The sequence below is a fragment of the Hirundo rustica genome, chromosome 6, assembly GCF_015227805.2.
Source record: "Hirundo rustica isolate bHirRus1 chromosome 6, bHirRus1.pri.v3, whole genome shotgun sequence".
Taxonomy (NCBI): Eukaryota; Metazoa; Chordata; class Aves; order Passeriformes; family Hirundinidae; genus Hirundo; species Hirundo rustica.
The window spans coordinates 44,135,303-44,279,481 of record NC_053455.1 but is presented as its reverse complement, the minus strand read 5'-3'; the positions used below and the strand labels follow the sequence as shown (position 1 = coordinate 44,279,481).

Here is a 144,179-nt window from a genome sequence, read left to right as displayed (position 1 = left end):
AGGTCGCAGAAATCATCGGCTGCAGCAGTCGATCCCCGCTTTGTGTCTCTGGTGCCTCCAGCGCAGCCCGGCACAGGCTCCCCGCACTCACATCTGCTGTTCGTGAGGCAGGCAGAGGGCTGAGCACAGAGGGAGAGCAATGCCAGGCAGAGGAGTCACGCTTGCCTCCACTTCTATTACAGCCAAGAAGGATGAGAAACATGCTTCTTCCCCTCGGGCGGCCGGAGAAAAAAGAAACCACAGCGGAGCGCAGAGCGGTCCCAGCGCAGCATCTGTGAATGCTGCGCGCCGCCTCTAGTGGGCCGGCGCACCAGCACATGGAGACAGCCCTGTGAGGCGACTTTGCATCAGTTGTTCTGTGGTTTGCTTTCACATGAGAGGAATTAAATGCAAGCTGACACAAGATTAGAGCCAACAAAATTATGTTTTCAAAGGCAGAAAAAACCCCTCAAAGAAACAGAACATCTCAAAGATGCGTCCCTTCTCACACAGCTCCCATCTCCTTTAATTGCTGGTTCACAAGTACCTTAATTAGTCCTCAAACCACAGGAGGGCTTCTGTTCTTCGGCCTGAATCTGTAGCCAAGGGAAGGGGATTCAGCTCTTCACCTTTCCTTTCGGTGTCCAGTCACCTAATGCATAAGCACTTCTGTCCTACAGGTGTTTAGTTTTGAATGTACCTGTAGCACTGTGCCTGTGTAAGAGCTACTTCTTGTTGCAGTCAAATGGGTGCAGCTCTCAAATTCTTTATTAAATGTAACTTCACCTGCTGCTAGAGGGGTTAAATTGTAATATGCTTTAGTACAATCGATGGTGGAGAGAAGAAAGGGAGCCTGACTGGGCTCCTGCTTTTGTTTGGGATCTGCTCTCCAAAGCACATTCACACTGCACCCAAACAATGCCAGGCACCTCTGGAAGTTCTCCAAAGGCAGCCTCTGTCAGAGCTGCAATTCAACAAAAGCCACGATACACAGCATGCATGTCTCCTTGGCAAATAAATTCACAGTGTTTCAGCTTTTCCACAGACTAAACAAAAGTTTAATAATTGCTCCTACAAAGCAAAGAAAGAGGTGGGCCTGAGAGAGGGGTGGGTTGAGGTAATATTAAATAGTTACTCTTGGAAAGTTGAAATGGTGTTTGGACAGGCAAACAAAGCGACACGGTGATGCCAAGTGTCTGAAAGAAAACCTTTGGTCTTTAACATCAGTGCTCAGCGTCTGCCACGCTCCTGGGCTGCCTAACACAGGCTTTACATTTCAGCTGGGAGGCTTTTTAAACAGCAAAGTATTTGCAGATGGCTATATCCCAACCAGCGGAGTCCTGAGCTGCTCAGTGAACGGAGCTGTCGTGCGAGCCCTGTGCTGCGTGGGTAGGTGTGCAGCACCCGCCGTGCACAGGAACATGTGCTGCTGCTGCCACTTCTCTTTTCTACCTAATTAGAATTTTCTATCTATTAGACTGTTAGTCTCTTTCTTGGGACAATGAGCATCCTCTACTGCTTCAGAGGGGCTGACCTGCTCACCTGTAAGACAAATGCTGCAAGCAGCGAACTGCGGCGCATTTCAGTGCAGTTGCTGAGGCTGTGTCCTCTCTTTTGGATCAGACCATGCATTTCTGGAGGAATAAAGATGTTATGTTCAGAGCTGCTACCCTTATCCTTTGTGGTTGTAGTCCAAAAACTGGTTTGAAGGATGGTTTTCTTTCTCTGTTTTCTCTTTAAGATGCTGCCTACCTATGAATAGTTCTCTTCCATTGTCTCACTGAGAAAGAAACCTGGTTTCAGGGAGGCAGTCCAGGTAGATGAGGTGATGTGTTTTGGCTCCAAGACAGGAATTCAGGGTCTTAGCAGCTAGCTGAGTGCCTAAACCAGGCTGAAACACCCAGCTGAAGCTGGAGAGAACAGGATTGGGATTCTGCCTGGGAACACATGTATGCCCATCTCCTGCTGTTGCCAGAGTTGCCAAGTATTTAATCCTCTGTGGGCTGGGACTTGAAAAGGTTGTATTTGACCTCCTCTGAATGGGAAATGCTCCTGACAGGGCACAACGGAAACAAAATCAAGTTCAAAGAAACACAGGAATGTGGCTTGCTAGAGTTGGGATTAGACTGCATGGATTTATAAGGATGTAGCCCACTCTGCTATTTGATCATTACCATGTTGCAATGTGTGGTGAAAAACACCTGGCTGTGGTCACCTTTTCCTTCTGCAGCACTGGGGCACCTCCCAGCAGTACATAGGAAAAGAGATCTCAGACTTTTCAGCGTGGATCTATCAGGGTTTAAATGCAAATATTGATGTTTAAAACTTGACATTCCCTTGTATTTTGGAAAAGTCCACGTTTGTGTATTGTGCTTCAAGCCCCTTATGGTGCTGCAGTGCTCTGAGTGAGGTTAAACAAACAAACAAACAAACAAAACCCAGCCCAGCTTTAAAAGAGCCACAGCACTGAGCAGACCTTGTGTGCAGTGGGTGGCTCTGTCTTTTCTGTACAGCCAAATGTCACAGCTGCAGGTAAAAATATTTCTCTCTGTACCATACACAAAGAGACCGTGAGGAGTCATGACATCTCCTTGCTACTCTCTGTTCAGCAGCACTGGGAAGGGTAAACACCCTCAGTGTGCAGATGCCCCAACTCAGGCCATTGGGAGAGAGCTTCCCCTCAGAATATCATCTCCCGCCACAAAATCTCATTGTTAACTAATACCAGCTGGGATGTTTCCATTGGGAGGTAAATAAATAAGAGCCTTCCTCCCTTCCCCAGCTTGATGCAGGGAAACCACCCACGATGTGTTTGAGGGGAGAGAAAAGAAACAAGCTCCCTGATGTGCAAATCCAAAGAAATTGAAAAGGATTGATTCCTCCCTGTTGAGGTGTATCGCAAGTAAAGGCTTTGTCTCCCAGCTTTAGAAAAGGCAGTGTCTTTAGAGCAGGTCCACTTCCTTGTGCCAGAGGGGTTTCAGCAAAGAACGAGGGGGTGAAGGCAAAGCAGCCTAGTTGGGGCGTAGGAAGGAGCAGCCCATACTCCTTGTGGCAGAGGGTGAGGCAGGGGATGCTGATGTGGTTCAGGCAGGGCTGGGGAGCTGCCAGAGCCGCCTGCTCACACACCCAGGGAGTGCCATGGCCAGGAGGGCGAGGGTGAACACCCAGGGCTGCCGCAGCTCTATCTGCTGTGTGCAGTCTTGCCTTGGTGCTAACATGAGTTTATAGTCTGAACTGGCTCCAAAGCCCTGTTTAATATTAGCAGCCAGGTCCTGTGGGGCAGCACTGTGTGTGGCCCTGGAGAGACATGCCGACAGATGGTTCCTATCCCTGAGAGCCATGCAACAAAGAGGCAAAACATCCCACAGGAGGCACAAAAATCCTGTGTATCTCTAATCCTGTGTATTTCTAAGTAGGGAAACTGAGGCATGAAGCATCAGCCACTGTAAAAATAAAATAAATATGAAATAAATCCTCTGCCTCCACTGGCAAGGAGATAGGTGGTGCAGCCTTATGCAGGGGCAGGCTGTGGGGAAGCAGCAGAATTACCCCATGCCTGGGTCTTAGAGTCATAGGGTAGTTAAGGTTGGGGAAGACCGCTAAGATCATCTGCTCCAGCTGTTAACTCAGAACTGCCACATTCACCAGTAAACTGTGTCCCCAAGTGCCACGTCCATACATTTTTTGAACACTTCTGGGTATGGTGAGTCAACCACTTCCCTGGACAGCCTGTCCAATGCCTGATCACCCTTACAGTGAAGAGACTTTTCCTAATATCCAATCTAAACCTGTCCTGGAGCAATTCGAGGCCACTTGCTCTTGTGCCGTCTCTTGTTGCCTAGGAGAAGAGGCCAGCCCCCACCTGAGTAGTACAGCCTCCTTTCAGATCATTGAAGAGAGTGATAAGGTCTCCCCTGAACTTCCTTTTCCCCAGGCTGAACACCCCCAGCTCCCCTCAGCTCCTCACAAGGCTTGTGCTCCAGACCCTTCAGCAGTTCCATCACCCTTCTCTGGACACATTCCAGCACCTCAATGTCTTTCCTGTAGTGAGGGGCTGAGAACTGGACACAGGACCTGAGCTGTGTCCTCATCAGTACAGGGAAGTACAGGGGGACAATCACTGCTGTTAGTTTGTTCTTTTAATCTCGTTGTTCTTTCCAGTAAATTGTTCTTATCTCAGCCTGTGATCTCTGTCTGGTGTTGCCCACAAGAGGGGAGTAGGGAGGAGCAGCTCATGGTTTCCTTTTTAATGGGAGCACTAAATTGGGTGCACCACTCCTAAACTGTGACACAGGGGATTTATTCTACTCCCCATGTCAGTTTTCCAGCTCCGGGGGATGGATCAGTACTCCAGGGTTCCAAGCTCGCTGCAGGTGACTGGGCCCACTCTTGCTGCTCACTGCTGGGTCTGGCCAGCTTAGCTGCATCAGCTTGGGCATGCAGCATCTGGGAAGTGTTAAGTGTTTAATCCTCACACCTCGGTCCTAGACACGGCCTCGGTGGTTTCCCCGAGTCCACTGTGACCTCTTTGCTGGTGACGCTGGAGAGGCTGGGTCCCCACTGCACACAGGCTTGTGGCAGGGGAGACAAGGAACCCTTGAGAGCCTGCCCTGTGTAAGCCACAGAGGACAGTGTTCCCCACATTGCCCCCCACATTGTTGCTTCCTCATCAGTTTCGCTGGTAAGACTCTGAGAAAGGGTCAAGGCAGAAAGTGTAGCTGAGGACTTACCCTCTCCAATCAAAACCTCACAGTACTATGGACTCCTCCAGGGCTGAAGAAGCAACTGACATATGAGGTCTGCTGATGCACTCTGATGGATCCTTATTGGGAGGCAGGAAAAGTAGCAAAGCCCCTCCCAGAAAGAAGAACCAGCTGTCTGCTTGACTGAAAACAGGGAAGAAAAGTGATGGATGCTGCTGTTCCTCCTGAGGGAGGTACAGCCATGAAGAGATGCTAAAAGCGCTGGGAGAGCTGGGAGGTGAAGGTAGCAAGGCCAGGAGAGGGTGGCTGTACTGACACTCTCAGGGTGCTGCTCTGATGGACACCAGCTCCCTCTGCTACAGTGGGACTTCTTCCATTTCTGAAGTTGCCGTCATTAGTCACCAGTCTTGATGGCATCTCATCTCTTATACTGATTTCCTGCCCTAGTTGCTGATCCAGGCTATAATCACTTTGTTTTTTCCCAGGGCCAGGCAGCTGAGAGCTGAGGTGAAAGGAGGAAGAAGTATGATCCCCCAAGGAAAAGCATTTCTCAGTTAATGGAGTGTGAACCCAAATAGCAGGGAAGGGATGAGGAGCAGCAAGCCACCATATTCATTAAACCTCTGTGTACTCTGGAATATAATGAGGGCCACAGCCAACTTGGTCAGGAGCCACAATGTGGGGCAAAGAGGCAAGCCTGGCGCAGTGAGACAGTCAGAGGCATCAGGCTCACATGTCTGCCCTTTCTTGTGTACCTGTGCTCCTATTAATTTCTTTTCCACTTTAAGAAGAGGTGAGATAGGAGAAAATATGTCATAGAGACTTTTTTCAGGTGGGAATTGCAATGACATTCTACTTAGTTCTAAGTAGTGTTGCTGGGCTGAGGGATGAAATTCCGAAGCCACAAATCCACCGGCAGGCAGCTGAGTGTGTGGGAAGAGGTAGGCTGGCAAGCACCTCCTGCCCAGTGTCTGTCGAGTTCAGGGTGTCTTTTGTGGCTTTTCTGTCAGGGGTTTGACAGCCACACTTATCACATGCTGGGGCCCAAAAGAAAAATGTGCCACTCATTTTATGGTCATGAGTAGCCTCTTGATCCAGCACTACACTCAGATATTGTGCATATACACAATACGTACGCATACAAATATTGTGCCCCTCTCCTAACAGCAGTAACTGGTGTCTTAGTCTTTTTGGAGATAAAGTAAATCATGAGATTAATTTCCTCTCCTTTTTTTTTTTTTTTTTTTTTTTTTTTTTTTTTTTTGGATACTCTTGCCAGCAGTAAAGTATATTAAATACATTGTAAGCAAAAGCCCTCATGCTACCCGAGAAAATATATTCTTTCGGGGAGACACCATGCCAGCAGGTTTCCAGCATGTGTCTTTATTGCTGGCTGGTTTTCGTAGGCATAAAGATAGGTCATGGCCACTGGCAAATCACTTGAGCTCCATGGAAAACCTTTTTTCATATAAACAGCATTTTCAGACAGGCAGGATGAACTTACCATCCTTCTTGAAAGGTGGAAGGCTCTGGGTGTTGAACCTGGGGCATTGCTGGGGCAGCAGCAGGATCCCAGAGCACCCCGTTCAACCTGGGACTCCCCACCCCGAGCTCCTGTCCAGGCCAGGGCACCCTGGGGCCAGCCTGGAAACCTGCTGACCCCTTTGGTGTAAAGACACGTTCTGGGGTTTTCCCAGCCTGTGTTAGTGTAAAACCCTGTCAAGCACCACCACCAGTGTCAGAGGGAACTGCCTTGGGGCGGGCAGGGTCTGGGGAGCAGGGTGTATCCAGCACCCTTGGAAGATCTGTTCTGTCAAGCTCCGACCCATAAAAACCAAAGCTCCTCAAATGAATAAGCTTTGGCAATGCAGTGGCTCTACTCAGAGCTGGAATAGAGTGATGTCACTGATGGGATTTCAAGTGCACACCCCGAGGTTTCATCCACTGAGGAACCTCCCTGCTCCCACCTCCTACCTGGCCTTTGTAGTTCTCCCATGGCTTTCACAGCCTTTCTGGGATGTGGGGACTGCCTGTGGACTTCTGCCACGCCCGGGGTGGGAGAGCCGTGGTGCTGCTCACAACTTAAAGATATCAGGTCATTCTGAAAGACCAAGGTGGGCAACAGGGAATTATGAGGACCCCAGAGGCAAAACTAACATCTCTGCTGGGTGGGATTGAAGCAGGGGTGAAAGGAGGGTGCTGCCAAGATAAACCCTGCTTCCTGGAAGCCCAAGAGCTGTGTGGTACATACATGCTGTCACATGGACAGCTGTCAGATTTCAAGAGGCATTGGCAACCCTAAAGAACACAGAGTAAACCCTTCCCATGCCTCTGTTCTGGATCTTGTGGGAATATCACCAGAGGGAGAAATAATACATCAGTCAACTGACAGCTCCCACCAAAAAAAAAAAAAAAAAAAAAAAAAAAAAAAAAAAAAAAAAAAAAAATTTGATTTTCCAGTAAAAAGTGTATTTCTGTGGCTTCTTCCCCATCTGCAAAGCAGACAAGACAAATATGGCCTAGTTTTCACAGGTGCTGGGCACCCATGAATCCCACTAGCTTTAGCAGGTGGTGCAGATGCTTGGTTCCTCTGGAAGACAGAAACCAGGTCATAAATCTCCCTGCCTCTACCAGTGTCATCTTCAAGCTTTTTATTTAAAAACTCTGCCTTCTATTGTTTCTGGGATCTGGAAATTAATTGTTGTTGATACCGTTTAAGGTTCTGTTGCTCAGATGCTTTTGTCCTTCAGGTGAGTGTTATGATCAGAAATCTGGAACAGACTGTATCCCTGCTGCCTTAAGGGAAAAAATTAATCTGTTTTTGAAATTCATTTTGCAAGAGTTGTGAGCCTCGTTGAGCTCTGCGCTGCTGCAGCTCCCCTTTGGTGGTGAGCGGTATTTCAGCTGAGTTGGCTGTGTGACTGTATCAGATCCACATCGCTACTGCTGCTCAAACAGGTCCTGTGAATAAATGTGGAGAGGGGAGAGGGCAAGTGAGACGAGATATATTTTCACTTTTGAACCTGGATGGAAATTTTCCCAACGTTTTGCATCCGTAGTAATATCTTTCTTTTTCTCTCTTATTCCTCTTTTTTATTCCCTGTATGTGTGTGTGTGTGTATTCTACAGCAATTTCTGCATTGCTTTGCTCCTTCATCTTTGCCTGTCAACACCTCCCAGACAGAAGACTTTCCCCTGACTTCTTTCTTCCCACAGCTGAGCAACCATGAGTAACCACGGCCATGCCTTGTGCACCGTTCCCTGAGCCGTGTGTGGTCTGTTTGGTATGTAGCCCTTACAGCCTCCTGCATTTGCTCAAAAGCAGCTGGTGAGCAAAGAGCACAACAGCACACACTGGGCTGCCGGGGCTGTACCTCTGTTTCTTGCCTGCTCTTCTGTGTATCGTGACAGGATTTCTTATTTGCATGTTCTCTACTTCCAGGTGTGCCACGTGTGCACAGACACACACGCTCAAATGAAAGATAGTCATGTTTAATGCCTTTTCTGCATCTTGATCTGAAATTCAGAAAACAAAAATCTCAAGAGTAAATGCTCTCCCAGTGTATATTGCGACTTGTCCAGATACAGTTTTCTTCACCAGCTTTTCCCTGTAATTCCCAGTAATTTTGTTCTGCCATCTTATATCACTACTGCACTGCTCTGTGCCCTTGTAAAAGGGCATCACATTAAGGATGGAGATGTTATTCATTAATAACTAATATTTTTTGACATTGGTAACATCTGCAACATGGCAGTTGGCTTTGATACTGAGAAGAAAGAAGAGAATTTCCCTATAACCTTTGTAGCCTGCTTCCCTTTCTGGAAAACAGAAAAAAAATTATCAAGGTTTCTTCTTCATAGTCAAAGTTTGAACACACAAATGTTGGATGGCCCAGATTAACAGAGGATGCATTATCACTTTCAGCACCTTCCGCATATCACACTAAACCATATGGACTTGTGTGGCAATCTGATAAACACAATCACACTCTTCTACTCCCTCTGTTAAAGTGCAGCCCTACCTGTGCTCACATGGTGGACATTGCTTAGACCATGGATGTCTCTGTCCATCAGGCACGGGCTGTCACAAAGAGCAAGGGCAAAAGTGGAACTGATGCTACACAGCTCCATTAGTATTTGTCTGACATTAAGGCTGTTGAAGAAAAATGCCTAGATTTGAGCAACAGCTTTAGGTGTCATCTATTCATGTAAATTTTCTAAAACACTTACAGAAAAGCAATTATCTTACTCCATGGTTTATAGGTAAGAGTACATAACTCCCAAGAGAGAATACTGGCAATTTTGAAAGCTACGTATTAGTAAGTTTACATGGGAAGTGTATGAGGGCGGATTACAAGATATGTTTATCTGTCGTTGCAGAAAGCTGGCCTTTGTGGTACACCAAGCCCCTTCCTTACACTCCTAGTAATCTTCAAGAGAATTACCTTGTAGCCAGTAAATGTCCCCGCAGCTTGTGAATCATGGAGCAGCAGAATGTGATAGCTGCCCATCTGTGTAGCCAGTGGGTGGGTTGCTCGTCTGGGACCTTGGCTGTAAGGCTCTAGGTTGTGTTTTCTTGTTAGTCTTTACTGCAAATGAAGTAACCATACACACAAAAATCATTAAAAAATACTTCTAAAGCAGACTACTTTTTTTCCCCTTCATAACTAAAGGGACTGAAAATGAGCAAAATGCAATCCTTGGTTAGGGATACAGCTCAAATCAAATCAACCAAGTTGTGAATTGGCAGCAGTATGAAATGAAGTCAACAGCCGCTCAAATCCTCAAATAAGCACATACAAGAATTGAGTAATGAAGCCACACAACATATGGTGACTTTTATCAAACAATAAGCACTGCTCCTCCTTGCTTCAGTTACACTTGTCACTTGCCCACACATACTTTCTTTCTCTTTGTCTTCCTTAAAAATTTTTGGGGGTCTTTTCCTTGGAAGTAGCTGAAGAAGGTAACTTTGTTCATTTTAAGTCAGCTAGCATCACCTGATGATGGTGGATATATTTGGTGTGAAACAAGCTGAGGAAATACTAAAAGTTTGAAAACTAAGAGTGGTTTGAGTTGCTTCTTGTTATTATATGCAATATGATAGTTCTATTAGATAAGCCTATTTCACAAGATGGAGTATCAGAGTTGTTTGGAGAAGCAGGAGAAGAAACTAAGGGAAAAATCTCTGTCTCCTCTTCTTGAGAGCTTGGAGAAGGTCATGACCACAACTGGCTGACACAACTTCTGCCTTGGCCTAGCTGCAACCCCTGAGCTGTTCTGGTGCACCCAGGGCTGTGTGGGCTGGCTTAAGCAGTGAAGGAGAAACAGCACAAGTCAAGTTGATACCCACAAAAAAAAAATCCCTCCAGGAAAAGAGGGCTGAAGCCCTGAAAACCTAATTGGCATATGTGCTGTAGTTTGACTTGAGATGTTTGGTGTGGGGATATAATAAGACATTTCATATTTATTAAGATACAGAAAGTAGATATGTTTCTAGAAGCAAAGATGTGCTGGGTGAATACAACATTCATACAATATGTCCTCAGTTAAACTCAAATTCTTATTGGCCTAACAGCAGCTTGCTACGATAATACCTGCTTCCCTGCTCAAAATTATGTTAGCCATCTATACATGTTTCTTTTCTCATTCAGATGATCAGAACTGCCCTCTGACAGAGAGCTTGAGTTCAAGGATTTAAGATTTCTCGGGAAATTCAGAAACATGGAATTTTAGTCGCTATATATCCACTGTTGTACTACTTGTGTAGTTTGTAGGCTCTGGCTGTCACAATGAAGAACAGTCTTGCAGAGGCCCTCAGCAGTCCTGGTGCCACAGAGGTTTCTTACTCCTTCCAATTTGCATGTCCTATTTGCTCAACGTGACATATTTATTACTAGCTTCAGTCTTGCATGGTCGACCTACCTTTACAGACTGTGCAGTGCAAAGCAGGAGAGAAAACTTAATGAAGGCAAGTCAGATGGCACAAGATATTCCTCCAGGCTTTTTCTGGGCTGAGGGAGAGACATTGAGCGCAATTTCCTTTCCTGTGCAGATAGGCTAAGACCCCACCTGCCACTACTGCTTGCTGAGCAGACGGGCTGACATCACTTTACCAAGAGGCTGCTGCTATTTACACTAGGAGAGGCTTACTTACATTCTGAGACTTTGCTGGCTACAAGTGCTTCATTCCGTGGCAGGATAAGGGAATGAAATTCAGATGAGAAGACAACTCACGGAAACTTTGTGGGAAAGTAGCATTGCTACATTGAGTTAAGCCAGGATTGGCACCAATCCTGGCTCTTGCTGTTACTTCACAACGCTGTCAGTGAGCTCAGGGCTCTGGATTGCTTGCGATGACCATGTGTTAACATGCAGAGAGCGTTTCACCACTGTGTTTGCTGTTAATTAGCTGTAGTGAAGCTTCAGTGCTGCAGAGAAGCCAGGACTAAGTGGCAGCAGACTCTTCAGCCTGTAGGCACATCCCAAGGCAGTTGCCACCCACTTCGAGGCTGCTCCCTCCCAGGCTGCTAATTCTGTTTAGTGAGGTGACCCTGGCAGTTCTCTCCACTGTCCAAAGAGTTCAAGAGAACTGACACAGAGCTGCAGTTTGCTCCCTAGTTGCACTAATTAGAATTTTCCTTTCAAGGAAATTCTTCTTCCTGTTGTATGATTCCAAGGGTTTGATTCCCTTCCAACAGGTACAAGATTCCTCAACAGGTATATTGGCAGTTATTTGGTATACCAGGGAGGTGGAGCTTCGGGGTAGAAAGGGAAGCATCTTCCCAAGAAAGTCTGCAGCAGCAATATAACGGAGAAAATGTTCCTTTTTTATACCTCACTTGGGAAACAATTGCTCTCGTGGCAAATAGTCACTGTAGAACTCAGCTCTGACTGTGAGGAAGACCCACTGTGGTGGCTTCCCTCTGCAGGTGCTGCTGCTGTGCCTGTGGTGGGCAAGAAAAGAGCTGGAGCATTGGTCTGCCAGCGGTTTCCTTGAGCAAAATCACCTTTTTGATTTTCCTGCAGCCTTCCTGTGTGACCCTGGCAGCTTGCTTGGCCCCTGAGTGCTACCCAGCTACCAACAGGTAAGGCCCTGATGTGATGTGAGCAGCACTGCCACCAGATGAATGCCCATGAGGCCAAGGAATTCTTTCACCAAAAAGAGGGTTTTTCTTTCTGTTCTGCAGAAAATCAATGAGAAGATATCTCAGAAGAAAATTCAGTTTCCATGAAATTCTTGGGACAAAATATTGCCATTTTGGAGCCCGCTAGGATCTGCTCAGGGTCTGGGTTCTTACACTGATGAAAAGTGGCTCAGGAAAAAGCAGAACACTTTTCATCTCTGTCAGCCCAGCACAAACTGTTCTTTGTTTCTCTCCCTCTGCTCTTTCCCTGCTGCACACGTGTCCTGTTCTTGAGCTGCAAAGGAAAAACTAGTTTTGTTTTCTTGCTTTAATTGTGCTTTCCGAGTGTCTGTGTATAGCCGAAGGGCAACGTGCACCTGCTTGTACAAACTTCAAATAGACCCATTTGCTCTCATTGTTTAAGCAAGAGATTCAAGGGATGTCAAATGTGGGCATCTGTTTCTCAAAGGAAATAGTGGTGTCAGCTTGTCATAATTCACTCCTGCTCCTGCATCCTGTGTAGCGAAGCGGCAACCCACGCACAGCTGGAATCCTTGCCAACAAAAGAGCATCAGCAGGTAGGTGAAATCCACACAGTGCCTCGTTTAGGTCTTTGAGCTTGGACTCTTAACACGATTCCGGTGTTGTGTGACCTTTTGCTAGGTTGCCAGACAGAGGTGAATTTTTCTTTTGTATGAAAACAAACAAAAGAATCACCTGACTTCAATGGATTCACTGTCAAAAGGCTTTCCATGTGTGCAGTATGCTGTTTGTTATTTGTTTTTGTCTTCTGTTCCCAAGGGGTTAATTAAGACAAGTATCCTTCCTGGGCTGTATTTTTACTGCAGAGAGACTGAAAACACAGATTTGTTTTTATCTATGACAGTGTAGTTATATGTCCTGAATTGCCGCTGGCAGAGCCAGAAGCAGCTCAGGAGAGCAGCCAATATATCTCCCTCCTGATGCAAAGTTCCTCCTCGAAGGGCAGCCCTTGTGTTTTAATCAATATGATATATAGGAACTTCGATTACTTCCCTTGCTACTGCCTGTTATTCACAAATCCTAGAGTTATTTGGAAACCGTGAAGATTTTGACTTTGTAATTTGGCAATCCAATGAAGTCTGATTCTAGTTGCAGTTAATGCATATGAAGACTCACACATTCATATTTGTTTCACTGTTTGGCCTTTAAATGCTGGAAAGGCTGTGCTGCTCTGCCACAACAGGTCTGCTGGTAAATGAAGGATTATATCCTTTGAGTTTTATCTCATACCATGAAGTTCAATATTTCCTGATTCCATAGAAACCTATATGTTGTCTTGCAGCTTTTAGAGATGCTGGTGAGCATCTAAATACCCCTGCCTCAAGGCCCTGGTTAGCACAAGGGCTTGTGCAATCTGTTGTATTCACTTAGAGCTTTTTTCTTTAAAGAAACAAAGCTAACAACAGCAAAAACAAGAAGCAGACATAGAAAGGAGAAATAAAAAAAAAAAAAAAAAAAAAAAAAAAAAAAAAATCCAGAAGGGTTGGTGGGTCTCAAAGAGGTGGGAGAAGATGAACCTATTGCTGTAGTCCAGAATACCAGAATTCTTAGTGGGCTTTGGCTCGAGTGCTATATGTAGGGCAAACTGTTTGGCCTCTGCTCCAGTGAGGAAAGAAGGATTTGTCTCAAGGCTAATTTGGCTGCCCTGATTTGCAACCCAAGTACAGATTCTGTGGCAGCAAACCCAGACTACGAGGACCCTTCAGGTGATGCCAAATGGAAGATCATGGAAGAAACCAGAGTCATACCCGCTGCCACTCAGCTCCAGCTCTGGAGATCATCCCGTGGGATGCCATGAAGTGTTAGGCTTTTACAGTCCTACTTGCCAATGGCCTCTTCCTTGCTGGGTCAAGAGAGATTTTTTTATGTCAGGTGAAGGGGCTGTATCAGGACTAGGCATAGGAATGTTTCTTTAAAAAGAGCAAAGTCAGGCTGCCATCAAAGGGAGCCCAGTCCATACTGAAATCTTAAAAAGACCCAGCAGAAAGACAATGTCAGTGTAAGGATTTCTGCAGTTCTATATCCAACCTATGAAGACCATCGGCCCTACTTTCTGGCTCAGTCAGCAACATGGAAGATAAGGGTGTTATATCTCCATTGAAAAGATTAATGTCAAGCATGGGGATTAGTTCTCTACAGCACAAGAGATTAAGTTTGGATTTTGCAAGCTTTCCCATTATCAGCTTTCTCCCCACACAGTCCCTACAGGCCTGTACCACCCTCCCTGGACAACACTGAAGTTTGGGGAGTGTCTCTCATTCAGCTGTATTTCCTTTTGCTCCAACTCCACATTAAAGAAACCATTGCAGTGATACTGTCCTTCACTGTGCAGATTTACTGGGCCTCTCCCACACCCCTTCAAGGATAAAACCTATGTCCTGAATTAGAAAGGGGAAAGGAGAAAGTTTTCTCCTTCCAGGTGGAGGGTTAAGGCCATGAGTCCTGTCGACAATCCAGCTGTGCCAGTCGGAGGTGGTACCTCCTCCTCTGGCTACAGCCACCACTGTTCATCAGCTCACCTGGCAAACTGGTTTGTGTGAGAGCTCCTGGTCCTGTTCCAGGAAAAACCAACCAGATTAACTCATGGCAACCTCTTATATTTTTATATTAATCCAGGTCATTTTGCTTGAAATGGATTAAGGGGTGCTCTGACTGGGATGTCAGGGCAGAAATCAATTTTTCACCCTTCTGAACGATCTGAAGAAAAGGCTTCTCCTGTATTCAGACATCTGCACTACCAAGAGCCAGGAGCAAGTCACAGGTGTATGCCAGATGGAGAGCCAAGGGGATGTGACAGGAAGGATGTGCTGACAGCTTCAAAATGTAAAGTGCCTATGGCCTGACTTCACCCAGGAGTGTATGCTCCAGCAGCTGCAGCTGTTCCAGATAAGCCGGGGTTCAGGAGGTTCCTCCATTCTTCTGCTGTTATGAAGATTTCCAGCAGTGCTTTTTGTCTCACTGGTTAAATAGCCCCCACTTAAGGCAAGGCTGGGGCCAAACCTGCCCCTTGCTGGCCAGGGTGCAGGGTGCAAAGCCCATGGTGCTGTTATCTCCTATCATCTCAGTATCATTCTTAGCTTGGCTCTGTTCTTTGTTCTGGGTCTGTGTTCCACTGGCTGAGGAAAGTGCACAGAGGAATATTTCTTCCTGTTTTTGTTAAATACTTGAACTTCTTGAGGCAGAGACCCTGAATAGGAGGAGCTCTACCTGTTGGCAAAGCTGTACTTGAAGGAAAATCAGGGCTTTGTTCATGAATCTTTGAGTTGCTTTGATTGTGTAGTAAGGCTTCATATCATAATGGGATCAAATACGCTTTACAGACAGTAAAACCAGAGTCACAGAAGAGAAACAGATGTCTTACTTTTCACAGGAACACATGCCAAGGCAGAGAATATGAATCTCAGTGTAGAAAAGGTCAGACTCCCAAAATAATAAACCAATTTAATTATCTTTTCATTAATTATGTATTTCTGTGCAAACATGGGAACAGTTTTACTCTCCCTTAAATTAACATCTTGGCAAAGGGACGCGTTTCATGGTGCAAGGTGGGTGGCTAGCTCTGATTTGGTGCCTCTGTTTCATCTGCCTAAGAAGCAGCAAGGGAAGAGCACAGCAGCTGTTCGGCTGCCATCAGGAGGCACCACCATTCCAGGACCCTCCTGCCCACCCTTACCCTCTTAGGCAAAATCCTCTGACTTATCCTCTGAAAACTGAAGGAAGGGGAAGGAGGAGACTTTGTATCTTTATTTATCATGCTGGCTTTAAAACACAGTGTTTTTTTAGTCTTTGAATTTATTATATTGTTATTTCCCATAGCAACCCTACATCAAAGCCCAGCACTTAGGCTGATGCCAGGCAGGGACATTAGCATGACTGACCTGTGTCTCCTTTCAAATTACATCATTCTCTTTGCATACTTAGTCTGCAGGACCCCACAGATTTGTAACATGACCTGGAGCTGCACTGACACCATACAGTTTATGCTCTGTCCCCATTGAGTTGATGATGTAGCAATAAAATCTGACAGCAAAGAAAAATGCATCCCAAATTGAATAATCAAGGAAGTGTCAAAGGAAAGGCTCTATTTTATTATGACCTATAAAATAGTAGAAAAAGGCCCCATGCATTTTTCCCAGTTTTTATTATATTCCTTAATGGTTGTGTTGAGGTAAATGTTTGTGTGTATAATGATAGATTAAAAGTTATTGTGTCCATACAAATGGTCCCTCACAATATATTTTAAAAAAAAAGAGTAATAGATTATGTATGAAAATGCAAATATTTCTCTATTTTTCTTGTCAGTTTTTATTTTGCACCTTGTGGAAGCTTCATTTAATCTGTAGGAATACCTAATTTCCCCTGGGTTCTTAGCCTTGTCCTTCATGCCTCTAACACCAGATTGGCAACCCAGTCACAAATAGTTAAAGGCAGTATCATGGGGCGAATATAATCATGGCCAGTAACTGGGCAACTGCCCGCTTAATCTGATTACTGGCCTGTGACGCACTGTAGCCCGTTAACCTTGTTTTGACCAGCTTCCTGACACTTGTGGCACAAATGAAGTGTGACGTGATTAAATGAGACTGATCAGTTTTGCTCGCCATGACAATGCCCGGCAGCTGCTGTGCTGAGGATTTACAAAGCAGTGAAAGCTTTGAAGTCCCATGATTTAGCTGTTATGATTGCTCTCCTCTGGCTGGGGGGATGTCCTCTCCAAACACATGCAGTTCAGTGAGGACACGGAGACTTTTCCATGATGGTTCCCTGTAGATCTCTGCAGGGCCCAGCACATCTGCAGAGCAGGAGTGGGTTTGGTACGTACCTGACACAACAGGCAGGTGATGAATTCAGCAGAGGAGAGAAAAGTGGGACAGTGCAATGGAAGAGAGACAAAAAGCAAACACAGCTCTAGGAATATATTTGGTATTCAAACTATATTTTAACATGTTTTTGGGGTAGTTTTTGGCCAGATAGTTTAAAACTGAAAATATTAGTCACGTATTAATCCAAGTACTTTGTGTTAGGTTGTTTTCTAATGGCTTGAGCTACATTTAGGGGCTAGGCTTTCTGCTCTGAAAGGATTGTTTCCCTTACTTGAAGCCTTGCATATTTTAAGGCCAAAACGACTTACAGTCCTGATCCTCTGCATAATGTTTTGGACTGTCTCCCCTGGGCACTGGAGGGCAGTGCCTTTGCTGAAGAGCACACTGGGTTGCCTGCTGTTGGTGCTGTTGATGCAGCGTTCTGAGCAGCTACAGATGCTACATGTCCAGTAAGTTAATGTGCTGATGTGCCCTTCATATAGTAAAAAATAAAAATCTCAGCTAACCTTGCAAGCTCTCTTCTTTACTGGAAAAGGCTGATAGGGAAAAAGGAAGGAAATACAAAGAGAAGCATTAAGTTGAAAAGAAAATAATTACCATGGATGAGATATGAAATCAAGGAAAGTATTTCACTCCTTGCCATGACTATTTTTGCTAATCCATGTGCATGCAGGCACCGGACATCATGGGAGATGACTAAACACACATGGGAGAGCTTGATGCTGGCAGGCCTGGGGAAGTGCTATCTAGGAAGACAGAAACTCACTCTTCAACTTTGGTAATTTTGTGAAAGATTTCGGGGCTAAACACTCACATGTTCAGGATTACCTAGCAGAAAATTATATGACTGTCAGCAAACTGAATGGTTTTGAGTGAAGATAAACAAGGCATGTAAGCTGAGTAAGAGACTACTGTTAACTTATCACTTGTCTGACCTTAACTGCTCTCTAATTACAGTGTCTAGGTCCTGGGTGCCTTAGATAAATGCCTGTAATAATATAATGCCTGTTAGAGGAGGACTGGCAGTGCTTTGTATGTAGACACATCAGGTGGAAAAGGAGACTAAGGGCATTAAGTCCTCTGAGACAAAGTGCAGGCAGGTCTGGTGCCTGCTGCCAGCTTTTCCTTCCTGCCCACTGCCCGGGATGACACTGCCCTGGGTCACAGCAGGACCTTGGCAGGGGGGGAACCCCAACCCTTGCTTCCCCTCCTTGCACCCTTCCCCTCTCCCAGGGAATGCTGCCTCAGAAGATAAAGCCTCAGATGGCCAGGCATGGACAGGGGCACCTCATTGCTCCCATGACACATTGCTAGTGGGCTCTGGAAGTGCAGGGAGCAGGCAGCAGGCCACCAGGGTGTTTTGCTTGGCAGCAGGCACCCCATATTATGGCACTCTTAATGTATGAGCACAGTACCGCCTGCAGCTGACGTGTGCCAGGGAGCAGTGCACTGCCAGCCGCAGCATGGATGGGGTGGCCTGGGAGACCAGGATGGAGCCTCTAATCTGTGAAATCCAGTCCAATCTGAAGGTCCCCTGGTGGGGCACGAAGCCCTGGCAAGCTAACACCAGGCGCCACTCTAAGCTTCTCTTCTGGACAGGCTGCAGGGGAAGAAACCCTGACAGGTACTTAGCCCAGGCTAGAAAAACTAGAGCCTGAGGGCTTCCCAGAGCCTGCGTCCTGCGGTCCCTTTCATTCCCTCGGGAAGGACTGGTCTCTGCCACGCTGGTAGGCTTTGGCCACCTGACACCTCACGCTGAACACTGCCTGAGTGCAGCAGGAAGGCGGATGTCTGCCTCCCCAAAAACAGGGAGGTTGTCTCATCACCTAAGGCAAGAAGCCAGATGCTGTACCACACTTGCAAGAACATTTTGATGACAGCCTTGGACAGGTCACAGTCACTGGTGGTGTCTTCCTTGTGCTGAGTACAGGGGCAGCGCCTTGGGAAACTCATCCAAACAAGTAAAGAGTAGCAGAGAAACAACTGCAATGAAATGCTGTTGGCTCCCAAATGGGAACATGGAAGGAAAAGGATATCCTCTTGGTCAGCTCATACAACTCATACTGGAAATGGATGCCAGCATACCAGTACTCTGCCAAGGCAAAAACTTTCTGGGCTAGGTTAACAGTGTGAAATTAATTTTTCCATTTCTGGTGTAAGTCCCCATTCTGTCTTCTGAATGCAGGTTAAATTCAAAAATTTATTGTCTGTTTTTAATATCCTTCCCCATTTTTTTTCCCAGGTGCCTGCTCTTGCATTTCTCAGATGTTTCCTGTAGGAATAGTCCCCAGTGGTTCCCTACAATGACACTCATGAAGATACACTGTTAAACAGGAATCACAGAGGCCATGAAGAATTCCCCGATATCACTGCCAAAAAGGAGCTGGAGGAGGCAAGAGTTAAGGGCAAAACATTTGTTTCCATCCTACATGCTGCAAGAAAGAAATTTTTAAATGTCATTTTGCAATCTTTTGAGAGTATCTCTTTCCTGAAAGGATTTCTTGGAAGCTCTTAAGTGCCTTTGCTAAGTCTTTGGTTTGCATTTAGGCCATACATCTCTGACATGGATGATCTGTGAACTCTATCTCCTGCTTCAGAGCAATAGAGCAGACTCTAAACACTGGTTTAACTCTTTATCTTTTATTTGGGACAGGATTGATGCAAGATCTGCAATATATGCCAGACAGAAGTTGTCTTGACCTAAAGATGTTAGATTGCCTGATGTTAATAGCTGTTTCTTAGCATTCCCTTTGCTTGGCTTCCTGTTTACTTAGCATTTGCTTTAAAGCATCTTAATAGACCTGATTGGTATCAATTCTTTAACTCCTTCTTCCTCTGTACAGAACAGAAAAAAATTGCGTCCTCCAGCCTTAGTGATGAAGACAGGAAATTTGCCATGAGAGGCTCATGCCATCGCTATGATCCGTCTCAGTCTTGAAGAAATATTTATGCTACTTGTGTTACTCTTTTAGAGACTCCAACTCTACTTGCCATAGGATTCTCCTGATCATTTTTTCTTTATTTATCCATTTTCTATGCTTTACAATCTTCACCTACTGGATAGAACAAAAACATATACTTACGTGTTTCCAAGCTGCAGCTTCCTTTTTTTCCCCATGGAGAAATTAGAGTATGGACAGCTAGCTTTTAAATGGCATCTCTCAGCTTGTTTCAGTCCACCTTAATCTCTCTTGCTAAATCTCAGTGTGAGTCACAATCTAGGCATTAAGAAGGTCAAACCTGGAAGTAATTGATTGGCTAAAAATAAAGTTTTGAAAAGAGGGTTAATAAAGACAAATCCCACTTTCATGCCATCCCGGTTAATTCAGACACCAGCACTTAAAACAGCTCTGCTCTGGCCTGACTTCTGCTAAGGTTTGCAAGCTCAGGTAAGCACCCCCTGTATATAATCACTAAATTTTTACAAGCTAACCCAAAGGAATGCCTATACATTGTTCTAGTCAACCTTAAAGGGTTTCTAACAATACATTGAATAAATCAACACTCAGCTGCTACCAAATAAATGAATCACCCCACTGGCCATCTAAGTGCAGGACAAGGCCATGCTACAAATTTGTGCAACATCTCATTCAAAACTGTAAGTGTAACACAAAGATTGATACAGATATTTCATGAGCATTAGCACCAGCTTCTGAGAAAGGAACTTATTTGACTTTGGCTCATTTTGTTTTCAGATCCAGATTTGTACTAGTTTCATCCAAAATTTCAAGCCAGTGAAAAATTTATTTTGTTTTCAGTTTAAATCTGATGCACACCTATGAGACACTTGGGTCAGCAGAGATGATTCAGATTCACCTGGGGTCCAGGCAAGGATGTTCTCAGATATCTGAGTATGTGCTGCTGTGTGGGGGAACCCAAAGCTTCTCCCCTAAAATTTCTTCCCTTTCTGCACACCCTCTCTTGTTATGCAGCCGCATGAGGAGAAACAGGGATCACTCCTGTATTCTGCTCTACCCTCTCCTACAGTTCCTGTTAGACTGGTACCTTTCTTCCAGACTTTTGTGCTGAGGTTTGATGGTAAGCCTACATGATAGAAACAGCTTCCCTGACAGTGATTCTGTGGTATTTCCCTGTATCCATGAAGTCTGTCCTTGTCTCTTGACAGTCCTTTACCAGATATCTTGCCATTCCCCTGTGTAACGTGAGCTTCATGTTACCATGTGTGGATGCATGGCTTTGCACAGTGCTCTCTTAATTCTGGCTGGAGTATCAGAAAAGATGGCTTCTCTCCTCATCTGTGAGGCTGGAAAGCATATTTCATAAATGTAACTATCCTTTACTGTATCTCAAACCTGCTCTTTTTGTTGGGCAGAGAAAGAGAGGAGAGGGATTTTTGCTGGGGGAGTCCTGTTGGCCAATGCTGTGCCGCTGGAAATTTCTGGCTGGAGAGATTCAGATGAGACCGGAGTTGCTGGGGCTCAAATTCCTGTTCTGATTTGTGGCAAAGTCATTCATTTTGGTCTTGGCTCTACTGATGTTGCAAGCAGCTTTTTGGACCTGAAAAGTCTTTTGTGTTTCTGGCAGGTGAAACAAATACCAGTGGATGCATAAGAGAGGTCACTTTGGATTTCCATACAGACAGGTTTTCTTTTTTTTTTTTTTGTTTTTCTTTCTTTAATGAGATTTTAGGAGAGGGTGAGGGAAGGTGAGCGATAGAGCATTATGATAGAGCTTGTAATTGCTTTTACAGCTTTCTACCCCACCTGTACTAACAAGAGTGTGATGGAAGAGAGGCAAGGGGCTGACCGCTCTCCACAGAGTTGTGAGGAAGGGCAGGGATGCATGCAGGGGTAGAGATGGGCCCTTCTGACATTGCATGCATAATCTAATCTAGGCCATAATAATTTCCTACTGGCTCAGCATCAGTCACATCGTTAGCCTAATGCTGAAATTAGATCTTGTCTGTCGCTGACATTTGTTTTCCTATCTGGACCATCTCTGTACTGCAGTACTTCCTGGCTCAATTCATGTGGGACCAACAATCCCAGTTATGCCGATCCAGACGTAGCAGAAAGCTTTTACTGAGCACTCCCTGCAGACAAGGGAAACCATCAAAGTGAGTGTTTCAATATGCCATTGCTCTCTTGTGTAAAATAAGAGCAACTCCCCATTACAACTTGGGGTCTTATTCCCATCCAACACCCTGCACTGATTGCAAACAAACATTCAATACTAAAAATATAATAGAATCATTCCCCTTATTGTCCTGGGTCTGGCTGGGATAGAGTTAATTTTCTTCAGAGTAGCTGGCATGGGGCTATGTTTGGATTTGTGGTGGAAACAGTGTTGACAACAGGGGGATGTTTTCCTTGCTGCTGAGCAGTGTTTCCAGGGAGCCCAGGCCTTTTCTGCTCCTCACGCACCCCACCAGTGAGGAGTCTGGGGGTGCACGAGAAGCCTTGAGGGGACACATCCGCAACAGCCGACCCCAGCTGACCACAGGGATAGTCCAGACCACAGGACCTCACGCTCAGCACACAAAACTGGGAAGTAGAAGGAAGGGTTCCTTGTTTCGCTTTGCTTGTGCGCTTGGCTTTTGCCTTACGTACAGAGCTTTATCTCAACCCACAAATTTTCTCACTTTTACCGCGGGAGATTGAGTGAGTGAGTGGCTGCATGAGGTTGAGTTGCTGGCTGAGGTTAAACTACAGCACATCTGAATCCATACCATACCTGTGTCTATACTCTGTCCAGTCAAGATGGAGATGGCTGAGCTGGTGGGACACGTTTGCACAGCTGTTGGTCCTCTTCTTCTAAAGGTACCTCTCTGGAAAGAGTGGAAAGAGAGATGCAGTATTTCTGGCCTCTGCATCAGACCTTGTGCTGTGATCTTAAAAACGATTTTGCCATTACATTTCTCAGTTAGGAAGCATCCAAGTGTTCAGAAGCTGCGGCAAGGAAATGGAAGAAGCGCCTTCCTCAAATCAGGACTGCTAGAACCACCCCACTGAGAATGCTGCAGGTACTGACGTTTTTCTTTTTCCCAAAAAGAGAATGCACCCCAAATTATATTTCATTAAGAGGTTCTTGCAATAACCAGTGAGATTTTTATCCTTCAGAAAATTAGAGAAACCCAGACAATTTGCTGTGTGGATCATAAATTTCTCCTGAGCCTCCTGTGCTTCCCATGGTGCAAACTTCTTGCTGTACTCACTACTGATGGTAGTACCTCAGGGGTGGGAGAAGGGATCTGAGACACAGTTTAAGCCCCCCTTCTCTCCCCAGGAGGCCTGCAGTTCACAGGGTGTTGGCTCTGCATTGTATAAGCTCCAGACATTTCCAGTGCACTTGTTTCCACTGGAGCCAGACACTGTGGGCTTCTTCCACATTTAATTGAGAGAACTAGGCATTTCTGGGGATTTAGCTCATCCTGAAGCAGACATTTAAAAAGCCAGAAGAACCCTAGAAGCGCTTAAGATGACTTTATCCATGAACAGCTTGAGGAACGTTAGCCATTGAAAAGACTGGATTTTGGACAAACTCCAAATTCCAGATTATCATTTAAAAATAAAATGTTTTAAACACACATTTTAACGTAAAAACCCATTAAATTTGCCCTTGTTAGCAAACACAAAATTACTTAATTCACCAGCCAGGTTCTCAGTTAGGATCTGCAAACACCATGTAGGTTATCTTCTTTTGACATCTTGTTGCCTTGTATTTCAGGAGAGCTTCCAAGAGATAAGATGCGCTCCTTCCTTCACCTCTTACCTAATCACAAAGTAATTTTGTGGTCAAGACTGTTTTAAAGGAGTCTGATTTAGAACCTCAGGGTTCAATTTGAAAAGAATTACTTTAAGATCTGGCACTCAGAAATTTCAGTTTTAGCTTAGGGCTTATTTTCCTATGAAGTATTTAGGATCCTCGCTACTCCACTGCCTCCCACCTTGTGTTTTTAATTACTTGCCTGCTTCTGGTTACATTTCCTCTACCCTGTATACAAAGGCATCAGTGTGAGATAGCACCAAATATTTTGTGAAAATATTTAGAAGAAGATTCCCCCATATGCACTTAAAAGGCGGCTTTCATGATGTGATTTTTTTATGACCTGGAGCAAAAGAGAGGCACTCTGCTTCTAAATTAGGCATTAAACCAGAGGCAGGAGTTAAACTTTCAGACCTTCAGGTGACATAGACACCATGGGAGGTGTAACATTTTATGTTAGCAGGGGATTTACATGCATAATGTAGTTTTAGGTCATTTTGCTGCAAATTACAGCAAATTTTCGTTATGTAGACAAATCGATTTGACTTTCAATATTTATTTGTTAAATTCTCTTTAAGGCACAGCTGGAGCTAAAATGCTGTGGTCCTGCTAGGGGATACATATTGATCCAGGCATTCATTTAGTGATTAGCTACTTTACTGCCAAATAATCCCCTCTGTTTCCTTGTCTTCATCTACTTTAGATTCTGAAAGGAGCCTGGAAATTTCTCACACTGCCCATTACCTCAGTGGAAAGTATTGATATGCTGATTGTCCAAGAGGTGATTGGAAGACTTGGGAACAGCATTGCTGTTCTACATGCTGTCTATGATCACTTCTTTCAAAATCATTGGCTGAAAGTATTGACGTTAGGTAATGAATAAAACTCACATTTTGAATTAAACCCACCCATTTCCCCCTCAAATGCGATGGATTTTTAATGAGTCCCTCCAGAAAACACAAGTACTCAGAAGATCAAGTATAATAAAACTGTGACCTGAGTGGGTGAGAGGTGAGGGGTGAGGAGCTTGTAAACAAGAATGCTGTCTGGCTTTGTAGGTAAAGAACTGTAACCATAGAACTTCCTAATTGATCTCCACATTTATAGAATAGGTGTCTTGGTTTGACCACAGACAACAGCCAAGCTCCACACAGCCACTCACTCCCTTCCCTCCAGGGGGAAGGGAGAAAGAAGAGTAAAAGTGGGAAAACTCATGGGTTGAGACAAAGACGGTTCAAAAGGGAAAGCAAAAGCTGCAGGCACAAGCAAAGCAAAACAAGGATTTTATCCATCACTTCCCAAGAACAGGCAGGAGTTCAGCCATCCCCATGAGAGCAGGGCCCCCTCACATCTAACGGTGACTTGAGAAGACAAATGCCATCACCCTGAATGTCCCCTTTCCATCGTCCCCAGCTTTTTATGCTCAGCATGATGTCATATGGGCTGGGCTACCCTGTGTCAGCTGTTCCAGCTGAGCCACCTCAGCCTACTTGCTGGTGGGGCGATACACTAAGCAGAAAAGGGCTTGACACTGTGCAAACACTGCTCAGCAATAACAAAAACATCTATTATCAATGTTTCCATAGCCCCATGCTAGCACTGTGAAGAAAATCACCTCCACCTCATCCAAAACCAGCACAACAGGTAAAATAGAAAGGATGCAATATTTTGGAAAGTGTTCTTATTTTGCAATTGATTCTGCTAGTGTAGCCCCCTGTGACTCTACAGGATAGAAATAAAAGATAAAACAGGTATCAGAACCTTCCACCAGCATTTCTGATTTTAAATGCCGTCCTTTATATCAGAGTAGTTGGAACTAGGAATTCACTTGGCTTGAGCAAGCAATGTGGAATAGCATAGACAGACTGGTGCTGGCAAGTATGGGGGGGGGCGGGGGGGGTGTGTGTGTGCATGTGTGTGGGTGGCTGAAAGAGGGAAAAGTGCTCTGAAAATGACACAGTTGAAATTAACATAGCTCTGAGTAAAACAAGGATGAGGAAAAACAGCTGTGTGCCACCTGAGTGATAAACATTAGGGGTGGGATCCTGCACCTTCTGTGATATCAGGGAACACAGAGACATCACCCAGTAACACTCCCAAGCTGCCACCACAGTAGGCAGAGCCATGAGCTAAGCCCCTTGCCCTGCTGTCAGGAAATGCTGCTACTGCCAAGGCATTCCAGCCTCCTACCATGGCTTGGGCAGTATGGAACAGCTCAAGACCAAAAGCATTGCACTATCAGTCCTACATTGCCCAGGCTATGGACAAATTGACCTCACTAGATTTTTGTCTCTGGTTTCTGTTCTCCAAACAGGGAGAGTTGTTAGAGCTGCAGCTCAGGCCAAAAGGCAGCTGTGCATCAGAGGGCCCTTTGCAGACTGGGTAGAGAAAGAAATGAAAATGGATGGGCCAAAGCTTTGGGACCTCCCCTTTTCATAGCATGAGAGCAGAAAAGCCAGTGCTGTTAAAAGCTATGAATCTCTAACTTGCTGAGCCCAGAGCCTGGCAGGAGAGAGGATGAAGGGTTCCACACTTAAGATAACCTCATTCATACTAGCAGAACATCCCAGATTTGGTCCATCATAACACACTCCTTCCAGAGGCTCATTAAACCCCTTTGTGCACACAAAGTATAGAGACCAGTCTCTAGGGACCAGTCCTAGAACTGACTGCCTGAGGAGGCTGTGAGGAGTGTGCTTCTGGGAGCACAGAGGCAGGCCAGGGTGGCTGAATCCAAGCCTGGCACTGCTGGAGCTCAAGGGAAGATGCATGAGTTTGCCCAGGCGCTTCCTGTCACTGCAGGCTCTGGAGCCCATGGTGCACAGGGGGCAGGAGAGGCTTGTTTCACTCACTCTTTGAGCTCCATCCCAGTTCAATTTGCTTTCAGAAGGCTGTCAATATAATTGCACATGCCTGAGAACTGTCCCTAGCTTTTGGTTTGATCCTAATGTTTTCAACTGGCATACTGAGGAGGACCACGTCAACGCACAGAGTTAACAGCCCTTTGCATGTGAAGATGAGAGAAGAAAATGAGTAATTTCAGGGAATCTGAATGCCTCATATGACTCCTTTAAAAACTGATCTCCAACTCCATTTTGCAGAGAGAATATTGCTTCAGCAGCCAGGAGAACTAGAGATCAGGACATTACAAAGCCCTAATGAAGATGAATTCTAATGGATAGATGGATATAGGCTGATATGGTAATATACCTGTTTAACTTGATAGATGTTAATGCTGATGACAAGTTCATAAATATATTTGGATCTACATTTATTATTTTGCTACAGTGTGTTAAAATTTTGATTATTATTATATTGAATCCTTCAAAAAGCTGTTACTAACCAACAGTTCCAAACTCCCAGACTTCCTAAGTGGCAGTTCTGTCACATACAAAATATCGCAACACTTTATTACAAATTTTCATCCTTAATTACAACAGTCCTGACTTTTCATCATTATCAATCCTGCCACTAGGCATGACACATATAAATTGCTAGTATTAATTTTGTTCAGAGTATTATTTACAGATTGAAGTCAGCAAATTTAAATTGTACCTAGAGACATTATTGTATTTTGATCTTTTGCCTCAAACTAACGTCAGGTCCCCAAAAAATCAACTTCTGCCTTACAAGAATGATTGTGAAATTAAATATGAGTTGTATACTGAGCTGATTAGAAACAACAAATGAAAAATTTAAGCTTCAGCTTACAACATGCCGAGCATTGGTACTTCCTAGGGAGGTCAGGTTCTATTGGGGATGCAGATCCTCTGCCATGTACTTAGGAACAATCATTTGTCCCCTTAGATAAGAGCTGGCAGGTCTGCCGATATGAGTTGGAGATAGTCCATTGTCACCGAGACACAGTCCATGGCTTGCAAAACCTAAAAAAGAATGATTTTATACGGCTTGCTGCCACCACACCTGGAGCACTGGGTCCAGTCTGGGCCATGGAGGGCTACAAGGATGATCTAGGGACTGGAACATCTCTCTAACAAGGATTGGAGGAGGGAACAGGGCCTGTTCAGCCCAGAGAAGACTGAGAGGATATTTCATCAATGTACCTGTACTTACATATCTGAAGGGAGTTGCCAAGAGAATGGAGTCAGGCTCTCCTTGCTGGCTCTGAGCATTGGGATGAGAAGCAGCAGACAGAATCTGATGCACTACAAGATCCACCTGAATATATGGAAGAATTTTACTGTGTGGGTGTCTGAGTACTGGAAGAGATTTCCCAGAGTTCTGGAGTCTCTCTCATGGCAGATACTCAAAAGCAGTCTGGACACAACCCCAAGTGATGTGTTCCAGGGAAATCCTACATGAACAGAGAATTTGGACCGTATGGTCCCACCGGTGGTCCTATCGAACATTACCCATGTTGTGATTCTGCAATTCTGTGATCTTGCAGGAATGCCAATGAGTCTTCTGTGATAAGCTTGTCTGAAGAAAGTTTCCCTTTCTAGCCTTTAACCACAGTGCACAAAGCTAAAAGAGGCGGCTTTCTTGTAATGGATCTTATGACAACTTGTCATTACTTCAGCATAATTTACTGTGAAGCTAATCTCTTTTTCAGAGCATATTCCTTGTTTGTCCTGATTATAGGCTGGTACCCTGCATCACTGGTAGCCAATCAGAAGTTAGCCACATTCTGAGCAACCTGAAATTATTTATTTATCGCTTATCTTTGTGATGTAGATGGCTGGTAGTTTCATTGAGAGTCAAAGCATGGGTTGACAAGAGTGACTTGCTTGAGGCCACACAAAGTCTGCAGCAGAGCTGGGATCGCATCTTGCTTTGAGGGACAAACCCAGAAATCCCCCCTGGTGAGAGGGGAGGAGGCAGTTTGTGTGAAGATAAAGAGAATCAGAGTGTGTAGTGTTTACCTTAGGCCTGTGGTCCTATTCACTTACACATACTTAGACTGTTTCTTTGTTGGCTGTTTAGATTAGTTTAGATTACATCCCCTCATATCTCCTCAGAAGTGATAGTACTCCTACATGTAAGATAGCTAGAAACGGGATTTTATTAGAATATAGGATAGGTTGTGGTGGTCAAACACAAGGCTCAGCTAGAGCTGTCCAGCCCCTCTCATTCCCTTTTCCCTTTATTTTCCCACATCTTTTCCTTCTCAATCCCCCTCATAGATTTCCTTCTCTCTTCCTGTGTTCTTCACCCTAAACATTACATGGTAAATCTTGCAGGTTCCCAAAATGCTGTTCCCATTGCATCCCTTCATGTGTCCTATACCATAGGCAATAATCACCTTTAGTTTGTGAGGCATCTGGGAGACAGTTTCTTGGCAGACTTCACACAAGCTACCAAGATCTAATCAGTTTTCTCTGATGTGCTTGGGAGCAGCCAGTGTTGTGCGGTCCATTTTCCCTGATGAAGTTACTGAGGTTTCTCTGCCTGTCTTTGTTTCTCCCTACATCTTTGTGTTAACAGGGATTATGCTTTTATTCATGTAGCCAAACATCTGAGAGGTAGCGAGGAACCACACTGGACCTTTTATTCTGTGCTGGCTAAGAAACCGAGGTGTACAAAATGCTTTTACAGATGGAGAGCTTCTCACTTAACCTCTCAGCGAACTAGAAGATCCTGCTTTTTGGTAACTGCTAAGGAGGCTCCCATCCACCTTGCTTTGCCTCTGAGCCTCACTTGCTGCATGTAGTCAGGGTGAGTTGGCTGGAGCCCACCTGGTGGTGGGATGGTGACGCTGGGGTGTCACACTCGGACCCCCGGAAGGCAGGGCGGCAGCCGGAGATCGGTGTCCTGGCAGGCAGAGGGAATTCCCACAGCCACACCCCTCAGGAGTCAGAAACCACTCCTCTTTCTCAGACCCTCCCCCCCCCCCCACCCCGAAACTAGCTCCCAGGCTGACCTCTATGTGGGAATTGGTTATCGGTGGTTGAAGCACCTCTGAAAAACTAACAGATGCTACATCTAAGTATTCAAATAAAAAACTTTTTTTAAATAAAAAAATAAATTCATCTTTCCAAATGCTGTGAAATCACTATCACTAAATCTCCACAAGCTCCTCTAAGTATGTTAAACATGAATTGCAAGAATTCTGCTTGAAACATTATTATTGTGCAGATTAGCTGAGCACAGTTTTAGAAGTAATTTAGCAGCTTTTTATTGCTATAAACTAGCTTTACTTCTTAGCTAAAATACCTTCTGCAATAAGCCTTCATCTTCAGCTCTTAAATATATGCTGGAAGCTTTTTAGAGAGTTAAACTTTATTCTGTACATGTGCAGATCTGCTTACGTACTTGACACACACACAGGGGAACACTTTATGACCAAAAGGTACCGCTTAAGGAACCGCCCATGATTTTTGTATGAAAGCAGACTGGCACACAGTAATGAGGGTTTCTTCCTGGTTGTCATATACTGAAAAATGTTGTTCCTTAAAACAAGGTCCCCTCCTGCTCCCACTGAAGCCAAGTAGGGTTAGGATTGGGCCCCTAGATTAAAAATGCAATATAAATTTCTCAAATGCTGTGTTTCAGAGCTTTACTAGGACAATAAACCCCATAGGCAATCTCTGCTTTCCCTTTGTACTTGGCACTTCCCTCTGTACTGGGCAGTGGTGAGGTCAAACTGTGTCCAGTTCTGGGCCTCTCAATTCAGGAAGGACATTGAGGTGCTGGAGTGTGTCCAGAGAAGGACAACAGAGCTGGGGAAGGGTTTGGAGCACAAGTTCTTTGAGGAGAGTCTGGGAGAGCTGGGGTTGTTTAGCCTGGAGAAAAGGAGGATCAAGAGAGAACTTACTGCTCTCTACATCTGCCTGAAAGGAGGTTGTAGCCAGCCAGTAACAGGATGAGAGGACATAGTTTTAAACAGAGTCAGGGGAGGTTTAGGTTGGATATCAAGAGGAATTTCTTCACAGAAAGTGTGATTGGATATTGCAATGGACTGCCCAGGGACGTGATGGAGTCACTGTCCCTGGAAATGCTTAAGAAAAGACTGAATGTGGCACTCAGTGCCAAGATCTAGTTGACAAGGTGGTGTTTGGTCATGTTGGACTCGATGATCTCAGAGGTCTTTCCCAAAGTAATTGATTCTGGCTGACTGGCTATGGAAATACCTCGTCTTCTAGGTACGGAATGAAGTTTAGAGGAGCATGATTCAGAAGATGTAAGGGGAGGCTATACCCCTTTGTCACTGCAGAAGGTGTTGAGTGAGGATTTCTGTCCCTGCGTGTCCGCAGGGGTGCAGCTCTGACCCAAACTCTTCCAGGCGTTCCCAAAGCGCTCCCGTCCGCCGCTGCACGGCAAGCGGAGAGCTTGTTGTAAAGGCACGCTAATGCCGCCGCCACCCCACCCTCAAAACTGGCCGGAGGTGTTTGCCGGGTAGCAGAGGTGAGGAAGAAGGGGCGGCCCGTGGGCCGCGCGGGCCGGGGCGGCGGCGGCCGCGGGTGGGCACGACCGCCCAGCGGGGCGGGGCGGCGGCGGCGCCACCCCCGGGCCCTCCCCCGGGCCGGCCCCCGCGCCGCCGCTCCCCGCCGCAGGCTCCGTCGGGCCGGACTGGCGGAGCAGCCCCGAAGTTTGCGGGGCGGCCGGCGCGGGGCCATGTGGCTGCTGTGGCTGCTGCTGGGCTCGGCGGGTGAGTGCGGGCGGGAGCGGTGCCCGGGGGCGCTGCCCGGGAGCGAGGGGGCGGCTCCGCTCGGCGGGGGAGGGCGCCGGGGCCTCCCCGCCACCCCCCGCCTCCCTGGGCGGCTCGTGGCGGGCCGGGGGCGCCGCCGGCCGCCCCTCCCCGGGCCGCTCTCGCCGCTCTCCCCTCCCCTCCCCTCCCCGGGCGGGCCGGGCCGGGATGCCCGCGGCGGGGGCGCGGCGTGCGCGTCTCGGCCCCTCCGCCCCTCGGGGCGTGCTCGGGGTGGTCCCGGCCCCAGCGGGGGTGAGCGGGGCCGGCGTGGGGCGAGGCGCATGGGGCGGGCTGCGGGGCCGGGCCGGCGTTGGGGTCGGGCGCCTTTGGGCCGAACCGGGCGTCGAAGTCGCCCCTGGGCCGAAGGGGCCGCGGCTCCGCTGGAACATCCCGGGGCGGGGCCCCTTCTCCTTTGCGAGGTCGCCTCGGGGCCAGGGAGGCCGTGGCGGGTGCGGGCGACCCTCCGCCGATGGGCCCGCGGCGGGATAGGGCCAGGAGAAGCGCTCGGATCCTGCCTGGCTTTACTTGGGGTGCGGAAGGGGGATTTCGTACTTCTTGGTCGTGTTCATCTGTATAGAAGCTCTCCTCGCCACGGTCGGCACATGCCTGTCAAAATTGGCGAGTAGATGATGTTTTGTGCAGCTTTGCTGCAGGTGTGAATTATTTCTGCAACATGATCTTAGCGGGCGCTTTTCCAGACAGTGTAAAGTAGCCTGGCTGCACGCTGCTGTGTCTGTTTCCGAATCACGCCTTGGCGATGAAGTGATGACACACAGCGTGTAAAACTCAGATTATCAAGCTCAAATTATTTTCTTTTCTTTCTTTCAAAGTATTTGTTGTCGTGAAGAACTCATGAGTTTCATGGCTTCCATGGTAAAAGTTCGAGTTTGGTATAGATGGGTAGGAAGGAGGAGAAGAGTTACAGGACTTGCACTGTTTTGAAATTTCACAACTGCAAACTTTGACTGTGACATTCGTAAGTCTTTGAAGGTTTAGGTGTCTTTGCAAAACTATTTCCGCCGTTCCATTTTTGGGAGGCTTCAGTCAAAGCTCAGGTTTGTTTATCTGGATTGTGTTGCCTTCTTCCTTATTAATTTCCATTCTGCTAGTGCCAAAATTTCATCTAATTATTCTCAGCAAGTTGCACGTTTCCATGTGTTGAATATATTTGCTTGTAATACCACCCTTAGATTAAGGCGGAGCGTTCCCATCCACAAGATACTGATCTTTACATCTGAAGGTTTCCTAGTCCCCCACACCCCATGTTTCTGCCCCACCTTGGCTTGGAGGCAGTGGCCAAGACCTGTTTCTTGTGTGGAAGTTGGTACTTCAGCTTTTTGACTGCTGACTGCCATTCTTGCGCAACATTCTTGCAGTTACTTAACCAGAGACTCTGGCTTACTTTGGGGCAGATTCAAAGAAATTTCTGAAACTTTTTTTTTATGCCTTCTGTTTTTCTTTTGAAAAATATAGTAGGGGGTCCTCAGGGATTTGTTTTTTAGATGTTGCTTCCTCTGTATATTTTGGCACCCCTGCAAGCCTCCCACAGGGAGCATAAGTTTGTCTCTGCCTGGCCTTCACTCTGTTTTGAATCTTACTTCTGGTAAATCCTGATATAAAATATAAAAACTTCTTTTCCTAATGAATCTTTTTTGGGTACAAATGGGAAACCTTGAAACACTAGCGATGAATTTCAGCTAACAGAAGATAAACAGCGTATAGTGTCCTCGTCTGAACAGTTGTTCTGCTAGCATGCAGAAGTAACTGTTGACTTGCACTGGCGGTGAATATTTGCAAGGCAAAGTTGATCTTTTATTTTTGTCTTTATTCATAATATTGTAGTTGTATCAAATAGTGCTTTTCATCCTGAAAGAGCCTATCTGCATGGGAAAGGTTTTACTTTGTTATGATACTCAAGTTGTAATTTACACCAGGCTGGTTAATTTCAGTTGGTAACTAACTGGTAATTGATCAGAAAGAGACTATTGATCTGAAGTTTCAGCCTCTGTTCCCTGCACAGGAGCTTCCTGATTACCTTCCTTTCCTTTCCTAGTCCGCACCTCATTTCAAGTCTCATCAAGCTCCTGGGCAGCTCACACACCATGCACACCCAGTGTCTTTCATCTCTCATGCTCTTGCCAGTATAAAGCAGGTCAGGCTCAGCTCCGATCCCCTCCTGCTGCCCTGTACATGTCATGGTGTGACCCAGTTTCCAGCACTTTACTTTGGCTCAGTGTCAGCCCAGGAGTTCCTGGATGTAGGTTAGGTCCTGCAAGGATTCTTGTTTCCAGCTCAGACTGTAACAACATTATTGGGTTAAGTTAATATGGAAGAAGGTCTGTTAGTTAGAAAACAGACATCTATGTTTATCTTCTTCTACTGCTTCTATGAAGTAATGCTAGCTGATCTTCACACAGTTACAGTGAGTTTTGGAAGGGATTGTTTCAGAGAATTGCAAGTACACTATAGCTGAAAAACCAATAAAATGTAAACAGGCCCTCACAGAAAAATGAGTTCTGTAATCCTGACTGCCACTGTACTGTGTATTCAAGACATTTTTTGTTGTTGTTGTTCAAAGAGACCTAAATCTACTGATTATGTTTTGAACATAGATTTGTGTGGTTTTTTTTTTTTTTTTTCTTCAACTTCTGTATCATCCACTAAGGAGATAAATGATGGTAGGAGTCACAAACACTCAGGTAAATTAACTGCTTTTAGAAGTATGATTGCAAAGTGAGCAGGAAAGGGACATTGTTTTTTCTGACAATTACAGACATTTCTCTTTTAACTGAAGAAGGTTTTCAAATGTTAATCTTCAAATGACTGGAGAATCAAGATGCAATGTACAGCTGGAATTTCTGACTGTCATCCCCAGGTGTCACAGTTCAGTATAAGGGCCTTTCTGATGTGAAAGTCAAATATATAATATAGATATTATGCCTCTTATAATATACTCAGCTTGTTCTGTTTTAAGGGGAAGCTTCTGTGTCTTATTCTCTCCAGTGTTTTCGTCCAACATTGTAAGAATTGGGACTCATTCCACAGAGAGCATAAACATGAGGGGCCACACTTTGTTACATTTTATGTGCTTTCGTTACATTTTGCAACTTCACCTCAAAAGCTTGCAAAGAAACCAGAACATCCGTAAAATCAAGCAGGTAGGAGCTATTTGAAGAGTCATGTTACCACATTAGTCTCCATTGTGTAATATCTGCTAACTTAAAACTTCCACATGTTGTTAAGGAAATAGCCATTATTTCCTTACATGGGTCTTCATTTGTACTGACATTCAAAGGTGTTGCTAACAGTAGAATTTCTTTGCTGAAAACCTGCATGGCAGGAGTAATCAGCACTGCTGAGTGGTGGTCTCTACTGTTGGATAAGCAGGGAGAGCAGAAAACCACTCTCTCTGCTTGAAAACTCGTGTCTGTATTGTGTATTCAGAAAGTCTGTTCTGTATTTTTCAGGCAGCCCTCTGAAAGCCTCTTAAACTGAGTCTAGTGCTTCATAACCAGTGTTTGTCTTTCTTGGTACATAAGCCAGCTGTGGGTGTGGGTAGCACATCAGTGTGGGAGAGATGGAGAAGGGTTTCTGTAGTTGGCAAGTCAAGAAACTTCCAGCTTGAGATGGTAATCAATAACAAGCACTGGATATTTGCTGAAGATGAGTCTGCCAGTGGTCATAATGAGAGCAGCCAGGAGTACTCACTTTTAATGCAGGACTCCACAGCCACGCTGAGCCTGTGCCCATACACAAGTTGTCTGGAATCAGTTTCTGGTTATTGGACTTTTGATGTTTGTGGCTGTTGTCAGACTTTACTTTTGCAAGTATATTTTTTGTGCAGGGACTGAAATAAGTAGAGGATAATTGGGGAGGCGGGGGGAGGTCCTTGGCTAGATTTAAACAGATTTTCTATACTCACTGAGTGTGGAGAGCTGCAGGGCCCAGGAGCTTCCAGACATCCCATCTCACTTGGAATAATAGCTGCAAGGAGTCTGCAGTTGCCAGGTTGAGAGGGTGGAAGAATGACTGCAATGTTTCAATCACATGTTGTGATAGGAAGTGGAGATTGTTATAAAGAAAATAGGTAGTAAAAATGCACTTTTCATACAAATGTGAAATAAACTGTTACAAACATGTAGTCTGTAGTGTCTGATAACCAAGACCAGCAAGCTCCATACCTCTTTAGAGGAAAAAAGTTTCCTGGTGATACTATAATATTTTTATTGTGACAACAGGAGCCTGCATCCTGCTTTCATATGTACCCTGATTATCTACTGTGTGAGGAATAAAATGGCTCCCTTTGCTGTAAACAGACTGTAACAGGAATATGTTGATTTGTTAGGTAGCAGTGATGAATTGAGCTGAGATTCAAGCATCTCTGTGTTTCAGGGCTATGTGGGAAGGCCTAATTAAAAATTAATTTGTTACCTGGAGACAGAATTTTTGATTTTTTGTTTGTGTTATTTATGTTTTTTAAATTTAAATATATTTTTCCAAACTTGTACATTTTGCCACAGTAGCGTCTGTCATATATCCTGTTCTGTGGCTATTCTCTCTGTCTGTGTGAGCAGAAATGCAGTGATGGAGTAGGCCTGAAAAATCTGTAGTGTGAGATCTGCTGTGACGGAAGCAGTGCTCTCTGTTTCAGTGTCTTGTCTATTGTGGAAGCTGATGAATCTTAGGAATTGCTAGAAAGCCTTGTAGGCTGTTCAGTTGTCCTGCCTGCTGCAGGCTGGAGCTGTGGTTATTCTACCTTTGGTACAGGGCACTCTGATAACTATTTCAACTGGCATTTTCAGGGTCTGAATTTGTAAACAGCTTCATTATCAGCTGACATTTTGAAGATGAGGAAGGAGAAACATCTTGGGTCTCAGTAATAGGGTTTTGGGTGTTGTTGGCTTTTCAAGTATTAAAACGTAACTCTTCTGCTCTGGCAGGATCTCATAATGGGCTATGTCTAAGATGCAGAATGGAATATTTCAAGTGAAAACAGTTTTAATTATGTATTTTAAGGTAAGTCTCTAGTGAAACATAGAATGACAGCTTGCCCTTTGCTTGAAATGTAAATAGATCATGGCTGGAGGTAATTGGATAGTTAGCCATTAGGATAATCAGTTTATCATACATTTACTGACTGTTAGAGAATTTTTGAGGAGGAGCTCATATATATTAAGAAACAAACAAACAAAAACAAAAAACCAAACAAAAACCACCACCAACAAAAAACAAAACAAAAAAACACCCCCAACTCAACAACAAAGATTGAAAATTAAACAAATAGCTTAAGAAAAACAAGCAAACAAAACACCATGGCAGAGAGCATTTGTCTAAATTAGTTATTTCCGATAGTGAAACTTTTGTTTTATATGATCATTGGGGTTTTGTATTTGTGTGGACTGTGTGTGTGTCCAGATACTTGATTATCTGACGTGTAGAATCTTGTAAGCTGCAGTGACTTGATCTAGTGTTTAGTTTCTTTCATGCAGCCTCATGTGCTGGTGGAACTGTCAGACTAAAAGGCATTTTAGGCCAACCTCAACTTGCATGCAATGCTGTCTATCAGGACAGAAAAATTCTTTTAGGGGAGAAAATGGAATAATAGTAGTTGGCTTGGTGTGTGTATGTGTGTTTTAATTTGCACATGGGAAATGCTTGAGGCAGTGAGATTTCTAAATGGAGTCATTGGTCTCTCCTTGTTCTCAGCTGCTTTTGCAGATCCCACTTACCCACTTTTTGGTTGCAAAGGAACTTGTGGAATCACATAGTTACTTTAGTAGTAGCTTATAGAAATATGTACTCTTTAGAAGTTGGAGAGAAATAATAGGTAGCTCCTGTTAGCGTGAGAAATGTGTTGAAGGATTGGGGAATCATGTGGGTGGATAACTGAAAGGGTGCAGACGAACAAAATGAAAATGGAATCAATTTGGAGGGGTAGAGTTGCTGCTGATAACTTTTTCCTCTCTGTTCCTTAAGCCTTCTTCCAGCCATGGGCTGGACAGCTGTAAACTTGTCACAATTAAAACATAACAAGCAAAGCTGTTCTTTGTCTATGTGTAAATGGTTGAGTAAGTTGCTGTGTCGCATGTCAGAGAGAACAGGGAGCTGAGGTAATGAATGGAAGGTGATCTGGCTGTGAAACTCAGCTAAAATCTGGGATTGGGGTTTAGGATTCGGAGCTAATGAACTCTGAGGTCCTGATACTATGTCCTCTTAGCCAAAAGATTTCCATTTTAGAATGGCTTTGGCTCTTTCAAGGAGCCTGTAAGTCTTAATTTATTAAGGACTGGGAAGTGTGTAACTTGAATATGGTGGAAGTATGCTGTTGTGTTATGAGGTATCTTGTTTCAATAGGGACAAAAATACATTTTTTCAGGTTTTAGTGCTATTTTTGTTCTTTAGTGGGGATTCTGATTAATTTTTTCAGTTTTAAATTAAAGGAGAAATCCCTAAGTGTCACGCCTTGCTGTAGGTCTCTGGTTTTGTGTTGGTGTCCTTCATCTGCTTAGACAGATTCCAGATGGCTCCTAAGGAAAGTGATGGCTGAGATTCCTGGTTCAGGGTTCTCTTATTGAAAATTTTAGATGGAAACCAGTTACGTCCCATGAGGTAGCCTATGTCGGTCTATTTTGAAACTGTTGGGTTTGTTGGATGAAAAGTTTGATTTTAGGTAACATTTTCCTGTGAGGATTTATCTCGGTTTTGATAAAATATAATAATGTTACTTCAGCAAGTATGTTGTGGTGCCATTAAAAATTAAGATATGAATTCTGGCTATTAAGTATCACTTTGTGCTCAGATTCCTTCATTCCTTGCAGTAATTTCTCTTGCTTTATGTATTTTGGATGAATTTATCACTTTAATTGTTGATGAGTCAGATGATGCTTATAGTTCCAGACAACACCGTTGCCAGCCATATGTATCTGTGTCAATGAAAACTTGTATTCTGGGCAAAGCTGTTCAGGGTCGTAGTGCTGCAGGATCTACTCCAGGTTGTGTTACTGATCAGCATTTTGACTTTGGGTAAGATATAATTCTTTCCTCTCTGTACTCCTTCTCCTTTTACCTGTTTCCCATCTTTTTTTGATGCTGTTAGTGCTACCCTTGTTTCAGTCAAGAGCTATATGCCACAAATATCAGACATATGTTTTTACAGTTCAGGATAGTGGTTTTTGCCTTTAAGAAGTGCTCTGCCTTGCCTGGTATGGATTTGATGTGAGGTAAGTAGATTTTTCTTGATATGGTAATTTTTAGTCAAGTATTCCTGGTTTTTTTCTTTCTTTTTGTTGCTGTTAGCGTGAAGGCATTAAAATTCCTCAGTCACAGGAATGTTGGGTGTACAAAGATGTGAAGCTGATAGAGGTGCACAAACTGATATACTTGTGAACATCCATGTATTTGTCAAGTTGCACTTTCTCTTCCTTTTGTAAGGCAGGGCAAGGGTTGGTGACTTGAAGTACTGTTGCTTGTCCCGGGTGCTGTGCACAGGTAACCCGTGGTTCAGGCCCATGCTGAACCTGTTAAACATTGGCTGCTTGACAGGGAATGCAGTCGTTGCTCACACATGGCTACAGAAGGTAATACTTGAGCTTGCACTTTTGAGTTTCGAGACTGCTAATTCAGTCTCGGGGCTGGTATACAGCTGCTGTCTCCCGATGCAAGAAGTTATGTTAAGGACTATTAAATGTTTCTGCTGCTCTTTGTGTAGGCTTGGCTAAAATTCTGCAGCTAAAGGTAGACATTATTTCTCAGATTTTGAATTCCTTTCTTCTCAGATTCAAACTCCTTTCTTTTTCTTTCATTGCCTGCATCCTTTTTCTCTTGTTGTGAAACTGCACTAGTCTTTGCATGATTCTTTTCATAGATGATTTGTGTCACTTCATTCCTCCTCTCAGTATCCTTATCTCTTTTTTTCCTTTGTGCCTCATAACGTCACCAAATTGTACTTATTGATGCATAGAGCTGGCCATGGATTTCCTCATCATGCCTCTATACTTAAAAAGAAAGATGCTGTTGTGTATACTTATTGTATCTATGTCAAACCTGCAGTTAGGAATTGTCATTTTTCCCTTGCCTCTACCTACTGCAAGTGCTCTACTTCACTCTGCCCCGGGCGCTGTGCCTGCTTTTCTTCTCCCTCTCTGCCCTATCTGTTGCTTAGCTATGCTGTGCACTAAGGCTCAGCTTTAGGCTGTGTGGGACTTCACTGCTGCTGAGTTTGAAAGGTGGAGTTTAGTAAGAGCAGACTACTTGAGACTTGGTCTTACACGGTTTCTGGTACAATTTATAAATGAATTGTGCATCTTAAGCAAGTGAGCTGTTTGTCAGGGATTATTTACGAAGGACAGGTAATATTTACTTGACACAATGCAAGGTGTGATTTATAAATAGCTAAATTGTTAGTGAATGCATTGTTAAATATGTGCATATAGTCTAGTTAGAGTTGCTTCACCTGCCAAAGCACATCAGTTCTTCATAAACACATAAATTGGTAGAGTGTGACCTTCAAAGGAAATACACTGCAATCAATGAATTTCAAGGGCCAAATAAGTCAGCCAGCCTCCTGCCAATGGCGTGAGTTGCTCTTGTGGCTGATCCCAAAGCTGTCAGGTCTTAGAAGCTGGGTGGAACTGCACAGTCCTAAACTGAAAGTATGGTTATCTGTAACCTGGGTTTTGTCTTGAGGAGAATGGCTGTCCGCCAGAAGGGTTTGGGTCTCTGATGCTGATCTTGGATGGGTGATCTTGAAGATGACAAACTAAATCTTCCGTGATCTGATCAACAGTGAGAAACGTGTCTTCTCAAGGCCTTGGCATCATGTATAATCTGAACATCTTTGCTTTTTTGCGTAACTGGAAAGGCACAGTACAGATGCTGAGATTAAGATCTGCTCAGTCTGGCAGAAAGCAAATTGCACTTGTGAAATCCTTGAGTCTGGAAGAATTTACTGCTCAATCACTTAAAAGACCAAGTCATTAAACTAAGTAGGCATAATTCAGAATTGTCTAAAGAAGAACAACAGTGTTTGTGGTGATTGCTGTCTTTCAAACTCAAAAAAGGCTTATTTTTCCTTTCAGCAAGTTTTTGAAAGGTAAAAAGAAGGTGGAGAGGGAGGAGAACAATCCATATGACTGAATTTCAGAACCTGATTGTAAGTGAAATGAAAGCATGAATGGAATTACAGGTAGAATTGTGAAAAAAACCTAACGCAAAACATTGTGAACTTTTAAATGAACTGATCATTCATTTTACTATGTAACCAGGATTCTAGATGTTACACTTGTCGTCTATTGAATTGAGTCATGTTGGAATTCTGATTTACATTCTGTAAGAAGTGTTTTCTCCAGGCTAAAGACCCCCTTTCTTAGAAGGTGTGAGATCTACCACCTCTTTTTAGGCATTTTCAGTCTTGTGAATATACTGGCTTTGAATATCAACAAGTGTGAAGGTAGGAGAAAAGTGTATCCCTGTGATACTTCAGCGTATGCGTTCTTAATCAAACCACAAGCAGTTGTCCTTTTGCAGTCAGATGGAGGACTTCCTTCTGTTATTGGCAAGCAATATTTAAATTTCAGGAACCTATTCTTTTTATCTCCTCTGAAAATGGAGCTACTGTGTGCAGTATACAAATCAGGAATGTACTTCTGTCCAAAGATCAACGTGGTCTGTCTAGAACATTAACAGAGTACCTGGGAGATAAAAAGGACATTGATGGTAAAGTTCCTAAGAGTATTTGTAAACAATACAAATTGGCAGTACCCGTTGTACCCTGAAAATCTTCCATGAGGGATCTGAGCTTCTAAATTGCAAGTTTAGGATAGACTGTTGTCAAATTTTTTTCCTTATAGGTATTACTGACAGCAGCATATTTTTTGAAATGTTTTTCACTGCAACCTTCCTTTTAAAAAAAAAGAGTCCAGAATAGTTTCTTTGACCTTATTTTGTGCTTGAATTATATGTCCGTTAAAGCACAATAACAATTTTTCTTCAAGTTTTGATAAAATGAGAGACAAAATGTTTTGCAGTGTAATTTCCTATTTGCACTGCAGTTTCAAGTGATTGAAATGCCTGCCCTTTCCAACAGCTGAAGTATTAGACATTTCATGGAATACTCCTGATGCAGAGATCCTGGATGTAGGCTCTTTTGAGGTAGCATGTACGAGTGTGTGTCTCTTAGTTACATCAGCAGAGTCCACCCCAAAGTGGTGGGTACTCGATGACATTGGTTTGCAGAGCTGTACCTTTTCATCAGTCTCATGTTTCTCAATATAATATAGAAAGGGTTTGCCATTCTTATGCAGAATTGTGCATGTTAGTTACGGAGGAAAAGCCCAGTGTCTCTTCCTGCTGCGGCTTTGATAATGTTCAGGACTTCAAACTTAAAGGCTCTTTACTTATTAATGACTTCTACATGAGATAGATTTCAGTGTCTAATCAGATTGAATATGCTTAAAATTTCTAATGGGATCCTTGAAAATCTGCCAATGGACTATATAGGTTTTCTGATGAATTGTTTTAATTGAGCTCTGCCTTGCTATTTGGTTAACAGTCTTCAGGGTAGCCTCAGGCTGCTTACTTTCCAATTTCCTTGTGTTATCTGTAGATAAATGTCCACCTCATAGGAGCTTAATGGTCAATTAGCTGAGTCAAATAAAATCTGGAAACACAAGAAACAGTGCTGATCATTGGCAGGATATTCGTGTCCTAACTGAGGTTGAATCCAGAGCTGCTGACCTGCTGACTGCCACTGCTCCTTGTGAGTAGTCTCACCGGGAAACTGTTCAGCCTGTAAAGCATGGTTTAGCTAATTTTTCCCTGCAGTGTTGGTACTTTGTTTTCTCATCAGTAGTTGCAAAATTAGGCAGGTCTCTATTGTGAGCAAACTTTCCGGTTGAAGAAGCGATCAGTGTAACTTCCTTTGGGCTTGTGTCGAAGAGACCTCTGTAAGGCCTGTTAGATCCTGTTAAAATTAAGCCCACATACAATCATACACTCATCAAGGTTGGGAAAGCCTTGCAAGATCGAGTCCAGCCTTTGCCTGAACACCACCACGTCAACTAAACTGTAGCACTAAGTGTCATGTCCCGTCGCTTCTTGAATACTTCCAGGGATGGTGACTCCACCATTCCAGTGCTCACCCTTTCTGTGAAAAAATTCTTCCTAATGTCCAACCTGAACCTCTCCTGATGCAGCTTGAGTCTGTGTCCACTTGTCCTGTCTCTGGTTGCCTGGGAGAAGAGGCCAAACCCCACCAGGCTACAACCTCCTTTCAGACATTTGTAGAGAGTGATAAGGTCCCCCTGAGCCTTCTTTTCTCCAGGCTAAACAACCCCAGCTCCCTCAGGACCCATCACTTCTCCTTGTTGAGCCTCACACAGCTGGCTTTGGCACATTGATCCAGCCTGTCCAGCAGATCAACACTCCTGCCCGACTTAGCACTGTCTGCAAACTGGCTGACAGGACACTTGGTCCTCTCATTCCGGTCATTGATAGAGGTATTAAACAGGACGGGCCCAAACATGGACCTCTGGGGAACATCGCTTGTCACTGGCCACCAGCTGGGTGTATGTCCATTCCCCACTGGGCCTGGCTATCCAGCCAGTTTTTAACCCAGTAAAGAGTGCATGATTTAGACTTCTAAAATATCAGGTGGTTATTTCCATTTTGGAAAGGAAGCATGTCTGATATAGGACGTCTCAAAGGTGCAGTGACATTTTGGAAGTAGATTGGTCTTTGCACCTTTATCAGTCTGGCCCTTGAAGATGGAATAAATTGTTTTTTTGCGAACACAAGCCTTCCAAGCTACTTTGCACATTCCTGTAAGAAAACTAATTTGGCATAGATTTAGTTGCTGTTCCAGTGTTGTTTGCTTGGTTTAGAAGGACTGTGTTGGCCAGTTGTGTTGGAAAAAATGTGTTACTGAAATGCTGTAGTAAATGTTTTGGTTAGAGAACAGTTTGAACTGTCAAAATTAAGCCCTAGGTGTAAGCAGCTGTACCAAGAGCTAGTCATTGCATGTTTCCAGGGCAGAGTGATTTTTGGATACTTTGAAATGTACAGATTCATAATCTGTTTTCAAACAAATTTCCCAAGTTGCTTCCTTTTCCCACTCATCACAGCCCAGCATTAAATGAAGTAAAGGTTCTGTGCAAAATGAAGACAGAAATTGAACCATACCAGTTGTTCTTGTTGGACCTGTAAGTGTAAATAAGAGGACAGTTAATTTCTGTATCTAAAATGATTTGAGTTTCTTAGGTCTGTGGGATCACTTATCTCTAGAGAGTTACTATGTGAACTGAGTCTAGCTGGTAGTTGAAGCTGCAATTTGCCAAACTCCTTCCTGCTTATCTATTACAGGTTGGTCTTACCTATTTTAATCAGAATCTTGGAACTGGGATATGCAGCCACATACCTGCCTACCTCAAAAATTTTTGGTTATAAAAATGCCTGTTTACTGTTGAGGAATAAATGGAGTTTGCAGACCACACCAGGCTGGGTGGGAGTGTTGATCTGCTGGAAGGTAGGAAGGCTCTGCAGAGGGATCTGGGCAGGCTGGATTGATAGGACAAAGCCAATTCTGTGAATTTCAACAAGGCAAGGTGCTAGGTCCTGAGGCCCTTGGGTCACAACAACTCCATGCAATACAGGCTTGGGGGAAAGTGGCTGGAAAGATGCCCTGTGGAAAAGGACCTGGGAGTACTTGTTGACAGCAGCTGAACATGAGCCAGCAGTGCCCAAATGGCCAAGAAGGCCTGAATCAGCAATAGTGTGGCCTGCAGGACCAGAGCAATGATTGTCGCCTGTACCCTGCACAGGTCAGGCCACACCTTGAATCCCGGGTTCAGTTTCGCGCTCCTCACTGCAACAAAGACATTGAGGTAGTGGAAGGAGTCCAGAGTGCAGCAGTGGAGCTGGTGAAGGGTCTGGAGCACAAGTCTTGTGAGGAACAGCTGAAGGAGCTGTGGTGGTTTAACTTGCAGAAAAGGAGGCTCATGGGGGAATCTTACTGCTCTCTACAACACCCTGAAAGAACATTGTAGTTAGGTGAGGTAGGCAGGTAACAAGAGAAAATGGTCTGAAGTTGTTCCAGAGCAAGTTTATATTGGGAATAAGAAAAAATTTCTTCACTGAAAGGATGATCAAGCATTGGAACAGATTGCCCAGCAAAGTGGTGAAATCACAATCCCTGTAAGTGTTCAAGAACCATGTAGATGTGGTCCTTAGAGATATGGCGCAGTAGTGAACTTGTTAATGGGTTAATGTTTGGACTCATTGATCATTGAGGCCTTTTCCCTCTGTAATGATTGTATGATACACAGATGGGTGTTAATAGTTTGCATTTTTATGATATTTCTTAAAAACCAGTTTATATATTTGGCAAACAACTGATGAGTATATATCTTCAGGTATCCATCTTCTCATCATCTAAGCAGGCTGGAAACCTAAATTATGGATGCTGGCAGGATTCCCATAGGATAGGAAAGCATTAGTAGTCATTAATGGATAAGGAAAACTGAAGCCAGGGAAAGTGGAATAATATGATCATGTAAGACATCTGTGGCAGGGCTGAACCCTATCTCCGGTCATCTCAGATTCCACACAGAAAGCTGCCCTTCCCTGAAAGGCATCCTGTCTGCAAGGCTGGACTATGTTGCATGTACTGACATTCATCTTCCTCCTCCTGAAGCTTATGTTACCAGCAATCCCATCAGAGAGCTGACTACGAGTCAGCACACTGGCATGTGTGTAACCATTGTGGTGTTTAAAGGGGCATCCTGGAGTTTCACGCCGGTTGGATGACATATGGCTGCTAATTTGTAAAGCTGCATCTGTGTCTGCCTCAGCTCTGGCAGCTGCTTTTGAGGGGGAAAACTGTAGAAGTGTGAGAGTCTTACCTTTAAGTGCATGTAGACAATAGCCTGTCTGCTTGCTAAGTTTTAGGTTAAGGAAGTGAAAAACTGTGAAGGGGCAGAATAGATAAAAATGTGCAGTGAATGCTCACATCCTCCTTTGTCTGTTTGGTTTTTAATGGTATAAATGGATAATGGCATCAGTTGGAAAGCTCAGGTGTGAAGTATGGTAGGAGTAGAGTGAGTTCTCTTTCCTAGATCAGTTTTATGTGTTAGTGATAGGAAATATTCCTGTGTGGCATTGCTGACAGCCTTGAGTGGCTGGCAAGAGTTTTAAATCCAAGACTGAATTCTTGGCTTTCTTCTGAGTTTCTAGTTGAATATATTTGCATTGGCAAAAAAAGTTGGCTGACTTAAAGACATGTTAAGCACAGACTTAAAGTATCTTGAAATAGTGGGGCTTGAATACCTTCTTTGCTTTCTCAAGGGCAAATTCTGCCACTGAACATATGTTGTAGATCACATTTTAAAGTAGTTTTTCCCTGGCTCCAGTATTGCTGCCCTCTACTTTGAGCAGCCTTTTTCTCCCCACCTCTGAAAAGGCAGTAGGATGTGGTTACTGAAATTATTGAATTCTGTATGTGGAGCATTCACTGTGCCTCTCTGGAGCAGGAATATGTTACAAATCAAGGTGATGTGTGACCATGTACAAACAGAACTGAGATAACATGCTAGAGATAAGTGATCCTCGGCGAGCATAACTTCGTGGAATTGTTTGCTGTCTGCCTGGCTTTGTGCTGCCTGCAAAATGGGGATAGCACTTACCCACCTCAGTTTCTTTAGTTTCATAAATGCTGGTAAGTGCTCAGTTTCCCAAAGTCAGTGTCATCAATAATTCATTATCACTTAATTGCTGGAGCTGATTTCCGATTGAATTGGTAAGTAAGATGCTCGGAAATGGTAGTTGCCGCTGTCAGTTCCACTTCTCTGCTTTGGCCAATGTTTTATGAGGTTGTTGTGCACATACCTTTTCCTTTCTCCTCCATAAATGCTTTGTCCTCGAGCCACAATAAAGTTGGAGTAGCTTACAAAAAGAATGGGGCAAACAGCATAAGATGCTGTAGTGGATTTCTTTTTGCGTCAGCAAAGCAGCAAGTCCAGGAAGGGCTGAAACTCAGAGAGGCTGAACTTGGAGGACTCGGCCTTGCATGTGTGACACACTGTCACTGTTTGTCCCTTTTACTTCTTTTCTTTGTTCTTTTCCTCTTGCTGATGCTCAAAGTGCTTACAGGTTTGCTGCTTTTGTCTAGTGCTGTTGTCTCTAAGCTTGTGTGAGAAGGCTGTTGCAGTTGTCCCTTTTATATCCCTACTTTGAATCACATGAGTTATTTCTGATCGTTTTTCATTATAATGGGAATATGTAGGTTGGGAGTGGATAACGGTTGTGTATGTTTTGCTTTTTTATGTGAGGAGTCATAGGTGAGGATTTGGAATTGTGCAGATTCTCCTTCCAGTGTTTCCTAATAGCAAGAAGTTAGTGCCTCCAGTCTCCTAGGGTGGAGTAATAGCAGATTTCTTTTCTGGATGCTAGACAGAGGAACTTTAAAATAGATGTTCTGGAAAATATGTGGTGCTTATTTTTATTAGCATAGGGTAGTTCTGTGTAAGATATGAGCTAAAATACAAATGAGGAAGCAGGGTAGTATCACACTCATATGTAGAAATGAGAGATGAGGAAGGAGTATTCATTTTTCTATATAGCTTATCCCCTAGGACACTGCAAGCATCTTTCATTTACTTTCCCAGATGAAGGTCCAAAGATAAATAACTACAACTGGACTTTATTAATATGCTTTCTGGTCACTTTCTTAAAATTTGGGACATTGCCTTACCTTGCAGAATCTGAACTGTTTCACATTTTTGTAGGGATTGACAGTGCCAAATGTTTTCAAACAATGTGCTACATCCTAAAAAACAGTGCACAGTCTGTTGCAGCATGTCTTTCATCTGAGTCTGGTTTGACAAGGAGGCATTAAAGGGAAATATGTAGTTTGTTTTTTGGGGTGGGTTTTTGGTTTTTTTGTATAAACATACATAGCTTCCAAATTTATTCAGTTCTATCTTAAACACACATCAAGAATGATTTTGTTACTATTTTTATGCATTCTTGAGAATTTGCATCACGATTCTTTAAAAGAACCTAGATGGGTTTGTTTCAGTGCATTAACTTTTTGCCTTCAACTGCTGTGGGTATAAAAATGAATTGACAACTCAGTTCTCAGAGATCACAGAATATTCTGATTTGGAAAAAAACCACAAGGATCATAAAGTCCAAATCTTGGTCCTGCACAGGACACCCCCAAGAATCACATGCTATGCCTGAGAGTGTTGTCCAAATGCTTCTTGAAGTCTGTCAGGCTTGGGACTGTGACCACTTCCCTGGGGAGCCTGTTCCAGTGCCCAAGCACCCTTTGTTGGTTTTGTTTTAATGTGTTCTGATGTCGTTAAACTTCGTTAAAGGCACTGGGCTGGAAAGAATATCAGTGTCGATTAGCTGCTTTGTGGGATTCCTTAAAGACCTACTGGATTCTTGCTTCAGTTTCCATTTACCAAGCCTTCTTTAAAGAAGTGTTGGTTTCAAAATGAAATTTAAAGTGATGATATTTCATTAAAATTAAAAAGTTAATCCTTTCAGCCTGCTGCACTTTGTTCTGTCTGTAGTTGCTCTTGCCTCCCTTCAGGGAAAAAGGAGGACACAAAAGATGCTGCTACTTTGAGTAAATAGTTTTCCATGGAGGAGTTGTCAAACTGAGACTTTTGACTTTTATGTTGCAGATAGGATATTTTACACAGCAATTGTACCTGCCTTATGTTCCTGAATCTGTTCTTCCGTGTATTGACCTTTTTAGGCAGCAAATTGAGAAAGGGAAAAGAGTATTTTTCAAGTCTGAATACAATGGCTTAAAAGTTTTCCACAAACAAAAGTATTCCTTGAATCTGTGCTTTTCTCAGGTGAAATTTTAAGAGCTCCAGTGATATAAAGGTGCAGCAGAAGGAAGAATTAAAGTCTTGGGGAAGGAGTAATTAACTTCTGGTTTCCAGTGGTACAATGAATTTTGTGCTTTTGGTTTGGGAATACCTTGGGGAAGGAAACTTTTTCTGTCTCCCATTGAACGTTTTATTGTGGTTTTGATCTTGCATACAATCTTTTTCAGTGCTAAGTAAGTGTTTGATCACAAAGCATCTCTATCAGCGTGTGCTTCTTGTTGCCAAGGTGCTTCTGAAGCACAGAAGGTATGTGGACATACTGGAAAAGTTGTGTCACCACCCTTCTCTGGCGGTCGCTGTGATTGATGGTCTGTTGTGTCTGAGTGTGATGACGGATGTCAACCAGGTACAGGGTTATCTGCTGAAATACACTGAAAAATTAATAATGGCCACTTAGATGATGACAGTGATGAAGCTGCAAAGTTACCTTGTGGTAGCAGTCTCTGTGAGAACACCTTCCTGCTTTTCAGATGGACCTTCCAGACTGCTGAATATGAATGAACTTGGTGATCAGATAAGGCAAAAGTAAGAAAGAACTTTTATCCTCAGCTTAAGGATATCTGTGTTTTGAGTGTTGTATCGTAGACATTTTCACGTGACCCTCTTTTAGAGTTCATACACGGAATGAACTGATGTTGTTTGGTGGAGGTAACACTTCAGTTAAGTTTGTGCAGTCATCAGCTGTAATGCAGTCAATACTTGGTGTATTACTTTTAAATTTATTTAGAGGAAAAACCGGAGAAAACACAGCCATAGTTCAAAGAGTTAATAGATAATATTAAGTGCTTCTGGTTGAGCCATATCATCTGCTTCGTGTATGAAACCCAACAATATGATCTGGGACACTTACAGCTTTAACGAAGTTTCTTGGTTCCTGGGGGAATTTTAGCACTCCATTATATTTTCTGTGTTAGTTTTCCTTTTATGCTTTCAGATTTTTCACAGAATATGGGTTCAGTGTACATGGTCAAAAGTAATGCTGTTTTTGTGTTAACCCCCTGAATCAGAAATATCCATACACAAAGCTTGTAGTGAAGCAACAAATGCATAAATATTTCATTCCTATGTTATAGATTATATTGTGGTTGAATATGTGAAAATTATTGCATAGGAGATGAGGAAAATGAGAAAGACTATAGTAATCACATTGAGCCTTTCTTGAGTGATTAAAAATGATGTTAAATTAATTCTATTTATTAGTTGTGCTTCATCCCTTTTTTTTTTTTTCCCAAAGGGACCAACCCTTGAAATAAAGAGCAACCCTGTTGCTTGTGTAGAAAGCAAACACAATTGAAGTCTTTTCAACATAACCGACAACTGTACAGTTAATTTTCCCTGCAGCCTCTCCAGTTGCATGGCTGTTGGCAGTTAAATTATGAATGAGGTACTCTGAGGGAAGCCTCTCCTGACTCTCAGCTATCCTCTTTTGTTTGGGCTGGTCACCAGGGTCACAGGAGTCTCATTCCACGTGAAGCAGTATGAGATGCAGACAGGCTTTCTTCCAGACTTGAAGAGAAAGCGACTGAGTTGTCGGTGTCATTCACAAAACTCGGTTCTTCTATGTCTTGAGTGCAGGGAGCTTACGTTCTGTTACAGTGAATGATGAGCATCCTCGTACGTGCTGATGAACAAAGGTGTGTCTGGAATGATCCGGGCTGTGAGTGCTTGCTTGGGGGTCTCTGAAAACAGAACAGCCTGATGTCTTGTATAATATGTGAGGTCACAGGTTAGCCAGTGACATCACCATTCTCATCATGTTGCTTATCCTGTGTCCTAGACAGTATGGCTTATTGTCTTTTTGCGTTGTGTAATGTCTCCTGCTAACAGGATGGCACAGCTGTCCTGTTAAATTGAGCATTAGTGATAATAACAATGAAAGCATCCTGGTTTTTGGATCTTGAAGGATATGGCTTTTTTTGTGTGTATTAAAAAGAATATTAAAAGTGGTCTTAAGTTCATGGTCTTTATGATAATAAGCACAGGATTTGTCTTCTTGGCCAAGTATTTTTTCCTTTTGTGAGAGTGATTTTTTTTGCTAAAGTGCTGATCTCCATGTACTTCAGTAACTTGCCAGTATTGGGAAATAAGACTGAAGGGAAAATTTAGGGAAGGTAATTGTGTTACATGAAAGACCCCTCCTACTTGTCTTGTAGGAGGCAAATCTTCACTCTCTTTAATCTTTTTTTTTTACATTCGCTTTACATCTTGTCTGATGCAAACTATGTGAAATCTTTCTGAATTGTTTAACTAATTTTCCAGAGTTACAGCAGGGTCTGTTACCTCAGAACTTTGTACCTCACCTCAGGCCTGTTTTTAGGATGCTAATGGAGTAGCTTCAGAGAATAGGCAAAGGCTCAGTATGGATGGTTGGAGTTTACTGGGCTTTCCAGCAGTGAAGGTGGGAGCTGTGGCTGCAACCTTTGACAGAAGATCTGAGCAGAATGTTTTGTCTTGACTTTTAAGAAAATTACTGCAGCAGCTGGGAATCAAAATTAGAGAAGTGAGTCTGGGAAGAATTTCAGGTGCCTTTTTAAGAACTTTATTGCTTCCAAGTGTCTTCAATTCAGGTTTTCCTAGGAGAAAAGCGAGTTTTGAATGTTCGACAAGATTTCTGTTCTTTTAAGTACTGGCCTGTGTTTTTAAAGGGAGGTATGTGTGATAGAGGCTCTGGTGCTGAAAGACTGAAAATCTCAGTAAGTCTGGAGTAAGTCTGCTTAGGTATTTGGTTAGAAAATCCAACCCCAAATGAACAGAAGCAAGTAAGGACTGCGAGTGGGTTGAGACATTGTTCTGCCAAGGAAGAATCAGAGTTGTCATAACAGCAGTGATGCACTGCCACACTGACTTGTGGAAATGCAAAAGCTGGAGGCTGCTTTACTTTCGTTGCTTTTGTTGCACACTTCTGTTAAGTAGGAGAAACCTTGGCTAGTGTCTGTATGAATTACACTGGTGGTCTCTTTAGATGGAAGTGGCTTTCAGTCTGGCACTGCGTATTACTTAACAAAGGGTCCTTAAAAATACCCTATTATGTACAGGTTTTGTTGTCTCTTGAACTTCTTGTGTGTGAGAAGGACAGGAAGGTGCAAATGGGTATGTGAGTAGTAGTGGGAGAGCTACAATTAGAGTTAGCCAGTTGCTAGCTGAAAGTCTTTTTGTGAAAGAAAATTAAACATTGTTGTCACAGAGAAAATATGTTCAGGTTGTCCTTGTATTTCAAAGACGTCTCCTGCTGCTTGTTTTGCCTTACCAAGATTTGATAGCTGCTTGGCAGAAGTCTTGGCATTGCTTGGCACTAGCAATTCACTGCTCGTCAGCTTGAAAAAAATGACTGCTGAAACTCAGAAATGCACAGTTTTGAGCTGCTCTGTTTTCATCATTATCGAGACAATACAGTTTGATTTTTTTTACTTCTCTCTTTCCAGAGATTTGGGAAAAAAACAGAAAAACTTTCATGAAGTGTGGCATCTTTCTTTTAATTCTCATTAGATCAAATAGTCTCCAGCAGTAAAAACATGATGTGAGACCCACTATGCTAAATTTACACTCTGCAATTTTCAAACATAAGTTGCCACTAAATTGGCAGAGTGACTGGAACCAAATATACCTGCTTTGCAATTATATCTGCTGGGTCGGTATTTATGGGAATAGCCAACCAGGCCAACAGGAGTCAAAATTAAAATTAACCCTTAACAGCAGCGTGCTGAAACTGCTGTTCATTACTGTGTTGAGCAGGGTGCTGAAAGGCTCTGTTCTGGCCAGACTCAGGTGCCACTGCAGCAACAATGCTTACTTTCCAAGAGGTTTGAGGAGAAGATTGATGATTTTTTTTTAACAAAAATTTATGACTGCGTATGTAGGATCCATGTCTTTTGTCTATGCATTTTGAGTCCTCTGGCTTACTGAGATATTAAGATCTTTGTTTTGTTGAAAATTTTCATGAGTTTCCTGAGATCTCGTGTGTTTCTTCTGATCCCAGTCTGTGCAGCTCTGTAGGTGATTCCCCAGCTCAAGAGTTTGCTCCGCAGCCCTCACAGCGTTTGCCAGTTTGGCGCGCTCTGTCTGGACATGTCTTCGCCCCAGCTTCTACAGAATGTACACTTTGTAGCATACGTAAATATGATGGGTGCCAGAAGGAATGCGGACCTTTCAGTTTGTTTAGCCAGGAAAATGATGTATGGGTTTATAGCGTGGGGTTTTAGAGATCTTCTGAGTTTTGATTTGGCTCAGTGGAGAATACCTGTTGCAAAAACTGTTGAATGAAGCCTTAAAAGGCAAGAATGGTTTTGTAGTTAAATGAAATGCATTCATTTTTGTTAGCTGAGTTTGTCCCTGGGATTGACTCATCTGAATGAAACACATCCAGGTTTAGAAGCTGCAAGAGGGCTCAAGTGCGACACCCAAAATATTTGGGTTAGGGGCTGAAGTGTGTAATCTCGTAGCTAGAGCATACTTGAGAGCTTTTTTCTGAGACCTTTTGTCTCATGGGCACTTTGAATAGGGTGGATAGGATTTTTTTTTTTTTTTTTTTCTTTTTTAGACTAGGATAGGTATCTAAAAAGCAGGTGCGCGCTTTTTTTTTTTTTTCCCCTTTTTTTTTTTTTTTTTTACTTTACAGAGGATTTTAGGAAATAAAGGAAACAGAACTGTCAGGAGGCAAAAAGTGGGAAAAGGAAGAAAGTTAGTACACCGCACAGACTGAATCTTGGTCTTTTTGTTTTGTGGCTGTTTCCAGAGTCACTTGTCTACAGTTGCATCCACAGCTCTCGGGGAAAGTTCATTTTTCTCATGCTCTTGTGAAAAGCTTTTCTGCTTTTTGCTAAACCTTCCTCTCTCCATTTTCATTCCAGTATTCTTCACTCCTTGCTGTGCTGTTTCAACAGCAACTGTTGAAAAAGCCAAACTTCAAGGTTACCTGTGTTGCAGTTAACCCCCTGATTTTACTGCTAGCTCAAAAGCAGTTTGGGGTACGTGGTGTATGGAGTGATATCTTGCAGTCGCAGTATTTGTTGGAAAGAATCGGTCACCAGTGCCTTGCAGGAAGATTACACAGCTCCACTGTACTGCCTGTGTTAATGTCCTGTTGTGTGGAGGCACTCTGTACATTCTTCTACAGGGTAACAACATCATTGCTCTTGGCTATGGCTTCTGGTACAATAAGTGAAAGATACAAGGTGAAACTCCAGTGAAAAGAATGAGGCCCTCACTTCAATATAATTGCTGCCATATATCTGCCTAACAGCATGTTTTCTATTGACAAAATGCAAATGACATTTATTTTTCTGGTTTTGATTTGCTTACAGAAAGCAACAGCAGTCTAATCCATGCAGCAAACATGAGTAACTTTATCTTCTGGATAAATTTTTATTATTGCTGTATAAAGCACATCAAAGAGCTCAGTTTGAATGGGAGAAAATGATACTTTAAGTAAGTGGTTATAAAAGCTGTTATTTTTCACTTGAAATGGTTATTTTCTAGGTCTCTGGTAGTGATGACGGGAAATTTCCAACTTGAAATAAATAGGCATTACTTGTATACATCTGTCATTTCTGAGCCCCATCTTCTGCCCCCTCTTAACTCTCTTTGAGGCTTACCTAGTGGAGGACATGTGACCAGAGGTAAAAGGAAAGGGCAAATACAGTCTTCTATAAAAAGAAACCTCTCAACTCTAAAGTAATGGCAAAATCTCTTCAGGTAGACCTGGGGCATGATATTTGAAGAGGCTTGTGTCCTGTGGTTAAATTAGACCAGTATGTTAGCAGGGGTCTCCAAATGGTGAGAGCTCCTTGACAGTCTGAAGGGTGTTGCTGTGTCTGCCCTGTGGCTTGTCATTGTTTCATATATATGAAATATAGATGAAAATCAGCTGATTATAACCCAGCCTGGTGATGCTCTGAAATCAAGGCTCTGTTTTGGCTTGTTTTGTTTTTGGCTTGAAATTGTTTTTCCCAGCAGAGTCCAGTTCTGCATTCTGCAGTGGGTGAGCAATGAGTTGCCTTTCTCCTTGAAGATTCAGGGGTGTTCTAAGCTCACTTTGCATTATGTTTTGTCACCCAGTACACAGAGTCTTAACGTATGCCCTCTTTTCAGTGTCACTCTTACCTCTTTGTTGGATTTGCATGTATTTGAAGAGGTTATCTGTTTCCAGGTGATGCTTCTGTTTAGGAATACTATTCCATCTTCACTGTCTGTGTGCTGTCATTACCACTTAGTACAGTCTTTCCCTTTCCTTGAACTCTTGCCTTTCCTTGACTCTGATTGTCTTCTGGTAATTCTCCTAATTTTAACTGTCAATGTGTTTATAAAAACTTTTTTTTCCTCTTCCAAATTTCTTTAGGAGCCTCAGGAGAGAGGTTTCTAGTCTCCTTGTTTTCTTTTCGTAGGGCAAGACTTCAAAGCAAGAGCTAAGTTGCCTTCCTGGGGTAGGGAAGTCTGCAGATCTGTCTCTTGTCTAGATGAAAATCATGGTTATCTGTCATCAATCTCCTCACACCTGGAAATTAGCTGTGTTGTTGAGTGAAGGGTTATGAGTTTTTTCTTTATTGTTAAGGACAATTAAGAGTGTTGATGTTTTGTTTTGTTTTGTTACTCTGTCCTACATCCTGGCCTTCCTTGGGCTTGTTTCCTCTGTGGAGCCTCACGCATCTGTCTCTTCCAGGTTCTTTCTGAGGTGACGTTTTCACATAGTGTCAGAGCCCAACTTCTCTCATTACCAGTACCACAGCTTATCTTCCCCTCCTGATGTGCTGTCAGATCCTAAATGCAAACTTTCCAGATGGGAAGGTCATTCTGCCATCACTGTCATCAGGAGGGTAATCATTACCACAACTTCATCTTGGTTTGCTTTCTCCACCATTTATTACAGAGTGAGGTTGCTTTCAGAGCCCTGCACTTTTTGTCTCTAACACACCTTTGAAATTGTCAGTGACCAATGCTGAGGGATACACTTGGAGCAGGTAGTGGGTGTGCACCTGTGGTGGGAGCAGCAGGTTTTGCCCTTTGTGGGAAAAATGTAGGGAGCGCCAGAGAGGGAAGGGGCTGTGACCTAGTGGTGACCCTTTGCACAGCAAAGGGCACAGGGACCTGTGCAGGCCAAGTGACCAGATGCTGGGACACAGCAGGAGCCAAGGACTCAGTAAGAAGACCCCAGACTATCGGCAGACAGGGTATGAAAGCACGGGGATTCCTTTGTTCAGGTTCCCTCTCCACGGGCACCAGCTCAAGCTGGTTTTGTGTTATGCATCACGATTAAATTACTTAAAGGAACTGGACATTTGGGACTGCACTATGGGAAACCAGCGTTAATGCGGTAAGGAAACCTTGTCTGACTGTGTGAATGTGGGGTGTGCAGAGAGTCAAGTGCACCCATTGGGTCACTGAAGCCACCCACTGTGTAGGGGTTTCAGTCCCAGCAGTGAAAGTGTCTGGTAGTAGGAGTGTGACTGCCAGAGTGAGTCCTTGGTAGTTGGACAGGAAAGTTCGTGTGATACCAGTAAGATGTCAGTGTGAGAAGCCAGCCTTCACCATTTACATGTTTGCTGGGATGGTTTGCCACAGAGTGGCATGTTTGGTTCTGACAGACAGCTTTCCTTACTGGAGAAGACTGATATGCAGAAGAAATTAGGGCTCTTGAAAACTTTGCTACTTAAAGAAGCAATTGGGCCATAGTTATTAAAGACAAGCAACTTTGTGAGACTAAGTGGTGTCTATTGCAGTTGAAAATGGTAGAACTATTTGCTTTAGGTTACCTGACTTAGCCTGAGAAAAGGCTACAATCCTTGTTGTGTTCTTAATCTGGAGGGGGCATGTATCTTCCTTTCTCTCTCTTCTGTGATGGAATAAGCTCTTGAAACTTTGGTGAAGAACTGCAGGCTCTAGGTGGACTTTTTTTTAAAGCTCGCTGCTCACCTGTGGTGAAGTTTATGCAACTGGGTAACAAGAGGAAGACAGGAATTTATGCCCAGGGTTAAAGAAAGATGAGGCTATTTGCTCTGATTTAAATCAGCTTGAACTGTGGAGGATATGTGCCTGCAGCTAATCAGAGCTACGTACAGAAAGCACAGAAAAGTTTGACGTGGTGCTTCTGCCTCTGATGAGCAGTACCATTCCATACTGTTATTATTGCATGGCCTTGGATTCTATGGTGTCTGAAGGTGCAGAGGTTGTCATTTCTTATGGCTGGGGGTTTTTTCCCTTGCTGGCTGAAACATCCTTTTGCCTACCAGTTAATGATATCTGTTTATAGTTTGTTTGTTTTTCCTGTAACACGTAGCTCTTGCTTAAACTGCATTCACTTGCAAAGGTTGATTCAATGTCTGTTCTCTGGTGAGACATGACTACAGAAATATTGAATATTGTTAAAAGTGCTGAGTGAGTACTCACTGAGGAAGAGGCAAGATGATACTTCGTTAGCATCATGCTGAAGCATACTTTCTCCCCTTCTGTGTTTTTGTACTGCTGCATGTTTGGGCATTGTTGTTTTTGTATGCTGAGATGTAGAAGAGCGGGAAGTGTATCCAGTATCAGCTACCAACTGCAAAGGACTTCAGTGGTTTTTATGCCTATAAGTTAGAGCATACTTTAACCACTGCCATAGTGAAGTGCTCCTAGAGCAGCTGACATGGAGTCATTTTTTTTCAGAGAATTAACACTTTTACAGCCTCACAGTTAACTTCTGCCAATCCTTGTGATTATTTCTCATTGGAGCAGCTCTTTAAGTGATTGTCATGTGGCACAACAGAACAGCTTGAAGTACCACTTGCCTGTGGGCAAATAACCTAACAGCGAATTCAGTTGTTTTCTCCAGACAGAACAACCATGGGATTTTTCTTCCATCATGTGTAAGACCTAGATGAATTTGCCCAGCTAGTAAGGATGAACATCCCAGAATTTGTGCAGCTAACCATCTTCTCTGAAGGCCCCAAAATGCAGGTAATTCAGGACATGTTTTTTAGCAAGAAAATGTGGTTGACAGCAGCCTTTTATGATCTCTTGCATCAGCACGCTGCAAAAAAAAGTCCTTGCAGAAACAAGTCTCAAAGGGCAATTAAAAGCTTTTGAACTTTGAAAGTGAATGTTTAAGTTTCCCAATCAGCATCAGAATGTTCTGATTCTGTTTGGAAAACTTAAACTAAATTGTGGTAGGTAGGTTTTTTATTGGCATAGAATATCCTGTGAGGAAATTTAAACCTAGCCCCTCCTAGCTGTTAGAAAAACAGTAAAATATGCGTAGTGCTTCTTGTTAAATGGAAGGGGTTTTTTATCACTTCTGTTGCTCTTATGTTACTCCTTTAAATTTTAATGAATCAGACTTAGTCTTGCTACTATCACATTTCAAGCATGATCTCAGTATTTTCTGGGCAGAATGTCAGCTTAGCCTGTTTTTTGGGAAATTGGAGTAGTGTGATGGATCACATGAGCTTATTACCTCCTTGTTTACCCCTACTCCCTATTTAATTTCTCATAGGTACATCTGTTTGATAAAAAAACTGATGCCAAGTAATTATAAGTGTATTGTTAAATGAAAGACAGGAATAATGAAATCTAAATTCTGTCCTAAGATCTGTTGTATGTTTTCTGCATTATTGTGCATAAATCCTTTAGTGTTTTGTTTTTGTGAAGACAAAAATAATGTTTTCCTCAGGGTGGTGTTATAGCAGTATGCCATAGAATCATAGAACATGCTGAGTTGGAAGGAACTCATCAGGATCATCAAGTTCACCTCCTGGCCCTGCACAAGATGCCCTTAGAATCCCAGCCTGTCCAAACACATCTTGAGCTCTGTCAGGTTTGATGCTGTGACCACTTCCCTGGGGAGCCTGTTCCAGTGCCCAACCACCCTCTGGGTGAAAAACTTTTTCTAATATCCAGCTTATCAGGCCATTCGCTTGTGTCCTGGCACTGGTCACCAGAGAGGAGAGGTCTGTACCTGCCTCTTCCCTTCAGGAGAAAATTGCAGACTGCAATGTGACTCCCGCCTCAGTCTCCTCTTCTCTAGGCTGAATGGACCAAGTGACCTTAGCTGCTCCTCACACGACTTCCCCACCAGGTCCTTCACGATCCTAGTGGCCCTCCTTTGGACACTCCCTGATAGTTCCATCTCATTTTATACTGTGGCACCCCAAGTGCCCCAGCACTGGAGCTGAGGCCGCCCCAGTGCAGAGCAGAGCAGAGGGGACAGTCCCCTCCCTGCCGGGCTGTGATGCTGTGCCTGATGCCCCCAGGACAGGGTTGTCCCTCCTGGCTGCCAGGGCACTGCTGGCTCCGATCCAGCTTCCCAGAGACCAGCACCCCCAGGGCCCTTTCCTGTGGCACTGTCCTACAGCCTCTCATTTCCTAATCACACAACCAGGGTTGCCCTGTCCCAAGTATAGAATCTGGCACTTACCCTTGTTAGATTTCACATAGTTGGTGTTCTTCAGAGGTATTAAAAATAAAATGTTTTTATCTTTGCTGTTTCTTTAAGGAAGGTAGCTCTAGCTTGGATAAGAACATCATACAATCTCCATTTGACCTTCTTAATGGGGAATGCTTTTCTTTTGAGGTGCACCCAGTTCAGTAATCTAAAGTATTCCTTCCTCCTTATTTATATCTGCTTCCTTTTTCAGTTTAAACCTGTACTAGTTTGGAGCTGTGTTTGCTCTGCTAATGGCCCATAGCCTGTTTCTCTTCCACCACATGAAGTGTGCCCAGAGCCTGCAGACCTCGGGGATGTATTTTTGGTGTGTACTCAAGCAGCTGCACTGCTGGCTGCGACAAGCAAATGTGGCAGCTTTAGTGAAATGCCCAGTCCCCCAAATATAGAATCCAGCCATGAAGTGTGTAGGACTAAAGTAAGCCTGTTCACCTCAGCTCACTTCCTGTATATATTGTTGCAAGGAAAAAGCAAATGGTTGTTTATTAGGGAATCGTTTAGAAGATTATATTTAATTAAGGTGCTTGCATGGCTAAGTGCTGAAATGCAGCCACCTACTATAGGGAATGTGCCAGTTGCTTCGACTAACGCTGTAAGATACGTAGAAGAAGATACTCTGTTCTATGCATATTGTGTTATTTATGGTGGGGGCCGTGATGGATTAATTGATCTCCAGTTTGACAAAGGCAGGTTTTGCAGTGAGGAATTAATGGGTTGTCTTGGTTTTGAAAAGACAGGTGTCTGCTATGGAGAGGCAGGCCTCTCTAGGAAATGAGGAATTTGAATCCTTCCCTCCGTGTTATTATAATTTGGAAGATTAAAAGAAAAAACTTTTCAGTCAGAGCTATGGGGAAAAGGAATAACAGTCCTTTACTAGTAACTATAACAGGACAGACAAAAAACAACAGCAATTATAACAATAGTAGAACAGAACCAAGAACCCTGAGGGCAAACGGTGGAAGCTCCGGCGCTGATGGCTGGAAGCCGGGCGCGGTGGACTGTCCTCCGCAGGCAGGGGGTGTCCTCGGCAGGCAGAGGTGGCAGTGCCGGAGAAGCCGCAGCGGCTGGACCCGGGCTCACCTAAAATCCAGCAGGACAGCGAAGAAACTCCGAATTCCTGGATACTCCAACAGATGGTAGAATTCCCAGGACCAGACTCCTTCGTTAACCGTGGACTCCAGCAGCCAGCAGCCCCTGATCTCTGCTCCCCGGAAGACCAAAGACACCCGACCCCCACCCTCAGCTCTCTCTCCCGGGGCTTTTTTTTCCCTCCCCCAAACTAAGTGATCAGCTTCTTTTTGTCCAGGTTAAGTACTCAGCATTTAGTCTCCTAGCAACTTGGGGGGGAAAAATTCTACAGGAGACTTAACCCTCAACATGGGTGAATGATGGGCATTGGATAGTAGTCAGTGTTCCTTGCTGCAGTAGTTTTTCTGTCTAACCTAAAAGAAGCTGTCCATTTTAGTGCTCTGAGGGGGTTGGTTTTCCCATTGTCTTTGACTTGCCTCAGTAATATTTAGCAGTTAATTTGAAGTTACTGTAGGAGTTTTTGATCTTTTGGCTAGGACTGATCCATTTTAAATCTTGAAAATGCCAGATACTAAATAGACCGCATCTCCTGGATCACGGTTGGAAAACTGAAGGAGGGGAAGTCGAACCTGATCAATGAGCAGTTCCTTGAGCAATCACTAATTACCTGCTGCTTCAGTGAAGCAACATTTTTGAGCACTTGTATTGCAGTGGGACTGTCAATCTGCCTTTACAAATAACCCTCATAACTTCTAATATATCATAAGCACTGTAATCATCAGGCAGTTTAAGTGAGGATAGGGGAGGATAAGGATTAAAACTGTTCAAGGGGATTTAAGTTGTCAGATAATTAGTGACAGGTGTCCTTTACTTGTGGCAGGTGGCTTAGGTGTTGTCAGAGGTTTCACTGCAGAGCAAGAGAGCGCTTGTCTTATTCTTTGCTTCCCAAAGCCAGCCTGGAATGTACACTGGTATGCTTTTCTTCTCTTCTGGCAAGAACCTTTGCAGCAGTGCATAGGAAAGCAGATCAAACTGAAGACTGGCATTTTTGCTGATTTACATGATAACCCTTATGAACACTGAGCTGCAAACAAATTTTTGGGTAATACCAAAGGTGTTTATTTGAGAGATGGAAGGTAAACTTCGCCCTCAGTGATGTATTTTCCTTACCTTTTTGGTGCTGTTAAAGAGCAATCTTTTTATACCCTATGTGCCTGAATTCAGAATAGGCACTTTCCTCTTCAAAATTAGCGCCTTGTTTTCATTTTAACAAGGGCTGAAGATGTAATAAAGAGATTGAGCAAGTTTGTCCCACAGTCTCTCTGGGTGACTGCGTGAATCCTGACTTTCTCCAATAAGCACAAATTGTCTCTGCCTTCTGTTTCAGTGCAGTGAGCATTAATTCAAGTCTGCCTTAATGCCACTGGTGTTACCTTGCTGACAACATGCTTCTAGTGCTAGTGAAGTTTGTACATGCACACAATAAACTGAAGTTTATAGGCAAAGCACTTTTTTCGTGCTCAGCTTTTGAATTCTCCTCTGAGTGCATCACCTGCATTAGTAGATCTCTGTAAAGTAGACATGGAGTGAGTCACATGCTTCATGTCAACATAAAGAAGTATGAAGAGAAACATCTGTCCTGAAGGGCTAAATTCACAGGAGCAACTGGGCCTGGATGTAAGCATTTGGAAGTAGTTTTTTGTTCTCTGAGGAATCAAATCTTGTAATAGCCTGTCAGTCACTTGACAGTGCTTATTTGCAGACTTTTAAGATGACAAAGGAAGATCAGAAAATGTTTGTTCAAGTCTGCTAATACTGCTGGCATTTCTTTAGTTGTGATGTGTTTTGCTGCTGATCAAATATTGGCAGTTATTGAAGGTATGTCTTTTGGATGCCATCTTGCTGCAAATTCCAGTTACTGACTTGCTGTAGTCTCTCTCCATTTGTTTTCATAACATGTTGCAGATTTCAGTAGAGTTAAAACAGATTTCTGATGTGCTTAAATCAAACCTGGTGTGTATTTACACCTGGTAAGGGTTTAAACAGAAATTAAAAATGTGTATGGAGTATAATGTCTGCATGGTGTGACAGGAAAGTGTCATCAGTAACCCTTCAGCCTCACAGCTACATACCAGCCTGATCAAAATAATTCTCTTCACATATGAAAAGCTTTAAGCAGCAATCCACTGAAAGTATCCTGTGAAGATCCCATGATTCCCACAAAAGACATGCCAAAGGTTTGACATGAAGAGTTCATGCTTCATCCTTGGTGATGGATCCTTTTTGCCATGAGACTGATGTTACTGGCATTGTTCATGACAGCCATGAACACATAAGTATATTTCCTCCTCAAAACCTCCTTGGCCAGGCTGATTGCCTGCCCTTGCTGATTATACTTTCTGATACAGAGCTGTGTGATCAGTAATGATCTGTTCTGTAATGTCCACAATTCTCTGGAGTGCTTTCAGATAAAGGTGGTTTTGTGAAGGATATCCTTGACTTGCTTTCTTAATACAGTGTGAAGTGCTTGCTCTGTATGACTTATCCTTTCATTTATTTTTCCCTGATTCTTTTTTGGGGAATATTAAATATTTAGATACCAACATTTTTGGAAGTGGCTGCTAAAACAGATTGATTTTACTTATTCAGTCCCCTTCGGAGTGAAACACAAGTCCATTTTTTTATATTCAGCCCAGATGGTATGCTGCTTAAAGTGAGCAATGTGTTGCAGTGAAAATGGACTACTTTCCCCTTCTTTCCTTCCTCTTTTACTTAACTGAACACATCCATGTAGCTCCTGTTTGGGTTGAATTCAAAATTAATCAGAGGCAGCAGGGTAAATATGTCAACTATTGGAATGCCAGCTCTGCCAGATTGAAGGAGTTTCTGCCCCTGCCAAGAGGCAGTGCATCAAGTTGGCTGCATAAAACCTGACATCTTTATGGACCTTGTTGGAGAAATGGACATGATGATGTGTTTTGGTCCTTTCCATGTCTGTTCTGAGCGTGTCTGTGACACTGCTCCTTGTGCATGCGCAGTCCTGCATTGGGCTGTGTGCTGAGTGGGCAGGAAGATCGCATTCTGAGGGCTGGGAGCTGAGGACCACACTGAGGATTTCTTTGAGGGGGTTTTTAAAATCCATTAGGGGAGACTTGTAAAGTGTGAGGGAAGCAGAAAGAGTAATAACATTTAAAACTGTTCCACGTGTACCATTGTTCTGACAGTTTTTTATCCACCAGTGGATTTTTTGGGCATGGAGTGATGCACGAAACAAGTTTCTAGATGCATTGGCTGTGATTCTCAGATTGCTGTGTGTAACATGCAGCTCTCCTAGGAGCTGATGAAGGTTGTGTTTAAGAGAAGGATTGATTGCTTTGAAACTGGATTGAGTCAGAGTTCCCATGTTTCCATTCTGCAGCAAAGCTTGGGTAGGACTGTCTGCAAGTATCTTGATCTGCCACTATCTTCTGTTTGGTGAAAGGGTCAGTAATACATCCTTGCTTTAAAAGAATATTTAGGATAAGGTTATTATAGGACAAAGGAAATCCTGTAAACAACTTACTGGGCAACAAAATTTGATACCTGTTCCTGGAATGTTGCTTCAATCTAATAGGGTAGAAATATGGCATTTGTTTAAAGGAGTTATTAAAAGGAACAGGGACTTGATAATGCTTTTTTAGGAAAGTTGGGTTTTTTTCATGCTTTTTGAAACTCTAAAAATTTCTAAAATTAGTTGGCTTGGTCTAAATTTTTTCATTAAAGGAGTGTGGCAATTACTGCTGAAACTTTTCAGCAAGATAACAGCAATAGATCTGACAGGAGTTGACCTTAGGTTATTCTGCACAGGAGGTGTTAGAGTGCTTGAGATGCATCCAGTTATGATTTCTCATCTGGATCTCCAGGATGCTTCGTGGGGCAAAGGCAGTTCTGTAGCTGGAGCAGGTCTGCTGTTGGTTCTTAGCTAGCAACTTGCCCAAGTGAAGAAGTCTCACTTAAATATAGACTGTAGGACTTTTCATTTTAAATAGGTGCTGCTTCCATGTGGGAGGGGAGCAGGTTGGATGAGAGATATATGAGATTAGTTAAGAAGGTAGTGCAGAGCGATGGAGAGAGATGCCATGAGACTGACACCTTTTTGATGTTGCTGCCTAAATGTCCTGCCTTAGTTGCTTAGGTTCTGAGAGAGCAAAAGCCTTGTTAATTTCTAGTTCTCTTGAAGCCTCAATAAGCTCTGTTTTATATCTGAGATTTATTCTTAGCCAAGACATTTCAGTTTTGTGATATCTGAGAACTTTAAATTCTAATGCTGACCTGAAACTGCTTTTGGGGAGGACTGTGGAGAAGTTAGATTCTGCTGTTGAAGGTCTTACATGCCTTATAACTAGCTTGACTACATTGACTGAAGCAAAGAATACTGAGATATCTCCTATCTTGGCATCCTGTTGGATTTTCTCCAGTTGCAGGCAGAAGTGGTGTTCATGCACAGGGGGTGGTTTGCTACTGGGAGGTTGTGTAAATGCTGACAGCTTCACCCTGCAGCTATTTGAGTGTGGTGATTTTCACTTGGTCATTACTTAGCAGGTACATGTCAGTGATACAAGACTGAGCTGAGTGCGTTCAGTTACTGTCCTAAGAGGAAAGAAACGCCGTAAACAACAACAAAGCCGTCGCTGGTTGAACACAGAAGTGCAGAACTCAGTTACCAGTGATGCTGTGAGGTTGCACTAGCCTGGGGGTGCTGATTGACAGCACAGTATCTGTTCAGTGTTTCATGGCAGGAGTAGCCAAGGATGAACTGTTGCCATTGCTGATTATTTAAAATCAGGCATTCAAGCATGAGACAAAGTTGGGTGTAGCCTTACCCCAGGAGCTGCTGGGAGCAGTGTGGGCCCTGCCTGACTGGACTGGAGCTGAGCCTGTTCCAGTGTGCTGTAGGCTGTAACAGTGTGAAGAGCAAACCTGCTGTTTCTCCATGGGAAGAACGGTGATCCAGGGAATGAAACTGAGGTTTGAATTACACTGCTAAAAGATGTCTAATTGCCAGCTGCATGCCTGGGCATGCTTTTTGGTGGCTGTTACTCTCTTTTCTTTAAGGTGCCACGTACAGCAGGAGAGTTACAGGTGGCTCTGGAGACCATATTTCCACCTTCTTTTTCTGAACTACATTGTTTTTTAACAGCTCAGGGCAAATTTCCATTAAGGCATCTGCTGTGGTGGCAGATTCTTGAAACATCCCCAGGAAAGTCAGTCATTTGTAAGAAATAACATTTGAAAGGAAATACATTGTTTGAGACAGACATAGGCTTGAAGAGACTACCTCTGTGAAGCATTCCTCTCTTGTCATTTGAAATAGTGATACGAAACTTAGCAGTTTTGCCTGTGTCATGGATGCAGCATTTTGATACATTGTGAGGGAGGAAGGGAACAAGCTACATTTGGCTGATTCAGAAGTTTCTGCAAAGCCTCGTGCACTAATCATGCTATAAAACTTATTATTTTGGTAGATGTGTTCTCTGTACAAAGATGCCTGTACAGAGAAGATTACTCCCTGAGACTTCAGGAAAGATCTAGGAAAAAGGTCTTACCTGAAACTTCTTGTGCTGGCAGATCTGCTCTGTGCCCTGTGCAGCACTGAAGAATGGAGCACTCTCCATGTTGTGTTCCTAATAGTTTTCCTTGCTCTTGGTGTTCGTGCCTTCCTGGGAGAGGGAGGAGTTGAACTCCAAGAGCAACAGGAAGCAAGATGGCATACGGATGGGCAGTGGAGGGAACCAGCTACAGCTCTGCCATACCCCCAGAGTTTCAAAAATAATGTGCTTATCCTCAAAATAGGTAAATGATGGGTAAATGGTTAAGCTTTGTGTCAGCTTAGTTTGTTCTTCCTGGTTCTGAACGATGAAGGTATGCAGGTTGGCAGGGGGAACGTGCTTTTGTGACACCTCCATCCTTACCTGGGAAGGTTTTTGCCTAATCAAGTGCATGTTGCTTAGGACTAGTCTGGAATATGACAGGAAGACAAGGGGAAGGATATTATTTTTCTCACTCTCTGCCTTGTCTTGCAGCTTCCTCCTAGCTCTGTGACAGGTCATGCCATTTTGATGCTTATTAAAGCCATTGAGTGTCATTATCCTTCCTTCACTGAAGTTCGTGCTTCTGTGATATCTGCGTTCCAAAAGACGATGCACAAAGTGAGAAAAATTAGATTAAAATGGCTGACTAGCACTGTGTCTAACCTTGAAGGCAAAGCACTAGATTTCTTTCTTTCACTGTTCTCTTGATCTCCGGTATCCTGCTACTGTGTTCCCTCCACGTGGCAGACTCATTGTGCCAGCTGTCTTATTAGCCTGTGCACAGATGTGTGCCAGGAGACTGTATTGACACCAAGAGGCTCAATTCTAACTTTGATCAGCAGCGCTATGTTTAAAACTTAATTGAAAGCCTAGTATGGATTAGTCAGTGTGTTACCTTGTGCATAGCCCTTGGCTAACAACAACAAAGTATTCTGCAAGCTAAGTACTGATCTGACAAAAGCAAGGGAGGATAGAGCTGAGTTCATGCAGCCTCATCCGTTTCACTTCTGTGTAGACTGACCCTGTGAAGAAGAGAGATTTTTTTTTTAAACAAACATTGCTTTGACCTGAGTATACATAGAGGCTGCATGTGTGTTCTTGAAAGAAAATAGCAAGAGGAAATCTGCAAAACAGTGTGTGAGAATGGAGAAAGATAAAATGAGAATTTAAGAAAAAGTGCTACCAAGTACCATGCTCAGGATACTGATAGGATAATGACAAAATAACCAGGGACATGGTCCCTTTGTTTCATCTTCATTCAGCCACTGATAAACAGCTTTCTTAGTGACAGCTTTTGCTGCCTTTGTTAATTCCTCAGTTAACTTACTTCTCTTTCATTTGCCGCAGACAGCCAACTGTTGCCTGGGAATAACTTCACGAATGAATGCAACATTCCTGGAAACTTCATGTGCAGTAATGGGCGCTGTATCCCAGGGGCCTGGCAGTGTGATGGGCTGCCCGACTGCTTTGATGACAGCGATGAGAAGGAATGCCGTAAGTGACCATTTCTGTGACCTTATCGTGCTTTTTATGACAGGGCTTGGCTAACTACTGCTACTGCTGTGTTCTGTGTTGAGAAAAGGAACAAAGCTGCTGTCTCTTTCCTCGTTTAGATCTTGTTTGAAAAAAACACGCAGGCTTTAATGTTTCAGGTCTTTAATGTTTCAGGTCTTTAATGTTCTTCAATGTCCAGTTTTAATGCAGCATGTGGGGAAGTACCTGAAAAGATAGATAAATTCTGATGGACTTATGATTCTTCCATGATGCTCTGTGATTTTTAGGGATCCTGCATGTACTCCTTCAGCACACTGGTGTAGTGCTGTAAGTTGACTTTCACTACCATCAAACATAGTTCCTTCCATTTCAGAATTGTTGACTGTATCCTGTGATTTTTGTTCTCTCTGATCAAAATACAATTCTTAACTCTACGAACTTTAACAACAGCTTTCTAAGAAATAGGCTAAATTGATTTGCTAATGGTGTTTTTAAGTTTTAATCCTCCTAAAGAACTTCTGGTTCTAGAGAGCTTAAAATGTCTGATCTGGTTTTCAACTGTGATTTCATCTTTTCTTAGCATTTACGAAAATTTAGTTAATGTTACTCAGTCATAACATGAAACTTTCTAGCCTACATGTGTTAACCAGACAGCAAAATTATGCTGTAGCAAAATGCTGTGATTTGAAATCCAGTTGAGAGTGAAAAAAAAAATCAAATTTCATGTGATTCTAGAGCAAGTGAGAAATTTCTGAGATGTTATTTGTTTTCATGTTGCAAATGAGGTTTCTCTATGTGTGTACTTTACAGAGGTTTTCATTACACTTAAACTGAATTTATAAGAAGCTTACCTTTCCCAGGACATTTCCAAGACAGCATTAGCTTTGCTGATAGAGCAGAAGGAAAAAAAAAACCAGCTTCTTTCAAATACCTGACTAGAAATACATGTGTTGTTAAATGCTCTTATTTTTTAAACTTGATTCCTCTTCTTTAACCCCAGTAATCCATCCCTTTTAAATAATGGGCCTTTAATAACTGTGCTGTGTAAATAACAGTATATAGCTTTGCTTTAAGCTAGTGAGCTTTACTCACTTTCTAAAGAATTAAAACTACCTGTATGAAGTATCTAATGCTTTGCAGTCGTTATAAGGCATCAGGCTTGTATTGCAACATTGAAGACAGGTTAATTTAATTTTTTTCACACTTAAATGTCAATATTAAAGGTTTGGCCTGTTACAAGGATTGATCAGTGTCATGCATATCTGTTTAAACCCTAGCAGAAATTATATCAGTGGGAGCTTTGGCAAGAATAAAAATATCTAAAGTTCAACCTGTACCTTTCAGTGAGGTGTTCCTGATGACAACAGCTGTGTGACTCAGGTTCCTCATTAGCTGGCTCCTGAATACACTGCTGGCATGACTTTTGGTGTGCTGCTTTTTCTTTTTAAAACAAGCTGAATGACAGTACTTCTTTGTATTTGTAGGATACACAACAGGAGTTTCTGTGTCTCTAAGAATGTTGTCATTGTCTGCCTTGCATAAATTTTGTTTCATTTGATCCAATTAGATGCTGTTTATGAAGATTTTCTTAATGAAGGCTGAACTGGGTATTTACTCAGGAATCAGTAAAAAGAAAATATGTTTTGTGACTCTCTGTTCAAAATTTTTCTTACCAAAATCAGTTGGGTCTGGTGAATTACAGACAGTAATAAACATAGTAACTGACAATAAAATATAAATAGCTGTAAAATGGCAGTTCATAAAAGCTGTTCTTGTCACCACAGACTCAAATAAACTTCAGTGATGTAGGCTATGCTGCAGCTATGAATTTTAAGTTGCTGCAGAACTGTCCTTCCTGGGTTTTTTTCAAATAGTTTTATCTGGCTTGATTGGCTGACAGTTTCCTGGATGAACATCCTTTTGATCCTACACAAATTGATGGAGATAATTAGACTGTTCTTTCCTCTTGCCATACATCTATCTGCTATTGGATCACCCTCACAAATGTTGAATTAGCGTATAAAGACTTGCAGGGAGAACAATCGATGTGAATCCTATGCTGGCCTGCTGATAACAGGTTAGATAAGCCAAAACAGAATGGAGATAGTGCTCATTTGAATCTCCACATTTGTAGTATTTTCAACCAGTCTTATACATTATAAAGTAATCAGAAGTTGGTTGGGCTTATGCAGGTGTTAGATTTGTTCCTATCTCAGAGATAAGGCATTGAAAAGCAGCCCTGTACGTGTAAAATTTTATTTTTTTAATCATTTTAGTCTATGATTTGTTAGTTTCCTTCCATCGGAACAGGGCTCTTCTTCCTAAAACTTACCTTGCAGTGAAATTAGAGTTGTTTTCTGCTGTGATTTTGCTTTGCGGTAGCTGAGCTGTTGATGGTGAGCACAAAGCCACAGGAGTTGCATTAGCAGCATGAGATGGCTGAGTTACCAGTGTGTTACCACTCACAGCTGTACTTTAAGCTGCTTTGTCTGTGATTCCTCATCAAGTAACTATTTCACATTGAAAAGTGCTAACCTTGCTTAAAAATGTCTGTGTGTGAGTAGGAGCTTGGTTGCAGTGTTCATTTGTTGTGAAGATGAGTATGCTGTGTTGTGGCATGACCATGAGGAAGTAGTCATCACACGTGTGGTTTTGTGGAAAATCTTTCTCTCCTGATTTGTCTTACGGCTGAACATGGATGTCCAACAATATTTTATCAATTCCATTGCCGTAACATCTCTTCCTGTCTGTTCCCCTTTAAACAGAAAACTTCAAACTCCGACTCTGGTTCTCATTTTTTGTGGCCAGCAAGTGGAAAAGCAATGGTCTGGGTGTGAGGAGAAAATAAGATGCAAAACAGAATTACATGCGCATTGTCCATTTGTGTCTTATCTCTTCCCTCTCTTCTTTTTGTCGCTTTTCTGTCTCCTCTTTTGCAGGACCATTTCTGTTAACCATGTTACTTTCCTTCATCTCCCACACTTGCCAGAACCCACGTACCATCTGCCATCTTCCGGGCTTCCACCGTGCCCTTACCTGTCACCTTAACACATCCCATGCCTGCTGTCTTTGTGCTGTTTAGTGAACAGAAAACTTCATGTGATGACTGAAAAATATTACCTGGTTTTATCTGGGGAGAAGAGTTGAGGAAAAGCATGGAAAGGAGGGAATAAGCTGACACAGTGACTTCTCATTGTTGTACATAAGAACTACTTGAAGAATAGCCTTGCTTTGTTTTTTCCTCCAAGCAACTAATTGAGCTTGAGAAAGATTAATTTACCATATCAATGTGAAAGTTTTGTAAGTGCTTCCAGTTCTCTGTAGTTTGAGTAAACTGCTATCGTCATTGTATCTCCCAGTGGAGAACTGTTTTGTAGTTTATCCCTGTCTTCTGGTTCTCATAGGTTGGATTGCTCCTCAGCCTGTGTAGTCCAGTATCTGTCACGTACATTTCTTTGAAGTGTTGCTATTACTACTGCTTTTCAGCTGTGTGGATGGTCTGTAAAGGAAGCTGAGGCTCTTAACAAATGCAGAATCTTTACCAACAGGACTTTCCTGTGAACCTTGGAAGGATCGATTGCATAGATCCTAAATCCTCCTCTGATTGCATACCAGGCATTACAGATACTTGGGGTTAGTGCTTGCCGTGTTCAGGTTGGGAGCTGCATGCTGTCAGCACTCAGTTCTTTCTGTTACCAGATATGGAGGATACAAAATTTTCCAAAATAGAGAGCCTGAATGGAAGGAGCCTGCAAATGTGTGCTTGCATGTTTCGAAATATTTTGAGGTAAATAGATTATCTCTGGTGCTGACTTTTGTACCTACCTGCTGACCTATTCCTTTGGAGCCAAGACCTGTGTCTCGCTCTTGGAAGGATTCTCATCTTGAGATTTAAGAGTGCACTAATATTCTTAGTTAAGCTCATAATTTACTCTGTCATCTCAGTTTCCTCTTTCCTTTGCTCTTTGTACATCTTTGTATTAGATTATTACAGAGAGAACACTGTGAACACAGAATGGCTTTTGTCACTAATGAGCAGCAGCTAGTGGGGAGATGGCATGTGCTGCCTTTGTCAGCTAACGAGCAGCAGATGGTAGGGATTCAGAGCATGGCACATCATCCACGCTAAGTGCCTGGCATGACAGCAGCCAGAATTAGAGGCATACCAAATACCCAGGAGTCTAGATTTTCCTTTGTTGCTCTTCTGAGAGATGCCAAATTTGTATGCTCAGCTATGAGCAAATAGTGGCACGCAGCGAATCAGTGACTATCTGTGTTAATCCAAGGGCTAAGGAGTGTAGGCTGTGGGCTAGAAAAAACTGTGTGCAAGGATAGCCTTGGGGCAGCGTGTTCTCACGTTCAAAACCTCTGTCTCACTTGTTTCTGTTTCCGGTTGGCACTGTTGCTCATTCAACACAAACATAAAGGTGAAGCAGGTTTCTGAGTCAATGCTTAAAGCTGTGGCTGGGCCATATAGATGTCTGAACAATGGGGCATCATCCGTGCTTGTAAGGATGTGCTGCCAACACACTCCTGGGCTGGCTGGAAAGAGCTGGTCTGTAGGAACATCCGGAACTGTGGCAATAAAAAGCTCATTTCATCACCAGCAATCCATCGTCATCAAACCTTGCTCTGATCGTCCTTCAGACAGAGCAAGTCTCCTCCATGGGGGTGAATGTCTTTATTAAATGAAGTGCTGCATGAAAATGGTCCATTGTAATTAGGATTCCCCAGACAGGTATTGGAGCCACCTGCCAAGCAGGCTTCCATTAAAGGTCGGTTTTGTCTCTTTGCCTGAGACACATGTGCTTGCAGGGAGCCCAGTGCAATCAGAACTGAAGGTTATGTAAAACCTGCAGTCCTGGGTTGCACTCAGCATGGTGTGGTGAGCCAAGCTTTTCTGCGTTCTCACAGCAGCAGGCTAACTCTCGTGGTCCTGAACACTGTGACTTGTATTTGGGCAGTCTGAGAAATCAGTTTAATCTAAGTGTCCAGTAGATCTAGTAAGAACATTTCTCTATTTATGTCAGGCAATTAAAGCCCTTGGCACCCCTGCTGAAGCTAGGGTCCTGGTGACAAACACCATAGGAACTCCTACACCTGGTAGGCTGCATGCCATAGTGGAAGGATGAGGATGTGAAGTGGGAATGTGTTCTGGTTACCCATGCTTCTGTTGCTGGTTTTGCAAGAATTTTTAATTCTTTGTCAGGTAAGTAGAATACCATTTGAGATAGTCCTGTAATTACTTGTTCATTGCTGGTATGTTAGCATAATAATCTTTGATTTTATCTTCTCATGTGTATCTCTTAACTGTGTTCTTGTTTTTACCCGGTAGAATTGGAACTTTGTGTTTATGTATAATAAACATGACCTATTTGTCACATTCTATTCTGTGCCTATCTTTTCTGTGTTGAGTATGTTTGCATGTGCATTTAATCTGTTTAAATGCAGACAGGGTTTTGTATAAATGCTTTATAGTCTCAGAAGATTTTGTGGGTCTGGTGTCATCAGGGGTGTGGAGTGCTGGGGTGGGAGATGTGGCGCAAGTAGTCCTGCATCATTCAAAGTGTTTGTATCTGCACATTTGCTGTAAATCTTTGTTGTCTCTGCACTGGTGTGGAATTAATACGGATTAGCAGTATACTGTAATTTGAAAGTGCTGCCCACAGTAACCATTTTTAAGTTTTCCCAAGGTTTGCTGTTCCTTATTTTCCTTGATTTTTTCCATCTCCGCTGTGAAGCTTTTTTACCAGACCAGTGTTTACTGCTCCCTCTGGTGTTCACTTGCGACAGGTGTCGGAGCTCCCTGCGCTGAGGAGCGCCGAGGCCGCGGGTTCCTGAGATACACACGGCCGTGGAGGAGAGAGAAAGTCTTTTCACAGGAATGCCAGATGAAACCCACGCTCTGCAATTAGTAGCCCGGGTTTCCTAGATCATGTGAGCAATATTTTCCTGTGCTCCAAACCCTTTCATTTGGGAAACTGAAACTCTTGGAGAACAAAGGCAGATTAGCTAGGTTTTCTTCAGGTGAATTTTGACTGACTTAATTACATTCAGTTTCTACAAAAGAGGTAGTTCTTCCCACTGAAACCAAAGTCATGTCTGAGGAAGTTGGTCTGTCATTGGAGAAGCTCTTGAGTGCAAGAACTCCTACGATTGCTGGCACAGGCTGCAGTGGGAGGGAGGTGGATTGAGTGGGGACTGCGACAGCTTCAAAGCCATGTCATATGCCTGGAAGCCTCAAATGAGGACTGTCAGACTGCCTTGTCCTGCCCTCTTTGATGTAGGGTATATTTCAGGAGGCAGCCTTTAGATTTGTTGCCTTTTTTTTTTTTTTTTTTTTTAGAAAAGTAAATCATGGAGTTTGCACTCCGTTAAGAGCACACTTTGAGTCTGCTCTACAGGAAGCTCACAGGTTGATAAACTGTGGCACATTATGTGTGCATGCTTTTCCCTTTGTAAGTCCTAAAATTATAATAGAGGCAAAGGCAAAATTTAGTACTAAATGGTCATTACTAACAACTCAAATCATTCTGGTAACAATCTGAATTTAGATGTGTGTCTTCACCTTGTGTTAAGATTTGCTGTGAGAGCAGTCAAAAGCATGACTTCAACACGGCTAAAAATAAGTAACCAGCTTTAGTAGCCACTTTAAAAGACAGAGAAAAAAGTCTCGTAGAGACAGTGAGTTCTGCAGTCTTTATAATGTATTTAATAAGTGCTTATTATGATAGTACAGTTATTACAACTGAAGACATTTTGCTTGGATTTAACCACTCAGCAGGGTCAGTCTAATGAATGGCTTTCATGTACAGGAACAAAGGGCACAAAGTAACTCTGGCTCCTATCCTTTTAAATACTCGGCTTTCAGATCAACAAGCAGAGCTCAGTGCACTGAAGAATTAGATGTGGTGTTTTGTTAAAAAGAAATATCTGCCCCATTCAGAAGGAGTTGTCTAAACCAGTTGAGATACAGAAATACAGCAGTGGGCCAGGACTTGGGCAGGACTAATCCTACTCATCAGTAAAAATTACTGACATTGAATTAATATTCAGTAGCCCCAGAAAATTATTCTTAAAGCATCAGTTAAAGCCAGATATAGACTAATAGTAATTCTACAAAAGATGAGGGGGAAGGTGATATTTTGAAGAGAATGCATTCAGATTCCTGGGATTAAGATCTAACATTGCACACCTGCAACAAGTTTTCGGACTGCTCCATCATGTATAAAGGTGAAGGTGTCTCAGCTGCTGCAGTCTGTAGCTGCTAGCCAGGTGCAGTTTTTAGCTCTGAGAAGTTACCATTGCTGATTAGTTGTATTCTGTGTTGCTAGTGAACAGCTTATAGGCAGCGTGAGCTAAATAGCTGTGGTCTTGTATCAAAGCTCACTACATTTTGGAGAAGATAAGTATTCATTAGTTGCTTATTTGCAAGTAAGTGGTTTAGTGACCTGGCACTTAAAAAAACTTAAGTAAACCCCAAAAATGCTAAAAGGGGAACTCCAGCATCAAAATTACTTTTTCACGTCTGAGAATTTTGTTACAACCTCATGATTGTAACAATTCAAAAGTATTAGAGCTGAACTTGTAGTCTTTAGTTCTGCTACTTTGGGAAGTGTGGAGTGGCTGTGATAAGGTTCAAAGTTCTTGCCAGAGGGTTGGGTGGCTGTGAACTTTGGTCATTGTCTGTGTGTAGTTCTGGAGGTGATGACAAGCCTCTGTTGCAAATGGATGTGTCCCAAGACAGATGAATGGTTGATACAAACAGAGGAGCTAGCTGTCAGATACTGATGGATTTGAAGTGCTCTGTCATCCCCTATGAGCATGAAGGAGGGTGATACAGACACAACGAAAAAGATAAATAATAAATACTTTAATATAAAAGCAGTATGTTAAAATAGTTACAGGAGATTGAATACTCTATAGCTCTGAGGAGTGCTGACATCTATGTGGAAGGTGGGAGTGTGAGGCTTGTGGCATTTTTTTTGTGTGTGATCTGGGAGTTTGACTTTCCTTGTAAACGGGACTAACAGTCTTACTTTGTGGTGCCCTGCTTTACACTGCATCTCCATCTAGTACATTTTAAATGCTTACCAAAGAAACAAGAGGAGTCACAGATTGTCAGTATCACAGAGTGATTGGAATTGGAAGAGGTTTCTGAAGATCATAGTCAAACCCCCCTGCTAAAGCAGGTTCACCTGGAGCCAATTGCACAGGATCATGTTCAAGTGGCTTTTTGCTATCTCCAGAGGTGGAGACTCTAAAACTTCTGAGCAGCACTAGCTCTGGACAGAGTACTCCCAACACAGCATCACCAGGGCAAGGTAGAGGGGCATTGACTTTTAACCAATCCTCAGGTACCTCTCCTGTTGCCATGATCTCTCAGAGATAATAGAGAATTGCTTAGCAGTAGCATCTCTCAACACATGTTGGTGCATCCCATTGGGGCCCATGGATTTGTGGGTGTTAAGTTTGCCTGATCTCTAATCTGTCCTTCCTCAGCCGAGGGAAAGTTGATTTTTATCCATACTTTCTTTCTTGCCTCCATGGTTTAGGATTCCCAAGGGCTGGTCTTAATAAAGACTGAAGCAAAGAAGGCATTTGGTATGTCAGCCTTCTCTGAATTCTTTTTCACCAGGCACCCACCTCATCTTAAAATGGGTGGGCCCAAATTTTCCCAAAAGGTCTTCCTTTTGCTACTGATGTACTTGAAGAAGCCCTTCTTGGTGTCCTTGACATCCATTGCCAGTTAATTCTAAATAGACCTTAGCTTTTCTTACTGCTTCCCCTGTCTAGTCTGATAGTGTTCCTGTATTCCTCCCAAGTGGCTTGTCCCTTTTTCCACATTTCATCGTATTTCTTTTTGTTTGAGATTTGCCAGAAGCTCCTTGCTTATTCATGTAGGTCTTCTGCCCTCTTTGCTTGATTTCTTACTTGTAGGGATGCACCTTCCCGCTTTGGTGCATCCCTATGAATAAGAAATCAAACAATCTAGAGGTTGGAGGAAGCGCTACTTGAGTATTAACCAACTCTCTTGGACCCTCCTACCTTCTAGGGCCATAACTCATGGGATTCTCCTCCAGATTCCTCCGGCCTTGAGGATGCTGTAATTCCAGTTACTGCCCAGCTTCCTCCACTCAGGATCTTGAATTCCATCCTCTCATGGCCACTGCAGTCAAGGCTGCCCCCAGCCAGTCCTTCCTTGTTTCTCAGTACGAGTCCAGCAGAACACCTCTCCTTGATGGTTCCTTCACCACCTGTGTCAAAATGTTACCATCAGTGCTCTGCCGGAACCTCCTGGGCTCCTGTGTGCCCACATGAGTTGTTTTTCCAGCAGAGATCAGGGTGGTGGAAGTTCCCCATGAGCACCAGAGCCTGTGGCTGTGAGGCTGCTTCAGCTGACTGGAGAATTCCTCACTGTCTTCCTGTTCCTGACAGGGTGTCCTGTAGCAAACACCCACTGCAGTGTCACCCACATTGTCCCTGAATTCTTACTCATAAGCTCTTGTCTTGTTCTTCACCCGGCCCAAGGCAGAGCTCAGTACATCCCAGCTGTTCTCTCGCATAAAGAGCAGTTCCACCACCTCACGTTGCTGGCCTGTCTTTCCTAAAAAATGTAGATAGCCATCCACGACAGCATTCCAGTCATGTGAGCTATGCCGCCACGTCTCTGTAACTGCAGTGAGAATGTGCGCACAGATCTGTAATTCTGCCTGGTTTTCCCCTGTGCTGTGTGTGTTGGTGTACAGGCATTTCAGAGTGGTAATTGTTCCTGTAGATTTCCCTGAGGGAAGGGATGCAGAAGGATCCACCAAAGCCATAGACACCCTTGAGGTGGTTTTCCTTCTGGATCTCATCTTGGTAGTCAGATAAGGAACATTTGTTGTCATTCTGGTTGGCTTGGCTTATTCCTCAGCTGAATGTGATGTAGTGAGCATTGTCACTTTGGACCTCACACCCTGAGTCCTTCAGTTTAAAGCATGCACACTGAGTTGGCCAGTCTTTGCCAAAGATTTTCTTGCCTCTTCTAGACAGGTGGATCCCTTACAGGACTATAAATAGGGATTATTTTTTATATAGACAACTTTTGTGGTGAGTGTGTTAATATATGGAAGGAGAAAATCTAACAGCAGGGCCTGAATTTAGGAAGAGAGAAGCATTCTACCAGAATTAGGATCCTGGAAGGATCATGGCAATGAAAAGCTGCCATCAAAGTAGATTTTGTGTATTAATGTTAATGGAATAAACATTGTCATGTGCTAGAATTCCAGACTGTCAGGTGGTGTGCAAACAACAGTCATAGAAAACTGTGAAAAACACTCTTTAGTTGTCTCATTCTTACTTATAACCCAGGATTAATTTATGTAAAAATCTAATGAAATTAACACCTTTTTCTAGATAACTAGAATATATAGCAGAAAGCTAGGAATTTCTCAATAAAGGTATTGTCTGTATTGTAGTAGTTGCACAGATACACATGGAAGACCTCTGGACTTCTAGTCACGTCTCAAAATCACTGAGTGCTTTTAAGTCTCCTGTGTTTCTTGCTGCTTCCTGTCATCTCCTGGTTGACCTGGAATATTTCTTACAGGTGAGTAAAAAACATCAAAATTCTTACACAAAGCTGGATATTAAACAATGCATGAAATGAGCATCAGTATTAATTGGGAAGATGCTGTAAGGCAGCTGCTGATCTTTTTGCCACTTGCTCAGCTGGCTCTCAAACTTGGAATATCGTACTGGAATTAGCTCTTGTTTTTACTCATGATTAAGCAACCAAAACTTAGTAGTTATAATAAGATTTGTAATTAAGTGACCATGGTGACTGTTTAATTTGAAGCTCAATTACACATGAGTGAGGGCAAGTGCAATAGTTGCTTATGTTTTATAACTTTTTATGCAGGGAGATCAAGAGGGTCTGTGGTGCTAATTATTTAATCCTCTTAATGGGTGTCAGTAAATTGCCCAGTTGGAGAGCTTGGAATTGGACAGGTTCAACAGTTGGATGGAATCAGTGGCACAACTGAAAGAAAAAAGAACCAAGTAGGTAGTGTCCCAGAATGGAGTGAGGGGTTGTAGCCCATCAGACACACAGATGTTCCTGAGGAGCGCTGCTACTGAATTGCCTTAAGGGTGGTGTTCTGTCCTGCCTGTTTGCATCCTGAGTAACTTAACAACTCTGAAATTGTGCTTACTTTGTCCTTTAGTATGATGTTATTGTTCGTGTTGTTTTGTGAGTAGTAACTAATAAACTCTTCTCTTAGTGAGAAACTGCATTACTGAATGTCTGAAAACCAGTGTTTTTGTCTGTGCTCTCCTCTGACATCTCTACTTTGTGATGATTTTGAAGGACTAAGACATAGACTCCTAGACCATGAAAGATTACTTTAGGGCCTTACTGTCTGGCAAGAATTAAAGGCCACTGACTCATAGTAATTCAGCTTTGAAGTGCTTTCTTTTTTCACCCTTTTAGGAGGAAGCCATTTACTCTTCATGGCAGCAGACTCCATGAAGAGTAAATGACTTCCTTCTAAAAGGGCTTTTTTTTGCTTTAGCATTGTCCTTTCTCTCTTACTGCTAACTATAGTGTAAATATTACTCACGTAAGTGGTTGATAGTTTACTATATTGGAGGCAACCTCTGATGCTTCCTACCGGGCTAATTTCACTACTTTAAAAACCATAAAATTGCTTCCTTTAAAATAAAACACATTTTAGGCTCTTTTTCTCTGTGTTTGCATTAGCAGTTTAACAATAGCAACTCGCTCACCTGTCTTGTTAAGCAGGGAGCATTCATCTAAAGAATCTGGTTTTACAGTGCTGTCTGTTGTGGCTGTGGCATCCCTTACTTGAATTAACAGCAGAGAGGAGTTTAAGGTAGTTCACTATCAAAGTCAGGAAAATACTGATGGCTTTGCAGTAGTGCAGCATCTACGCACAGTGGCTTGTCTGGAGAGTTGCTCTTCTCACATGCAAGTAATCAAGTTTTGATTAGCTGAATAAATCATTAGCTGCTGTTGAGATGTGGATCTGTGAAGCAGCATAAAGTTACTTTGCTTGATTGCTGCTTGGAGAGGTTCTAAGGCAATAACTTAGTTCAAAGATGCTCAAGTGGTGTGCAGTTTACTTCCATCAGTACGTTGTGACAAAGTGTCAGCTCTTGTGTCTGCTACATCCTGTTTGCTCACTTCAGATTAGGAAATAGTTGAGAAACAGAAATGTTTGTAAAGTTAAAAGAAGGAAATAGGCTTGTCTACAGGCCACATCATGTAGGGTGCTCGCTGTGTGCTCTCTTTGAATGTTGCATGCAGTAATTAGTGCCCAGTTCACTATAACTAGCTGTATAATGCCTGAGGTGCAGATAAGCTGGCTCAACAGTTACAGTCATAGAATCACAGAATGGTTTGGGTTGGAATGGATCTTCAAGGTCATCTAGTTCCAGTCCTCCTGCCATGTGCTGGGATACCTTTCACTAGACCAGATTGGTCAGAACCCCATCCAGTGTGGCCTCGAACATGTCCAGGGATGAGGAATCTGCAACTTCTCTGAGCAGCCTGTTCAAGTGCCTCATCTCCCTCACAGTAAGAAATTTATTCCAGTCTAAATCTACTACTTCCTTTCAGCTCAGGTCCTATCACCACATACCCTTGTAAATAGTCACTCTCCAGCTTTCTTGTAGATCCCCTTTGAAGTGTCACAGTAAGATCACCCCAGAGCCTTCTCTTTGTTAGAGTGAACAACCCTAACTCTCTCAGCCTGGTCTCATAGGAGAGGTGCTCCAGCACTGTGATCCATTCTCTGGACTCTCTCTAACAGATCAATGTCCCTCCTGTGTTGGGAACCCCAGAGCTGGATGCCGCACTCCAGGGGTTTCACAAGGACAGAGTAAAGAGGCAGAACGCCCTCCATTACCCTGCTGGCCACATTGCTTTGGATGCAGCCCAGGATGCATTTGACTTTCTGGGCCGCAGGTGTACATTGCTGGGTCATGTCCAGTCTCATCCACCAGAATCCCCAAGCCCTCTTGGCAGGGCTGCTCTCAGTCCATTCACCCTCCAGCCCTGGAACACCAGCGTTTTCCTTGACCCAGGTGCAGCACCTTGCACTTGGTCTTGTTAAACTTATAGTTATACTCTTAATTATGGAATGTATTTGATGTATTGCTGCTCCCTGTATGAGAAGAAAAATCACCTGCCCATTGCACATCAGTTGTAGCCTTCTATTCAAGTTCCAAGTCATTGTAGCCATGAGTATCAAAATTGTTTTTATTTAAGGGTGTTATCTATATACAGCATAAGGCTTTACACAGTATATGCCAAATCTGATTTCTTTTCCTCTGCTAGTGTGCATCTCTGCAGAGAAATAATAAAATGGATTACACTTTTTTTGAAAATAGTGCAGTTTCACACTTGGGATCCTAAAGATAGCTGAATGTTTTTTCTGTTACTGCTGTAGAGATGTGCCTGCAAACTGTCACATCCTCAGTGGAGTGTACTACTGGTCCTGGTGGGAAGTTAGTATTTTTTTTAGAGCTTTGAAAGAGGAGGGTGGGAGGATTGGGTTCTGTGTAGCATAAGGAGCAACTTCACGCACTCGCACATACAACTGCCAAAATAGTTTTTTTGAACTTAAGCAAAGCAACCTGGAGAGAACATTTGGCAAACTTGTACTGTGGCCAGCAGCTCTCAGCCACCATCTTCAGCATTTGCTTCATGTTTGAACTTTATGAGATGAAAAGAATATTTTAGTGAAGAGCAATTTCTTCCTATGGGTAATGGAGTCACAGGAGGCTCCTCAAGTTCATGGTAGTTCACTGACGCCTCTTTTTAAATACCACGGCAGTTCCCTTTTGTGTAATGTAAATACAGATTCACATTAATCTTCCAGTCCTCGGTCGCTTCTGCCATGAGTAGGTAACAAGTGAAGGGTGGAAATGGAGTGAATTGATCCTTTCTGCCATAGGCTCACAAAGTTGTTGAATGGCAGTTTTTTGGGGTGTTTTTTGTACTTGCTATGTTGAATCCAGACAGGATCTGTATTTGAGTAGCCTTTCTTTAGCCACAGTTTTGTAAGTTGCTCTGTGGTTTCTTGCTGTATTTCACCCCTTCTTGTCCAGTGTGTGGTCTCTCAGTTTCTTCCTTTCTGGAAACATGGGTTCACGGGGATTGTTCCTTCCCTTCCCTTTCCTTTAGCTGGTTGTAATACCTTAGCTAAATAAGGTCAAAGAATCCACATGTGCCTGTGTCCTTTTTCACTTCTCTTCTGTAATTTCCTGATATCCCTGTAATTCTTGATTACCCTGAGCCTGTTTCAACCAAGTGTAGCAGAGAAGAATATAGATTGCAAAGACAATGCAGTCCTTGAAAGCTTATTGAGGCTGAAATCACTGAAATAGCCAAATAGATGGCTGCTGTTAGATAAACATAAAGCTTCTCACGTACAGATCTGCCTGAAAACTTGGAACCTGTGCAGTAGAAGACACAATGATGAGCAAAGAAGAAGAAAACTCTTTTTGTAACTGTCATGTAATGGGAGTTGGAATTGCAGAGGAATGTTGGGATAGTGCAGCACATTACTTGAACGTGCTGTAGGCTGTCATGATCCTGGTATATATATCTGTTATGTGTTAGGGTGCTAAAGACCGGAAGAGAACTATAGCTCTTCATATTTAGGGTATTTCCAGAGATCCTGCAGAATGGGAAGGTAGCTTTCTGCTTTGGAAGAAATGATTGTCCTTTCCATAGGAACTTTATGAGCAGTGACCAAAAACCACTTGCTTGAAAACCTTGGGAAAACTATGCCAGGGGGACAAGAAGGACGCCAAATTGAAAATAAAGCTGAAATTCCTCAGTGGAGTTCTCCAGAGTCAGGGAGGGGACGTGACTTGGACTAAGCCTTTACTGATTTCTCATTTTTCATGCATTTATATACAGCATATGAAAAATGCATTTTGTGTCTGGAATTGGAACTTAGAAAACTAAGTTCTGTTTGGGAGCAAGACTTGCGACTAGTAAGCAACTGAGTGACTAGTGAATCACCTTGGTGGTTGAAATGCTCTTTTATATTCCTAGGGTCTCTAATGTAAGTATAAGTTTGAATTTGGATTGATTTGGAAAACATGTCTGTTGCAAATATAGAGAATTGCATTTGGGTTTTGGTTTTTTTTCCTTCCCTCCAGTGAAAAAAAATAAAATCAGTGGACTATAGAAAAGGGAAACTTAGAGATAATTCGAAGGTATTTAGTTCCTTGTTTGTTTTTGGTCTGTGGTTTTTTATGAACAATTATTCTAAAACAGAATTTTCTTGTTCTCTGGTTTCTGTCTCTGGAGGAGGAGAAGACAGAAAAATGTCTGGGGATAAAATGCTTAATTAAATATTATATAATATCTAAGTAATATTTACATTAGATAATTGTCCTAGTTTCTCCCTCTTTTTTGGTAAGATATTTGTATGCTTTATACAGAATAGAAAGTTCATCTTCCAGAAACTTGACTTCGTTCCTGGTCATTCCAGCATGGTTTTCTTCCAGATGTGGCCAAACATGAAATATTACTTGTGGCTATACTGTGGTAGCTTGAGGGAATGTCCCAGATGTGCTTTGTACCCTTCGGGGCCAGAGCAGCCGAGGATGTTGTGACCTGTGCCTGTCACATGTGAAATGGGGCTCTTGCAGCGCTCACCGCCGCTTCTGTCTGCATGTTTACTCTGCTTAGGAGCGTGCAGCCACGTCACCTTTCCATTCAGAGGGCCAGAAGCTCTGGTTTTGACGACTCAAAGTCTGAAATCTGTCAGGAAGAATAGGCTACAAGAGTAAGAGAATGGTCCATGCTAGAAATGTTAGAAGTAAATAATTTTGAAGCCTTAATTTGTCAGGAGTTTCAGGGAGGACAAAGAGTGTCATTGAGTATGATTTGCTGGAAAGTTGGTAGCCTCTGAATTCAGACCCCAAGGGACTAAAGTAAACCTGCTTGGAGAAATGGGATCCAGTAAATGTTAACAGAGGCAAAAGCACAGATGCTTCCCCCTGTTCTTATTTATTCTCCTTCTTGAAACTCTTGGAACTTCTTCCTTTTGTCCCCTCCGGAACAGTGCTGGCTCAAAATACATCTTAAAAATAAGTTATCTGGAAGCTCTTGGGGAATGTTCACTGTATGGTTTCAGAAAGATGTTAGCTTTTGAAGACAGGAAAACAACAAAAGCACAACATATGAAACATTGGGCACCTCTTCACATATGTGTGCTATTATCACTCTTCCAGCAGCATCTTGGCTTGTTAGTGCATTAATATAGGCTGCTTGCTTTGATGACACTGAATCTGTTGCTGAGGTTGTTTTGCTGCCTTTGTTTAAAGACTTGGGAGTATGATGGTGCCTCACACCTCGTGGTTACTGAATTATTTAGCTGAGATCAGTCTGTCTCAGAACTCTTAACACAAAGCTGTTCTTTGAAGTTGAAGAATTGCAGGGGCTCAAATGTCTCTGCTGATGGTTTTCTATTGCCAGAGGTGTGAAACACAGTGGCTACCTCAGGGTAGTTTATCATCTTTTTCTGCAAAGTAATGCCTCACTTTCTTTTCCCCAAGTGGACCCTGGATACTCTTCAGAAAAATTGGTAGTTGAATATACAAAATTTAGTGATACATCTTATTTTATACTTCTTAATTCTAATTGAAAAGTACTGATAAAATGAAGAAAAATATGTGAGATAAACTGCAAGAATTTGATTTTGGAGGGCACTAAAGCAAGTGAGAATTACTGTAGCTGTGGTCCAAAACAATTTATATGCACTCTGTTGAGTGATGGAAGAAGGCTTTGCTACAGCTGTACTTAGTAGGTAATCCTGGAAGAAAGGATTCCTTCCAAATTAATCTATTTATCCCTCTTAGATATACCTTTTTTGTTGTTGTTTTGTTTTGTCTGTACACTGATAGTCCCTGACCTTGGCCTGGCTTTGTAAAACTGTGCAGGTTGGTGTATTGATGTGCCATAGGGCCACATTAAAAAACTTGCCTCTTGCTGTGATACCCAATCTGTCATATTTCAAAACCTGTGAGTTGTAAGCACACCTTAGATTTGGTATATTTGGTGTAGGAGTAGAAAACATTTGCTTGAAAGGCCAGCAAGCTGTGAACCTGGCTTCTTTCCTGGTGTTCTCCCATCAGTGGCATTTCCACATTGCACCATACATGCCTTCCTGCAGTTACCAGCATACTCCTCTTGCAGAGACTGTCTTTGCTTTAGAGTGGACTGTCTGAAGTATTCAGTGTATTGTGGTGTGGTCCATCAAGTCATGAGATCATTTGAAAGAGCAAAAATGTAACCATTTGTCTTGTAAAATTGCCTTTTTTGTTGGGAGTTTTTTTATTCTAGATTGGTGATACCTCAGGATTTGACTGGTGCTTGCCTTGAGCATCATGTTGGAACCATCTGCATTACTGTGGATGAGGGCAGTATTCTCTTACTATGAAGAGTTGCTGTGCAGTAAAGTAAAAAATGTGTAGTACTTGATATCATAATGAAATTCTATATTCATGTGTTAAACACATTTTGATGCTATTGTTAGTATTTAATGTTTTATGAATAGCTGTGCTGTGCAGCAGGAGATACAGTGGTCCTTTTGCACTCAGTTTTATATAAATCAGGTTGAACCAACGCAGTGTTATTAGAGTTTGCAGCCTGAAAAATATTTTAATGAGGGTCTCTTGTGTTTCTTAGTCTCACAAAGACACTAATTTGCTTGGAAGGCACCTAACATCAGTGCCAACAGAGCTGCATAAAGCGCCCTTAACTCTACTGCTACAACAGGATTGCTAACCATTGTAAAGTGTTTCCCTCACCTCTGCTCACTTCTGTCTCTTCTCACAGCAAAAGCCAAATCCAAATGCGGTGCCACGTTCTTCCCCTGTGCCAGCGGGATCCACTGCATCATTGGCCGCTTCCGATGCAACGGCTTCGAGGACTGTCCCGATGGCAGCGATGAGGAGAACTGCAGTAAGTGGGAGCCTGCTAGCAAGTGAGGGCACTGCTGCTTTTTTCAACTCATTGATGCTGCTTCGGAAGGAAACTTTCAGTACCCTTCAGTTTCTGAGTCAAATATTCTCCCTTCATTTATGACCCAGATGATCCTTGGCTTTTCACTTCATGAAAATGAGTCTGCCTTTTTTTTTTTTTTTTAAGGTCAATCTCAGTCTTGCTTTGTATATAATGCCCATATGCTACTTCAAGCCCCTGAAATGAGTTTTAAACTGCATGTTTGCTTTGAACATGTTCTCTGTACTCAAATGTAACGCAAATTGGACAAATATTAAATATCATTTGAATAGTTCCATTTTTATTTGCCTGTTTCCTGTCACTGAAGAATATGATGTATTTGGTCATTAGCACATCTGGGTTTCTCTGTTTTTACATGTTCTCAAACAACAAAAAGGCAAATAATGGCATATTTAGTGGAACAGGTTCTTGGAAGGAGAGGCAGGTTCTTGAAGCCAGGCATGCCTGCCAATGTACAGCAGCAGGAAGTTGTAGCAGAGAGATGATCTGAAGTAATGCTTGTTTCAGGCTAAACCCTCTGCGTGTGGCTGCACAGATCCATTTGTGTCTGTAAGTCTAGCAGGGATATGTCATAGCAGTAGGGAAAAGTTATGTTGAATCCAGCAACTCTGTTGTTACTATCAATAGCTGGTAAAAGCATGGGTCTCTAGGTGAAAGCTTGCAGCAAAATACTTGTGCTGAGGTTTTGTTTTCAATGACTTTTAAAGGTCAGGAGGAGGACAACAGACAGCAGCTTTCAAAGATAACAAAAGGACCAATGTTTAGAGTGATCTATCACTGCCTCATGGAGGACTTGCCTTTCTTGTTGGTGTTTGGTGTGCTTTCTCCCACAACATGAGCCTCTTTTAAGGTGGCATCTGTTGTTGTCTGGGAGAGTCTGCAAGGACTGTGGCTGGGAGTCAGCACTTCTGTGGAGAAAATGAAGCCAGAGAAGCATTGAAGGCTAAGGAAATTACTCTAGGTTATGCTTGAACAAGTGAACTAAAAAGAAGTTTTGACAAAAATGCTTTGAACATCCTTAAGGTGGTGGACTGACAAATGGCAGGTCTCAATTAAAGGTGCTCTACTAGCTTATGGAGTTCATTAGGAATGACACAATTTCCCGCGAGCTTATAGTGTGTAGCTCCAGTGGGACCTTACAGCTGATGATAGCGTGCTACTGATCTCCCCGTTATTCTATGCCAGTGAGGCACTGGTGGTTTTTAGCACGTCTAAATGTCTAGTTACTGCTTATGAAGAGGAACAACTAAGTAGGTTCTAAGGTGACCTCAAAAATCAATGTGGTATGCAAGTGTGCAGCAGTTTCAGACTAAAGGAGTTTTAGCACATTTTTGCTAAACAAGCTCTTGGGGAGCTGGAGAAATTGGGAGTGGTTACTATTTGTCCTGCAGGTTATATGCAGGGCAGACTTTAAAGTTTCGTTAATTTATTTATTTATTTATTAAAACCTCTTCAAATGTAGCTCTTACTGTAAAGAATAAAAAATGGAAGCCACTTAATTATTGGAAACTGTAATTTTATTTGTGGCAGAGAAGCAGTTTGAAGTACACAGGGCATCTAAGCAGGCTTTTTAAGATTTTCAATTGGAAAGTTGCACTCTATTTCAGTTTGGAGTTCAGAGAAAATGCCCAAAAGTATTAAAGGACATTGATTTATGAGTAGATTAAAACCAGCTAAATTATGCATATCTCAGCTAAGTGACTGTGTTGAAAGATATGTTTCTATATGACGTATATGAAGGGTGCAAGCATTGTTCCTTAAAAAGGAGTTGAAATTCAAACAGTGAGAGGCTCAGAGATTTCAACATTGCAGTTGTATCAATTCAAAATATTGAGGAGGATGGGGGAGGAGAATAAAGTAAATAAACCACTGCCTGGCAGTTCTCAGTCAGAATTGTTGTCTTATCATATGAAACTTCAGCTAAACTGAGTCTTCTGTAATGGGAATCAACAGGCAGTGTTTATGGTAGGCAGTTCTACTCTCCATATGTCTTCAGTGTGAGCAAATGTGGAACAGTGATCATGACTGGGCTCTCATGAAAATGAACAGAAGGCTTATCACAACTATGGGTGGGCTAAATCTCTGCTAACTGTAATGAATCTTGCATAAATTAGAAGTTTCAGCTCTCCCTAGTTAGAGAGCCAGGGCTGGTTTGATTGCCAAGTTACTCCCACATAGCCATCGAAATGACCAGCTGTTGAGTTGTGACCTGTGGTTGATGCTTATCAGCTATTTAAATGCCTGGGCAAGAGAATTCCTCATGAAAGGTCTCACTTTCTCTTTTTGCAGCAGCAAATCCCTTGCTTTGCTCTACTGCCCGATTCCACTGTAAAAATGGTCTTTGCATTGATAAAAGCTTTGTGTGCGACAGTCAAAATAACTGCCAGGACAACAGCGATGAAGAAAGCTGCGAAAGCCCTCAAGGTAGGCACGAGGGTTTTATTCTCTTCTGCAATATTATACCAACTCAACACAGAACAGGCTCAGCAGAAAATAAGATTCTATTGGCTTGCTCTGTGTTGGTTATCACTGCGGATAGTGAGAGTGAAATGTGTAGAGTGTGCACGTGCATATATTGCATTCTCAGTGCTCAGAAGAGTGGTTAAAAGAGTTGTTTTTCAGGTTAGTAAAAACACAGTTTTGCAGGAAGCGCTTGTAATCTGTGATCCAGGGCTCACTGAAGTTGCTGGGAATCTATTTAATACTTCTGTAAGATGAATTGGACCTGGGGGGATTGATAGTAAAACCTGAGTTGGAAGTGAATCTGTCTGTTTACCAGATGAGTAAATCATATGCTTAAAGCTGTAGATCTTCATTGGTCAGTTACCTTCTGAAAGACATGTTTAACTGCAGGACAGGTCTACAGTGAAAGCATTTATGCCTACCCTTACCCTGAAGACAGGGAAGAAAATTTTTATTTGAAAATTGTTGTGTACCGAGTCTTGGGAGAATCTCAAAACAGTGACATTTTTATTCTTTTTACCCTATCATATAAGTCTACAGGCAGTGATTCTCAGTTTTGTGTCTGTAACTTAATACCACAGTATTTTATGAAACGTGAAGTATATGTAAATGACTTGAGGTTAACAAACAGTGTATTGGACATCAGGTGCTAAACATTTTAATGTCTGAATTACTACCGAGAAACCAGAGTTGAAAAAAATACAGGAGACGGTGGATATTTTCAGGGGAGATGTGGGGTGCTTCACTCTATAGAAAGCAGGACAGATGGAGAGAGATAAAGCAGCATATGAAGGAAGATGTAATTAGTGAAATTGAAGGAGAATTACTTTACTGTCTACCTGCAGTGATGAATTAATCCTTTGTGGAAAATAAAATCATCCTGAGCTTAAGGTGCTGATAAATATTCTTGACAACTCACAGAGGAAGAGGAAAAACACAACAGCAATGCTAGCAAAACAGGGTTTATAGCAACAGTCTCTTCTGTGTCATACCTCTGCCTAACCTATGAGCTCTTTCCTTAGCTCCATATGTAAAGGTTGGAGGGGTCATCTTGTTAACTCTTCTGCGTGCTGAGATACGTCACAACCTGGGAACGTAGCTGTGCTCGGATCAGAGCCTTGGAGAGGGTCTGGCCTGCCTCTGCTCTCTGTCAGGAGCGGGACAAAAGGGCTGCCGAGGGCCTCGCACGTGCCCAGGGCTGGACTGTTCTTCACTACAGCTCTAAGGCAACCTAATCAGATTAATGTGGGTGGTAAGGTTTCTTTTGCTTTCTCTCTCTCTCTCTCTTTTTTGTTTGTTTGTTTGGTTGGTTTTGGTTTTTGGTTTTTTGTTTTGTTTGTTTTTTGTTTTTGGTGTTGGTTTTTTTTTTTGCTTCTGAAGCTTCAAGCAGCGGTGCTATTCTCCTAGGCTGGGATGACTGCTTCTTCCTCTGCAGATTAATTGGCTGGATTGCCTCCAGGTTGTTTGTTGTCATGACAATCTGCTTTTGGAACTGTCAGGCTCAAGAGAAGAAAAGAGCTGTATTTCACAAAGCTGTTACTTTTGTCCTCATATTTGGTCCTTCTGGAAATGTTAGATCAGTAAGAGGATAAGCAAAGTAATTCTTTCTGATTATATGCGTGAAAAAGGCCCAAACAAGGAAGAAGGAACTCTCTCCATTAGGAATGTGGGCTAATTTTAAAAAAAAAAGGTCCAAGTATGGGGTTGGGAATGAGGAGTTCCCAAAGTGAAATGCTGGTTGTGGGGAGCCTGTGCAATTGGCTTTTCCCTTTGGCAGCTCAGAGCCTCCCTGAATGGCCATTTCACCATCTGTAAGTGGACAATGCGTGGGTACCTGTCTTTCAAAGCTAGGATTAAAACAGTGTGATGTGTTCAACTATCTGAATATAGATGATGATTGCCCCTGGAGTTTGCAGCTGTGGGTATGTCTGTCCTGGCTTGCAAACACACCAACTACTTTGTGGTAATTAGATGCTACTGTGGACAGTCTTTAATTTCTCAGTATTCTTTCTACAGCAGATCTAATTACTGTAATTACAATGTGTTCATGTTAACACAGTAGCCAAGAATCCTGGTCACTAACTAGAACTCAAGTGCTCTGGGTGCTCAGGGATGGAGCAAGGCAAATCTGTAGGGTGTTATAAAATGAAGATAAGAGGAGTTTCTTCCCGCTGGCTGTTATGTCAATTGTGGTAGCTTCAGTTCAGTGTAATTGGGTATAATCTGACATATGAGATTTGCTTATTTTTCTATCTGTAAATGTGTTGATTCAGAAGTCACTAAGCTTCTGAACCACTGCATGATAGTGTTGTTATCACCATTTAACAGATGGGAAAGAGAGGGCATAGATCAGCTTAAGGAAATGCTCCCAAAGTGCCATCCTGTCTGGTAGGAATAGAGCTTCAGCTGTGCTTGTTTGCTTCAGGGGCATGTCATTAGACTTAATCAATGTTTGCAAACTGTTTTGAGATACTATGATAACATGGGAAATAGAAGTGTGAATTATTAATTGATACTTTGCTCTCCTTCTGCTCTTGGGTATACTGACAAGCTCTTTAAATTATCACCTCTTCCTGCTCTTCCATGAACTTCAAAGGCCTCCTTTATCCTGCTGTCATTACTGGAAAGCTCCAGTAGCATATCAGTTTGGTTTGTGTCAGATACTCCTCCATGCATAAGGATCTCTTCAGTCAAGTGGGGTCACTCTGCAGACTAAGAAAACAGGAATGTGGCCTCCTACTGAAAAACATTAACCCAGCTTTGACATGGAACGCTTCAAAATGTGCCATCCTCAATGAATAACAGCTTTACTAGCATGCTGCAATTTGAGATGGACCTGAAGACATGCATTTATAAAGATTAATTTTAGTCACAAATAAGAGCGATTCGTTTGAGAGGAGGGAGGGCCCCATGATTTAGTTGTGAAAATGAGAGGAAGATCAAATTTTGGAGGGCGTTTCTGCCCTCCCTTCTCCTTACCACTTGTAACTGACTGTTGTGTATTTTACTAAGGTTTGTATGTCACGAGGAAAGTTTCAGATTAAAAAGTGCCAATTTAGCAGCAAGTCAAAGAATTCTTTTCTAATTCCTCACAAAAGTTATCTGTAGCTCTTGTCACTGCCATGATAAACTTCAGAGCAATTATTTTAACCCTAGCTATACTTCAGTCATCTCAGTTTTCCAGCAGTGAAGTAGCATGGCAAAATATTTCCCTTAATCTGGAATGTGATGTATTCATCAAAGTATGTGCTTGAGTCTTGGGATTGGACGGAGGATATAATTGCTTGGATTATCCACACCAGTCAAATATATGAATAACTTCAGAATTGTTCTTTCTAGAGTGTTACTCCAGGTTTAACAACACCAACAGTGATTAGAAATGTCTGCTCCTGTTCTGTGTTTAATTGGTCTCAATTGAGAGGAAAGTTTCTCTCCCCCACACACTTGTCTCCTATGCTTCTATTTAGCTGATGGTGTTAATCATTAATAGCATCTACTTGGGTGCCCTCCGCAGGCTGGTCTGTTGCTGGGGGGATTTCCTGTTCTATGACAAGCATCCACTCAGTTGGAAAGGAATTACTTCTCCTCAGTATCTTCCAACAACCATGTAAATTTGTTCAGCTCTAGGACTGTGTTTAATTTATTCTCTTAATAGGTTTGGGTTTTTCTAATCTAAATATGTCCTCACAGTGCTTCTTTTCCTCCATTTTGTACTTTTAGTTTAGAAGACTTCAACTTTACAAAAGCATATGGGTATGTAACAAAAGCATGGGTAGTTTAATTCAAGCCCGTTTTTCTTTCATGGCCCTTCTTTTCTTTCCATCTAAGTTGCTAAATACCTTTACTAGCTTTAACTCCGTTGCCTAGGAAAGGGAGTTTTATTGCTTCTAGTCTGTATTCACTGTGTCTGCTGCTGTAAACAGAGGCTCTTGACTTCAGTAATATTCCCGAAATTCTAGCTCTGCAGTTGTTTGTAAACAGTACCAATATGGTCAAGTTATAAACCAAATGTTTTGCAAGTGTTCAGAAGTTAATTCTTGTCCTGTGTATCTGGTAATGTCCACTGTTGTCCATGTGAATACCTCCTCCTTTTATTTTTTGCATATCTTTTCGTTGAATTTGCATTAGGATTTTTATACACTGCAGTATTCTCAAACAGGTTTAGAAGCATACACAGTTTTAGAAGTGTCTGTGCTTTTCTCTGGGGCATTTATGAATTGCTTGTACAAAATTTGTCAGCATAGTAGAAAATAGAAGTCTGACCCTGTGTCGAATAAGAGGAAAATCGTTTAAAATGTTGACTTCCTAAAATGAATTTTTATGTGATAATATGAATTCTGTAATGATAATTTTTGTGGATTAAGTTATAGGCAAAGCTGGAAGTGGGCTGGCTGTGGAGGTAAGCACCAAGGCCATTGCTAATGTTTTCATGATTGAGTTGCAACGCAAAGTGGGTTTTAGAACTGACAACTAAGTGGAACAGACGTACTCTAAATTGCAATGAAATACCACAAAACCTAATTTATGAAACACAAATAGTTCCCAGAACATCCCGCTCCGCATGGAGCTTGTAAGCAGCCCTTTGCACGTGGTAAACTGAAATTCTGAAATTCCCAAATGCTGTGCTGTCACTTAAACATCCCAAGGCTTTGTAGTCTGATCTGACTGTATACAGGATTTTATTGAGTCTCTCTGACTCATTATTGTCTCAGTCTGTAAACTGAAGCTCAACTTGCAATTACTGTGCATAATCTTAGCCCAGATTCAGCCTGCAGCAGGAATTTAATACTCAGAGGCAGACTAAATAGAAGCAGAAACATAAGGAAGGATACAAATAAAATGTCACTGAATGTTTTATTAAATGAAGGCTTTACCTGACCATATTTAGCTCTCTAATATAATACTTGCTAGATGGAAATGGTTTTGTTAGCTGTGATTTTTTTCTTTCCTATGTTCCTCCATTCACTGAATCTATCCTTCCTCTTCTTCCCCTTTCTACTCCTCAAAAGGAGGGTTTTTTTATTTGGGAGGGTTCTTGTCAAGAAAAAAAAAGGATCCATCTGCATGGGGACTAACAGGTAAGGTGAGCTACAGGAGGCAGGTGTTCATGTAGTTGGTACTGACCTTTCAGGTGAGTTCATCTCTGTGTTGATTGAACTCTGTGTTGTGTGCTGCCTCCCAGGGCAGGCCATCATTTGTAAAATGGATTGTTGATCACTTGATAAGAACAGCAGATAGTAACCCAGGCATTACTGTAGATGGGCCCAGACTCATTCAGAAACATGGTATCTTCTTAGTGGGACCGAGAGGGGAACTCTTACTTCACTGTGCATGCAGACTTTGGAATTAAAGTAGTTTAAAATAGATGTGGGGATCTCAGGGAGAGGTCCAGGCAGCTGGTACAAGTGGATTTGAGTTGCTGTGTCTCTCAGCTCCCTGAGCTTGTGAGTATGACAAGGTTTTGTTGCAGAACAGGCAATGTAGCTGAGGAATGTAGCTGAGGAGTAGTCTCCTTGTAGACCAGCATGTTGCTTTCACAGGCCTGTAATTTTGGCAGAATAGTAAAAGACATGCTGCCAAAATGTTATGCTGCCCCTGTTTGGAGAGCAGATGTTCTATTAAACTGTAATGTGGCAATAGACAAACAATGACTTCAAGTCTTCAAATGGACAACAAACTTACTTTAAAAGGTGTTTCTAGAACTGAGAGGTGTCCAGACGCTTCACCTAATTTCCTGCTCAGCTCACCTTTGATGACTTCAAGCTCTAAGTTACCCACAGATGATGACTTGACTACTGTAAAAATCAGTTTTATGATCTCGGTCAAATCTGGATGGGATATTGTATCACTGGGAGTCACCATATTTACCAACAGCTTTATCAGGGATAATCAGGAATAAAAATGGGATCTGGCAACAATCATCTTGACCTGAAAGCAATTCCTTAAAGATAGTAAGGACAGAGAACTACCATTGTGCCTCCAGCTTGTGGTAAGTATGTTCTATCGACGGATGTGCTTCAGAATGCCTTTCCTCAAGGCACAGCTCACTCCCATCATGGAAGTGCCAGTCTCACTGGAGTGCCTCACTGGACTTTTATTGTAATACCATGATTTTCAGTTTTGGTTGGCTGGTTGTTGCTGGAACTGAAATTGCAGTTCTCAGGCTACTTACAAAACCAGGAAGTGCAGGGATACTTTTCTTTCATCAAGTGGCTGATGAGAAGTGGGAACTGAGCCTGAAAAGGCATTGGATCTTCTCACCTGTGCGGAGATGAAATGTGAGCTCTGAATGCTTGTGTCCAGATACTCCTACCTTCACTTTGTGGCATTTATGTCTAATTAAAAGTTCCAGAAAGAGGTGATGACATGGATATCCAGTTTCATTGCCTGTGCATCAAAACTTCAAAAAGGAGTCATAAAATGTTACACTTGAGAAAGACAAGTGTAAAATAAAGGGCATTCTTTTTCCTCATTGATCTTGAGGCTCATTAAATTATCTCTTGAGCTCTCATTAGTAAAAATAAATGAATTCCTGTGAAATACATTTTCCACAAGTTTATAACATCATGTTGGTGTTTGAAATACACTATATGTATTGGCACGTCCTGCCATGTTCTGGCTGCTGAAATGCGCTAACTTTTCATTTATGTCAGTGTGATTTAATTGTGCAAAAGGCTCCTGTTGCTGGACTGTAGGTACCAGACCCAAGTCTTTTTGCTGTCACTGGATGAAATCCAAATAAAAGGCACAGATGTTAATCTTTGACTTGCTGTGAAACAAAATCAGTTCCAGGTAAGGTGACCAAGTGCATTTTCTACAGTTACTGTAGAAAATTATTATAGCATTTATATTTAAAATGAAACCTTCTGTTAGTGCAGTTTCAGTACAGGGAGAATCTGGTTTTTGTTGGAAAATGGGAGTTGTCATAGCAAACACGTGTCATGGAAGAGCCTCAACAAAGGTTTCCTGGGTTAAGTACTGAAGAGACACTTGCTAGCAGGGTGGGAGTTAGCTTGGATGTGTCTTCTGTTTCAGTTCTAACCCTCATTCATCAGACTGGCCTGCCTCAATCTGTAATTCTACTTTCAAGCCCAGCTGGGAGCTGGTCTGCTTGGCTGTCCCGCCAGGTCTGGCCCCATCAACCCTGCACCATGAGTTAAACCTTGCTGTTCAGCCTGATTGTTGACATTAATCTCAGGTAAGTAATAATGCTTTATCCTAAATCTAGCTTTGAGACCTGTGTGCATTAACCAGGTCGGCAAAAAGTGTGAGGTTAATTTATGCTCCAGTGCCTTTGTTAATCTTGGTCTGGCATTGTCATGTCTGTATCCACTGGTTAGAAATGATTTCCCGAGATGAATTACTGAGGAAGGCAGCTGCATTCAGCAGATTGCACTGGGACTTGGGCAGAGAGCAGCACTGTCCCTTTCTTTCTTTTTGGAATTGGACTGTTGTAGAAATGCCTCCTCCTGCTTGCTGCTGAGGACTCCAGGACGGTGTGGATGAATGTAGATGAGAGATCTCTGAAGTTAGGTTTTAGAAGAAGGGGTTTATTGTATGGGACGTGAGGCCTTGCTCGGAGCCGCCAGGCGCAGCTGTAGCATGGCCTTGGAAGGTGGGAGCAGTGAGAGAGAAAGAAATTCCAAGAGCAAGATGCAAGAGGCAAGAGAGATGAGCAAAGAAGAGAATAAAGAGACAAGAGGAAGGAGGCCCACTCTCGCAGCCCCCTGATAAGGGGTCTCGAGGTGGGCTGTAACAGGGTTGTGCCAATGGGGTTACAGATACCTGATACTTCAGGGGGGGTTACATGTGTGGGATAAATCATACATAGCGGGTTGTTTTCGCAGGCATCTAGTAGCTAGCACATCTCAAACATCAAAACTTACTTTCAATTCTATCTCAGTTACAGGTTTCACATTCTCAGAATCTAAGCAATCATATTTATAGGGCTTTCTGGCTTCATCCTTCCCAACAGACTGTTATTTTGTGCAGCAGTGGAATTGGCAAGAAGACTGGTTTTGTTGTGTATACCTGTGTGTGTGGGGGGAAACCAGCTCTCATCTACTTGAGTGTCAGACTTTGGGGCAGGTTTTTTATTGTGGTTTGATTTTTTTTTTTTTTCTACCTTTAGCTGCCAACAGTAAAATTGGAAGATGTGGCTCCTAAAATGTCAGGCCGCAGCTCTGTCCCCAGCTGTAACTAGTTTTGCATGTGGCTCAAATCTCTATCTTTTCACTACTTCAGTTAAATCTGGGAATAATTTGTGACATGTGAGCTCTGTCAAAGCTTCTATGTGTGTTCTTACACAAAGCTAAAGCCACAAGCAGAGCCAGCATGGCCAAGTGTAAAAGGGTCTCCATTCAGATTCTGTAGCAGTTTAGTACATAGTCAGTTAAGTGATTGACCTAAAGCAGTATGTTTTCAGAGTAGACAGTCCCCTAGAGCAGGGTTGCCAAGCTCTGCTGAGAAGTTTTACTGACATTTGCTCAAGAAGAGTATGTGCAGTGACTCCAGGTCAGCCAGATGTCCCTTTAGCTGGAATCTGTGCTGCTGCAGTGCACTTGGTTCATAGGAAGGAGAGCAGGTAGAAATGCAGAATTGTCTCCAGAAATGTAGGTGATCCCATGAATGCAGAAGCTCAACAGGCCTTGGCAGTTTGTCTGTTACTTTGAGAAATCCTTGTTTAGGGCAATTCTCGTTTTTCTCTAAGTGGTTTCACTTCACTGTGCTAGAATAGCTGGAGTTTTATTCTGCCTTACAGAAAATATGATTTTATATCATCCTATAGGACAAATAAAGGTATGGAAAATAGAATTGTTGGGGATACCAAATCACTGAGGTGGTATTAATGTCAAAGTGTATCTACCAGACCTTGCTGGTCTTCATGCCCACTCCTTCCAGATGCTGATCCCAGCCAGTTGATGGAAGCGTTAACTTTCTGCAGCTGAAGCTAAAGGCATTTGCTTCTTTGTTGTAGATCACACTTAAGTTGCTATGCTAGTGTGTTGTATTCACTGTGGAGCACAAATTACTTGAGGGTGACTTTACAGCCTGAATAAGTTGCCAGCTGGGGTTCCAGGGAAAGGTATTTTGTACTGCCTGATCTAAAACTAGCAAATGAAACTTAAGAAGTAAGTGGATTATCATGAAAAAGGGAGTTTCTTGCCAGGCTTTAGATTAAGCTGAGATTCATCCTCAGCCAACCGTTTCAGTACCTGTAAATGTGTGAAGGATGAGGCTGTTAATTTTAGATTTTCCTTCTTTGCTGCTCTTGCATTAAAACTTGTGTCCCAGACTCTGATCAGGCTTCCTAGCAAAGCTGGGAACTGCAGCGGATTTTCATCTGTGTGCTGAAAATTGTGTAGTGGTGAGAGACATCACACCAGTATTTAGTCTTCGTGCTGTTCCCTGAGCTTGCTAAAGTAACTCATGCTCCCATCAGACATGACCACATTTTTGGTGCTAATTTGCTGTAAAGCATTGTATTAAAAAATCCATATTTATGAGGGATGTTAAAACATAAAGTAATTATATGGTTTTCAATTACATAAACATCAACATGCAATGCAAATTAGAAGCTGAATAATTAATTTTCTGTTTATTTTTAATATAGAGTCTATGTAAACAGCAGAACCTGGAGAATGAGCAGGGGGAAGAGTGTGAAGGGTATGGTGCCATAAAGTGCTTTAGCATCTCAGTTAAAGTTCAGTTCAGATGTCAAAACAGGTGTGGGCTGTTATGGGAGGTCACCTGGCAGGTGGGAGGCACTGGGTTCAGAACTCTGTTGATACATATGCCCTATGATTAAATAGTGTTCCCATTAACATGGGTGAAGGCAGGGACACTTGGGAGTGTCTGTTCACCTGTCCTGAGCACAGAGGTGGTAGCTGGAGCCACCTGATGCTCACTGCTACTGGTGTGGTACAGAGCCTTGGGCAGTTTGGGTTGTGTGCCTCAGCATGGGAAAAATACCAAGCTTTTAACTTTTGAAAGGTGTGTGAAAGATTAAGTCATTTGAAGAAAATAATTATGATTAATCATTTCTGAATATTGTCAGTCCCCTGCAGTGCACCAGCTAGTCGCTGTGGGGTCTGGTCATTGGTGCTGAAGTACATCCTCTGAGGCTTCAAAGCAGAAGCTTTCAAAGCTTCATTTATTCTAACAGCGTTAGTGCATTACAGTAAATGCAATGATTACTGAGTTCTGAAGTGAAAAGTTTTGAAGATCTGGTGTTTTTGTTAAGAGATTTAGTAATGTGTTACACTGCACTAAAACCTGTGGGAATTAAAAACTAACTTGTTCCATTTGTTCAAGATTGTCATTTCCCTCTGCCTCCTTCATGCTGAAGAGTGAACAAACACCAACCTTGATTTAGTGATGGCTGTCAGGAGAACACTTAGACTTTTTCAGGTGGTTTTTCCTTGGCAAATAGTGCTTATGGTTCTCTACAGAAGACTAGGGACTGTGCTGCAGCACAAGTTCTGGACCTCAGAGGTTTTCTGAACTAAAACTTGAGCTGTTCTTTAGTCAGCTGTGAAGTCCGTGGTGGCGGGAGCCTGGCTGACTGGTTTGTGAGGATGTGGTTTGCAGTTAGTTTGAGGGAAAGGGAACATAATGTGCAATTAAAATGAAAGTTTTGCAAGGTATCTTGTGCTGATACTTGTAAAAAACCGTAGTTGTGGGAATACTGTATGGGAATATTGTATGGGTCCTTACAGTAAGTGACCATCAAATGTAATGGTTTTTTTATACTCTAGAATTAGAAAACAATAAGTATGTGACTTCAGCAATGCAGTGCTGTGAGGGAAGTTGTATCCTTGCTTAGAAACTGGTCTACTGTGATCAACCACACAATAGGGGATGAGAAGACCATATGTTCCATTCAAAACTGAACAAATGCCAGGTTGATTTTTTGTTGTTGTTTTTATTTGCTATTAAAGTCGAATTTGTCTGACCAGATTGGAACAGATGTGTTGGAGATAGGTTCTATAGAAAGGTTGTTCAGAGATGGGCTCAGACAGCAGCGTGGCTACAGCAGGAGTGAGAGGATGGAAGCAGCTCTTGTGACAAAAGATGAGGCTGGGGGCAGTGGGCAGAGCTTGCTGTGCAAATAATGGCTGCACATCACAGATGGAGGCTTAAGCCATGCTCCTACTTCTTTTTTTTTTTTTTTAATTGCATTTTAGGAAAGGGTCAGTTGGCCATGGTCTTGTCAATTGCTATTGTGTGGGAGGCAGCTCATTTAATTAAGGCTGAGGTGGTAGCAACCTGCTGTTAATATGCACACTTGATAAGTTTCGTGATGAATTAGCTGCCAAGGTTTACAATCCTGAGCCCAAAGTCTTGCTTTTTTCATTGAGTTCACAGCACAAGTGTGATTAAATCACTGAGTGTTTGTAGAAGCCTCTGCTGGCCTCTCCCAGACTACCTTTTGCACCTCATGATATGTAAATCCCAGTTGATGGTTAGTTGGCAGCCATATGAGATCAGGTTCTAGCCATGACTGATAATTGCAAGAAAATATTCAGGGAGTGCCTTCCTGGCCAAGGTGGATGTAATTCAAGACTCCTTATGTGAAGGAGCTCTGGCTGGAAGTGCCTGAGGAAACGTGCAGACCTCATGTTGTGAGCCCACATTTTGGAGACAGATCCCAGCAGATGCCTCTTCAAGCTATATGGCCTGTCTGAGGTGGAAACCAAGCACATGGAAAAACACTGTGCAATGAGTTAACCTTTAAGTAATGAATTTCCCAGCAAGGTACCGGAATGCTTTTGGTTTGTGTCGTTCTTACCTGTACATCTGCAATATGATCAATCTTTCCAGAAAGTCTGGTGTAAATACAGAGTAGAGGAAACATACTGAACCTGTTTCTCCTGTTTCTGTGCTCTTTCATTCATCATTTCAGCCTCACCATATTCTCTACTTTCTTTTATTAGAAAAACTCTTCAAGTAAAGAAATTAAGTAAAATTTGTGCTGCTTCCCCATTTTCTTTTATTTTCATTTTAATTGCCTGTTTTCCTGTAAGACATCAGGGGCTTTTCTTCACTTGTTTCTGTTTGTTTGCTTTGGACTTTTTTTCTGTCTTCAGATTTTGCATCTTGCTCTTTTATCACATGTTTGGTTTTGGCTTTTCTGGATGTGTCAGACCAGGGGAACTCTGCATTAAGCCATATCCCGACTTCACTCTCCTACCTCTAGTTAAAACATCACAAGGTTTTGTTGTCCTGTTCAGGTAAGTCTCTCCTACACAATCATTGTTCTTCTATTTTAGTGTCACCTTGGAGGGGCAGGAGACCATCTAGGCTTAAAACATAAACAAATAGAAGAAAATCTTCAAAACCCACAGGCAAGAGGAATCATGCATCTCCCTGAGAAGACTGGGTATATGTTCCTTTCTGTCCCAACTCTGGACTACATCTCTTCTCTCCAATGTGATTGCCAGACAGTGACCCTCTACAAGAACATTGCCAGCTGGCAATACTCATAGCAGTTGTGTGTTTCTTTCAGCAGAGATTTAATGTAAATTTAGTGGTGTCTGCTGTCCACAATCAGGTGAGAAAAGGAGTCAGTTTCTGCTCTGATTGCACTATTAGCTGTTAGAGCAGGAGTTTCCTTTCTGCCTTTTTTACCATATTATTTGTACTGCTTATATTTTATGGCCATGATTTATAGCATATGTCACGAGTTTCTCTGATGCTGCTCACAGTTCCCTGCCTGTGGTTTGCTAGGAGGGGGCAGTGTCCTGATGCTTTTGACATGAGGTGTGTTTGTTGGCTGCAGTACCTTCCCATTGGACACTGGAACCAAGCTCTTGCAGTGGAAGGAGGTGGGGGGGAGTGTCTTGAAAGGAGTTACTGCATTAAACATCTGCTAGAGGAGGAAGTTTCCACAAGAGCTGGGTTAATAGTCCCCTTCTGGAGTGTAAGCTGGAGGCAAGCCTTTGGCCAGCCCCTGCCATGTGCAAACGTGGCTTTGCAGAGGTTGGGGCGCAGGGCAGGAACTGTTGTGTGCTCATACGGTAAAAGGGAGGAGGAGGAGGAAGCCTGTGCAGCTGGGTGGAGTGCAGGCTGCTGCCAGCAGCTGTCTAGAAGCATTCCTCACTGCTGTAAGTTCTGTGAGTGATGCTTCAGAGAAAAATATCCTCTGTTTTTTTTCAGCCGTAAGTCTTTGTCACGCGTAACAGGGTGGAGTTCTCTGCTGTGCTCTTCCCCAAGTTTTTCAGTTGTGGGAGATAGGGGAGGGAAAAAAAACTAATCAGACTTCTTCAGTTTGTTCCAGGGGCTGCAGGATGCCTCTCCAAAACTATTATTTTACTGCTATGGCAGTTGCCTCTGGAATTACAATCACATCATATTCTATCTCTTCTCCTGATAGTTAGGACAGGCTTCTTTAGCTTTTTCCTTTTTCTTTCTTTTCTTTTCCATACCCTTTTCCCTTCCACTTTTACTATGCAGTGAGAAAGCCAAGGAAAAGAAGAGGGTGCTGCACACCTCTGCCCTTTTCACATTGAGAAGGAATGTGTCTCTTTTATGTGTGCTATGGCTCTGTGCCAGTGAGAAAGCCAAAAAGTATGAAGTGGATTTTTTTCCAAAACATACGTTTGGATGCACGAGTAAGGTCAACTTCTAGTAGGCTCTGTACTCTTGGACAAATTTGAAAAGATCACCATTTTATATAACGTCAGCAGTTTTCTTTAGATGAGGTAAATAATGAAGCACCAAAGATAATACAAGCAAGGTCTCTCCCTGCTTGAAAGAATGCTGACTGGAGCAAATATCACAGAGTCCTTATTTCCACTTATTTCCTTGTTAGAGGCTACAGAAAGGATCACTGTATCTAGACAATTCAGTTTGCCCTGTCCTCTACCACTCTGCTATGCTTTGGTCAGTCTAAGTTTCAAGGCCTCAGGCTGTGAGGATTTAATTACTATTTCTGGGGGATTGTTGTAACTGCAGCTCTCTCAGGTTTTCCTGTTCTAACTTCAGCTCTGCTCTAAAGCCAAGGAAAACTCAAGTGTTACATAGCCTGTGTGGTTTCAGGGCCTCTACAAACTTGTAGTGCAGAATGACTCTTAACTTTTACCTTTTCTTTGTCTTTTGTATCCAGAACAAACTCTCTAAATCTTTGGTTTCCTGAATAGGGTAGTGAATTTTCTCAGTTGTTTTGGGTGAAAACCGATGCTGAGATAAGTGAGCTGCTTCCACTCTTTCTGTGAACTGCGCATTAAATGTGCTTCCTGCTTTTAATGAACACTCCATCCCAGCTGCATTTTTTTATTAAGATCTCATGGAGCAGTTCTTGCTGAGTCTTGCTAAATAACTCTTGAAAGAAGATTCTCATTGTCCAGAGGTAGGAACATGTAGTGCTGAGCTTGTCTTTTAGCTTGTTACTTTTCCAGTGGTTAGATAGGCTGCATTTAGGCCCATTTTGTCATTAGGAAGTTATTAAATTGCTATCCTGTGACTTAATCTTCAAGAATCAACCTTTCTGTTGATGTTTTGTGGGTGGTTCAACCTGGCCTGAGCTCATTCTGTCCTCTGCATTCTATCTGTTATGAGGGTTTTTTTCCTGCAAGTCTTACGTATTTGCATAGGTGCTTCATTTCAGAAGAGTACAGGAGGGATACAGATGTTATGACTTCATTTTTTATTATTTATTATACTGTTTGGGCTTTTTTGATCTCTGGAACTCAAAACAATGATCAAACGAGGATTCTCTTTCATTTTCCTTGGCACTAGTTTCTCTCTTCATGGATAGAAGTGACTGAGGTTGATGTTCAGAGTCAGTGACTGGTCAATCACATGAATCCATCCTCAGTCCAGCTGAATTTATTACCTGTTTATGTTTTTTGCTGGATCTCAATTTCTAAACCTTACTTCTGCCCTGCATAGTTTACATTTAGTGTTCCAGACTCAAAGTGTATCTTGTGAGCCTGGGGGTAAATGCTTGGGTGTTTCCTCCTCCCTATTTAGCTTGTTCCTTGAGCAAGATCCAGTTCCAGGCCCTTGTCCCCTGCCTGGCCCAGGGAATGGCCAGGGCTTACTGCAGGGAGGGAGCTCTGCTAGGTGTCCAGCTGCTGTGGGTAAAGGCAGCTCTGCTGCAGCCTCAGCAAGTGCCCAACAGCATCTGTTTTCTTAGGCACTTTCAAACTGCATGAAAATGATTTCAGGCAGAAGAAAAGTGTTTGTACTAGCCAAGTATTGCATGAAATGTCCAGAAAACAGGTCTGGTTAGTAGACCTTCAATGGGAGGGTAGAAGGAGAAGAGGAAGAAAATAATAGAAACTGTCAAAGGGAATTCAGTGAGGTAGAAAGGGAGATCACTTTGGCCATAATAGTAAGTTTATGTTTATGACTTTATGAGTCTTACTTTTCCTTTCTTCCACCCCACCAATATCTCTTAAAATTTCCAGTTGTTGCTGCTGCTTGTTGAAAGGTGTTTTCCTTCTGTCATTCCTTGCTCTATCTCGCATTCATTCACTGGCACTGCTGTACCAGCCCCTGTCTCACCACTGCTGTGAAAATCCGTTCCTTTGCCCTTCAGGCAGAGTGTCTGGAAGGGCAGGTGGGTGTTCAGTGGTCTTCATTTGCTGAGACGGGTGCTCTGCTGAAATGAGGGCATATGTTACCCAGTGCAAAACACAAAAAAGAGAGGTTATTGCTTGTGATGGTTATTCTGAGGGCACTCTCTTCTCTAACTGGGAAAAATTCCCTGGTGTCCCCCACACCAGCTTATTTGGCATTTTCCGGTGAATCTGAAAGGGATAACAACTGTTGCACAATGTCTCTTAGTGACACGAGAAGCTCTAGGTTTTTCTGCTGGGCCTTGTGGGCTTGGTAGTTTGGTGTCACCCTTCCCCTGGGCAGCTTTCTACCTCTGATGATAAATGGTGTGGGGTACAGCTGCTGTTTGGCTGATGTGGTCTTCGTTCTGTTGGTGGAGAAGTCGTAGTGGGAAAGGTGCAAAAGTAGATGTGAGAGATTAGGTCTTTTACCACTATGCAGTCTAAGAAAGGAGATGGAGAGGTGTGTTCTCTGGCAGTAAAGTGTGAGTGGGAGCATTTTCAGAAGAGTTATCAGCCTGTCTTTTCCCTCTTGATTTCATGGTGCACCTTAGCCATCTGTTCTGTCAGCCCTGGAGAAAGCTGCTGTTTTCTCTAGTTTCACTTGCTTAACCACGGTTGTAAGGTTCATTCTTTGCAAGGACAAAACTCCTGTCTGTTGTCATTTAAAAGCATTTGCTATTATGAATTATGATGCCACCTCTCTTCTGCCCAGGTGGGCTTTAAATGAAGCGCAGGTTTGGTTCATTGAGGTACAGCTGTCATTGCAGCAGGAGTCCTTAGTGTTGGTGTAGTTCTCATTCCTACAGGGGAGAGGGAATTTCCCACTCTATAGACTCACCATTATTTCTTAGGACTTACCACTGCATCTTTAAAATGCGTCCAAATGGGCTTCCAAAAACTCGGGTTTTTCAGTCTGTCTTCTGTTGGGTACACCCTACTGTCAGTTTTTCCTTGCAAACCACCAGTAGCTAAATTCATTACAAGAGCTTGCTCAGAAGAGACGTGTTCAGAGAAGTTCAGAAGGCAAAGTGGGAGCCCTTAGAGCTCGTACAGGAGAACTGCTTTGTCCTGTGAACACTTGGTGCTGTGGTAGTGGCAGTTCTGGGGTTTTATTTGTTTTCCAGAGGAATTGCATTGAGGGCGATGGGGCACAGCCTAAGGGAAGTTGTAATCTGGGTCCTGTGAAAAATGCCAATAAACTGCAAATCAGATACTGACACTTTAAATACAGGGCTATATTTCAGTGAGGATCTTGTGCTTTCATCTGAGACAAAGCCTTGAATATTGTGAATTTTTTAGCATGGTGGTGTGGCAGTGTTCCTGATAAAAGTGAGTGTATAATTTGCTAAATTCCTATTTCTACTGTTGGCAGTAGCTTTTTGATTCCCTTTTTTCCTGTCTTGCACTGTCACATACATCTCAGGAAACTTATTTAGCCTAATCCTGTGTTTGACTCATGAGACCCAGCGAGCTAATAGCTTGAGAATAAATTGATGTAGCAATTGCATTCATAAATACCATGAACAGCCTCCTTAAAGTGGTGTTTGATTACTTGAGACAAAGCTTTCAAAACATTAAAACAGTTTAAAATAATCACTTGGCTAAAGCAATAACATTCTGTAGATGCATTTAATTTTTCACAACCCTCTATTTATTTCCCTTTTCAGAAAATGGACAAGAAGCCTGTATTAAAAAGTAATTAAATCTGCAACCCAAGCAAGACACAGAAAATTCAGAATTTAATGCTAATGCAGTTTTTTCATTTTGCAGATGATTGTTGCCCACTCACATGCACACAAGCATGCACATTATTAACATTGACAAAGAGCTGACTGTTAACTTTGAGATTCTTGGTTTCCAGGAGTTTATTTCACAATCTTATTATGTAAATGTGGTTTTGGTAACTTGTGCAGTTGCCAGGAGAATTAGCGTCTGCCTATAGAGCTGCATGAGATGCATCCACAAAAGCTGGGTAGGACTATCTGTTCTGTTGAAAAAGAGTCCTGTTGCTTTGATTTATACCTAATCTTTAAAAGTTTAAAGCATCCTGACAATATAAACCAAACAAATTTAACAGTGGCAGTGTTTGCCAAATGAGACAGTGTCCTGCATGGCATTCTGTGCATCCCACTGAGGCTTGGGGGGGGGTTACTGTTGCATAATTGCTGGTTTTCTTTAAGAAAAGGGGTGTGTCGTGAGGCTGTGTGAAAATACATACAACAAAAACTTCTAGCTTTTTGGTAAAAAAAAAAAAAAAAAAGTTGGGTCCCTTATTTTTTCTAGTACAATACAGGAAGTGTTTGTCAGGGGAGTGTTGTTTGACAAAGCCTGTTACATCTGGAGACCTGATGTATTTCTTCTTGATTGTATGTCTTATCCAACATGAGGGGAATGGGGACATCCCATTAAACATCGTACTGCTTGGAGCTTTCCTAGCTGGAGGGCAGCTCTGAGAGTTCCCACGTCAGGTCAGGTAGTTCACCTACTAAAAAGGTAGAATAATTAGAAGGCTCATTAGAGCTGAGTTGTGAGTGGTAAGGCATGTGCAGGCAGGAGCTGGTAGGGACAGGTGATGTGCATTTATTTACACTGGGAGAATAATGTTCTTCTGTGAAGCTACAATGTGTGGTACATGGTGCCAAATTACTTTTTGTGAGTGCTGTCAAATGCTCTTGGAAATAGCACTCACAAATTGTCCCATCCTTCTGTGAAAACAAATTCCTTCTAGCTTTTCACTGTGGGGAAGAGGATTCCGTAGGCAGATGGTTCAAGATCATACTTTCAAGGCACATTAGTTAACATGTCTTTAACCTTAAAAGGTTGTCAGTCCATGAATTCTGACTTTGAAGCTTGCAATGGATGAAGCTGGGACTGCTGTTCAGGATGGAAGTGAATTTCACCTGCTAAATACAGTTTTTTATGTTTGGGAAAGAACTTTCCTCCGCAGGTCTGTGTTATGCTGAGAACATGGAGAATGCATCTTCTTAGCACTACTAGACTTGTAGTTTGATTGTTGCACAATATTTAAAAAAATGTATATGTAGCTAAAAGTGAGGTTCAGTTTTTTAAAATATGAAATCTGATCACTTCCATGTGGTTTCAGTCTTAGAGTGAAAAGCAGTAACTTGGTAATTACTCAATATAACCTCTGCAATGTCTTTACAAACACAGTCTGGTTTGAACGCTGCTCTTCTTCCTCACACCAGCAAGGTAAATCAGCTGCATATTTTGTTGTCCTGGCATTTGCAGCCAGATAGGGATAAAGATAAGGCTTCATTCTGAAGCAGGGAACCATGACAGGTTTGTCACAACCCAAGTGCTGTCTCACTGTCAGGGGAGACTTGTGAGCCGCAGTGTGTGCTCAGTGGTAAAACCTGCCACCCTCTGCAATGAGCGTGATCTTGGCTTCCAGAGAGCAGCAGATCCAGAGCATCTCTGCCACAGGTGAGCTCATTTCCCATGATCTGGTTCATGTATATTCAACTCATCACTGTGGGCTTTAACAGTCAAAACTTTGGTTTTGCTCCTTGTCCAATACAGAGATTGATTTGAAAGCTGAAATAATGTTGGAGTACTTCACATATTTTGCCCCAGATATTTTGCTGTGGATATTCCTGTTTCATCACATTTTTATGACTTGAAAATAGGCCACTTCAAACACTTTCCTGTGTAAAAATTGAGCTAGACCTTTCTCAAGATGAACCTTTAAAATTAGAAACTTCACACTTGAATGTCAGAGTTGTGTATAACTTCCTGTGTTGACAGCTACATGGCCTCTGTCATGGATGAGTGCAATGTCTTGAGCTGTTGCTAACTAAGTTTGTGCCTGTTTCAAGAGCTGCTGTGCTTCTGGGGCACAGATAAAGAAGTCAGCTCTAGGTTGTGTTGTTGCTGAGCTTTTCTGGTGTGTTACAGTCACTCTGTAGGTATTATCAGCCTTTCATATAATTGTACCATGCCAAGGTTATGCTAGTTATATTTTAGTTTCTGTTTTGCTGTTAATGGTATCATGTAAATGCTGAGTTTGTTTTGTATTTAAAATTGTTAGAGCAAAGGGAGGATCATTTTTCTCTGGGCTGCACATAGAAAGCTCTGGAATAATATGTTTGATTTTCTATCAGAATAACTTGCCATAGCCTCTGTCACTCCAGTGGGTAATGTTTTCCCTTCTGGTTCCCATTACTATAATTAAATGCATTCAGAGCATTCTGTTTCTGTCTATTACCATGTAATCATGTGATTGATTCTTGTGTGCCAAGTAGATATTTTTTCCAAAGGAAATATTTATTTACATGAGTTTTCAGATCAGCTATGTAAATCAAGTGCTTATGAGTGGCATTTTGACGTGCAGCTTGAACACTGGTATTTCCAATTTCTGTCCTCTGCGCTTCTCTCTCATGTACCTCCACAGCTTTCTGCTGCTTTAATTGCTAGTTCCCTCACTACCATGCCTATTACTCAGATGTTCAAAGCCCTGGTTATTTAACTTCCCAAGAGAAGATGTTACTGTATCCTGTGGATTTTTTTATTGATCAGGATTTAGCGGGAGGCTGACTTGCCTTTCTGAACAGGTTGCTTGTGTCAAGAAAAGCTGCTGACCAAGGATATTTTTAGACACTCTTAATGATCCAGAGGATGTACTGTCAAATATTTTCTTTTCAGTCTGTTTTATTTCTTTGGCATCACATCAGGTTAACATTAAGCTTTTTGTGTTTGCATCCTTTCGTACTATAAATTCTTTGCCTTCTTTGTTATAACTGTCTATGCAAACCGTGTGACTCTGATTGTTTCTCTGCCCTCTGTTTCTTTTGTTCCCTGACCCATGGGAATAATGTTGCCCCTGAAGTATAGTGGAATTTCTAAAAGTAGCCATAACTTTAAAAATGAACAAACCTAAAGCACTCATACAAACAAACACCGTATTTTTCAAGCCCAAAGAATTAAAATGTATGCCCATGGATAAGGGATTGATGATCAATGCTGTCTTCCTTCAAACTGCCTTGTATCAGAGGGTAGGATTGGTAGGAGACCATGATTCCAGAATTGTTAATCTTGGGAATGTGTGCTATTCTGTCAGTCAGATTTGGCCAATATTTTTGCTGTTAACCGCAGCATTGAGTTTCGGTCAGCTAAAGAAAGACTGATGATGATGATGCCTATTGAGTGTTTTCAGACACAGGCACTTGTTTTTAAGGAATTTCTTAAACCAAAGTAGCACGTTGCATTATGGCCCAGGTATTTTTGATTTCAGACTGCAGACTTGTGCTGGGGATGCAGTGGCTCAGCAGAATGTTGCTTATCTAGGAAAGGTATTGAAGCCCCATCTGTGAGCAGATACTCACTGCATGCTTAATTTACTGCCATCCTGTGCTTCTCACCTAAAAGCAGGAGCTGTCTTCATCTTCAGAGATGTAAAGAAGGATGTTTTAATGTAATTTCCTTATCATGAATCTTCCAGTCCATTATGGCTTCAGAATTTATTGTTGTTTGTACTCCAGACCAATTGCAGATTAAATGAGAACATCCCAGCTGCTTGTGCTGGCGTAGCCATAGCTGCATTGACACAGTCTGGAACAGGGTATTGATAAGACTTGTGATCTTAATCTGCTGTTTTATTGATTTTATAATGATTCTAATGATCCCTGTATAACAGAGCATCTTCCTAGGGAAGAAGGATTTTCTTGGTGTATTTGTGGAGCTTAGCTTTTTGAATGCATTCTCCAGAGAAGGAAGAGAGCTGCTGGAGGGAGTCTGACATTTAGTCATGCATTTGACAGTGCAATTCAGAGTGCTTATTTGCTGAACATGTGAAGGTATTCCTTGCTCTTGATCCTTCTCAGTGTTACTAAGAGGATCTGCATTGTTGGCAACTGGTTTTTCAAGTCAAGGAAGATAGCATTTTTATTTTAAAAAATTCTTTCCTTCTATTTCTACTTTGTTTTAGTTAGAGGAGAAATATAGGAATGATCTGTCTAAAGGCTCCTGACGCACTATAATCATCAGCAGAGATGATAAAGATGAAACTAGGCACCCTTGACACTTGGGCCATCTAATCAAAGAACTGAGAGAACAAATTTAGTTCTTGATCATCTGTGATCCTATGTGACTTTCTGTCACAATAATTCTTTCCCAAAGTTTTAAGATAGCAGCAGCACTTCCTTTATCTTCAAAGGGTATAGTTAGAGATTTATATAAACTATTTGTTGATTGGTTATTTAATCATAAAATCCTACACCAGTTTGGATTGGGACTTTAAAGGTCATCTAGTTCTAAGCTCTCTGCCAGGGGCAGGGACATTTTCCACTAGATCATTTTGCTCAGAGCCTCATCCAGCCTGGCCTTGGGCAGGATGGCGCATCCATAACTTCTCTGGGCAACTTCTTCCAGTTCCTCACCTCCCTCACCATAGACAATTTCTTCCTAATACATAATTTAAATCTGCTCTCAGTTTAGAGCCACACCCTTTGTCCTGTCACTATGTGCCCTTGTAAAAAGACATTGAAAAGACAGTAACCATTAGTGTCTTGTATTTTTTTTCCAGCAGGACAGAAACATACTGTCACAATTTCACTTGAAAACATTGTTCAGGAAGAAACGATGTTCTTCTTCAGGAAGAAGTTGGGAATTCATTTCTCCTTTGGACATGCCCTTGGAAAGGTTAGGAGTTAATTTATGCAGTTCCCCAGGGCACCTACAAGGTGTTTTGGAATAGGGTGATCTTGATTGAATCCTGCTGTATGCTTGCAGTTCAGGTCAAATCATGTTTCTCCTACTAGATTATTTCCCTTCTAGCAGTGGGGAGCTCCTGTATGTGGAGTTTCCCAAAAAAGCTTTCAATACTTCATTATGCTGACTGCCAGCAGAACTGCTGTGTGACCTCTGCATGGGTGAAATGGGCATTTTTCAGTTTGTGGAAAATGCTTGTATCAATCAGCAATTCGAAGTGCAACAGAAAAAACGTCGTTTTCCTTCTGATCAATACAGTCTGATTGTAGACATTAGTCTTTGTTTTTGAGCCTGACTCTTTTGTGTCTTTTTAATCCTCTTGAGCAGAAAGAAGAGTTTAATACTGAAGAACCATTTCAGCTATGAATTCCTATAAGATAACAGTTTAGAGTTGTATAAAAAAATGATGTGGTGAGAAGAGGATATTTACAAAATAAGCATTTGCACTATGATCTCAAAATACTTACTCTGGCCCCTAAATCTCTCTATCGAATGTTTTTATCCCTTTTCATATATGTAAATTTCCATTTGAGATTAGTCCAGTAATTAAATAGAAGTACCAGAACATCAGAATATGATTAAACCACTATTTTGCTTTGTGCAAATAAATAATGATGAATCAAAGTTTATAATTTGTCTCTTATTCTCTGCTTTGTTTTGGGGTTTTTTATTGGGTTTTTTTTGCTTACACAGGTAATTTTTGTCTCTTGAGAAGATAAAGGGCTTGGATAACCTTTTTGTAGTCTTGACGTATAATTTTAATGACTCTAGGTATGTTATCCCTGCTTTTGATTTTATGCAGGTTTTTTTTTCATTAGGTTTGGTGTGCATTAGAAAGTCAGATTTTATTTCTTTGAAAGACTGTCCTTATTAATTAAATCCACTAATTATCAGAAAGATATTAATACCTTCTCATTAAAATGTTGCAATTAAAAGTGTTTCCAGAGTGTGCTTCCTCAAAAGATAAGTTTATGCTCATTCAGATGTCCTCTTCTTGCAAATAAAGAGGAATTTTTGTTCTAAATCAGTGATGAAGGCCAAAACATGAGGTAAACATGAGAACAGAGAAGGCACTGAGGCTAATTTGGTAAAATGGCTTTTGTTCTATTACAGAGGTGGGGGAGAATTGTTGCTGTTACTAATTAACCACAGGAAGAAGCATCCTGTGTTCTACTGGGGCTTTTTACTTGGAAAGTAATTTCTTTGTTGGCATCTTCATAATGATCATGTTCATACAGTCTGTGTGCATGACAGCCTCCATTCCCCTGAAGTTACAACACACAAGCCCTGTGGAGCTTGGGGGCTGACACAAGTGCTGTGGAGGTGCTAGGGAGAGGTGATTCATTGCTTCTTGATTTCTGGACAATCCAAAGTTGGCACACTCCTCTGCCCCTCAACTCGGCAAAGAACAGCTCTTCTTTGTTAATTGCTTATAATCAATATGTGAGAAGGCACTCTTTTGTTTTGGCATCTTCAGAAGCTGACTCTGAAAGGATACTTCTAAGTCATTAAAATTTAAACCTACTTACCATCTTGAAGACAATTCTGAATTTTATATGATTCTGTACATACTGAAAAAAATAAATATATACTGCACATCACATAAAATATGATGTAGGTTATACAGTTCATTGATGTGAGTTCTGTGTTCAATGCTGCTCATTCAGCTGCTTCTGTTCAGTTTCTGTGCATAGCTAAGTGAAACAGTCCTCAGGCTACCCAAATTTAAAAGGTATCATTAATTCTTTCACAAACAAATGTGCTAGAAATACAGTGTCTACCACTTTAAATCATCAGTTCAAAGAAAAGACCAGTCAAGCTGAAAATCCAGCAAATGGGGTCAGTATGTTGTGTGAAGCAAAAACATAGTTCCCTTAAAGAGTATGAAAGCAGTGAGAAGAATAGAGGCTGGAAGAGTTATTAACATTTATAGTGGTCAGTGGGCAATGAAGCAGTTATCTGTTATTGCATTTCTTCATGGTGGTCACACTTCTGAACAAGTATGATGTATATATTGTATGCACAGCTCTGTAATACTGAGCTAAGCAAAAATTAGCAAAGCAAAGCAATAATCAACTCTGAGGAGGAGATCTGATGCTGGTGGTGACAGTGGTTTTTCACTTACCTAGTTGGGTGCTGAGGGATGCGATTCTGAGTTACTCTGGGTTGTGTGGTCTCAGAATTGCCCTTTTGCTTGCAAAAGAGTATATTATTACAAGCTTTGTACCAAGATAGATGTTGGGACTTGTATAAATTAGATTTAGATTTTTTGTCACATCTGTAGAGGTGTGGGGGAAGGGAAGGAGAAAAAACAGTGCAGGAAAAAAAGAATTTATTGAAGACTTCATGAATGCCAAATTTTGAGAGTTTTTCTTTCTAAGTAGATCTGCAGTGCATGTCATTACCCACCCGTTTACTTTTAACACAATTAAAAGAAATGCATACCCTCTGCTAAGAGAAAGGTTCTTGGTGTTACCCCTCTTGCAGTCACTCCTCTCACGGGCCAGGTAAATTTTATAAATAGTGTAGAGGAGACCTGCTTGACTATTTTCCTTATCTTTCAAAATAAAGTATTAATAATTTAAAGATAGAAACAGCAGTTGGCTATAAATGAAGCCCAGCGATGAAGGAAAATGAAGCTGTGCAGGCTTATGTGTGTGAAGACATAACCAGCAATACATTGCTACTGACATGGTAATTTCAATTCAGCCATACTTTTATGTACACCTCAACTTAAATATTCAGCTGACAGCTCTTGGATCACTTGGGCTCAGCAGGAGGGGAGGAGGCTGTGTTCCTACCATTGTTTAGGTAGATTTGTACCAAGGATACCTGTTGTCACCCACATGTCATACCTGGAAGCTGTTGGCTAACCTGTAGTCCACAAGGATGGTTTCTCGCTCAGATGAAGACTGTCTTACTTCAGCAGCACAGCACATTAAAAAATTTACATTTGCGTCAGTGCGAGAAATGAAATGCGTCTGTTGTTTCAAGCCTCAGCAAGTGCTTGGAAGTACCAGACTAATATTGGAGCATGAAGCTGTTACCAAGTACTGATGGAATTTCTTGTAAGTGCTTGACAACCAGTCTTGAAATTTTGTTGGTGGAGTTGTTTTAAAAAAAAAAAAATTAAAAGAACGGCTTTGTAGATGTTACTGAGAAGAATTCTGCAAGACTAGATGCCATGGGGGAATCAATATTAAGATTGTCAAAATGTTAAGGACCTGATCTGAGTATAACATACTGCATTTTAAAAGAGTAGTAAGCCATCTGGTATTGTAATAATTAATCTGGTGTAGATGAGATTAAAATCAATATCAGATTAGTGGCTAATGGGACACCACTGATTGGTGTGGGTGTGATTTCAGGGACTGGGGAGAAATTCCCATGGCCTGTTCTGCTGTGCAAACTTTTCTTTGTTCTTTCCCCTGTTTTCTACTGTGTTTTTTCTCTTGAATTTACAAGCTCTCATAATTTATAAGTACAATTAAAGAGCTCTCCTTAGGAGAGAGCATTTCAAAATTGCCTTGTAATCTCTGCTAGGAAAGATAAACCTGAAACCAGAACAGATGGAGAAAATTCCTATTTATTAAATAGATGTTACAAACTCAAATCTTCCTGCCTGATATTGATGCAGTTGGCTTAGAGTCTTAGTATTACTGTTCTTTGTTGAGCCCCAATTCTGTCTGATTTTCTCACACGCTTGCTTTATTGTTCCATGTTCCTTGCATTCAGGTTGCAGTGCAGCTGGCTGACAGATGAGGGGGAATTGCATTTGTTTTTCTTTGAACAAACTGTATTAATTATAATGCCTCCCACTGGGCTTGCAGTTTGCTTTAAGTAGCACATATCATTAGCTTTTAAAAACGACAGGATCATAAACTTCATATTATTTTGTCTTAAATAGTGTATGATTTAAATGCACGGTATAACCAGGAGGCAGAACAGCAAACCTGCACTCACTGCTCTGGGTACTAGAGAAAAATGTGGCTTTATTCCTTAGGAAGAAGCGTCTGTATTAGCTAGAAGGGGTAGAAAGTTAATTTTTTTTGGTCAGCAATGCAGGTTAATTGTTAACTGCTTGTGCAGAGCAATCAAAAGTGAACATTAATGCAGTCTTAACATATGTCTTCTTTTCCATATACATGTACATATATTACTGGAGAACAGGTTCCTGGCATGTTTTCTTCCTGCCAGAAAGCTTTTGGTAATGCGCAACAGACTTCATCACAGGCACACGTTGTGGCTTGAATAGTGGAGGTCTGTATCTTCTGTTTCTAGCTTTTCAGCCTAGTTCAGAATATTCTTCTAGACAGATGAAAGCACTTGCTTGCATCCTTTTATTATATTTTAATGATCAGGAGTTTGTCAGAATGAAGGGATGAAAGGAAAATTCCAAGATACCTGGTTAACTATAAGGTATCAAGAAAAATAGTAAAGAGCATGTACTATATGATTTATAAGGGTGTCATTAGTTACAGGAGAAAGTCAGAGCCTTGGGCTATTTCCATACAATTCAGTCCGAGTTAGGGTTTATTTAAGTCACCCCTTGAAGTGTTAAAAATAGGAGGGATAGGATCTTTCCTGTTGTGGAAAAGAAGAAATTTGCATAAGGTATTTAAGATATTTATCGCACACCCCATATTGCCATGTAAATGCTTATGCTTTGTGACAAGCATTCACCAAGTATAAGTAAATAGAACAATGAAGTTGGTCTGTAGACTTCAGATGAAAGGAAATTTTCCTTATTTAAGAAAGTGTTTTCTAGTATTTCACTCTTGTATGATGTAATGCACTAGATTTTTTCACTTGGTCCCTTATTTAAGAGCAGTGCAGTATAAAGGATTGTTAAATAAGGTTCATTAGTGAAATGTTCTATATTCTGTTAGCAGTGAAACAACAAGCAACTAGTAAGCAAATTAATAAGTACAATTAGAGTTTCAATAAAGAAGCTATGCCTAAGACATAGAAAGAAAGTTTGTTGCTAAGCTATCCCCCATACGCTGATGGTAGTGGTGGAGACAACAGAATGAGAAGGATGTGGTTTTGAAAGGTCTGTGCCACTGTATAGCATTAAGAGACCAAAAAGGGACCTAGATTAGTGCATCTGAAGAGTCCTGTATCTGCTTCCATTTGGGTGGAGCAAAGCAGTTTGGCTTTGGTTTCACACAGGTATCTGACTGAGATGCTCTCAGCTGGAGTTCATTTAGCAAAGACTCCCAAGGTGGAGGGCTCACATCGACAAACAGGATTAATTTCCACCAGAAATATAACATTTGCATTCACTGGCCTCAGAAAGACCCAGGATAAGCCGATTTTCCCTTTCATCCTCTTTCATGGTTAGTTAAAACTTTGTTGAAGAATGGAACACCTTGCTGCACTCATCCTAAAATGGTTATGAGCAAAACACCTTAAGAAAGAACCTTGAGCTCTACAGCTTCAGGGTACATGGGTAGAAACACTCTTTTCGATTACATTTTATTGCTTTGTGGGAGAGAATTGAAGAGTCAGTCCTTGGGAGGGTAAGGGAGAGAAAGAAGAAGGGTGATGCAAAAGAGGCATGGGAGGAGGCAGCTCTGTATTCCATTTTCCATCAGTTGGGTTCCTGTATTTATATGTTACACTGTATAGAAAAGCGTAAGCAGTCCTTGCAGAAGAGGTGAGACTTGGCATCTCCTGTTTTCTGGGTGAACTGTTAATTGTTAGGCCACAACCTAAAGGTTGGGTAAGTTCAGTAACTTGGGGGAGATGAATCACACAGCCCCAGTTGCCTTTGTTATCAGATGCTAGTGAAGAAGGAGAATAGAAGAATACTGATTTTGTGATAAATGTCATAATGCTGCAGTTCTGTTACAGAATTAGCATGCAATGAAGAACATGCATAATATTTGTTCTGCACAATGAGTGTCAAGTTTGGAGCGTTTGTGTAAGATGCAGCATTAAAAAGAGGGTGTGAAGCATAGAATGTCATTGTATTCTCCTTGATCTCTACAGATCCTATTACTTCAAAACTGGTTCAATTATTTGCCTGGATATGATCTCTTGATACTCACTCTTAAAGCATCATGGGTTTATTCTCAAGGGCAGAAAACCTTTCCCTTACTGAAATTTGGCAAGTCACTTTCAAAAGAATGCAATTTTTCTGAGTCTGAAAACCTGATTTATTGCTTAATCCCCACAGAGGATGTAGAAAGTGTCATATGTTATACATTCTATGGTGTTTTTGTCTAGACAGAGTATTAGAGTAGGGTTGCAAAGATACTCAGGAACATCTGCAATTTTTAAATGCAAGAGGACTGTATTACTAAGTACCTTCTCAGCTGTCAGTTGCTTTTTACTGCATACTTTTTTTAATAAATACAAATGTCTGTAGTTGCTTCCTACTAAACAGCTTTGCCCTGTTTTCAACTACTCAGATCTATCACTAAGCAAGTAATTGCTTTCATTGCTTGGGTTTTGCCCAGAACCAGAATCACTGTCTGCATCTGACATACAGCCTTTGAGATTCTTGGTCAAAAATCTTAGTGCAGAAAAATGATGAAGATATAACCAGATTTTCCTTCACAGAGATCTGGAAATCAGTGGGTGGGTTTCAGATTGCTGACAGCTATCCCAGAAGTCCCTGTAAGACAACTCAGGAGAGAGCAGAACTTCTTACCATCATTGTGGTGGGTGTGTTCTTGGTCTCTTCCAAACCCCTGGTGTGAACAGGAAGAGACTGCTCAAGGTGACAATCCTCACTCTCTTGTCTAATGGGAAATGCTTGGAACCGATACCATGTGGTCTGAAAGACTCCTCTTTTCTTTCCCCTTTCCTGTGCCACCCATTGTCCTCTCTGAGAGCTCTGATCATTTCACTTGAAGTGACCTAACTCTGACTCCTGTACCGAGGTGGGGTGGCCGAGGGAAGTGGTCACAGCCATGAGTCAGAGGAGAAATGTATCAATCAAACATGAAGATGTTTGGGGACTTCTGCATCAGGTCCACTCTTAATAAGCTGACAAAGTTAATGCTGAATTGGCTGTTTTTCTAAAAGAGGTTGATATATTTCCATCAAATATTCAGTTGCCATAGACCTCAGGTATGTTTGGATTAAACTTGTTAAACCAGTACTTCTTTGTGAGCATTGTATTACTGGGAATGATATTTAAACTGTGCCATAAGGGACGAATTCGTGTCCAGCATCCTGCCAGACTGAGGATTTTCCATTATACCGAGGTCGTCCTGCTAACCTTCACTGGCTTCAAGGGAAAATAAGCTCATTTTAAACCGCAGCAGTAATTAAATCTGCATGCCTACTTGACTGATTTAATGTTTAATTAACGCAGAAGTATTGTGGTGGGGTAGTTGAAATAAATGACTGTCAACATTTGTAAGGCTGACAGAATCTTATTTTTCTTCCTTTTATTTTTGTTCTTTTTAGGTTTTAAAATGCTTCTTAGTGTAGTATATGGGTATGTGCTGAGAAACCCTTAGAACATCTGAATTAGCCTGAAATTTTTGAAGTGTGTTTTCTGAGGTTTGAGTAAGAGCATAGAAGACTTCCATCAGATAAACATGCAGAGTACAAAAAAAAATAATGAACTTCACACCGAATAATTAATTGTATTTTTGTTTATATGTCTGTGTAACACTTGCTTATAGCCATTAGCAGAATGAAGTTTCTTTGGCTAAGAAAATTTGAGACTGGTTTACAAAGAGCTTTGCAATTTTATGTGGGTAGAAGTATTTAGCTATAGTCAGTCTGTGAAAATACACAAGTGAATTTATGTTTTACTTCACTTTTAAACTGGACATAGTAAACAAGTAGGGATTTTTCCTCATTAAATTGCAAATTATCTGTAAAACAGAAGTCATTGCTTTCTGACACTGTACCAGTCTAGTTTGTTCAGAACCTCCTAGCTAATAATACACATGTGGCTCGCAGGTTCACAGCTACTCACAGACAGTTCTTAGTCTACTGAGACAGAACAAATAATGTATTCATTTGCTTTACTGCTAAGGGATTACTTGTCATAGGTCTTTATAATACTTGCTGAAAGAGCTTTCTTGGCATTCTTGGGCTGTTGACTTTCAATGCTTTTTCTTATTAATTACCTTTTTAATTACTCCCCAACTGCCCTGATTTGCAACAAGATATTGAACTAATCTACAGAAATTGAAATATTTCTACAGAATTGAAAGATGCTACAGAAATTGCGAACAAAATATTGTAAGAAAAAAATTACCCATGGAGTCATTGGAGGAGTAAGGAACAAGTGCTCTCCTAGCAAAGTTCTCTTGTGCTTTTGGAAATCTATCTGATTAGAAATTTGCAAGATTTCTTGACAGATGAAAAAAAAAAATAAACACAGCAAGATTGAAGCTTTGAAGTTAAGATTGAAAAGGTGTTTGAAATACAGGCTTTGTTTTATTTAAAATAATAATGAATTAGTTTAATGGGCAAAGTCCCCTAATATTGCCACTGTTATGAGATCCTAAGGACATTGGTTTAAATGAAAATAATAGTGAAATACTAAAAATAGTGGATTGAGTTACATGGGGCTATATGGTGTGGGCCCCTGAAATGTCCTCTGGTTTGCTGAGATGTGTCACTGGTCCTCTTCAAGTACCAGTGGTGTTTTGGAAATTGCTGGGATCCCCATCCAGGGGTTCTGCATCTTCTGTCTGTTGTCACAGCATGGGACTTAGATACTTCTTCAGCTGATAGGAAGATCTTGTATTGTACAGTGTCCTTCATTGGAGGCACTGCCGAATCAGTAAATCACAATTAATTACAGAGACTACCCTAGAAAATGAGGACATTTTGTGCTCCCTGGGTTAAGTCAAAGTTTTTCTAGACCAAGTCGAATTTTGGCTCTTCCCCTACCTCTTAAGGGAGGAAATGTTCGCTACTTTTTCAAAATCAGCTGTAGAACTGGACTTCCAAAATCATTGAAAAATCATTGAAAATTAGGCACAATGTTTAAACCATGGTCAAATAAAATTCCAGATTTGATCTTGATCTAAGCTAACTGTGGCTGATAGTCTCAAGGGATGGCATGCTAATGCACTGGATGAGAGGCCAAGTGGCACTGGGCAGGCTGAATATTCTATGGAAAGTGTAGCACTGCCAACCGTATGGTACATATGTATTAGAGCAACCCTCTCTTATTTTAGATGATAAAATTTACACTAATCCTCTATGCTATATTACTAAAAGCCATTAAAATAACATTTTGGTTATGGCACCATCTGAGGTAAAAGCGCCATGCTTTCAAGAATGACTGGTTTGAAAAATTTTAATTTTCAATTAAGCTTGAAAGGACAAAGTGCAAAATTAACTAACTTGCAATTAATTTCAGTAGTAATTATGTAAAAAATTCTGGGCATATAGAAGATGAGAAGCATGGCATAATTAGTTGTGGAGGTTTTTACTGCTGTAATTACAGTGATAAATATGTATGAGGCTGTTTGGGAAAGGGAAGCACAGCAAGCAATTGTATTTAATTAAACTTTTAGCTGGCTTAGTTATGGAGACTGCTCTTTGTTTTAATCCCTTCAAGACTGCAGTGACACTCCCAAGGCAGGGTAGTTACACCCCAGAGTGTGAAAATTGCATTTTAGGATTTATTTTTCCTAGAGGTCTCCCAGGTCATCTGTCACTTTATGAATCACAGGTAACCATTATGTTCCATTTTTACAGCTCTTGAAACTTCTGTGAAAAGCCCGATGAAAGCCGATTGCACCATTTGTTGTTTGTGTATTTAAAATGTTCAGAGAGAAGGATATAGAATTGCACAGGTGAGCATGATGCAGAGGAACATGAGAGCACAGAGGTCTTGGTTTATGGGGTCCTTATCTGCAGGAACAAAATTAGCTGAAAAATTAAAGCTATTTGCAAAGGGAGCAAGGAGTCATGCAGAACAAGTGTGTGTCTGTGGTTTGTTTTGCATTTTTATTCAGTATTCTTTAGATACTTGGTGTGTTCCACTCAGACTAGAATGCAGCATGATCTGGCTTTTTTATTCTTTTAATTTTCTTTCCCAATTTGTGTTTAAACAAGTTTTTAAGCTGAGACATAAGCATATTAAATCAGCCTCCATCTTAACGTGTGAACACTATATATAGACAGCTTGTTAAAATACCACAGACTGCTGGGGAGGACAGGACTGGGTTGCTCAAGGATAATTAAGTGCACCTTAAGAGTAAAGCAATAAAACTGCCTCCTCTTTGATAGTAAAGAAAAAGTAAATAATTCATTAAAGTCTTTGTGTGTGTGGAGAGGAGGGTATGGATGATGGAAGCTGAGAACTCCCAATTTCTGATCCTGGCTGACAATCTTTAGCTCTGTGGGTTGAAGTGAATCATTTTATTAATTTAAGTCTTGCATTTTAGGTAAGGAGTAGATTTACCTATTTTGTTGGATTACTGTAACATTGATTTGTCTTTAAATACTTATAGGAATAGTACTATTAAAAAATACTACAGTTGGTCATTTGCATCTATACTATAAAGGAGTAAATGGCTTTGTTTCTTCCTCTTTCAAATGAGATAAACTCTTAACCTTGCTTAAGAATGATTTCTAAAATTGCAGCAGATGCTTGTGTGTGTGTAAATGGACACATGTCTCAGCTATTACAAATTATGCTTCCTAGAAGCTTTCACCCAGCCCACGAAGACCCCCAGTTTTTGTTTAAATTTAGTCATGAAGTATCATTTTACCTATTTTCTCTTCTTCCTGAGAAGTGTTTCATTAAATGTCTTGCATCTTTTCCCTTATACCCTTATTCACCTTTAGTTCTGCTCTGTCCAATTATCTAAGAATTAGTCACTGAGATTATTTTTTATAACCCGTAGCTATTATAAATACTTCAGTCATATCTCCTCTTAATAATATTTTCTCAATACTAAATAAAGCATGCTTTTTTCTCTCTTGATATTTAAGCCCTGTTTCCTCCATTCATCATCTTTGTTTCTCATGCTGTACTCTCCATCAACCTAATTCTGTCTTCGAGTAAGCTGGCCAAAATAGACTGCCAGTGTTCAAACATGGTTTCATTGGGATTTTGCAGAATCATGGCATAATAATACAGTTAATATCCTTTCCTTGTGATAAGCCAGTTTTCTATTAATGTTCTTTACCACTGCTATGCATTAGCCAAAGTTTCTGTCAACAAAGGTTCGTTCTCATGTGACACATTAGCTAATTCAGTGCCTTTTAAACTATGCTAAGCTGTACTAATCATTATGATTTGCCTCCAGTCTTTTCACACAGAACGAGAACTATAAGTATGCCACCAAAAATCTCTTCATTTGCCCTTGCATACAGTAATTATCTTGACATAGTGATTAATAATTATGATTCTTGCCTCTTAATACAAATTTTAAAATAGTTTCTTCTTTCTTGCATTGTACACATGCTTTTCATATCAAGAATTGCACAATTCAGTATTACTAGTTTAGTCAGTCAGCCAGGGTCAAAGGGAAAATAAATGTTTCCACAATCTCTCTGGAAACAAAAAACAAGACTACATCTTCAGCAGGAATAAAATCTGGCACTCTCACATTCATTAGGCTGCATTTGTCAGTGCTGAATAAACCACCTTTCATCAGGTGTAGCAGTTTTCTTCATTCTGTAAATAAAGATATTTTTTGGTTAATTTATTTAAATGAAAACTTGCTGAAGTGAGACCAAAATTTTTATAATGCATGTTTCAAAAAAAAAAAAAAAAAAAAGGGTTCTGGATAAAGTCCCAGGTACTATAATATCTTGATTTACTGTCTGAAATGTTATGCTAAGTCCATCCATGTGGGAAAGGTATCCAAGTGTCCTCTGCACGCTTAAAGGAGGAGATGAGCTCCTCCTTCCTTTCTGAATGCATGGGTAGCTTCTAAGGCTCATAGAATTTATTGATTTGCCAATGAAGTATGAACTCCTAATGAACTTGGGAGAAGAATGTAAGATCATGTAACAAGTGATATAAAATTCTTTGCAAGAGGAATCTCTATCCTTATTGTTAGAAGGCATTTTTCATCTTTTTTCTGTTTATCTGAAGACAGGTTTAGTGAAACAAACACAGGTTTGTCAGCTCACCAGGAGAAATAACCCAAATTTAGGTTTTATGGGGTGTTTTGGGTTATTTGATTGGCAGGGTGAAAGTGTTGTTATTTGTGACTACAGGCCAGTGTATTCAGGACTGTCAGAGGTCTCAGGGTACTTCCAAAGCACAGCTAGATCATTCTTGGCTTGAGGGGATCTGTCCCAGTGCTGCATTCTCCTTGCCATTTTGCAAATTGCACCTCACACCAGAGCTACGCATGTAGGCAGTAAGTTACCGTGGTGCTTTGCCTTTGGGGGTAAGTGGTTCAAGTTTAACCCAGATTGTAGATACCCTTAAGTTTATAGGATTTTTTATATTCTTCAGAAAAAACATTGAGAAACTCTTCTGAGGAGATACAGGAATGATAGTCTCTATGATAAAACCATCAGAGTGGTCAGTGTAACTGGAAATCTAAAGGCATGAAGGCATGTGGTGCTACTGCTGTTTATTCGCTGACTGAGGTGACAACTCCAATCAGTTAGACATATGAAATAAAGCTGTGATTTCTCATGTTAGTCATTTGGGACACTTCCCTGCAGTGCCTGAAAGCCCTGCACTTACACTGTTAGAGCAGGCATGGTTTTGATTCTCATTAATTTCAGACTTCTGTATTTAAAAGTATTAAAAGCTTCCCTGGAATGCTTTCTTCAGCCAAAACAATCCCTTCTTGGTATTTAGTGTCTGTGTGGGCCTCTTATAATTCATGTTGTTCTCCATCAAGGTCTGATTCACCTTTGCTTTTTCAAGTGTGGCGTCCTGAGCTGGATAAATACTCGAGCACACATCTTGCTAGAGCTGGATTCTGTTTGGGTTGTATTTTTCACTGCCAGTGAACATGCTGTTTCCTGCTGATACCTGACTACATGTGATCCTGACCATTTCTGCTATTTTAAAATCATTTTTAATTTTGATGTCATCTAGCAGGGTTGATGTTGCCTAACAGCAAGCTGAATAAGCATTCTTTGTCATTCAGGTGATTACTGAATAGGTTCAGGTTCGGAGCAGAGTCTTTTGGACCCCCCCTGAAAAGCTTTCAGTTTTCTAATGAGCCACTGGCAGCCACAGCCTTTGAATGTTTCCCTCCCACTCCCTATTTTCAGTGTCATCTTTTCTGATCAAGTGAGATTTTTATCAGAGGATGAAAAGCACATGTTTATCTTCTTCCTGGTGTTAATGCCTTCCAGATGCTTGTTAGTGTCCCATTTGTTTACACTAGCTTTCAAATGGAGCTTTTTTTCTTTTTCTTCTCTTTGCCTCATTTGCTTCTCTGTTCTTTCTTCCTCCCTCACACTTTCTCTGGCATTTGATGGTCTGGGTCTTGTGATGGGGAAGGCCAGAAAGGGCTATGCAATAGCTACTTTCACAGCCAATTGCTGTCTTCTCTGCTGTTGTATTTTGCTCTCTTTTTTTTTCTGTTGTGTGTATGTACGTATAATATTTAAGGAAATATAGAATTTGATATGCAGCCAGTTACAAGGTTTGTTAGGACCTTCCTGAAGGTGGAACCTGAACACAGTGAAGCTGCTTAGGCCACCATTTGGAATGAGTTTCTTGAGTTTACAAAGCTTGTGGCTAGAAGGAAACATTAGTTTGTATGTCAAATTATTGTAATGCAAAGTCAGGATAACTTTAGGAGGCTCTCATAATGTAACTTCACACAGGTGCATTGTCAGTTGGAGCCAAGCACTCCACTTCATCTTGGTTTGGACTGAGTGTCTACCCACATCACGCAGTTGTTGTAGTCTTGCTTTCCTCTCCAGTCCTCTTGATTCCTAGAGGGTAGCAGACTCTTGCTGGAGTGGATTTGCGGCTGTTTTCTTCTGTGGCATCCTCGAGGCAGTCACTGCAAGGGCATTGAGTAGGTTTGAATGAATGGGTGATGTTAAAGGTGACACTAGGAAAGGGATTAAGTGACCTGGAAGGTATTGTCTGTCTCTGCAGATTTTTCTTTTTTTACTCAAGCTCACTACCTGCTCATGGTTTCTAGATTGTATCTTGAACAAGTGAAGCTATGTGTATTGTGTATCTGGCAACATCTCCTTCACAATTCTAGAAAAAAAATAGGATTGACAATATTAATATGTAAAACAGGACATGGACATTGTACTAACACTTTTTCAAACCTCAGAGCCATTGAAAAAAAAATTCTTGAACAATTAGATTAAATTTATAAACTGATTATAAACTTATTCTACAACAGATTTAAATCACATTTCAGCAGTATTTCTTGCTATGTATACCTGACTGCAGGCTCCATAAATCCTGCCCCGCATTTCTTCAAGCCTTATTATCCTTCTTCCGCTCCAGCTGTTCATAGCACTAATCAGCACCCAGGAAAAAGTTAATGTGCGCATTCTAGCTGAGCACTCTGTGTCTCTCCTTGCCAGCCTCCAGAACAAACACTATAAAAATGCAATTCATCTGTCCTGCACAGCATCCCACATCCAGCTTTTTCCAGACATTCTGTTGAAATAACGTGCATTTTTTTCAGGCATGTAGATCACTCAAGATAAATTGGTAACAGTTTTACAATGGTTGTAATTTCGTTTCGGAGTTGATAGAAACACAAGCATTTCATCCACAAATTTTCATTTTAATTAGCTTACTTTTTGTTTTTATTTGTTGGGTTTTTCTGCCTCCTAGATATTCACATGATTCCAAGGGATGTTAGTGGAGTATGTCATGGAAGCTTGGATTCTAAACACTTAGGGAATAGGAAAGGCAAAGCCACCCAAGGCCTTTGCCAAACCTGTTTTCCTTCATAATTTTGACTTGGAACTGTACTGAAGACCTTTCAAAATTAATCAAGGTAGGGCATGCCTTTCTGCTGGCAGGGTACTGATACAATGTCCAGGCTCTTACCTGGCTCAGGGCTCCAATTAACTTTTGCAGAAGACAGGACAGTGCGCTTGCACATAAATTTGCCAGTGTTGCCAATGTTGTTTGGTAGAAAATAGTATGCTTTAGTTGAGTTGAAGTGAAGATTAAGCTGCTACTGCAGAATCAAAGAATCACGAGGGTTGGAAGGGACCTCTTGAATATCTCTAGAGAAGCCATGATTTCCTTGGATGGCCTGTTCCAGTGCTTTGCCACCCTCAGTGTAAAGGAATTCTTTCTCACGATGAGGTGGAATTTCTTGCATTTCAGTGTATGTCCATTACTCCTTAAAAGTTGGAGACTGAATAGGCTTGGGTCTTGCTGGCTGGATTTCACAGTTCTGTTAACTTCTCCATTAAAACATTATATTGTTTTAACTTTCAAGACTATCCTATACTACTCATTATTGGTACGCAAGAGAATACACAGCAACCAAAGACCTCAAACCTGGACTTTTATGCAGTTGGGGAATACTGTTTGTAACCGGAATACCTCTTGGGAGATTGGAGGAAAGAGCAGTCTATGCTTTAGATTCAGTGGTTATTATCTCCACCTTAGGCACCTTGCTTGAACTGGCACTAGAGCCTGGGAGGCATGTAGTTGTCATGTGTCTCAGCAAGAGCACCAGACCATGTTTATGCTATGAAGATAATATTGTTTTTCTTTCTTTGAAGCAGATTCTTGATTTATTTTATAAGCTTGGTTGACCAAAGAGCCTTCTGGTGGGTGCAGTTGGAGGTTTTCCTTCTGCAGAGCACGTTTAATTTAGTGCTTGGGAGGGCCAATAGTAGCACAAGCCCCTAAAGCTATCAGTGGCTCAGACTCTTCCTAAGTGGCATTTTCCTGTCATATAATGTTACAAGAACTCTATAGTAACCAATTTTGTGGTAGCCTCCTTGATGGTAACCCTCCATTTAGAAAGGAGAAAGAGGAAACTGACAGGACGAAATGCTTCCTTTTTATGTTCTACCCCTGCTTTCGGGCCTGGTTTTTATACTGGCTATGATTTAATCAAAGAACACCACTATCCCATCATGTGTCCAGGAACTGCTGCATAGATCAATTCAGGAGTATTCCTGAATTACATTTGAGTAACACTTTAATTTCCTCCTTGGGCTCCATCCAGCTGCCAAGTCTGGACCTTTTGTTTCTGGGCTTTATGGCAGGTTTTGGCTTTGCAGCTTTTTACATTGCTGCCAAGGTAATTTTAGAACTTTGGTTGCCATGACTACTGCTAAGTATTTCTTAGTTCTCTACTTATTTGCTCAGTTTGCTGCTTTTCTTTTCTTTGTATGTGTGTGAAGTGCACGGAGTAATTATCCTACCCTGCAGAAGATAAAAAAGGATGGCATGTGAGAGGTGAGGCTCTTGATCTTCAGGCTGACTCAGCTGCTCTTTTAGAGCAGCTGCAAAGATTTGAAAGCACAGCTCTTGTGGCGCGTGGTCAGGATGAGGATTTAAGTCTGGGGAGGAAGGCATTGGTAATGCACTCATTCTGGTGCACTGAATGAGACATGCTGGCACTGCTTCTAATTCTGCTGACTGCTCCAGTCCTTAGGTTTATCTGTGTCTTGCTGGCTACTTGTATAACTATATATAGTTCCAAGCCTTACACTGAGCTTTACATTCTTGGGAACAATAACCATTGTTTTGTTCAGAGCCTCTAAAGTGCATTATACAGAGAAATTAATGTTTCACTTCTCAGAGGTTAAGTTGTTACACTAATAACAATAGTGATGTAAATCTATCTATCTATCTATCTATGTACAATTAACAAGTTTTTCATATCAAGAGGTCCTACTGTGTTTATGCAGGCAAGGTTGTGACTGTCTTTCCAGTCATCCAAAAGAATAGGTAAAGACAGAGCATGCTGTGGTATTTAAGACTTTGGATTGATACTTGAAACACTTAGACTTTTCAGGAAAATGTAGTTCATGTTAGTTTGAAAGAACTTTGGAGAATGTCCTGAGAAAGTGTGAACATCACTACCTAGTTTTCAGGTGGGGATGGCCAGGCAAGGAACCAGGCAGAGATGGAGAAAATTACCTGATGGGTAACTTCAAGACTTGGTAATAGAGTCACCCTTTTCTCCAGCTTCTTAGATCAGGGGCTGTTCTGTTTGCTGTGGTTCTGGTCTGTGGGCGTTAGGGACACTTGTGATTAGCAGGGATTTAAACACAGGATCACCTTGGTGCCGTTTGAAGCCTGGATATCTGTGCATATGCCTGTTGTGTGTCTTCGTCTGTGAAGCTGTGACTGTTACAGACATACCTGGAAGGAACTTCATCCTGGTACCTTCCCAGAAATCTTACCCATTTACCAAGTACCTGTTAAGCAAAGATGTAATCATATTGTATTCCTCTAGCCAAGTCCCACAGATAAGATCTCTTTAGTATGTGTAACACCTCCATTAGTGAATCTCTCTTCTGTGCCTGAAACAGAGAAAGCCATAGCAGGGTCAAAACACGCTTTGAATGCAGCTGAAAACAAATCCTTGCCTCTGGTGTCTATGGGAACTGTGAAGCTGTTCAGGAGGGGAACAATGGTAACCTAGCCTGAGACTTCATGAGGTCAAGGTGTTGTGTTGTCTGAGGGGGATCTTGTTTGTAACACTGAGAAGGGCAATAGGGAAAAAAGATAACTCAGTAAGAAAAAACATCACTAGAATAAAGAGTATTCTGAAAGTTCAGTGCACAAAATCTATATGAGACTTGTTTTAATGGCATATAAAATCATCAAGGATGAAAAATTAGTAAGAGTTTGGGAGATTTAGCTGGATGCCCTAAGAACCCCAAACACAGAAAGTAAATAATGTGCAGAGGCTCTGCCTGTCTGCATTTGATTTTTGTTGTCTTTAACCTTCCAAGCTGCAGCTCTACACTTTAACCAGTTGGAATTTAAATGTGTTGTTACAGTAGCATCTTTGTTGGAGATGGACCGTGACTCGTCCTCATTAAGGCTACAGATGTCTGCTCAGATTATGTATTTCAAAAGCTTTTTCTCCAATGAACTGTGAAAATCCAGGCTTGAGCAGAGGATTGTGAAAGATAAAATAATGGCCTCTCATCCCTATGTCTGGCAGACTTAATGCAGTTACTCTCAGATCTTTTTAAACTTTGAGACAGCAAATTTGTTCACAGTCAATAAAATAGACCTCTGAGCACAACCTGCTATGTTTCCTTTATCAGTATTTTCCTAAATTATTCACAAGGCTTTTTACACTCCAAAAATCTCTAATCTGTGAATCCAGCATTTTCCAGATACTAGGGTTTAATAGGCATAAGTGGCATTGATAAACTGTTTATATGTGGCATAATAGAAAACGGATCTTCTTCAGGGAAAAAAAAAAAGCACAAAATAATAAATACTCCATGAATTTAAGTTAAATTTGCTTGCCCACTCACTCTTTTTCATGAATTTGCACTTAGTAGCAGAGCAGGCAGAACTTTTTAAACCTACCTGGATAATGCCTGCTTCTCCTGGGAGAGGATAACTGAATTACCAAGAAATTCAGTTCAATGACTTCTGTGATGTGTAAACATTTGCTGAAAGTTATTAGAGCAGAGCTAAAGAGTAATGGATTTTATTTCCTTAAGTAGTCATGCATGTCCAACTAAGAATTTTCAGCTGCTCTGTATATCTCACCTTCTCCCTTTTACATCGAGTGCAGAATGGATACAGGTTCATCAGGCAGTCTCACGTCAGTACCCCTCACTCCCTTCCAAACCTCTGAATATTCACCAGGCTCTACAAAAAACAACCAGAATGTTTTCAAGGAATTCTAAAAAGTTACTACTTCAACATGATCAGGTATATAGAAAAACAAAGCAAAAATTTGATGTAAAAGTCTCCTGTATGCAAAACTACCTCATAATTCTGCTACTTTTGTTTTAGCTGGGCCATAGAGCAATTTTCTTGCCAAAACGTTACTTTGGAAGACCATTAAAGACAATTCATCTCTCTAGGACTGTAAGCCAAGCAGTGTTGATAGGCTCAGGTAATGTTACTTTCATAAGAGAGATTAGGTACAGCTTGGTCTTTCATGTAATAAATTATATCATTGCCAAAGTGAAATGCCACTGGACTTCACTTGTGAGCATGACTTCCTAGAAGACCTTAAGATAATATCTTCTTGGCCCAGAAAACCCACTGACAAGGCAAGAATAAAGTTGTTATTGTGGTGAAAGAAGACTTATTTCAATGACAGCTTCTTAGTTAGAACTCCATCTCAGGTACAGTCTGTTCCTGGACAGGTGTAAAGACGATGCACGTTTAGGGAGCTGGATTCTTTGTATGGGGAGGGTGTCTCTGTACAAATCCTCAACACTGCCTGGGGTGCAAGAAAGAGCACTTGACAAATGAACCAGATTCTTTCCTCTTAACAGGGTATATCTGTACTCCTCTGTACCACTTCATGTTAGAGATACTTGGAGTCGAATTAGCTGAACTGATGGAGACAGTAATTCCAATCCCAAATGCAACGTTGCTGTGTTGGCTGGTTCAAAGGTTGCACCAGACAGCACTGTTCAAGACTGCACCCTAATAGCTCTGCTTCTGATTCAGAGACCAGGTCTGTAGGCATGCTCTTAGATTGTTCTGGGTTTCAGAGACACAGTGAGCTAAATGGGAATACAAGAAACAGATCTAAACATCCCAGAAGGAATAGAATTACTGGTAAATAAATGATGTTTCATTAGCCACAGTAATCCCAAATCTCCAAAACGGCATGTTAACTGCAAAGGTATCCTAAATCTCTGCAAAATATGTCTATGGTTATTGTATGAAAAGGATTGTAAAACCAGATAAAAGATGTTTTGTTTCACACTGTTCTAAAGCTGGTCATCAGATCCCATCTGACTTTTGACAAAGCAGTTTTTCTTCAGCAGTCTATTTAATTGTTTGGATTTATCGAACTGGTTCTTGTAGGACCTGGAAGATGCTATCGTAAACAGGTGGAAAACTTTAAAAGATTAGAAAAAAAAGTTGATGGATAATTCACTTCTCATTTTTCCTGCCTTTTAGTAAGATGGAGATTATACAGAGAAGAGACTGTGCTGCTGCAGAATGACCCCATGGTAACTAATTAGGTCACATCGGGTCTGCAAAGGCATCTTGTCTTCAGCCTTATGCCAATGCACTGTAACCAGTGAGCCGAATTGAATGAGAGCCTTGTGATGTTTTACTGGGATGTCATAATAGATTCTCCTTCCTTGCACTTGCTGCAGGTAGTAGTATTTGTCCATGGGTCAGTCCTTGCAAATAAACTTCTTGATGTTTGCATAAAAATGATCTGCTTGTCATTATATTTCCTGCACTGGCCCTTGTCTGTGATATGTGACATGAATTAATTTCTCAGCTGTTGAATTTTGGGAGTGTATTAAAGGAGCCAGAGTAATATGTGATGGGCTGTAATTAAAATTACTAATGCATGTCAATTCCTTTCCTTCCTTCTGCTTTCATTTACATTCCTCATGCAGACTTGATTCACTTTGCTGAGTGAGCCAGAGACCAAATGTTGACTAGAAACAGCGATTTCTGCTTTCTCTAGCACAGCTGCGCAGGGAAATAAAGTTAGCAAAGATCCTCCCTGAGGCGTTTAGCTAAGTATCAGGAAGAGTCTGGCTTGCAGCTGCCCTGCAAAGCTCTGGTCTGTGGCATCACCAGTAGAGCAACTTTATCTGAGTGGTAGCTTTCACAGTTGGTAGCAGGACCTATAATCACAGAATGGTTTGGGTTGGAATGAGCCCTAAAGACCACCTTGTTCCAACCACCTGTTGTGAGCAGGGACACTTTCCTCTAGACCAGGTTGCTCAAAGCCCTAGCCAGCCTGGCCTTGAACGCTTCCAGGGATGGGGCATCCACAGCTTCTCTGAGCAACCTGTTCCTCACTACACTCATAGTGAAGAAATCATGTTTTCTTTGTTCTGATACAGTCTTTTTTCCCATCTCATCTCTTCTTATGAAAGTATATGTGCTTTAGAATGCAGATGTTTAAAGGATTAGCCATTTTGTGTTATATTATCTTACTGACAAATGCAGAAGCTATTTATAGTGATGCTGGAAATTGTGGTTTGGTGTTTAACCATCCAAGTGAACTACCAAAATCAAATATTGAGAGAAATACTTAAACCATCATGATGAAAACAGTGGGTGCTTGAGTAGAGGTCTTCCATTATGCTGGGTACAGTCAGTGTATATTTAATTATCTGTTGTTAGAGAAATACGTTAGTGGCTCTGCTGCAATTCTGTATGACTGAAAAGCAGTTCTGCTTGATAAGGAAAAGAAAGAAAAATCATATGCCAAGACTTACTGTGCCAGCCTTCTGTTGGCTGGAAATGAAGAATTTAGATGGATCATACTCTTGTAATTGTGTGGATTTGGGATTCTGTTTGTTTGGTTTGGTTTTTACTCAGCCTCATATTTTTCTTGAGGTAGTTGAGTGTCAGAATAGCCTGTTTGAGGCTATAAGGAATTACAGGCTGCACAAAAAGAGAGATTTCTGCCCAAAAATATATTGCTCAATGGCTGCATGACCTGTGATGGGGCTTAAAAGGTGTTGGGGAATGTAAAGTAAAAAAAAAAAAAAAAAAAAGTAAGCGTTGCGCCTTCTACATCTCTAATTCTAGTGAGCTTTCCCAGGTGCAGCTGCGGTATTGTGGTTATGCCTTGGAACTGGGTGTCTCACCTCTGGAAATAAAAGCTATGACTTATAGGTAGTGCTGGGGGAGATACGCCCATGATAATGCTCATGCTTCCTACTGTGGTGTGTATTTTGCTCTTTCTCGGCTTGTCTCTCCCTAGCAGTTTATGTGCTGGCACTACTGCGGGTGAGCATGGACTGAGGGATACTCTGCCAATCTCCAATTTCCATGCATGTGTTTCTAATAAGGAATGGAATTTAATAAGATTTTTCACAATCTGAACGAAAAAGGAAAACTTCCTTTTGTCACTCAGCGTGTTAGCAGAAAACACAGCATAGGCCAAAAGCAGTTTTATATTGAAACCAACCTCAGGCTTCCCTTTCCCTTCTGTCTTGCAGAGGCAGGGAGCGGCCAAGACTACGTGACCTCCGAAAACCAGCTGCTTTACTACCCGAGTATCACTTACGCCATCATCGGCAGCTCTGTCATCTTCGTCCTCGTGGTGGCCTTCCTGGCCTTAGTGCTGCACCACCAGCGCAAGCGCAACAATCTGATGACGCTGCCGGTGCATCGCCTGCAGCACCCCGTGCTGCTGTCCCGCCTGGTGGTCCTCGACCACCCGCACCACTGCAGCGTCACCTACAACGTCAACAACGGCATCCAGTACGTGGCCAGCCAGCCCTACCACAGGCCAGTGGACCTGGACTCCCCGCCCTCCTACTCAGAGGCCGTGCTCGACCAAAGGTATGCGCAGGAGCTGATTCCGCACTCACCAAAGCGTCCCTCTGCTGGCTGCAGCTCTGGTAATCTGTGCGGCTGCTCCCCACCTCCTGCTGCTTTTGACAGAAGTCCGGTGCTGCGCTTCTGTCGCCTGCAAAGGGTCAAATTTCAGTAAATCTGAGCTCCTTCTGTATATGAAAAATTCATGGTCCTCAGGTCCCTTTACTGTTAGTGGTATTAAAGGGATCTGAGGCAAACTCAAGTCATGCTCTTCTAGCACATGCTGGTAGTAAGATTTTGAGGATGGCAGGAGAATGTATCACTTGTCAAGTAGTGATAGCCTGTGTGTCAGTCTGGAATCAAAATGTGAAAACTGAATTTGGAGTTTCACCAAAAAAACCCAGCTAAGTTGTAGGTCATAGCACTGGAAAAATACAGCCCTGTTTATTTATGATTAGTATATAAAGGTGAGATAGTTCTTCAGTTCTTGTATAAAGAAATTGTATCATTCTTCTGCACTGCTTTGCCTTTTACCAAGAGAAGAAAAGAACAGAACTCTAGAATAGAAAGAACTCTTCTTAATTTAAATAGCTAGAAGTGCTTAGGAGTGGGTGTGGCTTGTTTATGATGCTTTTGTAGTTATGACATTGGTTTTATTTGTAGATAATTAACCTTCATTTTAGCCTTTGTCTGTAAAGTCTTTGCAAACAAGACTTGTAAGCAGACATCCCCTCTACATAAAAAGGATATGGTACAAACTTTAACAATTTCGATTGTTCACGATCACCCTGTTGGTATTTTTAGTACAAACTGTGGGATTTAAGAATAATAGTCAATTCCTATTCTGTACTGCTTTTGGCTGCAGGTCCCTTGTCTTAATGTTGACTTTCATAATAATGATGTCTTTCATTATTAAGGACAACTAAATGAGCAGGTGTCCAGACTAATCACTCCTCACCTGAGCTGATAAAGCCATCAGCAATTTCAGAGCTAATTGCTCCCAGGGCCTGTTATCAATCTCTTCAATCCTTCAGTGCCTTTACTTGCTTGCTATCAGAACCACTGAGCAGTTTTCCTGAATGCAGTACTCATCTTGCCTGTGCCTACTTAACAGTTGCTCTGCATACGATTTCATGACAGCCAAAGTGATTTGTCAGTGTGGAGAATTCAGTTTGTTATTTATTTGTAGACTCTAAGCCATTAATCTCTGTCACTTACTGGAGGTTTCCTTGGAGCTTTCTTCTGTTCACGTCATCATTTATAGGTGTAAATCCACCACTTAATGTTACTTCTTTTAGTGTTTTCTCTGGTGTAAATGTTAAACAGAAAAGTTTTTTACCTCTTGCACAGCTGTCTTTGAGCCAGCTTTCTTGGAAGTCCATAGCCTTCTAACTCAGTGTGTGGATTGTTAAACAGGTTGTAAATTACTGTGTTGCACCTCGGCCAGAAACCTTGCTTCCCAGTGGTGGTGTGACACTTTGAAATTACCTGAATGATGTGAGCAGGTCTGAGATCTCGATCTGTGTTGCAGTGTGAAAAACTAAGAAATACTCTTTGTTTTTTCATCATTGGAATACTATGTACTATCTTCTGTCCCACTGTTTTCAGTAATTTCTTACTCTGTTGTGTGTCTTACAGCAGACCACCTTGGTTTGACCTTCCTCCACCGCCATACTGTTCCGAATCTGAATCCCCTGATCAGCCTGACCTTCCTCCTTACCGCTCTCGGTCGGGAAGCTTGGCCAGCACAGACACCCCCATGGCAGAAAGTCCTGTGGGCACGTCCAACAGCTGGGTGAGAGACATCCATGGCAGCATGGATGGGCACAGAACTCTTCTGGAGAGGACAGCAGATCAGAGGGATCCTCTGGTCAGCCACATTGCTGAAAGAGAAGTGTAACTGCTCCGGTAGTTGTGATGGCCAGAAGGTATTTACTGTGTCTGTGTGGGTTAATCTGCTGTGGCTGATAGGTTTCAGGGGACATGTGCCTGAATGATGACTTGCTTTGAATTCACACTGAGTTAATATTTGAATTCAGCATTTTGGGCTCATCAAAGGCATAGCAAGGAGAGCTAAACCTAGAGTCACGTAAGCTCTCCACAGTATTTCTGTGAGCAAGTTCTAGTTCAGACCAGTAAGAGAAACATGAGTGCTTTGTCAAAAGAACTGATATGTTGTATTTATTGGACTGCTTACTGTATATGAATGTATATATGTGTGTGTATAATATTTACAGAAGTTGTACACAAGAACTCTGCCAGAAGGACTCTTGTTTTCAGACTTCCTTCCACACTGTCGACGTGGGAGCTGTTTCTTCTTACCATCTGGTGCCAACTGGTGGTCACTAAAGCACATGAGAGGCAGTCATTCTGCTTGGAGGGCTGGTGCCCAATGCCAGCTGCCTGGCAGTGCCGAAATTGCAGAAAATCTACTTGACGCATCTCTGCGTGGCCTGTCAAGTTTGTGAGGATGCAACAACTGTAACTAAGCAAGGGTTGTTTTCTTTTCCCAGATGCCGGTATCTAGGCCAAATTTGCATGGGTTGTCTCAGCAACACCACATAGGTTGGCTTTTCTGTCAAATGTCAAGGCTGAATACAGAGGCACTGAAGCTTCTCAAAACAATAGAGCAAGACTTCTTTTCCTGTGTGGCATAACAGTACTCCATGTGTTCCCTCTTATAAAAGCCCCACAACAAAACAAACCCCCAGATTGTTCCAGCAAAATATTCAATACCAAAACTGGTGTGAGGCAAACACCTAGCACAGAAATCTTTAATGTCAGTGAGTAGTCTGTTATATTTGTAAAATACCTGAAAGCAGTGAAAGGTGTTGGGCTTGGCATCCCATCTACAGCAGGTATGTGTACATTATGGATACATATGTGTAATACTGTGTGTAGGTGTGTACACAGTGCATCACTTGGGTTTAGTTTTGCTACACCACAAGAACTCTAAACTGTCAAAGTTTTGGTTTTTTGATAAACTCATTGGTTTTCACAGAGTTTGCATTATTCACGTTCATTTGGTTGAAATTCTAACTTCTGCAGAAAACCAAAATTATTTATGTCTGTTCCACCCTAAGTCTTGTAATGGTCTTCTGTCAAATGTGTTTCAGTGCATCTTGTTGAATCACCATGTGAAAGCACCTCTGATGTAAAGGCAAGAGGGAGGAAGCTGTGGATTTAAATGCCACAAGCACGTCTTGTGCTCAGTATACAGAAAACAGTGCAGTGTCTCCTTGTCTGGGGAAAATCTGCCTTGAAAAATTATTTATATTTGTCTATCCCACATTTCCCACTCTTTCTATGTAAAAGAAAGGTTTCATTAAACAGACTTTACTGTTTAAAGGAAGTGAAGGAAGCTGACTGCCCACACCTTCTGCTTTCTTCCTCCCCATCTTTGTAAGGTAGATTCTTTTGCCCAAAGGTTACATGCTCAGAGCCCAAGAATTTGGAGTGTAGGCAAGGGAACAATTCAAATTCAGTCTCAGTTCTCATAAATACAAATACACCTGAATTTTTAGGGAGGAGGTTATAGGGTGTTGTTGTTGTTGTTAGTTGTTTGTTTTTTGGGTTTTGTTTGTTTGTTTGTTTGTCTTTTGTTTTGTTTTGTTTTGTTTTTTCATTTCCAGCTCTGGAGTCTATTGCCACGATATGCAAGAGGCAGGGACCAGATAGATTTACAAGCACAGGTCATTCCAGGACTGAGGACATGGTGGGGAGTCCTGGAGAATTCTAATGCTGATGGGCTGACTTTGGAAGCAGATTAAGGGCAGCTTTCATTACAGGCTTAGGCAGCCTGTGGTGAAGTGCATTGGTGAAGATGCTCCTAGGTCCTTGCAAAGTTATGTACAAGAGTGGGTCAGATTTCATCCTTGCTGAGAACTCAAGCGATGTAATTATGCTGTCCTGCACAAAGCAGGATTTAGCTTTATTACTGGCTGACCAAGGTAATAGGCAGACTGTTGTCATTGCAAGAGCAGACAGCTATTCTTTATTTTACAGGTAGATCAGACTCAGGTATGTGAATGAGTTAATTGTATAGGTGGGTGCAGAGATATCTCCTGTGATCACTGGACCCTGCTGTCCCTCTTGCCTTTCGTTAAGGTTCTGCTTGGCCTCTGTGAGAGAGGTATATTATACTGTATCAAAATTAACCTTAATGGTTTTCTGTTGCAGTTTTAGAAACTTTATATTGGTCTTGAAAACATGCAATTAAAGAGTTTGCAGTAGTTTCATTGTAATTAGGTATCTTTTTAAAGTTGCCTAAGGCTGTATTGGTGAAACTAAATCTTTGTGTCCAGGATCCCTCAAACAAGCCTTCCACAGGGATTGCATTTCACTGTGTGTATTCTAAGACACCAGAGGGTGTGCAGCCCAAATACTGTGTGCCTGTGGCATCTGAAAAACATTGCCTTACATTGCTAAGAAGTAGGAAAAGAGCTTGTTTCTTCTGTCTTCTGTGTCAGTCACTGTCATATATGTACATATATATATATTTAAAAAAAGATACTCTTTCAGGATGTATATATTCATGTAACTTTTGCATTAAGATAATCCACTTGGACTTTCAAAACAAAACAAAACAAAACAAAAAAAAAAAAAAGGAAAAAACATTCTTAATGGTGTGATGTTTTCCCTTCCAGCTAAGGATGTATTTATCTTTGTACAGGAATCTTCTAGTTTTTGAGAACACAGCTTAAAAGGAGATTGTGCCTTTCTGTTTGAATGTTGATTGGAAAATCTGTTACCTGCATTTCTGGGTGTTATTACATATCACTGTCTAAATATCCAAAAAGAGCAACAAGTCTTGTCTTCCTCTTCATTGTTACTTACGGGGACCACTGAACTTTGAGGACTACAGCAGTTCAGTATCTTGTTACAAAAAAATGTGCTAAAACTTGGGGTGGCTCGTCTTACCTCAATTTTCTGGTTGACAGAACAGGTTTGCTAGGCTGGTTTCTTTGGAAAATGCTGTAGTATCACACAGGAATTGTTTATGATGTGTCATTTCTAGTGTGTTGATACAGCATTACACTGCATTATTCAGTGGAATCTTTGGGAAGCGTGCTGATGAAGTTAAATATTTCATTGAAAATCCTGCAGCTTGTAAGGCTGAAGTTAAATGTTCATCCAATACCACGTGATAGGGTTTCTTCTCGGTAGCAGGTAAAATTGGAATTGATCATCCTGTTGTCTGCAATTTTTCTTAACCTCTTAGTTTGATGTTAGTCATCCAAGAGCTTTCCTTTCTACTTAATATTAAAACAAATGTATGCTACTTCAAAGACTCATTTTTACAAAAGTAAAATCAGTTAAATTTTTCTTCAAGAGCCAAATTCTGTTTCCACATCTGTACTGAAAGGTGACTACTGTATTGAGTAGTTCTCAGTGCAGCTATTAATATATTTGAACAAAAGAGTTTGAAGAAATGACTACTTGAGGTAAATGAAGACATGTTGGAAAGGTCATTTAAAAATAAACATATAAAATTCAGGAACTTCAAGCATCTGTAACCTCTGCTGAAATCACAGTGCTGTATATTTAAAAAGAAGCCATTAGTGATTCTGCTTGATAGTAATCTGAAGTTCCTTGTAAGGCAAATTACCATTTACCTCTCTGGTACTGGAAATGGAAAACTGACAGTAATGCTTTTAAAAGAAGGCCTGTGAGTAATTTTCTTGGCTCTTGTCTGCAGTGACATACACAAAAACACTGACTGCATTGCAAATTTTAAGTAACTCTGCATTCTTTCTTCCTCTGCTTTTAAGCCATATCAGTTTTATTTACAGCACTTCACTTTGATACAGCTAATAGGGCCCTTGTGATAGATTTAGAAACTGAGTGGAGGAAAGAGGTGACTCTCGCTTTAATTAATGCTGCAGCTTGTTAATCTGGTGCTCTTTACTTTTAGACATCGTAGCAAAGACAAATGGTTTTAGTAGATAAGGAAAACTATTAATGATGAAAAGGATGGAGGGACACTGATTATGATTTTTAATGAATATTTCAAATCGTATAAGTGAAGAAAAAAAATTAACGCGGTATTTTTAATGTGGTGATCAAATGACGAGTACTGTTTTTAACTGTTGCTTATTGGAAGCTACTTTGCATATCGTGCCTGGAACTAAAATGGTAAGACAAGGGCTTTTCTTGCAGCTCTTACTAGATCTGCAATATTTTTTTTATTAACACAAGGTTATATTACACCCATGGACTAAAATATGGACTGCAGGAAGAATTTCAACACTGTGCTGGATTCTCCCTGAATGTATCCCAGTACAGGACTGTGGCCTTCATTTGTCTTTTTTTTCTTTTTTTTTTTTTTCTTTTTTTTTTTCCCTGATTTGAGGGGTTTTTTCAACTTGAAATGGAGAAGTTACTTAAATGCTTTAAGGGAGGTTGTATGTTCAAAGCCAGCCTTATCTTAAACTTTTGTAAACTGGAAATCTTAAAAAATGTATTCTGTATTCCTGAATAAAATTGGTGTTTTAATACTGTTCACAAGTGAGCATGTCCCCTGTCTCATAAAGTCTTAGTTGTTCCAGTTTTATAGCTTCCTGCACGAAGCTTCTTACAACTTCTTTGCATTCCATGTTAAGTTAACTCTTTATGGGTTTTGAATATATTTTTTTAAACAAAGCGCCATTAGAAACTCACATGTACCTGTGTGTATAAAAACCTACTGATCCATATGTTTCCATATTTATTCAAATGAAACTTGCTTATTTTCATAATTTCTCATTTTACTGTCCTGTTCGTGCTATCAAAGACGAGGCGTCTGAACCAGTTTTGTTGTGTGCTTTGTTGCAAAGCTGTAGAGGCTGCGGCAGAGGTTGGTGCTGGCTGCTGTATATGGATTTAACAACAGAGCTAAAGGGCAGTCAGCATTAGCCTCTACTTCCCCACCATCATGTTCCCAGCACACTGTCCCTGTTGGTCTCCAGGTCTGCGATCCACGTGCCGGGTGCGTGAGCCGGATTCGAGTGCCCGTGCTCCGTGGAGGCAGCGTGGGTGGCTGCGGCCCCGAGTCAGGACTCTGCCCCCACAGATGCCTCATGCAGGCACCACCGCTATCAGGGAACCGCCCAGAGCCGCTTCTTGTCAAAGTCCTGTCACGCAAAGGATTACTGTAAGAAGTACCCCAATGTTACAAAGTTAGTTTCCCAGACTAAGGAGAGCTAATTCAAATGTTATGTCTACAGAGCTGAATCTCTGTAAGTATACAGAAGTTGACATATTCCACTTCCATCGTTCTTCTCTACTTGATACCTTCACAAAGGCATGCCAGTTTTATTGTTATCTCATTAATTAAATCACATGGCCTGACTCAGATTCTCAGATGGAAATCTTTGTTGGGTGCTGGCAAACTGCCCCAAAATAGCTGTGGATCCAGAATTCACACCAGCAGCACAAGGGAGACAGAGCTTTTGAGGCTGCCACAATGGGCTCTCTGCAGGGGAGGGAATACTGGGATCTCAGGACTGGCTCGTTCACATCCCAGCAAGAGCTGTGCTTGAGAAATGTTGATAATAAATACCATACTCTCCAGCTCAGCTCCCTAATTAATCTTTTTTATTCTCTCTGCTTTGATTTGTTTAAAGATCCTAATTTTTACACCTTAAAAATTAAATAGGCAGCAGTGATTTCTGAGTGCAACATCTTCTCTTCTGGTTTGCAAGCAGCCTGTTAGTCAGCCTCAGTTATCTGTTGGAGAGAGAACTAAGCAGCTTTTCACTGTTTGGGGAGCTGTAGTCCAAAATGATATGCTGTTATTAATTGAAGCAAAGACATCTTCTTGTGGAAATTCACAGCTCTTCTTTGCTTTTCAAAGCAAAGTTGAGGGTATGCATATTGCATAAAGCACTTTGGAAAAGTACTGGATGGATCTCTCTGGGGAATTAACTTTTCTGTTTATCTGCCAAACGTACTGTGAATAGATAAATTGAAACGTGATTCTCTGCTTCCCAAAATCCCTATAGTATTCCTTACAGCCTTATTGCAGGGACCTCAGGAGAAGAAGGGATAGAGCAGTTTTGGGCTGATCTGACCCTTAGCATTTCTGTGAGTATGGGGACAAAGTGTTTCAGTAGGTGCAGTTGCTTTGATGCTGGATACTGTGCAGAAGACCTCCATTCACTGAGCATTGATTTGGGACCATCACTTCCTATAAGCTTCCCAACAGCCGCTGTACAGGTGGCTTTTCTTGTTTTTCCTAGTCTCTTCTTACCTGAGGTTAATTCCTGTCAGTTACCCTGAGGTAAGACCTTTCAACTCTCATCATTTGGTACCACAGCCTGTAAATCCTTCAAATTTAAACCACTGTCATTTTTCGGCACAAAAGTACAATAACCTTCACCCTGTGTAGGAGCAACGGGAGTAACAGCTTGGCTTCACCCAAACCTCTCACTTCTCTAGGATCGCCCTGGCAGCATCAATTTGACTGAATGAACCTGAGTCTCTTACATTTATTTGGAACACCTGCTATTTCCTTGACAGATGCGAGTCCTGTTGTGGCACAGTGATGAAGAAGTACGACGTTGTGTTTGACAGAGTAGATTTTTCTTCTCATTTGTTTGTGACAGTTACTTCAGAAAATGTCCCGAACGCTCCTTGCTCAACACTGCATCCAAAGTAGCACTATCCCACAGAGGTGTGGGGTAAGGCAGGGCAGTAGGGTTGGCTGTTTAATGTATATGTATATATATAGCTGCTTTGGATATTTCTTATGTGTTCCAGCTCTTGTATCTAAATAAGAAATACTTAAGGGCTGCACAGTAAGTGAATTTGCAGACTAAGGAGGTATGGTTGATACTTGGCTGCTCTTTTGCTAATTTCTGTTTACTCAAATATGATGCATAGTCAAGAGCAAAAATTCTCCATGCATCTGTTGCTGTATTTATTGTTCTCCCTTGGCAATCTGCGCAGAGCAGAGGAGTTAGCAGAACCAATGAATTACCCAAAGTGGATTTGGAGAGTGCTTAGCTTCAGAAAAAAAGGAGCTGGCTTACATATCCACTTGCAAGGTATCATGTTAGATACGCTGGTTAAGACATGAATTACATAAAATCATACCTGAGCTTATACAGGGAAAAAAAAAAAACAAAATACAAAAAACAACCCCCCCCCAAAAAAAAAAACAAAAACAAAAACAACAACAAAAAACAAAAAAACAAAAAAAAAAACAAAAACAAATAAAAACCAGCAAACCTGTGAATCTGAGAGATGCAGCAGATCTTCATCAGCAGGGCTAGTGGCTAGTGTAGCTCAGGGTTAGGAACTTCTGCACTGTGACCCTGAGTGGAGCTGCAAGTTCAGCACTCACACGAAAAACCAATGGTGGTTTCAGGTTTGGTAGCATGAGTGTGAGTCTGTCTACTATCTGATACCTAAAATATGTGAAAATCATTCTAGACCAATTGTCAGCTTCCTTCAGGAAGCTACAGAGAAATTGTTTGGCTGCTTTGTTTCATGTTTCTCAAGCAACTAACCGCTCCCTCTCCCTTTTTATCCATTGCAGGGATGGGAGGAAGATTTGAACTGTTTTTAAGTAGGGACACCTGAGACAGGGAGAGACATCAAAATGAGTTTCAGGAATAGCAGAATCTGCATCTTCCAAGATCCAGCTTCCTGACCACTGGATGGTGTTGTCGTATCCAAGTATTTGAAATCTTTTAAATCCATTCCATTTAACAGAAGATTTTTTGCAGATTTAAGGAGGAAGAAAAAAATAGGTAAGTCTGGACATGCTGGTAACTGTTTTAAGTTCTTTTTCTTTTTGTGAAAAATTCTTGTAGTGACCAAAAAAAAACATGAACAAATGTTTGAATTCCTTATTTTCTTCTATCTTCTAGGTATTTGTTATCCCTGTTATTTCTGAAGACTCATTTAAACAGTTACTCTGTATAGCTCTTCACATGGAGGAGGATTTTGCTCTAGAATAAGATTCCAGGCTGGGTCTTAACCTAGAGTAGGTATTTGTGTAGGTTTCCACAAAGGCTGGTTGTAGCTTAATGAATGTGTGAACTCCAGAAGGGAGCTGGGGGAGTGTACTGGAAATGGGTTGATGTAAATAATGCTGGTTTAAGGATGCACACTGGAATTACAGTGTGTGGAGGGGAGGGCCAGAGGTACTACAGGCCCTGAAGGAACACTTTGTCAGGTGGCTGGCACCAGCATTTTCTGTTTTATGGAACTGGGGAAAGGAGGGGGAGGAGGTGAGAGGGAGAAATGTCATTTTGACCCTGAGTTTATAGGTAGCCCAAAGAGGTACAAGGAACTACAGAGAGAAGAGTGTGATCTGGCTGCCTTTCATGCTGGCATTTGAAAAATTAGCTCAAGATAGTGCTTTGAAGGGTAATATAATTAAAAAAATAAAAGAAGTCTCCCCTTTCTTTTCTTGATATTGATATCAAGAATGAGATGGCTAACGTGGGCGAGAGAGCGATTCAAAATGATTTTTGGATGGCATTTTTTTCTTCCCTTGAAAATTTAGGTGAAGTTAATTATGGAATGGCAGCAGCAACTAAAGTGAGTGCTTTCATCTCACCTCCTGCTTTTAAAATAGCTACGCTCTTATCTCTGCTTTGAGGAAGGGGATGTGGGGGGAGAGCACCCTGGTGCTCTTGCAGCCTGACAGTCACCAGATGAATGAAATGCCTTAGAAGACCTGAGGCCATTAAAGCCTGCCAGCAAAGATATTAAGAGCCTGCCAATGTGCTGATAGCATGTTTTGTGTTAATCTGATGAAGTAAGCAGAGGAGCTGTTCCCAGCACAGGCCAGGTGCAGTGTGGGGAAGCACTTGCTTTGCTCAGCAGGGTGGGCTTTGAGCCGCTTGGGGCTGTAAGAGGAAGGTGTGGTGTGACACCAAGACAGAGGACCAAATGCAAAACCCTAAGAGGATGAGGCTCTGGCTGGGGAGGAAAAGGCAGACGGGGAGTTGGAGGGCTAATAGCATTGCTGCCTGCTAATCCCATCAAGGCAGCCCCTGCTCTTGTTTTTTTCCTTGGGGATGTGTGTATATGCCATGTGCGTGGTGAAATCTCAGGTCAGGTGAGAGCTGAAGGCAATACCACTGTGTCAGGATGAGCCTCCCTTCAGCTGCTGGGTAATGAGCCTTATAACACCATTGTTAGAAGAGGTTAATCCTACTGCATGGTGGGCTGGTAGCCCCAGCAGCTCCAGGGGCTGTTCATTACCTCTCAGTGCACAGGACATGCCTGCACAGGCACACTGAGGGTTTCACATTCCTTTGAAGAAACAGACAGTTCATTCAGTGGATGCAGTCTGATCTGGCATTCTGCAATCACCTGTAGCCAATGGTTCCAGGATCCATGTGGGGAGAGATCTTGGATTGCTAAATATGCTCAATACAAGGGCTTTGGACTTCAGCCCTCTTACAGTGACTGAGGACGGTAGCTGAAGCTCTATGGCAGCCCCAGGACTCTGTCTGAAAGCCCTTAAACCACATTATGGGATCCCAGTATCTCCTTAAACAGAAGCAGCACAGATCATTTTTACCAAATGGATTGTGACATGTCTGAAGGCAAAGGGGAGGAAATGAAGGGGAAGGGGGGTATAAGAACATGAACTAGCATCTGGAAACAGGTTTGTGCTGTACTCTTTGATGAGTGTCTGACCTCACACCATCAGTCACCTATGAAGGATCCCTGAGGCTATGGGGAAGCTTCCCCTCACCACTATCAACTGTTTAGGAAGATGCCAGAGGATCTGTCTGCCCTTATCTCTGTTCAGTCTGAGAGTTTATTAAGATGCCCAGAAGAGTTTTGGATTTTATTTGTACCTGTGCTTAGGTCTCTTCTGTCAGCTTGGTATTGTGTGTCCCTTTGATGAAGCTCTGGTGCTCCTGTGCCTGCTCTGTCTGAAGGGTGCCTTCTGCCCCTGCTTTCTCTTTAGCTTACATGACTGCTTTACAGTGTCCTGCTGATGAATTGTAATTCAAGGAATTAAAGTAACCCCTGAGCTTTTATAGGATATTTTCACAGCCCAACATTTGCCTAATATCCAATCTGAACCTCCCCTGGCACAACTTGAGGCCATTTCCTCTTATCCATGTCACTTTAACTGAAGTGGGAGACGAGGCCAGCCCCCAGCTGGCTACAACCTCCTTTCGGGTGGCTGTAGAGCGTAATAAGCTCTCCCTTGACCCTCCTTTTCCCCAGGCTGAGCACCCCCAGCTCTCTCAGCTGCTCCTCACAGGACTTGTGCTCCAAACCCTTCTCCATCGCCCTTCTCTGGACACGCTCCAGCCCCTCAATGTCTTTGTTGCAGTGAGGGGCCCAGAACTGGACACAGCACTTGAGGTGTGGCCTCACCAGTGCCCAGTACAGGGGGACAAACACTGCCCTGGTCCAGCTGGCCCCACTGTTGCTGAAACTAGTCCTGATAATTTTGTCCCAAAGCTTGCCAGCATGGAGGTCTGGCTACACTGTTGTGGCTTGACCAACTGCTCGGGTCCCTGTTCACTGTCTTTAGGCAGCCAGTGGGAAGAAGCAGCTCAGCATCCCTCTTCTGATTGGCAGGTTGGGAAAGCCTCTCCCTAGCAGCACTCTGGTCATGGCTTGGTAACTCGAGACATGCCTG

General features: G+C 42.0%; 1 protein-coding gene and 1 long non-coding RNA gene across 5 annotated transcripts; both read left to right on the top strand.

Annotated features, from left to right (window-relative positions):
- Nucleotides 1-30,894: 30,894 nt before the first annotated feature.
- On the top strand, nucleotides 30,895-138,021 carry LDLRAD3 (low density lipoprotein receptor class A domain containing 3). Of its 4 annotated transcripts, none has more exons than XM_040068694.2 (6): nucleotides 30,895-31,009; nucleotides 66,304-66,450; nucleotides 84,314-84,439; nucleotides 86,792-86,923; nucleotides 131,254-131,599; nucleotides 133,217-138,021. In XM_040068694.2, exons 1-6 carry the CDS (start codon nucleotides 30,976-30,978, stop codon nucleotides 133,473-133,475), a joined length of 1,044 nt encoding a protein of 347 aa, XP_039924628.1. In that variant the 5' UTR covers nucleotides 30,895-30,975; the 3' UTR covers nucleotides 133,476-138,021. The 4 variants fall into 4 exon arrangements, with proteins under 4 accessions (XP_039924628.1, XP_039924626.1, XP_039924625.1 ...); XM_040068692.2 differs by having other exon boundaries at nucleotides 133,214-138,021; XM_040068691.2 differs by having other exon boundaries at nucleotides 86,789-86,923.
- Nucleotides 98,586-109,818, top strand: LOC120754746 (uncharacterized). Its single transcript, XR_005701541.2, has 3 exons — nucleotides 98,586-98,719; nucleotides 99,235-99,515; nucleotides 109,073-109,818. It is a non-coding gene; the product is annotated as an uncharacterized LOC120754746 (long non-coding RNA).
- Nucleotides 138,022-144,179: the final 6,158 nt, after the last annotated feature.

Bases quoted from the DNA above. Each gene is read 5' to 3' on its own strand.
- LDLRAD3 (XM_040068690.2), top strand. From the start codon at position 30,976: ATGTGGCTGCTGTGGCTGCTGCTGGGCTCGGCGG. The intron at 31,010-66,303 runs GTGAGTGCGGGC...CATTTGCCGCAG, and splicing joins GCTGCTGCTGGGCTCGGCGG to ACAGCCAACTGTTGCCTGGG. The intron at 84,440-86,788 runs GTAAGTGGGAGC...CTCTTTTTGCAG, and splicing joins CAGCGATGAGGAGAACTGCA to CAGCAAATCCCTTGCTTTGC.